This window comes from Mauremys mutica, chromosome 1, assembly GCF_020497125.1.
Source record: "Mauremys mutica isolate MM-2020 ecotype Southern chromosome 1, ASM2049712v1, whole genome shotgun sequence".
NCBI classification, from domain to species: Eukaryota; Metazoa; Chordata; order Testudines; family Geoemydidae; genus Mauremys; species Mauremys mutica.
In genome coordinates this window covers 364,981,750-365,125,105 of record NC_059072.1, presented here as the reverse complement: position 1 = coordinate 365,125,105, position 143,356 = coordinate 364,981,750, and the positions used below count along the sequence as shown (strand labels likewise).

The 143,356-nt window shown below is 47.2% G+C and overlaps 9 protein-coding genes and 1 pseudogene across 9 annotated transcripts; 3 read left to right on the top strand and 7 right to left on the bottom strand.

The window, feature by feature from the left end:
* Window positions 1-2,861: 2,861 nt before the first annotated feature.
* On the bottom strand, window positions 2,862-3,831 carry LOC123362637 (annotated as a pseudogene).
* An 11,160-nt stretch (window positions 3,832-14,991) lies between these two features.
* On the bottom strand, window positions 14,992-20,357 carry LOC123362630 (olfactory receptor 52B2-like). The gene is made up of 4 exons (XM_045003039.1): window positions 20,306-20,357; window positions 18,649-18,766; window positions 15,335-15,868; window positions 14,992-15,148 (listed from the first exon to the last, which is right to left on the bottom strand). The coding sequence occupies exons 1-4, from the start codon at window positions 20,355-20,357 to the stop codon at window positions 14,992-14,994; spliced, it is 861 nt and encodes a 286-aa protein (XP_044858974.1).
* A 6,374-nt stretch (window positions 20,358-26,731) lies between these two features.
* LOC123377103 (olfactory receptor 52E2-like) lies at window positions 26,732-27,670 on the bottom strand. Its single transcript, XM_045029548.1, has one exon. The coding sequence runs from the start codon at window positions 27,668-27,670 to the stop codon at window positions 26,732-26,734; it is 939 nt and encodes a 312-aa protein (XP_044885483.1).
* Window positions 27,671-47,467: 19,797 nt separating this feature from the next.
* LOC123375340 (olfactory receptor 52E2-like) lies at window positions 47,468-48,406 on the top strand. Its single transcript, XM_045026122.1, has one exon. It carries the CDS (start codon window positions 47,468-47,470, stop codon window positions 48,404-48,406), a length of 939 nt encoding a protein of 312 aa, XP_044882057.1.
* Window positions 48,407-58,381: 9,975 nt separating this feature from the next.
* Window positions 58,382-59,320, bottom strand: LOC123367790 (olfactory receptor 52E2-like). The gene has a single exon (XM_045012119.1). The coding sequence runs from the start codon at window positions 59,318-59,320 to the stop codon at window positions 58,382-58,384; it is 939 nt and encodes a 312-aa protein (XP_044868054.1).
* Window positions 59,321-77,189: 17,869 nt separating this feature from the next.
* LOC123375634 (putative olfactory receptor 52P1) lies at window positions 77,190-78,128 on the top strand. The gene has a single exon (XM_045026718.1). It carries the CDS (start codon window positions 77,190-77,192, stop codon window positions 78,126-78,128), a length of 939 nt encoding a protein of 312 aa, XP_044882653.1.
* An 8,780-nt stretch (window positions 78,129-86,908) lies between these two features.
* On the bottom strand, window positions 86,909-87,847 carry LOC123363700 (putative olfactory receptor 52P1). The gene has a single exon (XM_045004980.1). The coding sequence runs from the start codon at window positions 87,845-87,847 to the stop codon at window positions 86,909-86,911; it is 939 nt and encodes a 312-aa protein (XP_044860915.1).
* Window positions 87,848-103,176: 15,329 nt separating this feature from the next.
* LOC123367259 (putative olfactory receptor 52P1) lies at window positions 103,177-104,115 on the top strand. Its single transcript, XM_045011388.1, has one exon. The coding sequence runs from the start codon at window positions 103,177-103,179 to the stop codon at window positions 104,113-104,115; it is 939 nt and encodes a 312-aa protein (XP_044867323.1).
* Window positions 104,116-112,274: 8,159 nt separating this feature from the next.
* On the bottom strand, window positions 112,275-113,231 carry LOC123361913 (olfactory receptor 52N2-like). The gene has a single exon (XM_045002132.1). The coding sequence runs from the start codon at window positions 113,229-113,231 to the stop codon at window positions 112,275-112,277; it is 957 nt and encodes a 318-aa protein (XP_044858067.1).
* Window positions 113,232-132,937: 19,706 nt separating this feature from the next.
* On the bottom strand, window positions 132,938-133,873 carry LOC123352362 (olfactory receptor 51G2-like). The gene has a single exon (XM_044992339.1). It carries the CDS (start codon window positions 133,871-133,873, stop codon window positions 132,938-132,940), a length of 936 nt encoding a protein of 311 aa, XP_044848274.1.
* Window positions 133,874-143,356: the final 9,483 nt, after the last annotated feature.

Genomic DNA, 143,356 nt, shown 5'->3' with positions numbered 1-143,356 from the left:
TGCGGGCACCAGCGGGGTGCATCCCGCATCGAGACACTCAACCTTACGCCCGCCTAAACCGGCACCATCTTAGGCCTTTCAGGGACGCCTGTTGAGTCTGGTCCTGGTGAACTCCCCAGCGTGGGAGGAGCTGGAGGAGGGACTGGATCTTGCCTACATGCTCAGGGTTTAGCTGATCGCCATATTTGCGGTCGGGAAGGAATTTTCCTCCAGGGCAGATTGGCAGAGGCCCTGGGGGTTTTTCACCTTCCTCTGCAGCGTGGGGCACGGGTCACTTGCTGGAAGATTCTCTGCAGCTTGAAGTCTTTAAACCATGATCTGAGGACTTCAATGGGTCAGACATAGGTTTGATACAGGAATGGGTGGGTGAGATTCTGTGGCCTGCGTTGTGCAGGAGGTCAGACTAGACGATAATAATGGTCCCTTCTGACCTTGAAGTCTATGATTCTTCACCCTTGTCCTTTCCCATGATTCCGGAACTCATCACACAGGACCATGGCTGCCTCCAGCAACCCAACCTGCCATCTCTCCACTTCACAGCGTGGGAACTCCATGGCTAAACTCCTTAGGGCTCCAGTGCTTTGATTCGGTTACGGAGGTTCTTCTTGGCAGTAGAAAGTCCTCCACTTGTGCCACTTTTCTGGCTAAGTGGAAAAGGTTCTCTATTTGGTCCTTGCAGAAGGGCACCCCTCCACTGCAATCTTCAATCTCCTTTATACCGGACTATTGATTCTACTTAAAGCAACAGGGGCTGGGAGTATCACCAGTCAAGGTGCACCTGGCTGCTATTTCTGCTTTCCACCCAGGTGCAGCAGGGAGGTCAGTATTTGCTAACCCCCTGCTTGGATGTTTCCTTAAGGGGCAAGACAGGCTGTACCCCTGGGTGTTGCAACCAATCCCTCCATGGAACTTTTAAACTGGTCCTCTCAAGGCTTCTGGGATCCCCCTTCGAGCCTCTAGCAACCTGCTCTCTGCGTTACCTCTCTTGGGAAGTGGCTTTTCTTATGGCAATAACCTCAGCCTGAAGAGTGTCTGAGCTCAAAGTTTGAATGTCTGAGCCCCCTCATACAGTGTTTTCTAAGGACAAGATGCAGTTGCGGCCACACCTGATCTTTCTCCCTCAAGTAGTTTTGCAATTTCGTGCAAATCAGGACATCTTTCTACCAGTAAAAGCAGCAAAGAATCCTGTGGCACCTTATAGACTAACAGACGTTTTGCAGCATGAGCTTTCGTGGGTGAATACCCACTTCTTCGGATGCAAGAAGTGGGTATTCACCCACGAAAGCTCATGCTGCAAAACGTCTGTTAGTCTATAAGGTGCCACAGGATTCTTTGCTGCTTTTACAGATCCAGACTAACACGGCTACCCCTCTGATACTTTCTACCAGTGTTCTTCCCAAAGCCATATGCTAACGGCAGGGAGCGCATGCTCCATTCCCTGGATGTTAGAGGTGCACTGCCTTTTTACTTTGAGTGGACAAAGCCATTTATAAAGTCGACACAACTCTTCGTCACCATTGCTGAAAGGATGAAAGGACTTCCAGTCTCATCCCAATGAATTTCTTCTCGGATCACGGCCTGCATCAGGACGTGTTATGATCTGACTAAGATACCAGCCCCAGCACTGATGCCGCACTGCATGAGAGCACAAGCTTCATCTGCAGCATTCCTCGCGCAGGTCCCCATTCAGGACATCTGCAAGGCAGCAACATGGTCATTCATTCACACCTATATGTCACACTACACCATCACACAGCAGGCTAGAGATGCCATGTTTGGTAGACCAGTCTTTCAGTCTGCAACTTGGTGAACTCCTGTGCCTTCTCTGGGGGACTGCTTTCACGTCATCTACTTGGAATTGACATGAGCAAGCACATGAAGAAAAAAATGGTTTCCTATCTTTCACAACTGTTGTTCTTTGAGATGTGTGGCTCAGGTCCATTCCAAGATCCACCTGCCTCCCCTCTGTCAGAGTATGTCAAGAAGGAACTGGAGAGGCAGCAGGTCAGCAGGGACATATATACACTGCCATGAAGGTACCATTCCAGGGGACTCCACAGCCAACCCCGTGGATACTGCTGGGGAAAACCTTCTGATGATTGTCCAGGTGACGCGCTCACACCTTTTTGGATTGGCCGTGAGCAGCATATCTCGAAGAACAACAGTTACAAAAGGTAGGTAACTATTTTTTCCTAGTGGCTGAGTACACATTATATGGTTGCAATTGGCTTGATCACATTCTAGGATACACAACCCTGAAATCCAGGGTAACACAGTCCAGCGTTCAAAAACACAACAGTTTCACAACTCTCACCAACAAGCTTTAGTAGAATGTACTCAATTCCTGCAGCAATTTTCCTCTATTAGCACTTTCCAACTGAAAGATTTGGTTTATCCTCCAGGCTTCCTGAAGGATTGGACATAGTCAAAGACAAAGAAAGCAACTACAATCCTGATCTTCTTTATCATATGTACAGTGATCCAGTGAACACAATTCACCAGATTTTTCTATCAGAAAGCGTGGCTTCAATTAGTCAAACTGATCAAGAACCCTGTTCATACAGGGTCTAATAGAAAGCCACCTTGCATCAGAAACTTGCAGTTTCTTCTGGTGGTCTGGAAGTAATGGAAAGGCCGAGTGACTGGATGTGCGGAGATGGGGGCTGATGGCTGACACTGAAAGAGATCAGGTGATGGTCAGAGAGAGGGATCTCAGCAATGGAGAGAGCAGTGCTTGGTGATGGAGTGATGAGATGTTAGATGTGTGGAATTTTCTGACTGTGAATTTCCACAACGCTGAGGTCAGCCAAAGTGGGACAGAGCACCCTTGATTAATGAGGAGATGTCCTTTCCCCCTCTTGTCAGATAGGATTAAAGTCAATGGCCCCTGGTGATCACATTCTTTAGATGTATTTGACGACTTTGTCACAAAGCTCTTTGTTTTTGGCCCCATAAATGACAGGGTTGAGCATGGGGGGAATGAGGAAGAAGAGGTTGGCCAAGATGATGTGAACCTGTGGAGCGATGCCCTGACTGAACCTCTGTGTCAGAATGGAGAAGAGGAAGGGAGGATAAGACATCATCATCACACAGATGTGGGCTGTGCAGGTGTTGAGGGCTTTCTGGTTGGCTTTCTTGGAGGAGATTCTGAGGACGGCCCTGATGATCAGACCATAGGACAGGGCAATGAGTGTCATGTCTAACCAGGTGACTACAAATGCCATCACCAAGCCGTACGTCCTGTTGACTGATGTCCCCACAGGACATCTTCACCACAGCCATATGGTCACAGTACGTGTGGGGGATAATGCGGTTGGCACAGAAAGGCAGCCTGCTCAGAAGCAGGGGCAGAGGCAGAATGAAGAGAACAGCTCTTATCAAACCCACTAGCCCTAGCTTAGCTATTCGTGCATTGGTGAGGATGGTGGTGTATCTCAAAGGGTTACATATGGCAACGTAGCGATCGAAGGCCATTGCCACGAGGACGGCTGAGTGCATCATAGAACCTGCATAAAGGAAGAACATCTGGGTGAGGCAGCCAGCCACAGTAATGCCTTTCATATTGAATCAAAATATACACAGTGACTTCAGCACAGTGGAGGTAGATATTACAATGTCTGTGAGCGCCAGCATGCAGAGTAGCAGGTACATCAGCTTGTGCAGGGTCTGCTCTTTGCCTACAACAAACAGAACCATGAAATTTCCCAACAGGCTGAAAATATAGAACATGGAGAAGGGGATGGAAATCCAGACGCGAGACGCTTCCAGGCCAGGGATGCCCATTAGGATGAATGTTGAAGGGTCGGAAGGGGTGAGATTGAAAACAGCCATGAGATGGCCGATGCGTCAATCAGGCTCAGAAAGCTCAAGGTGCCTGTGAAGGGAGAGAAGCACAGATAGGGGAATTACACACTTTATAACAATTAGTACGGTAAATATTTTATATTTATTAACAATCTAGAAAGGGGATGAGCAGTGAGGTAGCAACGTTTACAGATGACACCAGATTATTGAGGTCACAGTCAAGTCCAGAGAAGTTCTCAGAGGGAACTAACCAAGCCAGGTGAATGGGCAGCATGATGGTAGATAAACTTTACTTCAATAATTTCAATGTGTATTCTCATTGGAAAGAAAAGCTTGAACTTCTCAAACACCTAACAAGGTTCTAATTTAACTATATGAACTCAGGACGGGGACCTGGGCATCATGGTACACAGCTCCAGGAAACCCCTGCTCACAGTGCGAGCACGGACAGAAACTGAGAAAACATTGGGATCCAGGAGGAGTGGGGTGGGGAATCATAGAGAAAATACAGTGGCATGAGATCAGTCAGTCAATACTTCACCTCTTCTAGACTCCTCTGTGTAGTCCTAGTACCCTTCTCAACCAGGGTATTGCAGAACTAGAGGGGTTCAGGGAAGGGCAGTGAGAATGATCAAGGGCCTGGGGGAACTCTCACAAGGAGACAGGTTGAAAAAAACTGGTACTGTTACCTTAGAAAGGAGATGAATAAGAGGTGATATGAGAAAAATCTATAAAATACTGATAGAGCGTAGATGGAGAATGTGTTCTCCCTGTCTCATAAAACAAGATCAAGCTGATATTCAAATAAACTGAAACATGGCAAATTAAAAACTGATTTAACAAAAAAAAAAGCTTTCTTCACTCAATGCCGAAGTAGCTCGAAGAACTCATTGCCACAGGAGGTTAGTGGAGTCATGAGCTAAGCAAGAATCTGCAAAGGTTTGGAGATTTACATGGATAGTAAGACTATCAAATTACAATAGTTAACAGCTAAATAAATATTTTGGAAAGCCTATGCACCCACTTGTTTTAGGGAACAAGCCCATCTCTAGCTGTTAGGCATAAGGGTGACACCTTCATGATGGCTAGGTCATTCCCCCCGCCATCCACCTACTGCTGGGTTTCTTGCACCTTCTTCTGCAGCACCTGTAGCTGTCACTGTCAGAGGGAAGACACTGTACTAGATGGACCATAGGTCTGATCCACGATGCAATTCCTATGTTGGAAAGGAGACAAAATTGTCCCATGGAAACAGACATTATGATGACTTTGTGCTCAGCAGAATGGGCATGAATGGCACAAGGGTCTTGATATTTACGTGTGGGAATGCTGCCACAAGATACGGGAGCAAAACCCATTTTCAAGTGATCATAGCAGCATAGCGCTGCATCCTGCCCATGCAGTTGAAATATCCAGTCCATTAGCCTCTGAAATTCACTGACACCCCGTGGAGGCCAAATGATGTGATCCTGAATTGATGCAGGCCGAAGGGCGTGGAAAAGGCTTTCTTCTGCCAGGATTCTGGCATCAAAGGTACTTGCCAGTATCTCTTGTGAGGTCTAAAGTGGGTCTATATCTGGCAGCTCCCAACTGTTCGTGTAGTTCATCTACTCTCTGCATGGGGTAAGCATAAAAATGTCAGTAGTGTGTTGATCTTTCAGAAATCAGTGCAGAATCTGGTTGTGTTATCCTGCATTAGAACTAATACCATGGGGCTTCTCCACTCACGGTGTGATTCCTTCACCTCTCCCAGGGCCAAAATGTCCTGGAGTCCATCTCACATGGTATCCCACATTTTAGGAGGGAACAGCCATGGAGTTTCCCTGATCTGTTGCTCTGGGGCCATTTGAGTATGGTGGTATTTTAGGTAGCTGTGCCCTGCTGGGGTGAGAACACAGTGGTAAAGAAAACAAACAACTGCTACATCTGGATCTTTTGTTCAGGCTACAGTCCCCCCTCCACGCTTGCATCACATGTGCCTAAGATAAGGTGACTGGGGTTTTCCTTGGGGTGTAGGTGGGACATTGTGCTGCCCCCAGTGGTAGGGTGTTGTTTCGGGTTGCCCCTTCTGATATCAGCTCCAACTGCTACTAGCTTTCTTTTCCGCCACCTGCAACCATTTGGTTCCGATCTCCCCTGACTCAATTACAGGTTTTGGCTTCCCATCTAGGATGTACCTTTCTATTTCCTCAGGAACACCCTCTAAGAACTGCTCCATTTGCATTAGGAGAGACAGATCTCCCAGAGATTTAACACTTGCTCCTGATATCCAGGCATCCCAATTCTTTCCAATGTGGTAGGCGTGTTGGGAAAATGCCTTGTTCATAGTTGTTCATGTGTTGTTTAGGCATTTCAGCTGCCACCTCTGCTAAGGGTCCACTGAGCTGCGGTCTCAGCTCCACCATATACTGGTCTATAGGGGTGTTGTACCCAAGGCAGGCTCTTTCGAAATTTTCTAAGAAGGCCTCTGTATCATCGCCTCCGTTTTATGTGGGGAATTTCTTGGAATGGAGAGCGGGATCTGGAGAAGAAGGACTATTAGGGTTACCTGTGGGACCCAGCTTAGCCCTTCCCAGCTCTAAGCACTTCAGCTGTTCGTCCGTCTCCAAGCGCTTGGTGTCCATTCCCGCCTCCATGAGCTTCACCTCACTTTTCTCCTCCGCTTCCAACTCCAAGTGCTTTAATTCCATTTGTCTTTCATGTTCCTTCTTTTTCTCTTCAGCCTCCAATCTGGCTAATTCCTTCTTCTTCTGGACCTCACTTCCAGTCATTTTTTCTAACCTTCCTGCCCTTACTGTAGCCTAGCCCGAGAGCTAGTGGGGAAAGAACTGCTTGTGTATTCCCTTCCTGTAGCTTAATTACTCTGCCCTCAGGCAAAGAACAAAAAACCTCCAGCTGCTCTCAGCTTAAAAAAAAGTGTCCTTTAAAAAAACAAAAACAAACAAACAAAAAAACCTCCCTGGTTTTCAAGAAGCCAAAAGGAAAAATCCTGAGATCTATGCTTCTGGTTCAAAATGATCCCACTTCTAGCACCAAGTCAGGGTAGCTCCCCTCCCCCACCACACACACACACTCTGAACCCTGGGGTGCAGATGTGGGGACCAACATGAAAGACCCCCTAAGCTTATATTCTACCAACTTAGGTTAAAACTTCCCCAAAGAACAAATTCCTTTCCTTGTCCTTGGACCGTATTGCCACCACCACCAAGTGATTCACATCAAAATTCAGGGAAGGGTCACTTGGAATCTCTATTACCCAAAATAGCACCCCAACCCCTTCCCTCCTTTCCTGGGGGGGAGCTTGAAAATAAACTGCCAACCAATTGTCTTAGGAATGTGAGCACAGACCAGACCCTTTGTCTTCAGGACACTGAAATCAATCGGGTTCTTACAAGAAGAACTGTATTTAGGAAGAAAAAAAAAAAGAATCACACCTGCAAAATCAGGATGGAAGGTAACCCTGATATTCTATCTCTGGTTTTGAGGGGGGAATAGCTCAGTGGTTTGAGCATTAGCCTGCTAAACTCAGGGTTGTGAGTTCTATCCCTGAGGGGGCCATTTGGGGATTGGTACTGCTTTAAGCAGGGGGTTGGACTAGATGACATCCTGAGGTCTCTAATGATTCTATGATGTAACTTTACAAGATAATAAAAATATTTAAAACACAGAGGATTCCCTACTGGGCTCAACTTCACAGTTACAAAATCAGGAATAAAACTACCTCCATAGCATAGGAAAATTCACAAGCTAAAACAAAAGATAACAATGCATATCCTTGCCCTACTTACAATTTCTGTAATTTGTATGGATTATTCCAGGTATCTTTTCAGGAGATGTTGAACCTGCTTGAGCTTCTGTCTCTGTCCAGAGATGGAACAAAACAGAGAGCAACAAACAAATCCTCCTGCCCAGATTTTAAAGTATCTTCTTTCCTCATTGGTCCTTCTGGTCAGGTTCCAACTAGATTATTTGAACTACTTAACCCCTTACAGGTAAGACAATCCAGTACAGTTGCCAAGAATACATAAAGGTTGTTACCCTTCCCCCTATTCATGACACACAGTCTCTCAAACTACTGGGAAACTGTCTGCAAGGAAAGCAGAAAACTGCATCTGCCTGCTCACTGAACTCTAAACATGAAAATAACTTGTAATATACAGATGTAAATGAGAAAGATGTTGGACTGAGACACAACTTTACTTATTCTAGTGTCCTTAGTTCACTTTCTCTCCTTTGCACTTTGCTCCACTTAATTGCCTATGGCATTTGCATGCCTCTGCTCTTTGGCTGATGTCTGGCTCCTATACCTGGGCCAGCTGTGGGGCTCCTCTTGCTGCTGTGCCTGTTGATGCTGAAGCAATTCAGCTAAGGGGGCTGGAACATAGAATCATAGAATCTCAGGGTTGGAAGGGACCTCAGGAGGTATCTAGTCCAACCCCCTGCTCAAAGCAGGACCAAACCCAACTAAATCATCTCAGCCAGGGCTTTGTCAAGCTGGGCCTTAAAAACCTCTAAGGAAGGAGATTCCACCACCTCCCTAGGTAACCCATTCCAGTGCTTCACCACCCTCCTAGTGAAATAGTGTTTCCTAATATTCAACGTAGACCTCCCCTACTACAACATGAGACCTTTCCATCCTCTTGGAACCCCCTTTCAGGTAGTTGGAAGCTGTTATCACCCCCCCTTGTCTTCTGCAGACTAAATAACCCAAGTTCTCTCAGCCTTTCCCCATAAGTGATGTGCCCCAGCCCCCTGATCAATTTCTTTGCGCTCTGCTGGACTCTCTCCAATTTATCCATATCCTTCTGTAGTGGGGGGACCAAAACTGGATGCAGTACTCCAGAGGTGGCCTCACTAGTGCCAAATAGAGGGGAATAATCACTTCCCTCGATCTGCTGGCAGTGCTCCTACTAGTGCAGCCCAAGATGCCGTTTGCCTTCTTGGCAACAAGGGCACACTGCTGACTCATATCCAGCTTCTCATCCACTGTGATCCCCAGGTCCTTTTCTGCACAACTGCCGCTTAGCCAATCGGTCCCCAGCCTGTAGCGGTGCATGGGATTCTTCTCTCCTAAGTGCAGGACCCAGCAATTGTCCTAGTTGAACCTCATCAGATTCCAATTTGTCTAGGTCACTCTGGACCCTATCGCTACCCTCCAGTGTATCTACCTCTCCCCCCAGCTTAGTGTCATCTGCGAACTTGTGGAGGGTGCAATCCATCCCATCATCTGCATGATTAATAAAGATGTTGAACAAAACCAACCCACAGGACTGACCTTTGGGGGCCAGGGCCCACTTTTAAATGTGGTGCTGTTTTTCACTGGTGAGCGGCAGGCAGTGGGGGTCTTCAGGGACATGGGGGAAGGGGTAGAGAAGAGTAGGGACTCAGCGAGTGGCGGGCAGGGGGACCATGGGGGAAGGAGGCTGAGGAGGGGAGAAGCTCAGCAAGGGCAGACGGCCGGGGCCTCTCGGAGGAGAAGAGGGACAGCACCTTTCTGGGTTCTCTAAAACAGGTAGTTTTTTTGCACTTGTGTGGTGGCAGCATCTACCCTTCCAAGGTCACAGAAAAACTGGAACCTTGGGAGTTTAATAGCAGCCTGGAGTGGCCAGTATTAATTTTTAGAGTCCTTGTGGGCCCCCACCTTCTGCACTCGAAGTGGCAGAGTGGGGAATTATTCTTGACACATGTACCCCTTCACCCCCCACCAAGCTCAGCTGCCCATCTCAGAGATCAGATTGGGAGCCTCTTCCAGCTAAGCCCTAGTCCAGACATGGCTTCTCATGCAGGGGGCCCTCTGTCCCCAGAGAGTGTGGAGCCCTGGGCACCCCTGCTCCCACGGGAGGAGTTAGCTGGCTGAGTGCCTGCCTGGTCGAGCTGCAGCTTGTATCCACACTCTCCAGCGCTTCATGTCTCTTGCCTGACTGGCTGGTTGCCTGCCTCCAAAAGCCCAGCTGGCTCTCGGTTGGCAGGTCACGTCATCTGGGAGGTATCAAACCGCACCCCCTTTAGTAGGTCACCCTGGGCCCAGACTGCCCAAGTCAAAGGCCAGCCCTGGGTTTGACCCCCAAGTCTCATTGGGATCACATAGAACATGGGCTAGGGTGTCCCGACTTCGGGTGCTCTCTCCATAGCAGACGCTTCCCTGACCAGCTGATCACTGCATGATGTTCAAACCACATACAATGTACTAAACAGCACCTGAAAGAAAAACAAGGAACGAATGGGAAAGATTCAAGGAAAGAAGGAACCCACTCTATGGGCCCGGGAAGCACCACAAACAGCCGTCTCTGAGGTGTAAGGAAAGTTTGCAGTCTGTTCCTCATATGTCCCAGGCCTCCTGCCCAGGCCCTGGCTGTGCTGTGGTGATACCGTGGGTCAGACACTTTCTCTGGAGGTGGCAACAGTCTCTCAGGCTCTCGGTGGCAGGATTCCTGTGTGTTCTCTGTCTCTGTGACGTTCCCCTCTGGTGTTATCCGGACAGGTGATCTACCAGGACACGCCAATCCTTGACTCTGGGAGCCAGACTGACCCTGCTCTGCTGTGAGAACACCCACTCCTGGGCTGTTCACACACAGCCTCTGCCATGTAAACTGCTCCTTGGATTATGCAACCTAATGACACTAGCCAATATCTCCAGTCTCAGACACAACCCTAGGAACCTCCGTCTTGCAGTGTCCAGTTATGCCCGCTGGATGCTGCAAATTGATATGAGTTTGTCAATTTAACAAAGAAATTGATATGTACAAGGGGAGTCTGTGACATGCTTCAAACCAAACGCACTGCTTCAGGTAGAATAAACAAACACAATTATTAACTACAAAGATAGATTTTAAGTTATTATAAGTGAAAACATACCAAGTCGGATTTGGTCAAATGAAGTAAAAGCAAAATGCATTCTAAGCTGACCTGAACACTTTCAGTGCCCTTACAAACTTGGATGCTTCTCACCACAGGCCGGCTGATTGCTCTTCAGCCATGGTGGTGTCTGTAGATGGAGGTGGAAGAGAGAGGAAGAGCCTGGCAAACGTCTCTCTCTTTTATCATGTTCTTTCTCCCCTCTTGCCTTTGCCCCTCCCCCCTTCAGAGTCAGGTGAGCATCACCTCATCTCAGTCCCAAAGTGAGCAAGGGAAGGGGGTGAGTCACTGGAGAGTCCAACAGATCCTTTGTTGTTGCCTAAGCCAGTGTCCTTTGCTACTGTGAGGCTGGGCTGGGTTTGTCCCATTCATGTCCTGATGAGGTGTGAACTGCCCCTCTGCTCTTGTTGAGTTTTACCTGGGCCTGTGGACACATTTTCAGTGTCATAACTATAGACATGAAATTACAACCTATAACATCACTATAACAACAATGCTCAGTGCATCATGAACCTTCCAAAGACACCCAAAATGACAAACTTTGCATTGGATACCACACAATCATAAAGTATGAACATGGGGGTTGTCATAACTATAAAGGGAAGAGAACAAAGGTTGCAGGAACAAACCATCCCGATGTGTAGGAAGAAAAGTAAATATGGCAGGCGACCAGCTTGGCTTAACAGTGAAATCCTTGCTCGTCTTAAACACAAAAAAACAGCTTACAGGAAGTGGAAGACTGGACAAATAACCAGGGAGGAGTATAAAAGTATTGCTCAGGCATGCAGGAGTGAAATTAGGAAGGCCAAATCACACTTGGAGTTGCAGCTAGCCGGAGATGTTAGGAGTAACAAGAAGGGTTTCTTTAGGTATGTTAGCAACAGGGAGAAAGTCAAGGAAAGTGTGGGCCCCTTGCTGAATGAGGGAGGGAACCTAGTGACAGAAGATGTGGAGAAAGCTAGTGTACTCAATGCTTTTTTTGCCTCTGTCTTCACAGACAAGGTCAGCTCCCAGACAGCTGCACTCTGCAGCATGGTATGGGGAGGAGGTGACCAGCTCTCTGTGGAGAAAGAAGTAGTTCGGGACTATTTAGGCTGTGGCTACACTTAGCATTTCAAAGCGCTGCCGCGGCAGCGCTTTGAAGCGCTAAGTGTAGTCAAAGCGCCAGCGCTGGGAGAAAGCTCTCCCAGCGCTGTCCGTACTCCACCTCCCTGTGGGGAATAACGGACAGCGCTGGGAGCCGCGCTCCCAGCGCTGGGGCTTTGACCACACTGGCGCTTTGCAGCGCCGCAATTTGCAGCGCTGGAGAGGGTGTGTTTTCACACCTTGCTGCAGCGCTGCAAATTTGTAAGTGTAGCCAAGCCCTTAGAAAAGCTGGATGAGCACAAGTCCATGGGGCCGGATGCACTGCATCCGAGGGTGCTAAAGGAGTTGGCCGATGAGATTGCAGAGCCATTGGCCATTATCTTTGAAAAATCATGGCGATCGGGGGAGGTCCCGGATGACTGGAAAAAAGCTAATGTAGTGCCCATCTTTAAAAAATGGAAGAAGGAAGATCCGGGGAACTACAGGCCAGTCAGTCTCACCTCAGACCCTGGAAAAATCATGGAACAGGTCCTCAAGGAATCAATTCTGAACCACTTAAAGGAGGGGAAAGTGATCAGGAACAGTCAGCATGGATTCACCAAGGGCAAGTCATGCCTGACTAACCTAATTGCCTTCTATGATGAGATAACCGGCTCTGTGGATGAGGGGAAAGCAGTGGATGTGCTATTTCTGGACTTTAGCAAAGCTTTTGATACAGTGTCCCACAGTATTCTTGCCAGCAAGTTAAAGAAGTCTGGGCTGGATGAATGGACGGTAAGGTGGATAGAAAACTGGCTAGATGGTCGGGCTCAACGGGTAGTGATCAATGGTTCCATGTCTAGTTGGCAGCCGGTATCAAGTGGAGTGCCCCAAGGGTCGGTGCCGGGGCCGGTTTTATTCAATATCTTCATTATCGATCTGGAGGATGGTGTGGACTGCACCCTTAGCAAGTTTGCAGATGACACTAAACTGGGAGGAGTGGTTGATACGCTGGAGGGTAGGGATAGGATACAGAGGGACCTAGACAAATTAGAGGATTGGGCCAAAAGAAATATGATGAGGTTCAACAAGGACAAGTGCAGAGTCCTGCACTTAGGACGGAAGAATCCCATGCACTGCTACAGACTAGGGACCGAATGGCTGGGCAGCAGTTCTGCAGAAAAGGACCTAGGGGTTACGGTGGACGAAAAGCTGAATATGAGTCAACAGTGTGCCCTTGTTGCCAAGAAGGCTAATGGCATTTTGGGTTGTATAAGTAGGGGCATTTCCAGCAGATCGAGGGATGTGATCATTCCCCTCTATTCAGCACTGGTGAGGCCTCATTTGCTCTTTGTTTTGGGGGTTGATTTACCTCTGTTTGTTGTAACTTTGAACGTAAGTCTAGAGGGGGTTCCTCTGGGCTCTATGAATCTGATTACCCTGTAAAGTTATTTTCTATCCTGATTTTACAGAGATGATTTTTACCTCTCTTTCTTTAATTAAAAGCCTTCTTTTTAAGAACCTGATTGATTTTTCCTGGGGATTGGATCTGGACTCACCAGGAATTGGTGGGGGAAAAGAGGGGGGACGGTTAAATTCTCCTTGTGTTAAGATCCAAGGGGTTGGATCGGTGTTCACCAGGGACTTGGTTAAGAAGTCTCTCAAGACAATCTAGGGAAGGGAGTTAGTGTTTGGGAGTGGTGGCAGCAAAAGCAGATCTAAGCTGGTAGTTAAGCTTAGAGGTGTTCATGCAGGTCCCCACATCTGTACCCTAAAATTCAGAGTGGGGAAGGAACCTTTACAGGGGTGCTGGGTGTTTCCCCAAGGTAGAGAGCTACACAGTCTCCCATTACCAAATCTTCAGGGAAGGGTGTGAGTATTCTAGTTTAAGTTGTCTTTAAGAACAGGGATGTTACCACCAGGGGTCATAGAACTGTATTACTTCTTTGTAACACTGTGCTTTATATCTTTGATTATTTTTTCATTCATTTTAATAAAGATCTTAAAATTCTGGTATTGTCCTCAGTATAAGTCTCGTTGGCATACACAACCCAAGGGTTTACTCAACTAATTGAACTCTGAGTTTTCTAACCCTGTAACCTGAATTGGGCCAAGAATCCAAATCTATTCTGATCAGATTTTTGACAAACCGTAATTAAAGTAGCCCATAAATCGAGGTCAACAATATACACCCTAACATGAAAAATGTTTTCTAAAAGTTTTGTTTTTATCAAGTCCGTTTGAGAAAAGAAGTCTTTCAAGTGCAGCATTGCTAAAAGGCAGTGGTGGCAACAACAGAGCAAATAAGCAAGGTTCACTAAAGCCTTTGTCCTCTGCGGCATCCGTGTGTTTGAGAACTTCAACGCAAACATGCACAATGTGACTGTCCTGAGTATGAGGCCAGTGAACCATAAGCAAAACTCTCCACTGCTGCTCCAACTGTCCATGGTCTCCACAAAACAATGGCAAAAATGAGAGATTGCCTAATCCAGGTCATGAAGGATTTAGTCTTGCAAGCAATTCAATCACCATGATGTTTGGTGGCAATCCCTGTTTCATCTGTTTCACAAACTCCAAGATAAAATCTCGACACCGACTCTTGACCTCCAAAATCGACTGTGCAAAGCAGTAAGTAATTTGACACAAAGGTGATGTTGTAGTTTAACACAGCGGTCCCATTCTCAAAAATGCAGTTTCACATCTGTCACCAATAAGCTTTAATAAAATCTCCTCAATTCCTGCAGCAGCTTTTGTGTATTAGCACTTTCAAACTGAAACACTTGCTTTATCATCCCAGCTTCCTGAAGTATTTGACCTACAAAACTCAGGCAAATTTTGTTCATGAGATCACTGCATACATGATAAAGAAGTTCAGCATTTTTAGTTTGTTTATTTCTCTTGGCTATCAAAAACAGTAGCTTCCATTTGTCACACAGGAACTAATGGAAAACCACCTTGCTTCAGAAAGCTGCAGTATCTTCTTGTGGTCTGCAAGTCATAGAAAGTCTGAATGAGAGGGTATCTAGGATTGGGGGCTGACAAGTGATGCTGAAAGAGATCAGGTGATGGTCAGATAGAGGGAATTCAGCAATGGAGAGAGCAGTGCTTGATGATGGAGAAATAATACATTAGGTGTGAGGAATTTCTGAGGCTGTGAACTTCCATAACGCTGAGCTCGGCCAAACTTCGACAGAGCACCCTTGAGTAATGAGGAGATATCCTTTCTCCCTCTTGTCAGACACGATTAAAATCCAAGGCCCCTGGTGATCATATTCTGCAGATGTATTTGACCACTTTGTCACGAAGCTCTTTGGTTTTGACCCCATAAATGATAGGGTTTAGCATGGGCGGGATGAGGAAGAAGAGGTCAGCCAAGATTATGTGAACATGGGAGGCGATGCCCTGACCGAAACTCTGTGTGAGACTGGAGAAGAGCAAGGGAGTATAAGATGTCAGTATCACACAGATGTGGGCTGTGCAGGTGTTGAGGGCTTTCTGGTGGGCTTTCTTGGAGGAGATTCTGAGGACAGCCCTGATGATCAGACCATAGGACAGGGCAATGAACGTCAGGTCTAAACAGGTGACTACAAAGACTACCACCAAGCCGTACATCTTGTTGACTGTGATGTCCCCACAGGAAATCTTCACCACAGTCATGTGGTTACAGTACGTGTGGGGGATAATGTGGTTGGCACAGAATAGCCATCTGCTCAGAAGCAGGGGCAGAAGCATAATGAAGAGAACAGTTCTCATCAAACCAATTAGCCCTATCTTAGCTATTCGTGTGTTGGTGAGGATGGTGGCATATCTCAGAGGGTCACAGATGGCGATGTAGCGATCGAAGGCCATTGTCACGAGGATGGCTGACTGCATCATAGAACCTGCATAATGGAAGAACATCTGAGTGAGGCAGCCACCCACGGTAATGCCTTTCAAACTGAACCAAAATATACTCAGTGACTTCAGCACAGTGGAGGTAGATATTACAATGTCTGTGAGCGCCAGCATACAGAGTAGCAGGTACATCGGCTTGTGCAGCGTCCGCTCTTTGGCTACAACAAACAGAACTGTGACATTTCCCAACAGACTGATAATGTAGGACGTAGAGAAAGGGATGGAAATCCAGACTTGGGCAGCTTCCAGGCTGAAGGTTGAAGGGTCAGAGGGGGTGAGATTGAAAACAGCCATGAGATGGCCGATGTGTCATTCAGGCTCAGAAAAGCTCAAGGTGCCTGTGAAGGGAGAGAAGCACAGATAGGAGAATTATGCACTTTATAACAATTAGTACAGTAAATATTTTATATTTATTAACAATCTAGAAAGGGGATGAGCAGTGAGGTAGCAACGTTTACAGATGACACCAGATTATTGAGGTCACAGTCAAGTCCAGAGAAGTTCTCAGAGGGAACTAACCAAGCCAGGTGAATGGGCAGCATGATGGCAGATTAACTTTGATGTCAATAACTGTAACATGTATTCCCATTGGAGGGAAAAGCTTGAACTCCTCAAAAACCTAACAAGGTTCTAATACAACTGTATGAACTCAGGACGGGGACCTGGGCGTCATGGTCTACTGCTCCGGGAAACCCCTGCTCACAGTGCGAGCACGGACAGAAACTGAGAAAACATTGGGATCCAGGAGGAGTGGGATGGGGAATCATAGAGAAAATACAATGTCATGAGATCAGTCAGTTGATGCTTCACCCTCTTCTAGACTCCAATGTGTAGTCCTGGTACCCTTCTCAACCAGGATATTGCAGAACTAGAGGGGTTCAGGGAAGGGCAATGAGAATGATCAAGGGCCTGGGGGAACTCTCACAAAGAGACACGTTGAAAAAAACTGGGACTGTTCCCTTACGAAGAAGATGAATAAGAGGTGATATGAGAAAAATCTATAAAATACTGGTAGAGAGTAGATGTAGTGTTCTCCCTGTCTCATAAAACAAGATCAAGCTGATATTCAAATAAACTGAAACATGGCAAATCCAAAACTGATTAAAAAAAAAAAGCTTTCTTCACTCAATGCCGAAGTAGCCTGAAGAACTCGTTGCTGCAGGAGGTAGTTGAGCCATGAGCTAAGCAAGAATCTGCAAAGGTTTGGAGAGTTACATGGATAGTAAGACTATCAAGTTACAATAGTTAACAGCTAAATAAATATTTTGGAAAGCCTATGCACCCACTTGTTTTAGGGAACAAGCCCATCTCTAGCTGTTAGGCATAAGGGTGACACCCTCATGATGGCTAGGTCATTCCCCCCCCCCATCCACCTACTGCTGAGTTTCTCGCACCTTCTTCTGCAGCACCTGTAGCTGTCACTGTCAGAGAGAGGACACCTGACTGGATGGACCATAGGTCTGATCCACAATGCAATTCCTATGTTGGAAAGGAGACAAAATTGCCCCATGGAAACAGACATTATGATGCTGGGATATGAGTTTGTGCTCAGCAAAATGGGCATGAATGGCACAAGGGTCTTGATATTTAGGGCTACAGGCCTGCGCCTCTGTTACTTCCCATGTTTCTTGTGGTGAGACACTTTCTTGCAGGCTGGCAGATTAGTCTGAGACATAAGTTACAGGTGTGAACTGACGAGTGTAATCAGAGCCGTGTCAGCAACTCAGCTGCTAACACTTCTCATGCCTGAATATTGATGAAGCTTGACACAAAATTAGGGGATCGCAAATAATGAAACGGACAGGTCACTGATTCAGAGCCATCTGGGTTGGTTGGTTAACTGGGTCAAAACAAACACTATGTGTTCTAATATGGCTGTGTAGATATCTACACCTAGGAACAAAGAATTTAGGTGATGCTTTCACAATGGAGGACATGGGAAGTGCAATGACTGAAGAAGATTTGGGGTGGTGAAGGAATAATTAGCTAAACCTGAGCTCCAAGTGTGACCATGGGGCCAAAAGACCCAGTGTGATCCTTGGATGATAAGAAGGGGAATATCAAGGAGAGAAAAATCTATCGGGTGGATAGAAAGCTGGCTTGATTGTCAGGCTCAACGGGTAGTGATCAATGGTTTGATGTCTAGTTGGCAGCCGGTATCAAGCGGAGTGCCGCAGGGGTAGGTCCTCAGGCCAGTTTTGTTCAACATTTTTATTAATATCTGGATGATGGGATTAATTACACCCTCAGCAAGTTCGCAGACGACACTAAGCTTGGGGGAAGTTGGACGTTTCTCTAAAAGATCTGCTCTAGGAATAGTTCTGGGGAAAATCTCAGGCCTGTGTTATACAGACTAGATGATCACAGTGGTCTTTTCTGGCCTTGGAATCTTTTCACATGTCCCCAGGAGTCAGCTGGAGGCAGTTTGCCTGCAAGCTCATGCCTGAGCTTACTAAAGGCATTTTTTCTATTCATGACCATGGTAAATTTAGCCCTGTGGGAAGACATTCTCATGTGACTGCGACACCTTGGAAATGTTACACTAGGTGGGTATTTCACGAGTCTGAGGGATCCCAGGACGCACCTCCTGAATGAATGATTCAGGTAAGAAAAATAATGACTTGACCCCATTAAATCTGCACACTGAGGATGAATGTACAACCCTCACCATTAATGACTAACAGAGCTGGCTAGCAAATGGTCCCAGAACATTCTGAGTTTAACATCTGTGTCCCAGTGGCCCCCTGTTTCATGCAGCTGCCAGCGGCTCCTGTAGGTGGCAGCTGTATTTATCTCAGCCCTCACATGTCCCAGAGCTGCCTGCTCTCATTGTATAACGTGCAAACGTCTCAGCTTGCGAGTTGTTCCCGTGTAGCAGCCCCCAAAGCTGCATGCAGTGTGTGGGTGCACCAAGCTTAGCCGCACAGATGCCTTGGCATTTGCCACTTGCGTGTGAGATTTCTCACTGGTGAGACACAGTCTCTGATTACCCCCCAGCTCAGGGATCAGGTGTGACGGGAAGCACCTCACCCGCTGCAGCGGAAGAGTTGTGGGGAGTGTGAGGAGGCTCGGAGGCTGTGGGAGCCAGGGATGACGGGGAACATGGAGCAGACACTGGTGACCAGCATGCTGCTGGAATCAGGGCAGCCTGGGATGGGGAAGGAGAGTACCGACAGGGGGTCAGAGTATGATGAGAGATCGAACCAACTCCGGAGCAATGATCAACGGTTCTTCTCATGGGTGAAATCACAAAGAAATACAGAATTTCAGCAGCTCTTCCCAGCTGTTCATTTACACCCCTCCCTGCCCCCACAATCCCCAGCACTGCCCACTTTTCTGTGTACACTGCCTGGCCTGCCCCCACAACTGCGAGTACGGCCTGCTTCTCTGTTTACACCTCCTGCCCAGCCCCACAACCTCCTTCACTGCTCTTCCATGTATACCCCCTGCCTGCCTGCCTGCCCCCATAACCTCCGGTGCTGCTCGCCTGTCCACATATGTCCCCCGCTCACACAACCCTCACCCTGGCCACACAGTGACACCCCGCACCCAGGACCAAAACCAGGTGCCAGGCCCCACAGCAACAGCTCACAGCAATCGCTCCACAGACTGGGTTAAACTCAGTGTCTGCCTGCACTGGAGGAAAGGGGGAGATCCGGTTGAACTGCCTTTCTGGGGGTGAAGGGAACCCCAGTAGCAGCTCATCCTGGGAAGGAGAGAGGGACAGACCTGGCGGGAGGGAGAAGGGGACATGGAGACTAAAAGGAGCCAGCGTGAGTAACTCTTCATCACAATGACACAAAGAGTTAACCTATTGCAGCCCCCATGGGCGGCAGGTTTGTATAAATTTTGGTGGTGCCCAAAATGGTGGTCCTCCCCCCTGCTCCTGCCCTGTAAGTCATTATAAAATGAAGCTACAACGCGTCAGCACCACAAGATTACAAGGGTCAATTAAAAGTGGAAAGTCAGAAGCAGTATTTGCCCGCTTCAGTATATGGTATTGTATTTTGTTGCATCTGTTGTGACACAGTGGGAATGTTCTTAATGTTTTCTCTGAATACTGTGTGGGTGCCTCAGTTTCCCCTGCAAGGTGCCAACTGAAGGTGTTGGGGACAAAGAGATCAGGTGACCTCCTTGTCCGGAAGAGACACAAAGGCCAGAGGAAGGAGTGTCAGTTTGGAGCTGGCTGGGGAAATGGGGAGAGACCCAGAACTTGGGTCTAGGCTCCCCACCCCCCAAGATGGACCTGACTGAGGGGTCCTGTTTTCTGTACCTAAAAGCTCTGTTTTAGACTGTGATCCTCTTGTCTAATAAACCTTCTGTTTTACCAGCTGGCTGAGAGTCACATCTGACTGCAGAGTTGGGGTGCAGGGACCTCTGGTTGCCCCAGGACCTGCCTGGGCAGACTCGCTGCGGAAAGCGCATGGTGTGGAAGGGCATGCTGAATGCTCCGAGGTCAGACCCAGGAAGGTGTAAGCTTCTTGCCCTGGAGACAGTCTGCTCAGAGAGAGGAGGCTCCCCCGGAGTCCTGACTGGCTTTGTATGGAGTAGTTCCAAAGCATCCCAGCATCCCCTTCCACACCATGTGCTTCCTAGAAGTCCGCACAGGCACTGACACTCCCTCCTCTGGCCTTTGTCTCTTTTCCAGGCATTAGGAGGCCACCTTCTTTGGTCCAAATGAGCTTACACGTCTTTAGCGGCAACGGGACGACGCCAGTTCCAGTTACTTGGAGGCTCATGGTTGGTGTTAATCAGGCATTTATTTAAGTCCCTACGTGTGGATTTAGGGTGATCTCAATGGGGCCTAGGTTTGACCCTTAGAGTTTAACTTTCAGCCCAACCTGTGAAAATCACGGCTTCGGGTCCTGCCACAGAGAGCGCTATTCTGTAGAGCGATCAAAGAGTATGAAGAAACCTCTAATTTATGTGGCGTTCTGAGACCAGGCATGAAAGATGGGGATTCCAGAACACCTGGTTTGGCTCTCAGGGACGCCAGTGTCCATCTGGAGTGACCCACTGAAGGCAGAATGTGAGAGCAGAATCTGGCCAGTGTGTGACCCATTCTTGTTGTGAACCCTCTGGTAACACAGAGACCCACTGCAGAGATTATGACTGTACTGCCTAACAGGGCAGTAAAGTTGCTGAATTGGAAAACATGAGCAAAACAGAGAAAAAATCACACAGCCCCCCAAAAAGGAAGCTATTGTGACCGATAGACGGACACGGTAAGACACAAGAAACTAATCATCATAAATATTTGTCTAAACCAGTGGTCCCCAACGCAGGGCTCATGGGCTCCATGGCCCCCTCCGGGGCATCTATGTGCACCTGCCTACTGGCCGGAGAATGAGCATCCGCCAAAGTGCCACCGAGAAGCAGTATTTTGGCGGCAATGCCTCTGGATGACACTGCTCATCATCGGCATTTCAGTGGGTGCTTGTCCTCCAGCCATGGTCCTCGGTGGCTCGTCGTCCGGCGCCCGCCAGACACAAAAGTTTAGAGACCACTGGTCTAAACTATTTAGACTATTGTAGTTCCAACTTTACCAGGAAAATCCCTTTGTGTTTCTGACAATAATAAACGGGTGAAGTCGCTGTCCTGGTGAATTCCTGCCCAGATTGTTCTTGACATGAACCCTGAGCACTAACTTTAATGCAGAAACAGGCAACTCACCGAAATCCTGCTCAGCAGAACGAGGAAATCTCCTTACTGCGACAGAAAGGCAGAGCCCTGAGAATCAACGTACGAATCTCACATTTCCGACCCTCGGCGTGCTGAACCACAACCTTTATGATTCCCCTCCACAGTCCCTGCAGACTCTCAGGTTGGCAGGACTCCCAGACAATTCCCTCACCTCCATGAGCAGTGGGAAGAGCAGAAAATAGACCCTGGAGAACTTCAGCATGAGAGCCTCCCCCAGGAGTGAAGAAATGATTTGCTGATACCAGGAGCTCAGATTGTCAGAGACTTGCAAACTGAGTCTTCCAGACAATTCAGTCTAGCAGTTAATGGTGGCTTTCTTTTCTGTGTGTAATGTACTGCCATCGGCACTGTGTCTGGGAATGCTGCCACAAGATATGGGACCAAAAACCATTTTCAAGTGATCGTAGCAGCGTACTGCTGCATAGCGCCCATGCAGTTGTAATATCCAGTCCATTAGCCTCTGAAATTCACTGACACCCTGTGGAGGCCAAATGACTTGATGCTGAATTGATGCAGGCCGAAGGGTGTGGAAAAGGCTTCTGCCGGGATTCTGGCATCAGAGGTACTTGCCAGTATCCCTTTGTGAGGTCTAAAGTGGGTCTATATCTGGCAGCTCCCAACTGTTCTAACAGTTCATCTACTCCTCTGCATCGGGTCAGCATAAAAATGTCAATACTGTGTTGATCTTTCAGAAATCAGTGCAGAAACAGGTTGTGTTATCCTGCATCAGAACTACGGCTGTAATTTAAGTAGCTGTGCCCTCCTGGGGTGAGAACACAGCAGTAAAGAAAACAAACAACTGCTACATCTGGATCTTTTGTTCAGGCTACCGTTCCTCCTCCACCCTTGCATCACAGGTGCTTAAGGGCCTAATTTGGGCTCCGGATGGTGTGAGTGTGATGGGATGTCACCCCTGGGGTGCAGTCTGGGAGCCATGGGAACTGCTGCACCCCTCTAACCACCCAGCTGGCCTGGCCCCTTTTCACCCTGCTTTGCTGGTGATTCAGCCTCTCCAGGCTCTGTTATCACCCAACACGACAGCAGATGGCGCCATACACCAAACTGAGCCACCTGAGGCTTTCCTAAGCCACCCAAGTACAAACACCAGACACCAGCCAATTTCCCAGCTCCCCAGGCTGACACCCCCCACTGGAGGATAAACCCCAAATTAAATTGTCTTGCACTGCACAAGGATCTGTACACTGTTAGCTCATGGATAGGGTTTACCCTCCGCTCGATGTGGGAAGGATATGCAACAAGCCTGTGAACCAAGTTGTGGTTGTGTGAACCAAGCTGATCTTTTCCCCAGACACTTCACTCAAAGGCAAAGTGCTTTAGATAAGGAAAAAGCAAATTTAAGTAGACAAAGAGAGATTTTAAGCTATTATAAGTGATAGCAAATGGATCAAAGCAGATTACCAAGCAAATAAACAAAATCACAAACTAGCTTAAAGTATTAGATTGGAAATGAATTAGCAGTTTCTCACCCTACCTGGCAAGCAGTCCATCAGATTCCACACACAATTCCCTCAGCTCTGTGAGCCGTGGGAAGAGCAGAAAATAGACCCTGCAAAACTTCAGTCCCCGGGAGTAAAGAAATGTTTCGCTGATGTCATAAACAGTTAGTTAAGGGTTAAGGTTTTGTTTTCGACCTGTAAAGGGTTAACAAGCAGTACCTGTGGACACCTGACCAGAGGACCAATCAGGGACAAGATAATTTCAAATCCCTGTGGAGGGAAGTTTTTTTTTTCTGTTCTTTGTTTTTAGAAAGTCTCTCTTGGGAGTTGAGGGAGTCCAGACATCTTAATCAAGTCCTCCCAGGTTTCTGCAATAAATTCTTCTATTCAAGCTAGTGAGTATTAGCAAGGAACTAGTATTCTTATACTTTTATTTCTGTATTTGCAATTCTGTGTTTTGCTATAGAATTTCTTTAATTCTGTACTGTTATTGCTTTTACTGAGAAAGAAAGGAGGGGGAATTCTCTCCAGAGATTGATAAGTTTAGACCCTGTGTATTGTTCCATCTTGGTTACAGAGACAGTTACTTTCTTTTTATTCTTTTAATAAATTCTTTTCTTTTCTTTGGACTTGGTTAATTCCTTCTCTTGTGGAAATTCAGGGGAAGGGGAGGGGGGAAGAGAGAGTTCCTCCTGGGTTTGATTTAAGGAGTTTGAATCAAGGTATCTCTCCCCAGGACAAGGGAGGGGGGAGGAAGCAGGGGGGAATGGTTTATTTCTCCTGGGTGTAAGAACTCCATGGATTTGGGGCTCTTGGGATCCCCAAGGATTTTGGGGAAGGACTGTGTCCCAATACACGTACATTATTGGGTGGTGGCAGCTTTTACCAGATCTAAACTAGGATTTTAGTTTAGGGGAGCCAAGGCAGGTCCCCATTTTGGAACCCAACAGCTCTAAGTGGGGGTGAGACCTATGACAGCTGATAACAAGGGCTCAGATTTTCAGGGCAAACTGAGTCGTGCAGATTTGATGGAGTGGTCCAGCACCACTGAAACCCCGGAGAGAAAAGCAAGAGCCAAGGCTTAGACGTACTCATTTATCTATCAGCATTTCCGTGCAGCCGCCCATCACCATAGAATCTCAGCATCTCCTCCTCTCCTCCCAGCTAACAAGCCCCGCGCTGAATCCCTGATAACGGGACATGCAATGGAAAGGCTCTTGCACATTCCACCTTTGCCACCAAGGCAAGGTTCACCTCATACTCTGAACTCTCGATGGCTGAACTCCTCTGTGTCACCTGTCTCTGTGACGTTCCCCTCTGGTGTTATCCGGACAGGTGATCTGCTAGGTCATGCCAATCCTTGAGTCTAGGAGCCAGCCTGATCCTGCTCTGCTGTGAGAACCCCCACTCCTGGGCTGTTCACACACAGCCTCTGCCATGTAAGCTGCACCTTGGATTGCGCAAGTGAATGACACTAGCCAATACCGCCGATCCTGGACACAACCCTAGGAACCTCCATCTTGCAGTGTCCAGTTATGCCCTCTGGATGCTGCAAATTGATATGAGTTTGTCAATTTAACAAATAAATTGATATGTACCAGACTTATTATCCCAAGGGGAGTCTGTGACATGCTTCAAACCAAACGCACTGCTTCAGGTAGAACAAACAAACAAAATTATTAACTACAAAGATAGATTTTAAATTATTATAAGTGAAAACATAACAAGTCAGATTTAGTCAAATGAAGTAAAAGCAAAACGCATTCTAAGCTGATCTTAACACTTTCAGTGCCCTTTACAAACTTAGATGCGTCTCACCACAGGCCGGCTGGTTGCCCTTCAGCCAGGCTCTCCCCTTTCATCACCACTTCAGTCGCTTGGTGGTGGTGTCTGTAGATGGAGATGGAAGAGAGAGGAAGAGCCTGGCAAACGTCTCTCCCTTTTATCATGTTCTTTCTCCCCTCTTGGCTTTGCCCTTCCCCCCTCCAGAGTCAGGTGAGCATTACCTCATCGTAGTCCCAGACTGGCCAGAGGAAGGAGAGTCCAACAGACCCTTTGTTGCAGCCTAGGCCAGTGTCCTTAGTTCCTGTGAGTTTGGGCTGGATTTGTCTCATACACACACTGATGAGGTGTGAACTGCCCCTGTGCTCCTGGAGAGTTTTGCCTGTGGTTTGAGCATTGGCCTGCTAAACCCAGGGTTGTGAGTTCAGTCCATGAGTTGGCCACCTAGGGATCTGGGGCAAAATCAGTAGTTGGTCCTGCTAGTGAAGGCCGGGGCTGGACTCAATGAACTTTCAGGGTCCCTTCCACTGCTATGAGATAGGTGTATCTCCATATTATAACAACAATGCTTAGTGCATCATGAGCCTTCCGAAGACACCCAAAATGACAAATGTTGCATTGGCTACCACACAAACATTGTATAAGTATGAAGATGGGGGTGCTGGGTGTTTCCCCAAGGTACAGAGCATCACAGTCCCCATTACCAAATCTTCAGGGAAGGATGTGAGTCTGCTAGTTTAAGTAGTCTTTAAGAATAGGGATGTTACCACCAGGGGTCATAGAAATGTATTACTTCTTTTTAACACTGTGCTTTATATCTTTGATTATTTTTTCATTCATTTTAATAAAGATCTTAACATTATAGTAATGTCTTCAGTATAAGTCTCCTTGGCACACACAACCCGAGGGTCTGTTCACGTCATTGAACTCTGAGTTTTCTAACCCTGTAACCTGAATTGGGCCAAGAATCAAAATCTATTCTGATCAGATTTTTCACAAACCATAATTAAAGTAGCCCATAAATTGAGGTCAACAATATACACCCTAACATGAAAAATATTTTTGAAGAGTTTTGTTTTTATCAAGTCCATTTGAGAAAAAGAAGACTTTCAATTGCAGCATTGCTAAAAGGCAGTGGTGGCAACAACAGAGCAAATAAACAAATTCACTGAAGCCTTTGTCCTCAGCAGCATCAATGTGTTCGAGAACTTCAATGCAAACATGCTCAACTTGACTGTCCTGAGTATGAGGCCAGTGAACCATAAGCAAAACTCTCCACTGCTGCTCCAACTGTCCAAGGTCTCCACAAAACAATGGCAAAAATGAGAGATTGCCTAATCCAGGTCATGAAGGATTTAGTCTTGCAAGCTATTCGATCACCATGATGTTTGGTGGCAATCCCTGTTTCATCTGTTTCACAAACTCCAAGATGAAATCTTGACACTTACTCTTGACATCTTTGAGAACAGCAATGGTAGTGTGTGTTTTGAAAGGTCCACCTCAAAGTGACTCCAAAATCGACTGTGCAAAGCAGTAAGTAATTTGACACAAAGGTGCTGTTGTAGTTTAGCACAGCAGTCTCATTTTCAAAAACGCAGTTTCACATCTATCACCAATAAGCTATAGTAAGATCTCCTCAATTCCTGCCACAGCTTTTGTAAATTAGCACTTTCAAACTGAAACACTCGCTTTATCATCCAGGCTTCCTGAAGTATTTGACCTACAAACTCAGGCAAATTTTGTTCACGAGATCACTGCATATATGATAAAGAAGTTCAGCATTTTCAGTTTGTTTATTTGTCTTGGCTATCAAAAAGAGTAGCTTCCATTTGTCACACAGGGACTAATGGAAAACCACCTTGCTTCAGAAAACTGCAGTATCTTCTTGTGGTCTGTAAGTCATAGAAAGTCTGAATGAGAGGGTATCTAGGATTGTGGGCTGACGGGTGATGCTGAACGAGATCAGGTGATGGTCAGATAGAGGGAATTCAGCAATGGAGAGAGCAGTGCTTGGTGATGGAGAGATAATACATTAGGTGTGAGGAATTTCTGAGGCTGTGAACGTCCACAATGCTGAGCTCGGCCAAACTTCGACAGAGCACCCTTGATTAATGAGGAGTTATCCTTTCCCCCTCTTGTCAGACACGATTAAAATCCAAGGCCTCTGGTGATTACATTCTGCAGATGTATTTGACCACTTTGTCACGAAGCTCTTTGGTTTTGGCCCCATAAATAATAGGGTTCAGCATGTGGGGGATGAGAAAATAGAGGTTGGCCAAGATGATGTGAACATGGGGAGCGATGCCCTGACCGAACTCATATGTCAGGCTAGAGAAGAGCAAGGTAGTACAGGAGGTCAGTATCACACAGATGTGGGCTGTGCAAGTGTTGAGGGCTTTCTGGTGGGCTTCCTTATGGGAGATTCCGAAGACAACCTTAATGATCAGACCATAGGAGAGGGCAATGAGCGTCAGGTCTAACCCAACGACTACAAACACTGTCACCAAGCTGTACGTCCTGTTCACTGTGATATCCCCACACGACATCTTCGCCACAGTCATGTGGTCACAGTGCATGTGCGGGATAATGCGGTTGGCACAGAATGGCTGCCCGCTCAGGAGCAGAGGCGCAGGCAGAACGAAGACAACAGCTCTTATCAAACCCACAAGCCCTAGCTTAGCTATTCGTGTGTTAGTGAGGATGGTGGTGTATCTCAGGGGGTTACATATGGCAACATAGCGATCGAAGGCCATTGTCACAAGGACACCTGAGTGCATCACAGAAACCGCATGAAGGAAGAACATCTGTGTGAGGCAGCCCTTCAGAGTAATGCTTTTCAAATTGAACCAAAATATGCCCAGTGCCTTTGGTATGACAGAGGTAGATGTGCCGATATCTGTGAGCGCCAGCATGCAGAGCAGCAGGTACATCGGCTTGTGCAGGGACTTCTCTTTCCCTACAACAAACAGAACCATGAAATTTCCCAATAGGCCCACAATGTAGAACATAGACAAAGGGATGGAAATCAGGACATGGGAATCTTCCAGACCAGGGATGCCCATTAGGATGAATGTTGAAGGGTCAGAGGGGGTGAGGTTGAGAGCTGCCATGAGGTGGTCAATGCGGCAGTGAGGCTCAGAAATGCTCCAGGTGTCTGTGAAGGGAGAGAAGTACAGTGATGGGGATTACACATGTTGTAATTAGTACAGTAAATATGTCGTACTTATCAATAATCTAGAAAGGGTGCAAGTAGTGAGGTGGCAACATTTACAGATGGCACCAGATTATTGAGGTCAGAGTTAAGTCCAGAGAAGTTCTCAGAGGGAGCTAACCAAGCCAGGTGAATGGGCAGCATGATGGTAGATGAACTTTGATGTCAATAACTGCAACGTGTATGCCCATTGAGGGAAAAACTTCAACTCCACAAATATCTTACAAGGTTCTAATTTAACTGTATGAACTCAGGAGAGGGATCTGGATATCACAGTACACAAACCTGTGAAATTTTACTCAGTGTTAGCATGACCAGAAACTAAGGAAAACGTTGGAATCCAGGAGAAATGGGATGGAGAATCCTACAGTAAATACAGTGTCATGAAATCGGTCACTATGTTTCACCCACCTCTGGACTCCTCTATGTAATGTAGAGCACCCCTCTCACACAGGATATTGCAGAATTAGAGGGTTTGGGGCAAGGACAACGAGAATGATCAAGGGTCCAGGGAAACTCTCATATGGAGGTTGCAAAGACTGGGATTGTTACCTTACAAAGGAGATGAATAGGAGGGCATATGAGAAAAATCTATAAAATACTGACTGGCAGAGAGTAGATGGAGAATGTGTTCTCCCTATCTCATAGCAAAAGATCAAGAAGTCATTCCGTTACACTGAAACATGGCAAATTCAAAACTTGATAAAAAGAGTGCTTTCATCACTCCATGCTTAATTAGCCTGAGGAACTCATGGCCACAAGACATAGTTGAGGTCTTGAGCTAAGCAAGAATCAGGAATAGTTTGGACATTTACATGGATAGTGAGACTATTCAGTTATAACAGTTACAGTTAAATAAATATTTGGGAAAGCCTATCTGCCCCTGTGTTTCAGGGCACAAGCCAATCTCTAGCTGTTAGGCGTTAAGGGTGACACCCTCATGATGGTCAGGTCATTCCCCCATCCACACGGTGCTGGGTTTCTTACACCTTCTGTTGCAGCACCTGGGGATGCCACTGTCAGAGAGAGGATTGTGAACTAGATGGACCATTTTCTGATCTACGATGCAATCCCCATGTTGGAAAGGAGCCAACTTTTCCCCATGAAAACAGAAATTATCATGGTGAGATATGACTTTGTGCTGAACAGAATGGTCATGAAGGGCACAGAGGTCTTGGTATTTATGGCTATGTGCCAGCTGTCTGTGCAGAACTGAGACAGGACACAGGGAGAACACACACGCATCCCAACATCTAAGCACAGCAACCAGAGTGCTTTTGGAATCGGGGCAGGCTGGGATGGGGAAGGAGAGTGGAGACAGGGGGTCAGAATACGCTGGGGGATTCGACCACCTGAGGAGCAAAGATCAGTGGTTCTTTCCAGCGGTTTAATGCCTGAAGTTACATAAATAACATTGAATAAGAACAACTGGAAACAAACTGAGTGAAGGTTGTGACACGCAGGCTGCAGCTCTGTGGCTTGGCAGGGGAAAGAGACCCTGAGACCAGTCCACATGCACTCGGGGTCAGGAAAGGCTCCAGCACTGGCCTTTGACCAAGAATCACAATGAAAAAATTAATTTCAGCAGTGCTGCCTGCCTGTCCATGTACACCCCCTACCTGCATCACAAACCCCAGCACTACTGCTTCTCTGTGTTCACCCCCGTGCCTGCCCCACACCCCTCAGTGTTGCCTGCCTGTCCGAGTACACCCTGTTTCCTGCCCCCACACCTCCCAGTGCTGCACACTTGTCCATGTAGCTCTGCCACCAGCGCAAATTCCAGCCCTGCCACACAGTGACACCCCTCTCCCAGGACCAAAACCAGGTGTCAGACCCCACAGCAACAGCTCATAGAAATACCTCTTCAGACGAGGTTAAACTCAGTGTCTTCCTGCACCGGGGAAAAGGGGGAGATCAGCCTGAACTGCCTTTCCGGGAGGAAGGGAAACCCAGCAGCAGCTCAGCCTGTGCAGGGAAGGAGAGAGGGACAGACCCGGTGGGAGGGACAGAGGACGTGGCGATTAAAAGGAGCCAGAGTGAGTAACTCTTTCTCAAAATGAACAGAATTAACGTATTGCAGCCCCTTAGAAACGCAGACACCCCTTCCTGAGGCTGTAGTGGGGCTGCTCACAGGAGGAGGGAGGGTCTGGATGGGGGATGGTGTCAGAGACAATCTGCTACAGCGTTGTCCACATTCCACTACAGGCTGAGACACCCCCACCCTAATGATGCCTCTTTGGTCTGTGCATTAGGCAGGATGTGCAGTCCCAATTTTGCCCAGTTTCAGGACTCTACGCCACTGATTTTGATACTGCACATCCCTGCCCCCAGCACCCGCACATCCACACACACAGTGCGTTCCTGGACTTGTTGGGTTTCCCTAAGCCAGAAGCATGCTTCTATTTTAACTGCCTTTTTCTGCTTCTCATCCTCTCCAGAAGCAGAGATGCAGGGTCACAGAGAGAGCAGAGCTCTCTCCCACAAAAAAACTGTTATCCTGATTGTTTTCAACCCTAAGCCTGTGAGTCTAAGATTTCAGCAACAACGTCAATCGTCCTTAGAGGCCACAAGATGTCTCAAGTTGAAGTCACTGGAGGTTCATGGCCGGTGTAAATCTGGCCATTTATTTAAGTCCCCACGTGTGGATATAGGGCGAACTCCTGGCTGTGTTGGGAGCCCTGCCCTGGGAGTTTTGCCCATGAACTCCATGGGACCAAGATTTCACCCTTAGTGTTTACATTTCAGCTCCGAGCTGTGAGAATCACAGCTTCACGTCCTGCTACAGAGAGCGCTGTTGTGTACGGCACTGAAAGAGTCAGAAGGAAACCCCCAGTTTATGTGGTCCTCTGAGATCACGTATGAAAGATGGGGATTTCAAAACACACGGGCCCTGATATATCTCTCAGGGAGGCCAGTATCAATCTGGAGTGACCCAGTGAAGGCAGAATGTGAGAGCAGAAGCTGGCTAGTGTGTGGCCCTTGTTGTGATCCCTTTAGTAACACAAATACCCACTGCAGGGGCTTTGGCCTCATTTCTTAACAGTGTTGTGAAATTGCTGAATTGGAAAACTTGAGCGAACCAGAGGAAAATCCCAATAAACCAAAAAAGGAAGCTACTGAGACAGATAAGAGGACACAGTAAGACACAAGGAACTTAACAACAAATATTTGTCTAAACTATTTCCAGGACATTTATAATTCCAGTGTTACCAGGTCAATCCCTTGGTGTTTCTGACAACACTAAACAGTTCAAGTCACAGTCCGGGTGCATTCCTACCCAGCTGTTTGTTTGTTTGAATCCTTGAACTCTTCTTGAGCCCTTAGTTCTAACTTTAGTTCAGAAGTTGGTAACTCACCAAAATCCTGCTCAGCACAGAGAGGAAATCTCCTTACGGTGAAGAAAGGCAGAGCCCCAAGAATCAGTGTATGGATCTCAAGTGTCTGACGCTCTCTGTGCTGGACAGCGACATTTATGATTTCGCTGTACAGTCCCTCCGGACTCTCAGGTTAGCAGGACTCCCAGACAATTCCCTCAGCTCCTGGAGCAGTGGGAAGAGCTGAAAATAGACCCTGCAGAATTTCAGCCTGAGAGCCTCCCCCGGGAGTGAAGAAATGATTCTCCGATAACAGAGGCTCCGATTGTCAGGGCAAATTCAGTCTTGCAGATTCGACTGAATCACCCGGCACTACGGAATCCCCAGAAAGTAAAGGAAGAGCCAAGGCTTAGACCAGGGGTCTCAAACTCAATTTACCTTAGGGCCAGTGCAGTCCTCAAATCCTCCCAACGGGCCAGTAATGTCACTGAAGATGGTGCTCAGAAAAGAAAATGTTTATAATGTATTTTTTATTTCAAATTTCTTAGCAATAATAAAACTGTCATACAACTTTATACAATTCTTCGCTGCCAGAGAGTTTTGAGTGTTTGCCAGACACATTTCTGTTGATGTTTGGCCTCAGGGACTGAGCAGTTGAAACCTTCAGGATTGCAGCAAGGTGTGCATCAGGTAGTTGTGTTCGGTATTTTGATTTGTTTATATTCATTGTGGGAAAAAAGTGAATCTCCCTCCATGGCTGAATCTGCCTGGCAACTAATGATGATATCTCAGTCCCTCTCCCTCAGCCAATGGGAGCTGTGGAGGACGGCTTCTACAGCAGACATTACTGGCAGCATCTGCCTGCTTCCCAGACTGCAGTTCAAAGGGAGAAACCTCGGAGGCTTCGGGCATATTCCTGTCGCCATCAAAGTTCCATGACATTGCTCTACCAACTTATCAGTTTGGGGATGGTAGGTCAATGTTCCTAATGCTGTTACCCTCATTTAGGCCTTGTCTACACTACAAGACTATTTCGAATCTACTTAAGTCGAATTTGTGGATTCGACCTTATGAAGTCGAATTTGTGGATCCACAGTAAATACACTAATTCGAATTTCTGAGTCCACAGTAACGGGGCTGGCGTCGACTTTGGAAGCGGTGCACTGTGGGAAGCTATCCCACAGTTCCCGCAGTCCCCGCTGCCCATTGGAATGCTGGGTAGAGCCCCCAATGCCTGCTGGGGGGAAAAATGTGTCGAGGGTGGTTTTGGGTAACTGTCATCATAGAACCGTCAATCACGCCCTCCCTCCCTGAAAGCGCCGGCGGGAAATCTGTTCGCGCCCTTCTCTGGTCGGTTACAGCTCGGACGCCACAGCACTGCGAGCATGGAGCCCGCTGCGATCATCGCTGCACTTATAGCCGTTGTCAACTCCTCGCACCTTATCGTCCACCTCTTCCACAGTCAGCTGCTGAGAAATCGGGCGAGGAGGCTCCGGCAGCGCGGTGAGGACAGGAATTCACAGAGTGGCGCAGACCTCTCACAAAGCAGGGTACGCCGCACCGTGGAGATCATGGTGGCAATGGGTCAAGTTCATGGTGTGGAACGGCGATTCTGGGCCCGGGAAACAAGCACGGACTGGTGGGACCGCATAGTGCTGCAGGTCTGGGATGAATCACAGTGGCTGCGAAACTTCAGGATGCGTAAGGGCACTTTCCTTGAACTCTGTGACTTGCTGTCCCCTGCCCTGAAGCGCCAGCACACCCGGATGCGAGCAGCCCTGAGTGTGCAGAAGTGAGTGGCCATAGCCCTCTGGAAACTTGCAACGCCAGACAGCTACCGGTCAGTAGCGAACCACTTTGGCGTGGGCAAATCTACCGTGGGGGTTGCTGTGATTGAAGTAGCCCACACAATCGTTGAGCAACTGCTCTCAAAGGTAGTGACTCTCGGAAACATCCAGGACATCATAGATGGCTTCGCCGCGATGGGATTCCCAAACTGCGGTGGGGCTATAGATGGGACTCACATCCCTATCCTGGCACCGGCCCACCAGGCCAGTGAGTACATTAACCGAAAGGGCTACTTTTCAATGGTGCTGCAAGCACTGGTGGACCATAGGGGACGTTTTACCAACATCTTCGTTGGGTGGGCGGGCAAGGTTCATGATGCGCGTGTGTTCAGGAACTCTGGTCTGTTTAGACGCCTCCAGGCAGGAACTTTCTTCCCGGACCACAAAGTAACGGTTGGGGATGTGCAGATGCCTACAGTGATCCTCGGGGACCCAGCCTACCCGCTAATGCCCTGGCTCATGAAGCCCTATACAGGCGCCTTGGACAGAGAGAAGGAACTCTTCAACTACCGGCTGAGCAAGTGCAGAATGGTGGTGGAGTGTGCTTTCGGACGTCTCAAGGGGAGATGGTGGAGCTTACTGACTCGCTCGGACATCAGCGAAAAGAATATCCCCGTAGTTATTGCTGCTTGCTGTGTGCTCCACAATCTCTGTGAGAGCAAGGGTGAGACCTTTTTGTCCGGATGGGAGGTTGAGGCAAATCGCCTGGCTGCAGTTTACGCTCAGCCAGACACCCGTGCCGAGAGAATATCCCAGCGGGAAGCGCTGTGTATCCGGGAGGCTTTGAAAGCTAGTTTCCTCGGAGAGCAGGGTAACCTTTGACTCTCCACTTGCTTTCAATAGAAACTGACCCTGGGCCTGTGTCTGTATGTGTCGATTTTGATCTGCGGTTACATACCCCGTTCTCCAAGTTTCCCCCACTTCCAAAGCACGTTTTAAATAAAATTAATTGTTACACTCATTATTAATAAATCTTTGTTTTACTTTGCATTTCTGTTCAGTTGTTGGAACATGGACGCATACTGTGCTGGGCACGGTGTGCACTGATGTACAGACCGCTTGTTCCATAGAGGAATGACATCCTCCTGCTCCTACATAGGTCTCTGGGGTGGGGGACGGTTGCAAGTGGTTGTGCATCAAGGGGAGGGATTGCAGGAAGGGGTGGGTTTGCAGGAAGGGGCGAGTGGTGCCTTCTTTGGATAGGGGTTTGGATGACGGCAGTGGGCTGCGGGTTTGGGCGTAGGAAGGGGTGAGAGGTGTGGGGGAAGGGTGAGTATCTGTCCGTGGATGAGGGCTCTTGTTGGGGCTCAGGGCAGCGGAGAGGCTCGTTGCTACGGTGGAAGTGCATGGTAAGGGCAGCGTGCCTTAACATTAAGGGGGTGGCAGGTGCTAGGACCCTGGACAAGCATACACATCACAGAATGACCCGGGGCAGCATACACCACACAGAGTGACCCTGGTGCCTACTGACTGCAGTGTGTGTGTGCCCTGCAGTTGATCATGCCCCCAAGTCTGTACCCTGGTAATGTAGGCTATATCGTGCAATTATAAATCCCCTCCCCCCCCCCTACACAAAAAAATCCTCTGACATGAAAGACGTGACCGAAACAGTGAATAACAGCAAACAGCTTTTAATAATCTAATACACAGTGGGGGGATGAAACTTGGATTTGGGACTGGGTGAGCCTGTAAGGGAAGCACTTCTACAAATGTATAGCGTGAGAGGTGTGTGGTACATTAGCGCTATGCAGTGGTGCAGTGACAGTTCTCACGGCCCCTACCGCCCCTCCGTCTTGTACTTTTGGGTGAGGTGGGGGGAAGGACTTCTTGGCGGGGGAGGGCGGTTGCAGATACACTGCAGGGGGGCTCTGTCCTCCTGCCTGTGGTCCTGCCGAACATCAACAAGGCGCCGGAGCGTGTCCGTTTGCTCCCTCATTAGCCCAAGCAGCGTTTGAGTCGCCTGCTGGTCTTCCTGCCGCCACCTATCCTCCCGTTCGATGTGTGTGCGATGCTGTTGACATAGGGTCTCCCTCCACTGTGTCTGCTCTGCCGCCTCGGCTCTGGAGGAAGCCATCAGTTCCGCGAACATCTCGTCCCTAGTCTTTTTCTTTCGCCGCCTAATCTGCGCCAGCCTCTGCGAGGGGGATGCCGGGGCAGTCCGGGAAAGAGCCGAAGCTGTGTGATGGGAAAAGTAACTGATTTCCTTGAACAGATACATGTTTGCGAACAGTGAACACAGTCTAGTCAGTTTCTCTGAACAAGGCCATACAGGGCAACAAGTCTCACGAGATCTCGGGACAAGTTCGAGATTTTGGAATACGCTCTCATTGGCTGCGGCATTGCACAGGAGCGCGGACAAGTGGGGAGAGACAGCTGAATCCGTCTAGCAGACAGTCCTGGTAAGCCTTACAGTACATTCTGCTTATCAGTTAATGGATAGCTGTGCCCTCCCGCTAAAGGCAATCTGGAAATCATATACTCTGACCCTTTTCCAGCCACTCCCGCCAGTGCACGGGAAAGATCAATGTATGCTTTTCCTATGTGGCCTACAACACGTGGCTGTTAAGCGAGGGTCATTGTTACGCAAAGTAAAAGTCAACCATTCACAACAGTAACAATACACTTATTGCCCTAATTAGATGCAGCATTTCATGAACGAGATCACCCTGATGCGGGTCCCTCGGAGTCACAAAGAGCGGATGCTAAGGGAAGCCCTGCAGAGACCAGGACCATATGCGGCCATGCTTGTAGAGGCGATGATTCCCATCTACATAAGGATTTCCTGGCGCGGAAGAGTGTGCTTCCACGGAGCACCCAACAAGGCACCTCTCCCCAGGAACCTCCTGCGGAGGCTTTTCGAGGACCTAAATGAGACCTTTCTTGAATTGTCCCTGGAGGATTATTGTTCAATCCCTATATGTGTGGACCTACTTTTCATATAGCTTTTCATTGAAAATTTTATATATAGTATTTCTATTTTTTATACCTGTTTTATAAAAAATAAATGTTTACATGTTTCTAGCACTTCCCGCCTGATCCTTCCCCTGATTCAGAGTCCGGGTTAACGGCCGGGGAGGGTTGGTAGGGGATCTCTGTGAGGGTGATGAAGAGATCCTGGCTGTCAGGGAAAGCGGTTTTGTGTTCGCTGTCACCTGCGCCGTCCTCCACAGACCCTTCCTCATCTTCCACATCGGCGAACATCGAGGAGGAACTGTCCAGGTTCACTATGCCATCCACTGAGTCCACGGTCACTGGTGGGGCAGTGGTGGCAGACCCACCTAGAATGGCATGCAGTGCCTCGTAGAAGCGGAATGTCTGGGGCTGGGCTCCGGAGCATCCGTTTGCCGCTCTGACTTTTTGGTAGCCTTGTCTTAGGTCCTTGATTTTCACGCGGCACTGCATTGCATCCCGGCTGTATCCTTTCTCTATCATTGCTTTGGAGACCTTCTCGAAGGTCTTTGCATTCCGCTTGCTGGAGCGCAGCTCCGACAGCACAGACTCCTCGCCCCACACACCGATCAGATCCAGGACTTCCCGGTCTGTCCATGCTGGGGACCTCTTTCTATTCTTGGATTGGCCGGACTCCTCTGCTGGAGAGCTCTGCATCGTTGCAGGTGCTGCGGAGCTCGCCCCGATGTCCAGCCAGGACGTCAGATTCAAAGTGCCCAGACAGGAAAATGAATTCAAATTTTCCCGGGTCATTTCCTGTGTGGCTGGTCAGAGAATCCAAGCTCGGACTGCTGTCCAGAGCGTCAACAGAGTGGTGCACTGTGGGATAGCTCCCGGAGCTACTAAGTTCGATTTGCATCCACACCTAGCCTAATTCGAGCTAGCCATGTCGAATTTAGCGTTACTCCACCTGTCGGGGTGGAGTACCAAATTCGAACTAAAGAGCCCTCTAGTTCGAATTAAATGGCTTCCTGGTGTGGACGGTTGAGCGGTTAGTTTGAATTAACGCTGCTAAATTCGAATTAAAGTCCTAGTGTAGACCAGGCCTTAGACTGCACAGTCCTTTCATTAGTTGTAAAGTGAAGTTAAGTCCTTGGTCAATAAGGATTTCTTGGGGTATAACCACCTGGGAGAGGGGTTTCTTACACTCATTTGGTTCATGGCCAGAGTGCTAGAATTATACCTGGAGGGAACTAAACCTGGCTGGGTGTCTTTGTCACCGAACCGTGCCTGTGGTTTTTCTTGATGAGTAACATCGAGGTCTGCTGAATGAGCAGGCTGCCTTGTCTGTGCATACTGATAACACTGGAGCCCCACGGACACAAGCACCGAGCAGCCTGAACAGCGTTACCGAGGCCACAACATTCCAGCCTTCAGCACTTGACAGCAACCAGCTGACACTCTGAGCCCAGGGGTGAACAACTCTACTGTCTGGAGCAAGTGAGCGACTGTTGTGCCTCCTGCCCAAAGTGTGGTCACTGCCTCAGTCTCTGGGGTTCCACCGCTTATCCTCAGCCAAGCCTATGGACAACTCGCTGTGGTGAATGGGGAAGATTATGCCATGGAAGTTAAGGATTCTGTGACTTCCAGAGACCTCGGTGACATTTTCCACGTCAGCCCCGGGGCAGCGCACCAGAGCTGTCAGCCAGTGGGAACCCCTGAGCTCTCAGCTGCCTTGGGTGGCCAAGGACCCAGCAGCTCTCAGCCCCTGCAGGCGGTGGTGGGACCCAGAGCTCCGAGCTGCCACAGGCAGCAGGAGCTCCCATAGCTTTGTGATTCTGGGGCTGTGGCAGGGGATCCAGAGCTCTGAGCTACTGGGGCTGTGCTGGAGACCATGGAGCTGTTAGCCATGGCGGCAGCAGGTGCTGGACCCTCCCCATCCCGAAGTGGGACTCAGGCTCTCATCCCCCTGACTGGGCTTTGATCCTCCCCCTGTCAGTTCCCCCATCCCCATTATTTTTAGTAAGAGTCACAGACAGGTCACGGGCTTTCATGAATTTGTGTTTATTGCCCGTGACCTGTCTGTGACTCTTACTAAAAATAATTGCAACAAATTCTTAACCTTAGGCATGACTGATCATCTGGTCTGCCCTCGTTCCTGAGCAAACTTGTGTCATGGGCCAGGATAGCCACCCCTGGCTGAACGCATTCTGGAAGCTGTGGTCATTAATTGATGGAGATATACCTATCTGCTAGAACTGGAAAGGACCCTGCAGGGTTATTGAGCCCAGCCCCCTGCCTTCACTAGCAGGACCAAGTATGATTTTGCCCCAGATCCCTAATTGGCCCTTTTAAGTACTGAACTCACAACTCTGGGTTTAGAAGGCCAATGCTCAAACCACTGAACTATCCCTCCCTCCATTGCTGGCTCACTCACCTGGCTGAAAGTGTCCTCCACAGCATCAGCTTTTTTCCTCTCCTATTCCTACCAACTCTGCTACTCTCACCAGAGTGTCAGCCTCCACCTTCCCAGTCAGCCGTTCCCCCTGTTCCTTCACAACTTCACCAGAGTGGTTCCAGTCCCTCCCCAGTATGACCGGAAAGGCCAGATATTGGAAATAATTTCCCTACTAAGTTTATTAAGGTTTAGCACAAGAATTCCTTTATTAGTTCAAAGGGAAATTGGTGTTGATTATCTCCCATACACAACTACAAGCAGATACACACTTACGTATTATAGAATCATAGAATAGAATCACAGAATTGGAAGGGACCTCAAGAGATCATCTAGTCCTGTCTCCTGAAGTCAAGGCAGGGCTAAGTATTATCTAGACCATCCCTGACAGGTATTTGTTCAACTTGCTCTTAAAAATCCCCAATGATTGAGATTTCACAACCTCCCTAGGGAATTTATTCCAGTGCTTAACCACTCTGTCAGTTAGGAAGTTTTTCCTAATGTCCAGCCTGAACTGTCCTTGCTGCAATTTAAGCTCATTCCTTCTTGTCCTAGTCTCAGAGGTTAAGAAGAACATTTTTTCTCCCTCCTCCTTGTAACAACCTTTTATGTACTTGAAAACTGTTATCATGTCCCCTCTCAGTCTTCTCTTCTCCAGACTAAACTAACTCTCATAGGTCATGTTTTCTAGACCTTTAATCATTTTTGTTGCTGTTCTCTGGACTGTCTCCAATTTGTCCACATCTTTCCTGAAATGTGGTGCCCAGAACTGTACACAATACTCCTGTTGAGGCCTAATCAGCATGGAGTGGAGTGGAAGAATTATATCCTAGCAACTGTACAGTTATATGCTTTGGCTAAATAGTCACCAAAGGATCAGGAAACACCTTCTATCATGGTGTGACTCTAGAGGGGTAAGGAAAACCTGTGACAAAGGAACCCCTAAAAATGTTGCTCTTATAAGAACATAAGAATGACAATCCCGGGTGAGATCAATGGTCCATCTAGCCCAGTATCCTGTCTTCTGACAATGGCCAATGCCAGGTGCTTCATAGAGAATGAAAAGAACAGGGAATCATAAAGTGATCCATCTTCTGTCGCCCCTTCCCAAGTTCTGGCAAAGAGAGGCTAGGGACACCATCCCTGCCCATCCTGACTTATAGCCATTGATGGACCTAAGTGCCAAGAACTCTTTGGAACTATGCTGTGGAACTCTTTGCCAGAGGAAATTGTGAAGGCCAAGACTGTAATAGATTGTCAAAGGCACAAGGACAGTAGACATCAGAGTCCCACTAAATGCAGATGCACATTGGGCAACTAACTCACATCTGTGTCTTCCTCCAGCCTCACTAAACTAATTACAGCCAGTGCGGTCACTCTAGCAGTCCCCAGGCTTCAGGGCACATGCTGATCACTAAAGGGGCTCTGGAAGCTGCTCCTGCCCATGGCATGATATCGCCCTAGGCGGGGTGATGACTAAGCAGGGGCAATCAGATGGGATGGACTATTGTTCAGTGTTGGAACACGGATGTGCAGGAGCCTTTCCATGTGCATGTTGTGTTATCACGGATTCAGGGCAGGGCTCATCAGCCAGGAGGGGAGGAGAAGATGCTCAGATTCTATGACAATGGGCAGCAGCAGGGAAATGCTAATAGATAAATAAGTGTGTCTAAGCCTTGGATCTTCCTTTACTTTCTGGTGTTCCAGTAGTGCTGGCTGATTCAATCAAGTCTGCAAAACTGAATTTGTCCTGACAATCTGAGCCTCTGTTACCGGAAAATCATTTCTTCACTCCCGGGGGAGGTTCTCAGGCTGAAATTCTGCAGGGTCTATTTTCTGCTCTTCCCACTGCTCCAGGAGCTGAGGGAATTGTCTGCAAGTCCTGCTAACTCGAGAGTCTTCAGGGACTGTACAGGGGAATCATAAAGGTCTCTCTCCAACACAGAGCATGTCAGACATTTGAGATTCATACACTGATTCTTGGGGCTCTGCCTTCCAGTCGCCATAAGGAGATTTCCTCCCTGTGCTGACTGGGATTTTGGTGAGTTACCAGCTTCGGCACTAAAGTTAGAACTAAGAGTTCAAGGGTTCAAGTTAAAAAAACATGTGGGCAGGAATTCACCAGCACGGCGACTTGGTGTTTCTGATAATACTAAACAGTTCAAGGGGTTGACCTGGTAAAACTGGAATTATAAATTTACTGGAAATGGTTTAGACAAATATTTGTTTTTAAGATAAGTTCCTTGTGTCTTATTGTGTTCTCTTATCTGTCTCAGTAGCTTCCTTTTTTTTGGTTTATGTTGATTTTCCTCTGGTTAGCTCATGTTTTTCCAATTCAGCAATTTCACAGCACTGTTAAGAAGTGCAGCCAAATCCTCTGCAGTGGGTATCTGTGTTACCAGAGTGTTCAAAGCCAGAAAAGGCCGCACACTGGCCAGATTCTGCTCTCACATTCTGCCTTCACGGGGTCACTCCAGATTGACACTGGCCTCCCCGAGAGAAATATCAGATCCCATGTGTTTTGAAATCCCCATCTTTCATGCCTGGTCTCACAGCACCACATAAACTGGGGGTTTCCTTCAGAGTCTTTCAGTGCCGTACAGAACAGCGCTCTGTGCAGCAGGATGTGAAGCTGTGATTTTCACAGCTCAGCGCCGAAACTTAAACACTAAGGGTGAAATCTTGGTCCCATGGAGTTCAGTGGCAAAACTCCCAAAACAGCTAGGGGATCACCCTAAATCCTCATGTAGGAACTTAAATAAATGGCCTGATTTACACTGACCATGAGCCTCCAGTGACTTCAACTGGAGTCGTCCTGTGGCCTCTAAGGATGGGTGAGCTTGTTCAGACCAAAGAAGAACTGACAGGAGAGTTGCTGAAATCTCACACTCACAGGTTTAGAGTTGAAAACAATCAGGATAACAGTGTTTTTGTGGGCGGAGAGAGGTCTGCTCTCTCTGTGCCCCTGCATCTCTGCTCCTGGAGAGGATGAGAAGCAGCAAAAAGCAGTTAAAGTAAAAGCGTGTTTCTGGCTTAGGGGAACCCAGGAGGTCCAGGAACGCACAGTGTGTGTGGATATGGTGGGGGTGGGGGGAAGGGGGGGGGAAGGGTGGGGGGAAGGGATGTTCAACATCCAAATCACAGTGGCGTAGAGTCCTGAAACCGAGCAAAATTAGGAATGCACATTCTGTGTAATGCAAAGACCAAGGAGGCATCATGAGGGTGGGGGTGACTCAGACTTTTACGAGCAGCCCCCTCCAGGGATGTACTTGGAGAGGAGGGCAGTGGTGTGTTTTATGAGGATGCGCAGCTGGGTGTACATGGAGTGATGGGCAGTGTTCAAGGTTGTGAGGCAGGCAGGCGGTACATGGACAGGGGTTCAGCTCTGGGGGTTGTGGGGCAGGCAGGGGGGTGTACACAGAGAAGCGACAATGCTGGGGGTTGTGATTCAGATAGATACTGAACAAGATTGGTGTGACCCCCAAGTGCGACTGGTACTACCAGGGAATTTGTTTACCCAATTTGTAGTTACCCTGTAAGTTAACTGCTACCATTCATTTGTTGATTTTTACCTGTGTGTTGGTTAAAGAGTTTAGCAATGTTATGCACATTGTAAATGATGTACAGCAATAACACAATACAGCAATAACACAATTGCTTTTATATAGTAGCCAAGTGTAACTTAGCTGAAAGTAGTTTCTAACTGATCGCCCCCTTAACTGTGCGTATATGGTAGGTTATTTTCCTACTACTGTCACCAGTGTCTTCTCCATGCTCCCCAGTCATCCCTGGCTCCCACAACCTCTGAGCCGCCCCACACTCCCCCTTCTCAGGGGGTGAGCTGCTTCCCATCATACCTGCTCCCTTGGCCGGGGGCAGATCAGTGACTGGGTCTCACTGGTAAGAAATCTCACCCAGAGGGAGTCAAATGCCAGGTCCCCTGTGATGCTGCTCTTGTTACACCCATACACACTGTGTGTGGCTTCGGGGGCTGCTACACAGGAACAACTCATAAGCTGAGAAGTTTGCACCTTGTATAATGAGAGTGGGCAACTCTGGGACATGTGAGGGCCTAGGTAAATACAGCTGCCATGTGCAGGAACCAATTGCAGCTGCCGGAAATAGTCAGCCATCGGGACACAGACGTTAGTTGTTACTCATTCATGGTGAATGTGTTCCTCAGTGTGGAGATTTTATGGAGTCAAGTCAGTTTTTTTCTCACCTAAAACGTTGGTCCATGCAGTGTGTCATGGGATCCCTCAGCCTCGTGAAATACCCACCTAGTGTAACATTTCCAAGGCGTCACAGACACATGAGAATTTCTCCCCATAGGGCTACATTTACCATGGTCATGAATAGAAAAAATGCCGTCAGTAAGCTCAGGCACAAGCTTGCTGGCGAACTGCGGTCCGTGGTGCTGGACAGGCGGTAAGCCTTCCTCTGTGCCCCAGCTGCACCACTGACAGGGAGCCGCTGGAGGTAATCTGTGCCCCAATCTCCGGCCCCAGCCCTGAGCCCCCCAAAACCCAGAACCCCTTCCTGCACCCCAAAGCCATCATTCCCAGCCTCACACCAGACCCTACACCCCCAGCCTAGAGCCCTGACCGACTCCTACACTCCAACCCCCGCCCCATCCCTGATCCTCCCCCAAACCTCGATCCCCTCCTGCACCCCATATCCTGCATCCCCAGCCCAGAGCCCTGACCCCCTCCTACCGCCAACCCCCTGTCCCACCCGAGCCCCCTCATGCATCCTGAACCCTTCATTCCCAGCCCCACCCCACAGCTCTTACCCCAGCACCCCAATCCTCTGCCCCAACCCTGAGCCCCTCCCACACCCCATGTCCCTCATCCCCAGCTCCGTTGGGTTGTGGGTATCAACTATTTTCTTCAACTGGGTCCCCAGAAAAAAAGTTTGAAAACCACTGCTGTAGAGCACACACCCGAGAATTTCACTAAAATAATTCCTGGAGCAGAGCTTGTAGAGAAACGGTACTTAGAGACCGTTACCATGTCACCCCATAACTCTCTTTGTTAAACCAAATAGATGGAGCTCCTTGAGTCTATCACTATAAGGCAGGTTTTCTAACCGTTTCATAATTCTTGTGATTCCTCTCTGAACCCTCTTCAATGTATCAGCATCCATCTTTCATGATGGACACCAGAACTGGACACAGGAATCCAGCAGCAGTCACACCAGTGCCAAATATAGAGGTAAAACAACTTCTCCAGCTCCCCTTGAGATTCCCTGGTTATCTTACCAGGATCTCATTAGCTATGTTGGCCAGAGAATCACACTGAAAGTTCATGTTTAGCTAATTATTCCTTCATGCCCCCAGATCTTGTTCAGAGTCATTGTGCTTCCCACATTGTAGAATCCCCCATTACGGTATCATCGCCTACATTTTTTGTTCCTAGATGCAGCTATCTACATAGCTATATTAGAACACATATTGTTTGTTTCGACCCAGTTTACCAACAAATCCAGTTTGCTCTGAATCAGTGACCTGTCCTTTTCAATATTTATGATCCCCCAATTTTTGTATCAAAGGGGTAGCCGTGTTAGTCTGGATCTGTAAAAGCAGCAGAGTCCTGTGGCATCCTGTAGTCTAACAGACGTATTGGAGCATGAGCTTTCGTGGGTGAATACCCACTTTGTCGGATGCAGGCTCGAGTTGAGCAGCGCAAGTTTATTGATTGGTTCACCACTTCATTAATGGAAGTGGCTAACACCAGCCTTTGTAAACCTGAGCAGATTCACCAAACCCTTCAGCAAACTCATTGGTAAAGATAAACAGTAAAAAAGTTTATTGACTACAAAAGATAGATTTTAAGTGATTATAAGGGATAGGCAAAAAGTCAGAGTTAGTTACCAAAATAAAATCTAAACTCTCAACCCTATTAGACTGGGCAACATCTAGATTAAGCATTTTTTTTCATCCCACTGGATATTGGAGTTCATAATACACAGGTTTCACCCATGAATCCTGGGCCAGTCTCCTCTGTTGGAGTCTTCAGTCTTCTGAGTGCCCTTGTTTCTTGCAGCATAGGTCACGGGGAGAGGAGACAAGGCCAAGCGTGGGGCCACTGTGTTCTGTTCTATATCCCTAGTCCGTGTGCTTGGAGAACACAAGTCCAGGCATGTCTGGGGGCATTGCTGAGTCACCAGGTAAGGTTGAGCAACTCCCTTGGTGTGGCCTTGTGCAAGCAAGTCATTGCATTGTCGCTCCCTTTCTGGACAATGACTGTTGATGGTTGTTCAACACCCGCCCTGATGTTGTTGACTTTTTCTTGCTGTTGTCTCTGGGGAGCTGCTGATTCCCAATTTACAGCATGATTTAGTGACAACCATACAACACAATCTCATAACTTCATAATATGCACTAAATATATAAATATTTAGATAGAACAATGACTTTTAGAATGGCATAACTTTTCCCCTGATACCTCTCATAGCATGCTTTTTATGCAATATCACAATTATATATAAAGGAGGAATATGGGTTACAGGACACTTCCCTGACATTACAGAGTATCACACAGGTCTCAGACAAAGCTGAGTGTCTGCAAGAAAGTGTCACACCAAAAAACAAGGGAAGTAACAGAGGTGCAGGCCTGTAGCCATAAATACCAAGACCTCTGTGCCCTTCATGACCATTCTGTTCAGCACAAAGTCATATCTCACCATGATAATATCTGTTTTCATGGGGAAAATTTGGCTCCTTTCCAACATGGAAATTACATCGTAGATCAGATCTTTGGTCCATCTAGTCCAGTGTCCTCTCTCTGAGAGTGACAACCCCAGATGCTACAGAAGAAGGTTTAAGAAACCCAGCAGTGGGGGGCTGCAGGGGATGACCTGACCGTCATGAGAGTGTCACCCTTAATGCCTAGCAGCTGGAGATTGTCTTGTGCCCTGAAACATATGGGCAGATAGGCTTTCCCAAATATTTATTTAGCTGTAACTATTATAACTGGATGGTATTACTATCCATGTAAATGTCCAAACAGTTCCTGATTCTTGCTTAGCTCATGGACGCAATTGCCTCTTACGTCAGTGAGTTTCTCAGTCTAATTAAGCGTTGTGTGAAGAAAGCACTCTTTATTATCAGTTTTGAATTTGCCACATTTCAGTGTAATTAAATGTCCTCTTGATCTTTTGCTATGAGACAGGGAGAACACATTCTCCATCTACTCTCTACCAGTCATATTTTATAAACTTTTCTCATATCCCCTCCTATTCATCTCTTTTCTAAGGTAACAATCCCAGTCTTTTCAACCTCTCTCCATAGGAGAGTTTCCCCTTTCCTCTAGTTCTGCAATATCCTGTGTGAGGAGCCTTGAGGAGGGTGAAACATAGAGTGACTGATCTCATGGCATTGTATTTACTGTATTATTCCCCATCCCACTTCTCCTGGATTCCAACATTTTCGTTAGTTTCTGTCCATGCTTACACTGTCCCTGGAAAAATCATGGAGCAGGTCCTCAAGGTTTCAATTCTGAAGCACATAGAGGAGAGGAAAGTGATCAGGAACAGTCAGCATGGATACAGCAAGGGCAAGTCATGCCCAACTAACTTAATTGCCTTCTATGAGGAGATAACTGGGTCTGTGGATGAGAGGAAAGCAGTGGATGTGTTATTCTTTGACTTTAGCAAAGCTTTTGATACAGTCTCCCACAGTGTTCTTGCCAGCAAGTTAAAGAAGTATGGGCTGGATGAATGGACTATAAGGTAGACAGAAAGCTGGCTAGATCATCGGGCTCAATGGGTAGTGATCAACGGCTCCATGTCTAGTTGGCAGCCAGTTTCAAGCGGAGCGCCCCAAGGGTCGGTCCTGGGGCTGGTTTTGTTCAATATCTTCATTAACGATCTGGAGGATCGCATGAACTGCACCCTTAGCAAGTTTGCAGATGACACTAAACTGAGAGGAGTGGTAGATATGCTGGAGGGTAGGGATAGGATACAGAGGGACCTAGACAAATTAGAGGATTGGGCCAAAAGAAACCTGATGTGGTCCAATAAGGACAAGCGCAAAGTCCTGCACTTAGGATGGGAGAATCCCATTCAGTGTTACAGACTAGGCACCGAATGGCTAGGAAGCAGTTCTGCAGAAAAGGAACTAGGGGTTACAGTGGATGAGAAGCTGGATATGAGTCGACAGTGTGCCCTTGTTGTCAAGAGGGCTAACGGCATTTTGGGCTGTATAAGTAGGGGTATTGCCAGCAGATCGAGAGACATCATCATTCCCCTCTATTCAACTTTGGTGAGGCCTTATATGGAGTACTGTGTCCAGTTTTGGGCCCCACACTACAAGAAGGATGTGGAAAAATTGGAAAGAGTCCAGTGGAGGGCAACAAAAATGATTAGGGGGCTGGAGCACATGACTTATGAGGAGAGGCTGAGGGAACTGGGATTGTTTAGCCTGCAGAAGAGAAGAATGAGGGGGGATTTGATAGCTGCTTTCAACTACCTGAAAGGGGGTTCCAAAGAGGATGGATCTAGACTGTTCTCAGTGGTACCCAATGACAGTCCAAGGAGTAATGGTCTCAAGTTGTAGTGGGGGAGGTTTAGGTTGGATATTAGGAAAAAACTTTGGTGAAGCACTGGAATGGGTTACCTAGGGAGGTGGTGGAATCTCCTTCCATAGATGTTTTTAAGGTCAGTCTTGACAAAGCCCTGGCTGGGATGATTTAGTTGGGTTTGGTCCTGCTTTGAACAGGGGGTTGGACTAGATGACCTCGTCAGGTCCCTTCCAACCCTGATATTCTATGATTCTATGATTGTATGACTGTGAGCAAAATTTCACAGGTTTGTGTACTGCGATGTCCAGCTCCCTCTCCTGAGTTCATACAGTTACATTAGAATCTTGTAAGACATTAGGGGAGTTGAAGTTTTTCCCTCAATGGGCATACATGTTGCAGATATTGACATCGAAGTTCATCTGCCATAATTCTGCCCATTCACCTGTCTTGGTTAGCTCTCTCTGAGAACTTCTCTGGACTTGACCTCAATAATCTGGTGCCATCTGTAAATGTTGTCACCAAAGTGCTCATCCCCTTTCTAGATTGTTAATAACTATGAAATATTTACTGTCCTGCTTGTTACAACATGTTTAATCCCCATCACTGTGATTCTCTCCCTTCGCAGACACCTGGAGCATTTCTGAGCCTCATCGCCGCATTGACCACCTCATGGCATCCTTCAACCTCACCACCTCTTACCCTTCAACATACATCCTAATGGGCATCCCTGGCCTAGAAGCTGCCCATGTCCTGATTTCCATCCCTTTCTCTATGTTCTACATTATTGGCCTGTTGGGAAATTTCACAATTTTGTTTGTTGTGGGCAAAGAGCAGACCCTGCACAAGCCAATGTACCTGCTGATCTGCATGCTGGCACTCGCAGACATCAGCATATCTACCTCCCTCGTGCCTAAGGCACTGTGTATATTTTGGTTCAATCTGAAAGGCATTACTTTGGGTGGCTGCCTCACCCAGATGTTCTTCTTTCATGCGGGTATGGTTATGCATTCAGCCGTCCTAGTGACAATGGCCTTCGATCGCTATGTTGCCATATGTGACCCTCTGAGATATACCATCATCCTGACCAATGCACGGATAGCTAAGCTAGGGCTTGTGGGTTTGATAAGAGCTGTTCTCTTCATTCTGCCTGGGCCTCTGCTCCTCAGCAGGCAGCCATTCTGTGACAACTTCATTATCCCCCATACGTACTGTGAGTACATGGCTGTGGCGAAGATGTCGTGTGGGGACACGACTGTCAACAGGATGTACGACTTAGTGATAGTGTCTGTAGTCTTCGGGTTAGACCTGACACTCATTGCCCTGTCCTATGGTCTAATCATCAGGGCCGTCTTCAGAATCTCCTCCAAGGAAGCGCACCAGAAAGCCCTCAACACCTGCACTGCCCACATCTGTGTGATTCTGACCTCTTATACTCCCTCATTCTTTTCTAACCTTACACACCGGTATGGTCTGGGCATTGCTCCCCATGTTCATATCATATTGGCAAACCTCTATTTCCTTGTCCCCACCATGCTCAACCCTGTCATTTATGGGGTCAAAACCAAAGAGCTTCGTGACAAAGTGGTTAAATACATCTGCAGAATATGATCACCAAGGGCCATGGATTTTAATCCTGTCTGACAAGATTGGGAAAGGAGATCTCCTCATTAATCAAGGGTTCTCTTTCCCAGTTTGGCTGAGCTCAGCATTGTGGAAGTTCGCAGTCTTATCACTCCATCAACAAGCACTGCTCTCCCTGTTGCTGAGTCCCCGCTCTCTGATCATCACTTGACCTCTTTCAAGGTCACCCATCAGCCCCCATCCCTAGATATCCTCTCATTCACACTTTCCATGACTTCCAATCCACAAGAAGATACTACAGCTTTCTGAAGCAAGGTGGTTTTCCATTAGTTCCTGTGTGATAAAGGGAAGCTACACTTTCTGATAGCCAAGACAAATAAACAAACTACAAATGCTGAACTTTACCATATCTGCAGTGCTCTAGTGAACAAAATTTACCTGATTTTTGTACATCCAATATTTCAGGAAGCCTGGGTGATAAAGCACGTGTTTCTGTTTGAAAGTGCTAATACACAAAAGCTACTGTAGGAATTAAGGACATTTTAGTGGCAAGAGTTGTGAAACCATGCATTATTGATAATGGGACTGCTGTGTTCAACTACAACATCATCTTTGTGTCAAACTGCTTACCACTTCATGCAGTCGATTTTCAAGTAACTTTTAGGTGCAGTTTTCAAAACACACACTACCCATTCCTGTTGTCAAAGAGGTCAAGAGTAGGTGGTCCTGCTAGTGAAGGCAGGGGGCTGGTCTCGATGACCCTTCGGGGTCTCTTCCATTTCTATGAGATAGGTATATCTCTCTCTCTCTATATATATATATAAAAGTGTCAAGATTTCATCTTGGAGTTTGTGAAACAGATGAAACAGTGATTGCCACCAAACATCCAAGTGATTGAATCGCTTGCAGTACTAAATCCTTCATGACCTAGATTAGGCAATCTCTCATTTTTGTTATTGTTTTGCGGAGACCTTGGACAGTTGGAGCAGCAGTGGAGAGTTGCTTATGGTTCACTGGCCTCATACTCAGGACAATCAAGTTGAGCATGTTTGGGTTGAAGTTCTTGAACACATGGATGCCGCAGAGGACAAAGACATTAGTGAACTTTGCTTATTTTCTCTTTTGTTTCCGTCACTACCTGTTAGCAATGCTGCAGTTGAAAGACTGTTTTCTCAACTGGACTTGAAAAAACAAAACTGTGCAACAAGATGCAAGAGGAACTTTTAGAAAACATTCTTCGTGTTAGGGTGTATATTGTTGACCTGAATGTATGGGCTAGTTTAATTACTGCTCGTCAATGATCTGATCAGAAGATAGTTAGGTTCTTGTCCCAATTCAGGCTACAGGCTTAGAGAACTCAGAGAGTTCAATGTCGTGAACAGACCCTCGGGTTGTGTGTGGCAAGGAGACTTATACTGAGGACAATACCAGAATGTTACAATCTTTATTAAAATGAATGAAAAAATAATCAAATATATGAAACACAGAGTCACAAAGAAGTAATACAGTTTTTTGACCCCTTGTGGTAACATCCCTATTCTAAAAGACTACTTAAACTGGCTTACTCACACCCTTCCCTGAAGACTTGGTAGTGGGAGTCAGAGGACCATCCTCATCTCTAGAATATCTGAAGAATTCGATGGTCCAGGTTTCCCAAGTTGGTAGGGCTTAAGTTTGAGTGTTAAGTAGCTAAGCTATATATCAAAGCTGAGCTGATAGCTTGATAGGAGTCAGAAAGACTGACCCTCCTGCATGTATTTTTAGCCTTTTATAGGGTCCTGGAACTGCATTAATCAGAGCACAATCTACCATGCCCAAATCATATTTCTTCAACCAGATAAATCTTTGGGTACACTTACTCTATAGGCCAGCATATTATGACATATATTCATAATGTTAATATCAATTATGTCATCCCCAAAACTATTACCTTTGGCCTAACTTATGACTTTTATGATTTCCATGTTCTGTGGTGTACCCTGCTGTTACCGGTCTGTAAACATATTCAATTTTCCTGTTTGGTTCCCCGTTCAGTTCCCCAAAACCGTCACTCCCGCCGGCGGGCAATAAGTTCGCGCACTTTTCTGGTGAGTGACAGCGCGGACGCCACAGCACTGCGAGCATGGAGCTCGCTGTGATCATCGCTGCAGTTATGGCCGTTGTCAACTCCTCGCACCTTATCGTCCACCTTTTTCACAGTCAGATGCTGAGAAATCGGGCGAGGAGGCTACGGCAGCGCAGTGAGGACATGAAGTCTCAGAGTGGCACAGACCTCTCACAAAGCAAGGGACCCTGCACCGTGGACATCATGGTGGCAATGGGTCATGTTCATGCTTTGGAACGGCGATTCTGGGCCCGGGAAACAAGCACGGACTGGTAGGACCGCATAGTGCTGCAGGTCTGGGATGAATCACAGTGGCTGAGAAACTTTAGGATGCGTAAGGGAACTTTCCTTGAACTGTGTGAGTTGCTGTCCCCTGCCTTGAAGCGCAAGGACACCCGCATGCGAGCAGCCCTGAGTGTGCAGAAGCGAGTGGCCATAGCCCTCTGGAAACTTGCAACGCCAGACAGCTACCGGTCAGTAGCGAACCACTTTGGCGTGGGCAAATCTACCGTGGGGGTTGCTGTGATGCAAGTAGCCAACGCAATCGTTGAGCTACTGCTCTCAAAGGTAGTGACCCTGGGAAACGTTCAGGTCATCATAGATGGCTTCGCCGCGATGGGATTCCCAAACTGCGGTGGGGCTATAGATATAACTCACATCCCTATCCTGGGACCGGACCACTAGGCCAGCCAGTATATTAACCAAAAGGGCTACTTTTCAATGGTGCTGCAAGCACTGCTGGACCATAGGGGACGTTTTACCAACATCAACGTCGGATGGCTGGGCAAGGTTCATGACGCGTGTGTTTTCAGGAACTCTGGTCTGTTTAGACGCCTGCAGGAAGGTATTTTCTTCCCGGACCACAAAATAACTGTTGGGGATGTGGAGATGCCTATAGTGATCCTCGGGGACCCAGCCTTTTATATATATATTTTTATAATTGGAGATATACCAATCTCTTGGAACTGGAAGGGACCTCGAAAGGTCATCGAGTCCAGCCCCCTGCCTTCACTAGCAGGACCAATTTTTGCCCCAGATCCCTAAGTGGCCTCTTCAAGGATTGAACTCCCAACCCTGGGTTTAGCAGGCCAATGCTCAAACCACTGAGCTATCCCTCCCCCTACCTGCTAATGCCCTGGCTCATGAAGCCCTATACAGGCGCCATGGACAGTGACAAAGAACTCTTCAACTACTGGCTGAGCAAGTGCAGAATGGTAGTGGAGTGTGCTTTCGGACGTCTCAAGGGGAGATGGAGAAGCTTACTGACTCACTCAGATCTCAGCGAAAGCAATATCCCCATTGTTATTGCAGCTTGCTGTGTGCTCCACAATCTCTGTGAGAGCAAGGGGGAGACCTTTATGGTGGGGTGGGAGGTTGAGGCAAATCGCCTGGCTGCTGATTACGCCCAGCCAGACAGCTGTGCGATTAGAAGAGCCCAGCGGGAAGCGCTGTGCATCCGGGAGGCTTTGAAAGCTAGGTTCCTCAGGGAGCAGGGTAACCTGTGACTATTAAGTTTGTTTACAGAGAAGCTGAACCTGCCCCCGTTTCTTTACCCAGCTAATGTTGACTATCCTCTGCAGTTACATACCCCGTTCACCCCATTCCCCCCCTTCCAACGCACGCATAAAAATAAAATACATGGAACTTTGTTAATGAGCACCGTTTTCTTTATTACTGATTTTGTGGTACAGGGTTGAAACTGGGACGCAGACTGTGGTGGGTAGGGTGTGGAGTGATGCAAAGACTGCTTCTAAACTCGAGGAATGACAGGCTCCTGCTTCTAGAGCGGTCCGCAGTGGTGGACTGGTTGTTTCAACGGAGCCTGCCACCCCTCCTTTTCGGGACTCTGTGTGTGGGGGCTATGTGACTTTGTGGTGGGGGAGGATGGTTACAGATCCCCTGCTGCATGGCTCTGTGATCCAGGATAAGGAATGCTGCATAAGATCTCTAACCGCCCTCACCTGCCACAGTCACATAGCCCCCCCCCCCGCCCCCAGAACATGAAAACCACCTCCCAGACTGACCAGGGTGCCTAGTGACTGCACTGTGTGTGTGACCTGCTGCTGAACCTGCCCCCGTGTCTGTACCCTGGTAAAGATGACTGTCCTGTCCAATTACCAACCCCCTTCCCCCCCTTCAAACACAGTCTCCTCTAAAAGAACAGGACGGAACCAGTAATTAACAGAAAAGTATTTTTTTATTATCAACTAGACAGTTAGGGGATGAAACTGGGACGGGGGCTTGGGTGAGGCGGGAAGGAAAGGGCTTATCAAAATTTTGGGAATGAAAGCCTTTTTGTAATTGCGCACTGTGCAGGGGTGGAGTGACAGTTTTCACGGCCCCTCCCACCCCTCCTTCTCATTACTTTGGGTGAGGGGGGTATGGGACTTTGTGGCGGGGAAGGGCAGTTGCAGATACATTGTAGGGGGGCTCTGTCCTCCTGCCTCCGGTCCTGCAGAACATCCACAAGGCGCCGGAGCGTGTCCGTTTGCTCCCCCCTATTAGTCCAAGCAGCGTTTGAGTCGCCTGCTGGTCCTCTTGATGCCACATGTCCTTCCGTTCGCTGTGTGAGCGCTGGTACTGCAACATGTTCTCCCTCCACTGGGTCTGCTGTGCCGCCTCGGCTCGGGAGCAGCCCATAAGTTCTGAGAACATCTCGTCCTGTGTCCTTTTCTTTCGCTGCCTAATCTGCGCCAGCCTCTGTGAGGGGGATGCTGGGGCAGGTCGGGAGACAGTTGCAGCTGTGTGATGGGAAAAAGGGAGTGAATTCCTTACAAAGATACATTTTTGCGAACAATGAACATAGTCTAGTCTGTCTCTGTGAACAAGACCATGCACAGCACCTATCTCATGCACACTCAGGACAAGGTCGAATTTTCGGCCTTCGCATTCACTGCCTGGGGTCTTGCACTGGAGATCAGACAAGTGGGGCAGGATAGCAGAATCCGTGGAGCAGGCAGACATGGTAAGCCACAGACTTTTGGCTGCCTAACACTTAATTTATAGCAGTGCCCTCCTTTCACGCTCAAAGCAATGCTCCTAGCCTGTCCCACCCCCTCGCGGCTGTCCCAGGGAAAGATCCCTGTATGCTGCCCCTGTCCCGCCTCCACCACGTGGCTGTAAACCGCTGGTTATAGCTATGTAAAGGAACAGGCAAGCAGTCCCAATACTAACATTCCCCTAATTCAAAGCAGGCCACCATGAGTGACATCACCCTGCGGAGGATCAGTGAGACAGAGAAAGCCCGCATGCTGCGTGAAAGCCAGCATAAACCAGGGCCTTATGCTGCCATGCTCTGTGAGGCAATGATACCCGAGTACCAGAGGATAGCCTGGCGCAGAAAAGTGTGCTACCACGGAGGACACAATAAGGCCACTTTCCCCAGGAACCTCGTGCGGAGGCTTTTCGATTACCTCCAGGAGACCTTCGTGGAGATCTCCGAAGAGGATTTCTGTTCTATCCCTGTTCATATTGACCGTCTTTTCAGATAGTTAATATTCCTGTTCTGTTAAAAATAAATGTTTTCATGTTTAAAGCACTTACCGACTGATCCTTCCCCTGATTCAGGGTCCGGGATAACGGCTGGGGAGGGTTGGTAGGGGATCTCCATGAGGGTGATGAAGAGATCCTGGCTGTCGGGGAAATCAGCATTGTAAGCGCTGTCGACTGCCTCGTCCTCCTCATCTCCTTCCTCATCTTCCCCGTCTGCGAACATCTCCGAGGAACTGTCCGTCGACACTATCCCATTCTCAGAGTCCACGGTCACTGGTGGGGTAGTGGTGGCGGCCGCACCTAGAATGGAATGCAGTGCCTCGTAGAAGCGGCATGTCTGGGGCTGGGATCCGGAGCGTCCGTTTGCCGCTTTGATCTTCTGGTAGCCTTGTCTCAGGTCCTTGATTTTCACGCGGCACTGCATTGCATCCCGGCTGTATCCTCTGTCTGTCATGGCTTTGGAGATCTTCTCGTAGATCTTCGCATTCTGTTTTTTGGAGCGCAGCTCCGAAAGCACAGACTCATCACCCCACACAGCGATCAGATCCAAGAGTTCCTGGTCAGTCCATGCTGGGGCCCTCTTTCTAGTCTGAGATTGCATGGACACCTCTGCTGGAGAGCTCTGCATCTCTGCCAGTGCTGCTGAGCTCGCCACGATGTCCAAACAGGAAATGAGATTCAAACTGGCCAGACAGGAAAAGGAATTCAAATTTTCCCGGGGCTTTTCCTGTGTGGCTGGTCAGAGCATCCGAGCTTGGACTGCTGTCCAGAGCGTCAACAGAGTGGTGCACTGTGGGATAGCTCCTGGAGCTATTATTAGCGTCGAATTCCATCCACACCTAGCCTAATTCAACATGGCCATGTCGAATTTAGCGCTACTCCCTCGTTGGGGAGGAGTACAGAAATTGAACTAAAGAGACCTGTATGTCCAACTAAATAGCTTCGTTGTGTGGACGGATGCAGGGTTAATTTGATTTAACGCTGCTAAATTCGACATAATCTCTTAGTGTAAACCAGGCCTTGGAGTGGAGGCAAGATGTCAAAATGATGTTCTACCTCCTGATATATCTCTAGCATAGGCATTATGGATACATATACACCAGCATCAATATCTGTGGCTTGTATGGGCAATTCCTCTCTTTCTTTTCATTTTTTAATCTTGCATTGTATATATCCTAAAATAATTCCTATTGCAACACCTGGGACAATAATCCATCCCTTTAATCCAACTTCTTCCCTCCCTGGGAGGTATTTACTGCTTGATCTCCCCATCTAATAACTGGACAATAGCTTGTTTAGCCTCATCCATGTCATTAAAATTTTGAATGAGGTGTGTTTTGAATTAATAATTGTTTTAATTGTAGTCTCAGAAATGTTGGAGTAGTTTGGACAATCAAGTCCTGATTAAAGTGATCAGATAAAATAATAGTCGTGTTTTCAAAGGCGGGAATAGGGGAAATTCCTTGGTTTCCAATTGAGGTGAACTGCTTTGGAGTAAAAAAACCTCAGAAATTCAGATATGTGACCTGATGCTCCAAGGATCCAGTGAAAGAAATGGTTGCAACCCTCAAGTACAAGTACCAGTATTGGGGTTTTGAATTTGAATTTGATTTTTATCTCGTTTTGTTGCTAATGTGGATGAACTCCTGCTGGGAGGGTTTTTTTAAATCAAATCTACTCGGTATCTAACAAAAGCTTTCATTTGTTACTTGATGTATAAACCAATGTGTTAATAAAAACCCTTTGTTTCAATAGATTGGGCTACTTTTGGATTAGTGTTTAAGTGACTTTGGGCTATTAATGCAGTAGAAATCTGGCAACTCCAGAACCAGAGAAGTCAGGGACTAAGCGCAGAAAGCAGAGCTGGGCTGGAGGCAGAGCAGCGGTGCTGAGGCAGAGCTTGGGAGCTGCAGCAGGAGCAGACCAGAACTGGGAGCTGCGCTGTCACAGACCAGCTGCACCAACGTGGAGCCAGGGCTGAGCTACAGAGGGGAGCTGTGGGCCTGAACCAGGATACTGGATGCCGGCCGTGCCACAAGTAACATGGCAGCTGAGCATGATGAGTAGCTGGAGAGAACAAGGTGGGACCATGGGCAGAGGATCCAGCCCAGGAAGATGTTGCTAGAGCCAGAGGGCTTTGAAGGCTAGACTCAGAAGACGGGACGTGGATCTGATTGGAGGGGAGAAGGGTCCTGCAACTTGGAGCCTGAGTGTCTGACCCATGGTATCACCACAGCACAGCCAGGGCTTGGACAGGAGGCCTGGGACGTGTAAGGAACAGACTGCAAACTTTCCTTACACCTCAGAGACGGCTATTTGTGGTGTTTCCCGGGCCCATAGAGTGGGTTCCTTCTTTCCTTGAATTTTTCCCATTTGTTCCTTATTTTTCTTACCATTTCTGTTTAGTACATTGTATGTGGTTTGAACGTAATGCAGTGATCAGCTGGTCAGGGAAGCGGCTGGTATGGAGAGAGCACTCGGAGTCGGGACTCCCTAGCCCATGTCCTCTGTGATCTCAATGAGATACAAGCTGCAGCTCGAGCAGGCAGACACTCACCCACGTAACTCCTCCAATGGGAGCAGGGGTGCTCAGGGCTCCCCATTCTCCCGGGACAAAGGAGAGAGCCATGAGAAGCCATGTCTGGAGTGGGAAGCGGGGTGGAAGTGCCTGGAGTGGGAAGTGGGGTTGTACCCATCTGTAGGTCCTAGGAGATGGAGATTTTTTTCTGAGACATATGCGGGACTTGGAGCAATGTCGAGGGTATTGTTTACTTTACACTCCAGTGTCTTCCATGCGTGGCTCTCCCATGTCTCGATCACTATGTGTTTCGTTGCACCACCACCAGAAGAGTAGACCCCCAAACACAAGAATCCAGATAGCAACATACACAGCCAGGACCACATCACAGGCGGGGCTGTTGGACATCTGCTGCCAGAGGACTCTGCAGCACAAAACAAAAATAGACTGTTCCCCCCGCCCTGCCTCCAAGAGGGAGGGAGTGGTAAAGCATTTCAAAGCTCACATTTATTCAGACTCACTGATGTCTGAATCATGTTTCTTCCACACTGGGATTATCTGGGACTGATGCTGCGGCCCGAGCATTTGCCCATGACTACTAAGGTTGTTTATTGCATTTATTTCACTTTCTGCTGTTTTAATTTCAACAATTACTTGGGTTACATTTACATTTTCATTTGGGACCACTTGAGCTTCCTCTATTACCTCCAGCTCTGAACTTAACTCCTCATCCTCTGACTCCGAGGAATTACTTGTCAGGTCACTATCTGTTTGTACTTCGGATTCCCATTTCCCATGAGTAATTACACTCTCCTCCTCCAGGAATCAAAAATAGGCATCCCTCTCGTCTAAGACTGACTGGGATGGTTTCCCTTCCCTCGTTTTAGCTGTGAGGAGTGAAGCCACTTCAGTATGTTTTTCTTTCCTGACCGAATTTCCAGCTGATAGACAGTGGGACTGGCCTTGTTACAGATTCTAACAGGTCCTGCCCAAATGGGATTGAGATTATGTGCTCTTTCCTTTACTTGTCGATAAATAACCATGTCTCCTACTTGCCATTTTTGAAGATTTAGCACTTGACCCATGACACGCTCATGACGGCCAGGTCATTCCCCCATCCACACAGTGCTGGGTTCGACACCTTGTGAAATCTCAACACCTACTCTTGACATCTTTGACAACAGGAAAGGGTAGTGTATGTTTTGAAAGATCCACCTGAAAGTGACTCCAAAATCAACTTTGCAAAGCAGTAAGTAATTTGACACAAAGGTGATGTTGTAGTTTAGCACAGGGGTTCCATTCTCAAAAATGCAGTTTCATATGTCTCACCAATAAGCTTTAGTAAAATCTTCTCAATTCCTGCAGCAGCTTTTGTATATTAGCACTTTCAAACTGAAACACTTGCTTTATCATCCAGGCTTCCTGAAGTATTGGACATACAAAATTCAGGCAAATTTTGTTCACGAGATCACTGCATATATGATAAAGAAGTTCAGCATTTTTAGTTTGTTTATTTGTCTTGGCTATCAAAAACAGTAGCTTCCATTTGTCACACAGGGACTAAAGGAAAACCACCTTGCTTCAGAAAACTGCAGTATCTTCTTGTGGTCTGTAAGTCATAGAAAGTCTGAATGAGAGGGTATCCAGGATTGGGGGCTGACGGGTGATGCTGAAAGAGATCAGGTGATGGTCAGATAGAGGGAACTCAGCAATGGAGAGAGCAGTGCTTGGTGATGGAGAGATAATACATTAGGTGTGAGGAATTTCTGAGGCTGTGAACTTCCACAATGCTGAGCTCGGACAAACTTGGACAGAGCACCCTTGAGTAATGAGGAGCTATCCTTTCCCCCTCTTGTCAGACAGGATTAAAATCCAAGACCCCTGGTGATTACATTCTGCAGATGTATTTGACCACTTTGTCACGAAGCTCTTTGGTTTTGGCCCCATAAATAATAGGGTTCAGCATGGGGGGGATGAGAAAATAGAGGTTAGCCAAGATGATGTGAACATGGGGAGCGATGCCCTGACCGAACTCATATGTCAGGCTAGAGAAGAGCAAGGGAGTATAGGAGGTCAGCATCACACAGATGTGGGCTGTGCAGGTGTTGAGGGCTTTCTGGTGGGCTTCCTTATGGGAGATTCTGAAGACAGCCTTAATGATCAGACCATAGGACAGGGCAATGAGTGTCAGGTCTAACCCCGCGATTACAAACAATATTACCAAGCAGTACGTCCTGTTGACTGTGATATCCCCACACGACATCTTCGCCACAGCTATGTGGTCGCAGTGCGTGTGGGGGATAATGCGGTTGGCACAGAATGGCTGCCCGCTCAGGAGCAGGGGCGCAGGCAGAACGAAGACAACAGCTCTTATCAAACCCACTAGCCCTAGCTTAGCTATTCGTGCGTTGGTGAGGATGGTGGTGTATCTCAGGGGGTTACATATGGCAACATAGCGATCGAAGGCCATTGTCACAAGGACGGCTGAGTGCATCACAGAAACCGCATGAAGGAAGAACATCTGGGTGAGGCAGCCACCCACAGTAATGCCTTTCAAATTGAACCAAAATATACACAGGGCTTTTGGCATGACAGAAGTAGACGTGCCAATGTCTGTGAGTGCCAGCATGCAGATCAGCAGGTACATTGGCTTGTGCAGGGACTTCTCTTTCCCTACAACAAACAGAAGCGTGAAATTTCCCAACAGGCCCATAATGTAGAACATAGACAAAGGGATGGAAATCAGGACATGGGAAGCCTCTAGGCCAGGGATGCCCATTAAGATGAATGTTGAAGTGTCAGAGGGGGTGAGGTTGAAGGATGCCATGAGATGGTCCATGCAGTGATGAGGCTCAGAAATGCTCCAGGTGTCTGTGAAGGGAGAGAAGAACAGTGATGGGGATTAATCATGTTGTAATTAGTACAGTAAATATGTCGTACTTATCAACAATCTAGAAAGGGGCGCAAGCAGTGAGGTGGCAACGTTTACGGATGGCACCAGATTATTGAGGTCAGAGTTAAGTCCAGAGAAGTTCTCAGAGGGAGCTAACTAAGCCAAGTGAATGGGCAGCATGATGGCAGATGAGCTTCGATGTCAATATCTGCAACGTGTATGCCCATTGAGGGAAAAACTTCAACTCCTCAAATATCTTACAAAGTTCTAATTTAACTGAATGAACTGAGGAGAGGGATCTGGACATCACAGTACACAAACCTGTGAAATTTTACTCATAGTGTTAGCATGACCAGAAACTAAGGAAAATGTTGGAATCCAGGAGAAATGGGATGGAGAATCCTACAGTAAATACAGTGACATGAAATCATTCTATGTTTTACCCTCCTCTAGGCTTCTCTGTGTAATATTGAGCACCCCTCTCACACAGGATATTGCAGAACTAAAGGATTTTGGGTGAGGACAACGAGAATGATCAAGGGTCCAGGGAAACTCTCATATGGAGGTTGAGAAGACTGGGATTGTTACCTTACAAAGGAGATGAATAGGAGGGCATATGAGAAAAATCTATAAAATACTGACTGGTAGAGAGTAGATGGAGAATGTGTTCTCCCTGTCCCGTAACACACAATCAAGAAGACATTCAATTACACTGAAACATGGCAAATTCAAAACTTGATAAAAAGTGTGCTTTCATCACTCCATGCTTAATTAGCCTGAGGAACTCATGGCCACAAGACATAGTTGAGGCCTTGAGCTAAGCAAGAATCAGGAACTGTTTGGACATTTACATGGATAGTAATACTATCCAGTTATAACAGTTACAGCTAAATAAATATTTGGGAAAGCCTATCTGCCCCTGTGTTTCGGGGCACAAGCCAATCTCTACCTATTAGGCGTTAAGGGTGACACCCTCATGATGGTCAGGTCATTCCCCCATCCACACGGTGCTGGGTTTCTTACACCTTCTGTTGCAGCACCTGGGGATGCCGCTGTCAGAGAGAGGATTGTGGACTAGATGGACCATAGATCTGATCTATGATGCAATTCCCATGTTGGAAAAGAGACAACTTTTCCCCATGAAAACAGATATTATCATGGTGAGATATGACTTTGTGCTGAACAGAATGGTCATGAAGGGCACAGAGTTCTTGGTATTTATGGCTACAGGCCTGCACCTCTGTTACTTCTCTTGTTTCTTTTGATGGGATTCTTTCTTGCAAGCACGCAGCTTTGTCCGAGACATGTGCAATACTCTAAACATCAGGGGAGTGCTCTGTAACCCCATATTTCTCCTTTATATATAATTGTGATATTGCATATAAAGCTTGCCATGAGAGGTGTCAGGGGAAAGATTCTGATCTGCTGAAAATCATTGTTTTATCTAAATATGTATATCATTAGTGCATATTATGAAGTTATGAGATTGTGTTGTATGGTTGTCACTAAATCATGCTGTAAATTGGAAATCAGCAGCTCCCCAGAGACAACAGCAAGAAAAAGTCAAAAATGTCTGGGCGGGATGACAGTACATAATAAAGATGTTTTGATTGAACCAACATGTACAAAGATATGATTGATAACTAGCCATGTCAGCGGGCTGTAATTAACTATATCAGAGTGGTCCATTCTTACGGGCATATGTGTATTAATGTTCTGGCAGAATCTGTGGGATACTAGTGCCGTGCTTCATTGACAATAAAGCTGGCTGGGTGCCTTCGTACCTTAGCAGATCTTGTGGTCATTGAGTGGTTCGCTCTAGGTTCACTCGTGCCAGCTGTCTGCGCAGAGCTGGGACAGGACACAGGGAGAACACGCACACGCAGCCCAACATCTAATCACAGCAACCAGAGTGCTTTTGGAATCGGGGCAGGCTGGGATGGGGAAGGAGAGTGGAGACAGGGGGTCAGAATATGCTGGGAGATTCGACCAGCTGAGGAGCAGAGATCAGTGGTTCTTTCCAGCGGTTTAATGCCTGAAGTTACATAAATAACATTAAATAAGAACAACTGGAAACAAACTGAGTGAAGGTTGTGACACGCAGGCTGCAGTTCTGTGGCTTGTCAGGGGAAAGAGACCCTGAGACCAGCCCACATGCACTCGGGGTCAGGAAAGGCTCCAGCACTGGCCTTTGACCAAGAATCACAATGAAAAAATTAATTTCAGCAATGCTGCCTGCCTGTCCATGTACACCCCATACCTGCATCGCAACCCTCAGCACTGCTGCTTCTCTGTGTTCACCCCCGTGCCTGCCCCACACACCCCCGCGCTGCCTGCCTGTCTAAGTACACCCCGTACCTGCCCCAAGCCCCCAGCGCTGCCCGCCTGTCTGAGTACACCCCGTACCTGCATCACACACCCCAGCACTGCCCGCCTGTCTGAGTACACCCCGTACCTGCATCACACACCCCAGCACTGCCCGCCTGTCTGAGTACACCCCGTACCTGCATCACACACCCCAGCACTGCCCGCCTGTCTGAGTACATCCCGTACCTGCATCACACACCCCAGCACTGCCCGCCTGTCTGAGTTCACCCCGTACCTGCCCCACAGCCCCCAGCGCTGCCCGCCTGTCTGAGTACACCCCGTACCTGCCCCACAGCCCCCAGCGCTGCCCGCCTGTCTGAGTACTCCCCGTACCTGCCCCACAGCCCCCAGCGCTGCCCGCCTGTCTGAGTACACCCCGTACCTGCCCCACAGCCCCCAGTGCTGCTCGCCTGTCTGAGTACATCCCGTACCTGCATCACACCCCCCCAGCGCTGCCCGCCTGTCTGAGTACACTCCGTACCTGCATCACACCCCCCAGCACTGCCGCTCTTGGTGTAGACCCCCCCGCCTGCCCCACAACCTCCAGTGTTGCCTGCCTGTCAGAGTACACCCCATTTCCTGATCCCACAACCCCCAGAACTGCCTGCTTGTCTATGTAGCCCTGCCACCCCCACAAATTCCAACCCTGCCACACAGTGATACCCTGCACCCAGGACCAAAACCAGGTGTCAGACCCCACAGCAACAGCTCACAAAAATACCTCCTCAGACTAGGCTGAACTCAATGTCTGCCTGCTCCAGGGAAAAGGGGGAGATCAGCCTGAACTGCCTTTCTGGGGGTGAAGGGAACCCAGCAGCAGCTCAGCCTGTGCAGGGAAGGAGAGAGGGACAGACCCGGTGGGAGGGACAGAGGACGTGGCGATTAAAAGGAGCCAGAGTGAGTAACGCTTTCTCAAAATGAACAGCGTTAACGTATTGCAGCCCCTTAGAAACCCAGACACCCCTTCCTGAGGCTGTAGTGGGGCTGCTCACAGGAGGAGGGAGGGTCTGGATGGCAGATGGTGTCAGAGACAATCTGCTACAGCGTTGTCCACATTCCACTACAGGCTGAGACACCCCCACCCTAATGATGCCTCTTTGGTCTGTGCATTAGACAGAACGTGCATTCCCAATTTTGCCTGGTTTCAGGACTCTACGCCACTGTGATTTCGATACTGCACATCCCTGCCCCCTGCACATCCACACACACAGTGCATTCCTGGATCTCCTGGGTTTCCCTAAGCCAGAAAAATGATTTTATTCTAACTGCCTTTTTCTGCTTCTCATCCTCTCCAGAAGCAGAGATGCAGGGGCACAGAGAGAGCAGACCTCTCTCCTCCCACCAAAAAAACCTGCTATCCTGATTGTTTTCAACCCTAAGCCTGTGAGTTTGAGATTTCAGCAACTCCCCTGTCAGTTCTTCTTTGGTCCGAATGAGCTCACCCTTCCTTAGAGGCCACAGGACAACTCCAGTTGAAGTCACTGGCGGCTCATGGCTGGTGTAAATCAGGGCATTTATTTAAGTTCCTACATGTGGATTTAGGGTGAACGCCTGGCTGTGTTGGGAGTTTTGCCACTGAACGTCATGGGACCAAGATTTCACCCTTATTGTTTACGTTTTGGCTCCGAGCTGTGAGAATCACAGCTTCACGTCCTGCTACAGAGAGCGCTGTTCTGTATGGAACTGAAAAAGTCGGAAGGAAACCCCCAGTTTATGTGGTGCTCTGAGATTGCACATGAAAGATTGGGATTTTAAACATGTGGGCCCTGATATTTCTCTCGGGGAGGCCAGTGTCAATCTGGAGTGACCCAGTGAAGGCAGAATGTGAGAGCAGAATCTGGCCAGTGTGTGGCCTTTTCTTGTGATCCCTCTGGTAACACAAATACCCACTGCAGAGGCTTTGGCTGCACTTCTTAACAGTGCTATGAAATTGCTGAATTGGAAAAACGTGAGCTAGCCAGAGGAAAATCCACATAAACCAAAAAAAGGAAGCTACTGAGACAGATAAGAGGACACAGTAAGACACAAATAACTTATCTTAACAACAAATATTTGTCTAAACCATTTCCAATACATTTATAATTCCAGTTTTACCAGGTCAATCCCTTGCTGTTTCTGACAATACTAAACAGATCAAGTCACCCTGCTGGTGAATTCCTATCCCGCTGTTTTTTTTTTTACTTGAACCCTTGAACTCTTCTTGAGCCCTTAGTTCTAACTTTCGTGCAGAAACTGGTAACTCACCAAAATCCTGCTCAGCACAGAGAGGAAATCTCCTTATGGTGACAGAAAGGCAGAGCCCCAAGAATCAGTGTATGGATCTCAAGTGTCTGACAGTCTCTGTGCTGGACAGTGACCTTTATCATTCCCCGTACAGTCCCTGCAGACTCTCAGGTTGGCATGACTACAAGACAATCCTCTTGGCTCCTGGAGCAGTGGGAAGAGCAGAAAATAGACCCTGCAGAACTTCAGACGGAGAGCCTCCCCCGGGAGTGAAGAAATGATTCTCCGATAACAGAGGCTCCGATTGTCAGGGCAAATTGAATCACCCGGCACTACGGAATCCCCAGAAAGTAAAGAAAGAGCCAAGGCTTAGACCAGGGGTCTCAAACTCAGTTTCCCTTAGGGCCAGTGCAGTCCTCAAATCCTCCCAGTGGACCAGTAATGTCACTGAAAATGGTGCTCAGAAAAAAAAATGTTTATATTGTATTTTTTATTTCAAATTTCTTAGCAATAATAAAACTGTCATACAACTTTATACAATTCTTCGCTGCCAGAGAGTTTTGAGTGTTTGCCACACACATTTCCGTTGACGTTTGGCCTCAGGGACTGAGCAGTTGAAACCTTCAGGCTTGCAGCAAGGTGTGCATCAGGTAGTTGTGTTCGGTATTTTGATTTGTTTATATTCATTGTGGAAAAAAGTGCATCTGCCTCCATGGCTGAATCTGCCCGGCAACTAATGATGATATATCAGTCTCTCTCCCTCAGCCAATGGGAGCTGTGGAGGGCAGCACTTACACCAGACATTACTGGCAGTATCTGCCTGCTTCCCAGACAGCAGTTCAAAGGGATAAAACTTGGAGGCTTCAGGCACATTGCTGAAAGCAGAAAGGAGGTGGAGGAAGAGTCGGTGCCAATGTTTGGATTCTGAGGTTACAAAATTCTTAATGTCGCCATCAAAGTTCCATGAAATTGCTCCATCAGTTCATCGGTTTGGGGATGGTAGATCAATGTTCCTAATGCTGTTACCCTCATTTAGACTGCACAGTCCTTTCATTAGTTGTAAAGTGAAGTTAGGTCCTTGGTCAATAAGGATTTCTTGGGGTATTACCACCTGGGAGAGGGATTTCAGAAGCATATTTGGTTCATGGCCAGAGTGCTAGAATTATACCTAGAGGGGAATAAACCTGGCTGGGTGTCTTTGTCACCAAACCGGGCCTGTGGTTTTTCTTGATTAATAACATCGAGGTCTGCTGAATGAGCAGGCTGCCTTTCCTGTGAACATAAGAACATAAGAAAGGCCGTACCGGGTCAGACCAAAGGTCCATCTAGCCCAGTATCTGTCTACCGACAGTGGCCAATGCCAGGTGCCCCTGAGGGAGTGAACCTAACAGGCAATGATCAAGTGATCTCTCTCCTGCCATCCATCTCCATCCTCTGACGAACAGAGGCTAGGGACACCATTCTTACCCATCCTGGCTAATAGCCATTTATGGACTTAGCCACCATGAATTTATCCAGTCCCCTTTTAAACATTGTTATAGTCCTAGCCTTCACAACCTCCTCAGGTAAGGAGTTCCACAAGTTGACTGTGCGCTGCGTGAAGAAGAACTTCCTTTTATTTGTTTTAAACCTGCTGCCTATTAATTTCATTTGGTGACCCCTAGTTCTTGTATTATGGGAATAAGTAAATAACTTTTCCTTATCCACTTTCTCAACATCACTCATGATTTTATATACCTCTATCATGTCCCCCCTTAGTCTTCTCTTTTCCAAACTGAAGAGTCCTAGCCTCTTTAATCTTTCCTCATATGGGACCCTCTCTAAACCCCTAATCATTTTAGTTGCTCTTTTCTGAACCTTTTCTAGTGCTAGAATATCTTTTTTGAGGTGAGGAGACCACATCTGTACACAGTATTCGAGATGTGGGCGTACCATGGATTTATATAAGGGCAATAATATATTCTTAGTCTTATTCTCTATCCCCTTTTTAATGATTCCTAACATCCTGTTTGCTTTTTTGACCGCCTCTGCACACTGCGTGGACATCTTCAGAGAACTATCCACGATAACTCCAAGATCTTTTTCCTGACTCGTTGTAGCTAAATTAGCCCCCATCATGTTGTATGTATAGTTGGGGTTATTTTTTCCAATGTGCATTACTTTACATTTATCCACATTAATGAATATTGATAACACTGGAGCCCCACGGACACAAGCACCGAGCAGCCTGAACAGTGTTACCGAGGCCACAACATTCCAGCCTTCAGCACTTGACAACAGCCAGCTGACACTCTGAGCCCAGGGGTGAACAACTCTACTGTCTGGAGCAAGTGAGCGACTGTTGTGCCTCCTACCCAAAGTGTGGTCACTGCCTCAGTCGCTGGAGTTCCACCGCTTATCCTTAGCCAAGCCTATGGACAACTCGCTGTGGTGAATGGGGAAGATTATGCCACGGAAGTTAAGGATTCTGTGACTTTCAGAGACCTCGGTGACATTTTCCACGTCAGCCACAGGGCAGCGCACCAGAGCTATCAGCCAGTGGGAACCCCTGAGCTCTCAGCTGCCTTGGGTGGCCAAGGACCCAGCAGCTCTCAGCTCACACAGGCGGTGGTGGGACCCAGAGCTCTGAGCTGCCACAGGCAGCAGGAGCTCCCATAGCTTTGTGATTCTGGGGCTGTGGCAGGGGATCCAGAGCTCTGAGCTACTGGGGCTGCGGCAGGGGATCCAGAGCTCTGAGCTACTGGGGCTGTGCTGGAGACCATGGAGCTGCTAGCCATGGTGGCAGCAGGTGCTGGACGCTCCTGCTTCCCAAAGTGGGGTGCAGGCTCTCATCCTCCTAACTGGGCTTTGATCCTCCCCCCGTCAGTTCCCCCACCCCCATTATTTTTAGTAAAAGTCACAGATAGGTCACGGAATTCCATGAATTTTTGTTTATTGCCTGTGACCAGGCTGTTAGCCTTCACCTTCCCAGTCAGTCGTTCCCCCTGTTCCTTCACAACTTCACCAAAATGGTTCCAGTCCCTCCCCAATATGACCAGAAAGTCCAGATATTGGAAATAATTTCCCTATTAAATTTATTAAGGTTTAGCACAACTAAGTTTCCACACAATAATTCCTTTATTAGTTCAAAGGAAAATTGGTGTTGATTATCTCCCATATACAATTACAAGCAGATACACGCTTATGTATTATAGAATCATAGAATAGAATCACAGAACTGGAAGGGACCTCGACAGGTCATCTAGTCCTGTCCCCTGAAGTCAAGGCAGGACTAAGTATTACCTAGACCATCCCTGACAGGTATTTGTTCAACCTGCTCTTAAAAATCCCCAATGACTGAGATTTCACAACCTCCCCAGGCAATTTATTCCAGTGCTTAACCACCCTGATAGTTAGGAAGTTTTTCCTAATGTCCAACCTAAACCGCCCTTGCTGCAATTTGAGCTCATTGCTTCTTGTCCTATTCTCAGAGGTTAAGAAGAACATTTTTTCTCCCTCCTCCTTGTAACAAATTTTTTTATGTACTTGAAAACTGTTATCATGTCCCCTCTCGGTCTTCTCTTCTCCAGACTAAATTAACCTTCATAGGTCATGTTTTCTAGACATTTAATCATTTTTGTTGCTGTTTTCTGGACTGTCTCCAATTTGTCCACATCTTTCCTGAAATGTGGTTCCCAGAACTGGACACAATACTACTGTTGAGGCCTAATCAACACGGAGTGGAGCGGAACAATTATATCCTAGCAACCGTAAAATTATATGCATTGGCTAAATATTCACCAGAGGCTCAGGATCAGGAAACACCTTCTATAATGCTATGACTCTAGAGGGGTAAGGAAAACCTGTGACAAAGGAACCCCTAAAATTTTTGCTCTTATAAGAACATAAGAATGACAATCCTGGGTGAGATCAATGGTCCATCTAGCCCAGTATCCTGTCTTCTGACAGTGGCGAGTGCCAGCTGCTTCATAGAGAATGAAAAGAACACGGAATCATGAAGTGATCCATCCCCCGTCTCCCCTTCCCAAGTTCTGGCAAACAGAGGCTAACGACACCATCCCTGCCCATCCTGACTAATAGCCATTGATGGACCTAAGTGCCAAGAACTCTTTGGAACTATGCTGTGGAACTCTTTGCCAGAGGAAATTGTGAAGGCCAAGACTGTAATAGATTGTCCAAGGCACAAGGGCAGTAGACATCAGAGTCCCACTAAATGCAGATGCACATTCGGCAACTAACTCACATCTGTGTCTTCCTCCACCCTCACTAAACTAATTATAGCTGGTGCGGTCACTCAAGCAGTCCCCAGGCTTCAGGGCACATGCAGATCGCTGAAGGGGCTCTGGAAGCTGCTCCTGCCCGTGGCACTATGTCGCACTATGGCGGGGTTATAACTAAGCAGGGGCAATCAGATGGGATGGGCTATTGTTCAGTGTTTGAAACACGGATGTGCGAAAGCATTTCCATGTGCATGTTGTGTTATCATGGATTCAGGGCAGGGCTCGTCAGCCGGGAGGGGAGGAGAAGATGCTCAGATTCTATGACAATGGGCAGCAACCCGGAAATGATGGTAGATAAATAAGTACGTCTAAGCCTTGGCTCTTCCTTCGCTTTCTGGTGTTCCAGTAGTGCTGGATGATTCAATCAAGTCTGCAAGACTGAATTTGCCCTGACAATCTGAGCCTCTGTTATCAGAGAATCCTTTCTTCACTCCCAGGGGAGGCTCTCAGGCTGAAGTTCTGCAGGGTCTATTTTCTGCTCTTCCCACTGCACCAGGAGCCGAGAGAATTGTCTGGGAGTCCTGCCAACCTGAGAGTCCGGAGGGACTGTACAGGGAAATCATAAAGGTCTCTGTCTAACACAGAGCATGTCAGAGATTTGAGATTCATACACTGATTCTTGGGGCTCTGCCTTCCTGTCGCCATAAGGAGATTTCCTCCCTGTGCTGAGTGGGATTTTGGTGAGTTACCAGCTTCGGCACTAAAGTTAGAACTAAGAGTTCCAGTAAAAAACCATCTGGGCAGGAATTCACCATCGCGGCGACTTGGTGTTTCTGACAATACTAAACAGTTCAAGGGGTTGACCTGGTAAAACTGGAATTATAAAAGTACTGGAAATGGTTTAGGCAAATATTTGTTTCTAAGATAAGTTCCTTGTGTCTTATTGTGTCCTTCTGTCTGTCTCAGTAGATTCCTTTTTTTGGTTTATGTGGATTTTCCTCTGGTTCGCTCAAGTTTTCCAATTCAGCAATTTCACAGCACTGTCAAATAGTTCAGCCAAAGCATCTGCATTGGGTATTTGTGTTACCAGAGGGTTCAAAACAGGAAAAGGCCACACATCCGGATTCTGCTCTCACATTCTGCCTTCACCGGGTCACTCCAGATTGACACTGGCCCCCCTGAGAGAAATATCAGAGTCCATGTGTTTTGAAATCCCCATCTTTCATGCACAATCTCAGAGCACCACATAAACTGGGGGTTTCCTTCTGACTCTTTCAATGCCTTACAGAACAACATTCTCTGTGTAGCAGGACGTGAAGCTGTGATTTTCACAGCTCGGAGCCAAAATAAATAAATGGCCTGATTTACACCAACCATGAACCTCCAGTGACTTCAACTGGAGTCGTCCTGTGGCCTCTAAGGATGGGTGAGCTTATTCGGACCAAAGAAGAACTGACAGGAGAGTTGCTGAAATCTCACACTCACAGGTTTAGGGTTGAAAACAATAGGATAACAGTGTTTTTGTGGGAGGAGAGAGGTCTGCTCTCTCTGTGCCCCTGCATCTCTGCTCCTGGAGAGGATGAGACGCAGCAAAAGGCAGTTAAAGAAAAAGCATGTTTCTGGCTTAGGGGAACCCAGGAGGTCCAGGAACGCACAGTGTGTGTGGATATGGTGGGGGTGGGGGGAAGGGATGTTCAACATCCAAATCACAGTGGCGTAGAGTCCTGAAACAGGGCAAAATTAGGAATGCACATTCTGTGTAATGCAAAGACCAAGGAGGCATCATGAGGGTGAGGGTGTCTCAGACTTTTACGAGCAGCCCCCTCCAGTGAGCAGCCCCACTACAGCCTCAGGAAGGGGTGTCTGGGTTTCAGGTGGGCTGCAATACGTTAAAGCTTTGTGTCATTTTGAGGAAGAGATCCTTACACTGGCTCCTTTTAGTCTCCACATCCTCTCTCCCTCCCACCGGGTCTGTCCCTCTCTCCTTCCCTGCACCAGCTGAGCTGCTTCTGCGGTTCCCTTTGCCCCCAGAGAGGCAGTTCAGACTGATCTCCCCCTTTTCCTAGTCTGAGGAGCTATTTCTGTGAGGTCTCACTGTGGGGTCTGGCACCTGGTTTTGATCCTGGATGTAGGGGGAGTTACATGGACAAGCGGGCAGTGCTGGGGGTTTTGGGGCCAGGGAGCTGGACGTACATGGACAGGCGGGCACCACTGGGAGTTGTGGGGGCGGGGGACGGGGTGTACATGGGCAGGAGGGCAGAGGTGGGTTTTATGGGGATGGGGAGCAGGGTGTACACAGAGTGATGGGCAGTGTTGGAGGTTGGGAGGAAGGCAGGCAGTACATGGACAGGGGGTCAGTGCCAGGGGTTTTGGGGCAGGCAGGGGCGTGTACACAGAGAAGCAACAGTGCTGGGAGTTGTGAGCCTTACTTGGTATACACTGTCACTGACCCCAAAGTGCAAATGGTACTACCAGGGAAGTTGTTTACCAAATTTGTAGTTACCCTGTAAGTTAACTGCTGCCATTCATTTGTTGATTTTTACTTGTGTGTTGGTTTAAGAGTTTAGCAATGTTATGCACATTGTAAATGATGTACAGCAATAACACAGCAGCTTTTACATAGTAGCCAAGTTTAATTTAACTGACAGTAGTTTCTAACTGATGGCCCCCTTAATTGTGCGTATATGGTAGGTTCTCTTCCTACTACTGTCACCAGTGTCTTCTCCATGCTCCCCAGTCATCCCTGGCTCCCACAACCCCTGAGCCGCCCCACACTCCCCCTTCTCAGGGGGTGAGCAGCTTCCCATCATACCTGCTCCCTTGGCCGGGGGCAGATCAGTGACTGGGTCTCACTGGTAAGAAATCTCACCCAGAGGGAGGCAAATGCCAGGGCCCCTGTGATGCTGCTCTTGTTACACCCATACACACTGTGTGTGGCTTTGGGGGCTGCTACACAGGAACAACTCATAAGCTGAGAAGTTTGCACCTTGTATAATGAGAGTGGGCAACTCTGGGACATGTGAGGGCCTAGATAAATACAGCTGCCATGTGCAGGAACCACGGGCAGCTGCCTGAAACAGTCAGCCACGGGGACACAGACATTAAACCCAGGATCACATGTTAGTTGTTACTCATTCATGGTGAAACTTGTACATATTTTTTTCTCACCTAAAATGTTTGTCCATGCAGTGTGTCACGGGATCCCTCAGCCTCGTGAAATATTTCCAAGTGTAACATTTCCAAGGCACCGCAGTCACATGAGAATTTCTCCCCATAGGGCTACATTTACCATGGTCATGAATAGAAAAAATGCCGTCAGTAAGCTCAGGCACGAGCTTGCTGGCAAACTGCCTCCAGCTGACCCCTGGGGACATGTTCGGAGATTCCCAGGCCAGAAGGGACCATTGTGATCTTCTCGTCTGACTTTTTGTAGAGCAGCGTTTTTCCAAGTTCAGGTCCTGACCCAGTGCTGGGTCGCGGCATGTCAACTGGGTCACTGTGGTCAGCACCACCGATCGGGATGTTAAAAGTCCCGTCAATGGTGCTGCCCAGCTAAGACAGGGTAGTGCCTACCTGCTCTGACACCGCGCTGCGCCCCAGAAGTTGTCAGCAGCGGGTCCGGCTTCGATGGGGGAACACAGGGCTCCACGCTCTGCCCCTGTCACGTGCACTGACTCCACAATCCCATTGGTCAGGAACGGGCCAATGGGAGCAGGCGGGGTGCAGTGCCTGTGGGCGAGAGCTGTACAGAGCCCCTTGCGTGCCTCCGCCTAGGAGCCGGACCGGCTGCTCGAGGTGCAGCGTGTTCCATGGTGCCAGGACAGGCGGGAAGCCTGCCTCTGTGCCCCAGACAGGGAGCCGCTGGAGGTAAGTCTGTGCCCCAGTCTCCAGTCCCACACCCTGCCTTGAGAGCCCCCCAAACCCCAGAACCCCTTCCTGCACCCCAAAGCCATCATTCCCAGCCTCACACCAGAACCTACACCCACAGAGACTTGACTCCCTCCTACACCCCAACCTCCTGCTCCATCCCTGATCCTCCCCGAAACCTCGATCCTCTCCTGCACCCCAAACCCCCATCCCCGGACCCACCTCATATCCTGCATCACCAGACCAGAGCCCTGACCCCCTCCTACCGCCAACCCCCTGTCCCACCCCAGTGCCCCCTCCCACATCCTGAAGCATTCATTCCTGGCCCCACCCCACAGCTCTTACCCCAGCACCCCAATCCTCTGCCCCAACCCTGAGCCCCTCCCACGTCCCTCATCCCCAGCTCCGTTGGGTCATGGGCATCAACTATTTTCTTCAACTGGGTCCCCAGAAAAAAAGTTTGAAAACCACTGTTGTAGAGCACATGCCAGAGAATTTCACTAAAATAATTCCTGGAGCCGAGCTTTTAGAGAAACCGTACTTAGAGACTGTTATCAAGTCACCCCATAACTCTCTTTGTTAAACCAAATAGATGGAGCTCCTTGAGTCTATCACTATAAGGCAGGTTTTCTAATCTTTTGACTTGACCCCCTCCTACACCCCCAGCCTAGAGCCCTGACCCCCTCCTACACTCCAACCCCCGCCCCATCCCTGATCCTCCCCAAAACCTCGATCCCCTCCTGCACCCCATATCCTGCATCCCCAGCCCAGAGCCCTGACCCCCTCCTACCGCCAACCCCCTGTCCCACCCGAGCCCCCTCACGCATCCTGAACCCTTCATTCCTAGCCCCACCCCACAGCTCTTACCCCAGCACCCCAATCCTCTGCCCCAACCCTGAGCCCCTTCCACACCCCATGTCCCTCATCCCCAGCTCCGTTGGGTTGTGGGTATCAACTATTTTCTTCAACTGGGTCCCCAGAAAAAAAAATTGAAAACCACTGCTGTAGAGCACATGCCAGAGAATTTCAATAAAATAATTCCTGGAGCAGAGCTTGTAGAGAAACGATACTTAGAGACTGTTACCATGTCACCCCATAACTCTCTTTGTTAAACCAAATAGATGGAGCTCCTTGAGTCTATCACTATAAGGCAGGTTTTCTAACCGTTTCATAATTCTTGTGATTCCGCTCTGAACCCTCTTCAATGTATCAGCATCCATCTTTCATCATGGACACCAGAACTGGACACAGGAATCCAGCAGCAGTCACCCCAGTGCCAAATATAGAGGTAAAACAACTTCTCCACCTCCCCTTGAGATTCCCTGGTTATCTTACCAGGATCTCATTAGATATGTTGGCCAGAGAATCACACTGAGAGTTCATGTTTACCTAATTATCCCTTCATGCCCCCAAATCTTTTTCAGAGTCATTGTGCTTCCCACAGTAGAGTCCCCCATTACGGTATCATCGCCTACATTTTTTGTCCCTAGATGCAGATATCTACATAGCTATATTAGAACACATATTGTTTGCTTCGACCCAGTTTACCAACAAATCCAGTTTGCTCTGAATCAGTGACCTGTCCTTTTCAATATTTATGATCCCCCAATTTTTGTATCAGAGGGGTAGCCGTGTTAGTCTGGATCTGTAAAAGCAGCAAAGAGTCCTGTGGCACCTTATAGACTAACAGACGTATTAGAGCATGAGCTTTCGTGGGTGAATACCCACTTTGGCAGATGCATGCTCAAGTTGAATAGTGCAAGTTTATTGATTGGTTCTCCACTTCATCAATGGAAGTGGATAGACACCAGCCTTTGTAAATCTGAGCAGATTCACCAAACTCACTGGTAAAGATAAACAGTAAAAGAAGTTTATTGACTACAAAAGATTTTAAGATATAGGCAAAAAGTCAGAGTTAGTTACCAAAATAAAATCTAAACACTCAACCCTATTAGACTGGGCAACATCTAGATTAAGCATTTTTTTATCAGCCCACTGGATATTGCAGTTCATAATACACAGGTTTCGCCCATGAAACCTGGGCCAGTCTCCTCTGTTGGAGTCTTCAGTCTTCTGAGTGCCCTTGTTTCTTGCAGCATAGGTCAGGGGGAGAGGAGACAAGGCCAAGCTTGGGGCCACTGTGTTCTGTTTTATATCACTAGTCCATGTGCTTGGAGAACACAAGTCCAGGCATTTCTGGGGGCATTGCTGAGTCACCAGGCAAGGTTGAGCAATTCCCTTGGCGTGGCCTTGTGCAAGCAAGTCATTGCATTGTTGCTCCCTTGCTGGACAATGGCTTTTGATGGTTGTTCGACACCTGCCCTGATGTTGTTGACTTGTTCTTGCTGTTGTCTCTGGGGAACTGCTGATTCCCAACTTACAGCATAATTTAGTGACAACCATACAACAGAATCTCATAACTTCATAATATGCTCTAAATATATACATATTTAGATAGAACAATGACTTTTAGAATATCATAACCTTTCCCCCGATTCCTCTCATGGCATGTTTTATATGCAATATCACAATTATATATAAATGAGGAATATGGGGTTACAGGGCACTCCCCTGACATATAGAGTATCACACACGTCTCAGACAAAGCTGAAAGCCTGCAAGTGTCTCACCAAAAAACAAGGGAAGTAACAGAGGTGCAAGCCTGTAGCCATAAATACCAAGACCTCTGTGCCCTTCATGACCATTCTGTTCAGCACAAAGTCATATCTCACCATGATAATATCTGTTTTCATGGGGAAAAATTGGCTCCTTTCCAACATCGAAATTACATCGTAGATCAGATCTATGGTCCATCTAGTCCAGTGTCCTCTCTCTGAGAGTGACAGCCCCAGATGCTACAGAAAAAGGTGTAAGAAACCTAGAAGTGGTGGGATGCGGGGGATGACCTGATCCTCATGAGGGTGTCACCCTTAATGCCTTGCAGCTGGAGATTGGCTTGTGCCCTGAAACACAGGGGCAGATAGGCTTTCCCAAATATTTATTTAGCTGTAACTATTATAACTGGATAGTATTACTATCCATGTAAATGTCCAAACAGTTCCTGATTCTTGCTTAGCTCATAGCCTCAATTACCTCTTGTGTCAATGAGTTCTTCAGTCCAATTAAGCGTTGAGTGAAGAAAGCACTCTTTATTATCAGTTTTGAATTTGCCACATTTCAGTGTAATTAAATGTCCTCTTGATCTGTTGCTATGAGACAGGGAGAACACATTCTCCATCTACTCTCTACCAGTCATATTTTATAGACTTTTCTCATATCCCCTTTTATTCATCTCTTTTCTAAGGTAACAATCCCAGTCTTTTCAACATTTCTCCATAGGAGAGTTTCCCCGGGCCCTTGATCATTCTTGTTTCCCTTTCCTGAAACCCTCTAGTTCTGCAATATCCTGTGTGAGGAGCCTTGAGGAGGGTGAAACATAGAGTGACTGATCTCATGGCATTGTATTTACTGTATTATTCCCCATCCCACTTCTCCTGGATTCCAACCTTTTCCTTAGTTTCTGTCCATGCTTACACTGTCCCTGGAAAAATCATGGAGCAGGTCCTCAAGGAATCAATTCTGAAGCACGTAGAGGAGAGGAAAGTGATCAGGAATGGTCAGCATAGATACACCAAGGGCAAGTGATGCCTGAATAACGTAATTGCTTTCTATGAGGAGATAACTGGGTCTGTGGATGAGGGGAAAGCAGCGGATGTGTTATTCCTTGACTTTAGCAAAGCTTTTGATATGGTCTCCCACAGTATTCTTGCCTGCAAGTTAAAGAAGTATGGACTGGATGAATGGACTATAAGGTGGATAGAAAGCTGGCTAGATCATCGGGCAGTGATCAATGGTTCCATGTCTAGCTGTCAGCCAGTTTCAAGTGGAGTGCCCCAAGGGTCGGTCCTGGGGCCGGTTTTGTTCAATATCTTCATTAATGATCTGGAGGATGGCTTGGACTGCACTCTTAGCAAGTTTGCAGATGACACTAAACTGGATGAAGTGGTAGATATGCTGGAGGGTAGGGATAGGATACAGAGGGACCTAGACAAATTAGAGGACTGGGCCAAAAAAAACCTGATGAGATCCAACAAGGACAAGTGCAGAGTCCTGCACTTAGGACGGAAGAATCCCATTCACTGTTACAGACTAGAGACTGAATGGCTGGGAAGCAGTTCTGCAGAAAATGAGCTAGGGGTTACAGTGGATGAGAAGCTGGATATGAGTCGACAGTGTGCCCTTGTTGCCAAGAAGGATTACGACATTTTGGGCTGTATAAGTAGGGGCATTGCCAGCCGATCGAGAGACGTGATCATTCCCCTCTATTTGACATTGGCGAGGCGTCATCTGGAGGACTGTGTCCAGTTTTGGGCCCCACGCTACAAGAAGGATGTGGAAAAATTAGAAAGAGTCTAGCGGAGGGCAACAAATATGATTAGAAGGCTGGAGCACATGACCTACGAGAAGAAGCTGAGGGAAGTGGTATTCTTTAGTCTGCAGAAGAGAAGAATGAGGGGGGATTTGATAGCTGCTTTCAACTACCTGAAAGGGGGTTCCAAAGAGGATGGAGCTCGGCTGTTCTCAGTGGTACCTGATGACAGAACAAGGATTAATGGTCTCAAGTTGCAGTGGGGGAGGTTTAGGTTGGATATTATGAAAAACTTTTTCACTAGGAGGGTGGTGAAGCACTGGAATGGTTTACCTAGGGAGGTGGTGGAATCTCCTTTCTTAGAGGTTTTTAAGGTCAGGCTTGACAAAGCCCTGGCTGGGATGATGTAGTTGGGGATTGGTCATACTTTGAGCAAGGGATTGGACTAGATGACCTTGTAAGTTCCCTTCCAACCCTGATATTCTATGATTCTGTGATTCATCTGCCATCATGCTGCCCATTCACCTGGCTTGGTTAGTTCCCTCTGAGAACTTCTCTGGACTTAACTCTGACCTCAGTAATCTGGTGCCATCTGTAAATGTTGTCACCTCAGTGCTCATCCCCTTTCTAGATTCTAATAACTATGAAATATTTACTTTCCTACTTGTTACAACATGTGTAATCCCCATCACTGTGCTTCTCTCCCTTTGCAGACACCTGGAGCATTTCTGAGCCTCATCGCCGCATTGACCACCTCATGGCATCCTTCAACCTCACCACCTCTGGCCCTTCAACATTTATCCTAATGGGAATCCCTGGCCTAGAAGCTGCCCATGTCCTGATTTCCATCCCTTTCTCTATGTTCTACATTATTGGCCTGTTGGGAAATTTCACGGTTTTGTTTGTTGTAGGGAAAGAGCAGACCCTGCACAAGCCAATGTACCTGCTGATCTGCATGCTGACACTCACAGACATCAGCATATCTACCTCCGTCGTGCCGAAGGCACTGTGTATATTTTGGTTCAATTGGAAAGGCATTACTGTGGCTGGCTGTCTCACCCAGGTGTTCTTCCTTCATGCGAGTATGGTTATGCATTCAGCCGTCCTTGTGACAATGGCCTTCGATCGCTATGTTGCCGTATGTGACCCTCTGAGATATACCATCATCCTGACCAATGCACGGATAGCTAAGCTAGGGCTCGTGGGTTTGATAAGAGCTATTCTCTTTGTTCTGCCTGTGCCCCTGCTCCTCAGCAGGGAGCCATTCTGTGCCAACCGCATTATCCCCCATACGTACTGCGAGAACATAGCTGTGGTGAAGATGTCATGTGGGAACACGATTGTCAACAGGATGTACGACTTAGTGATAATGTCTGTAGTCATCGGGTTAGACCTGACACTCATTGCCCTGTCCTATGGTCTGATCATCAGGGCTGTCCTCAGAATCTCCTCCAAGAAAGCCCACCACAAAGCCCTTAACACCTGCACTTCCCACATCTGTGTGATTTTGACCTCTTATACTTCCTCACTCTTTTCTAACCTTACACACCGGTATGGTTTGGGTATTGCTCCCCATGTTCACATCATCTTGGCCAACCTCTATTTCCTTGTCCCCACCATGCTCAACCCTGTCATTTATGGGGTCAAAACCAAAGAACTTCGTGACAAAGTGGTTAAATACATCTGCAGAATGTGATCACAAGAGGCCATTGACTTTAATCCTATCTGACAAGATTGGGAAAGGAGATCTCCTCATAAATCAAGGGTTCTTTGTCCCAGTTTGGCTGAGCTCAGCATTGTGGAAGTTCACAGTCTTATCACTCCATCACCAAGCATTGATCTCTGTTGCTCAGTCCCTGCTCTCTGACCATCACCTGACCTCTTTCAGCATCACCTGTCAGCCCCCAACGTTAGATACCCTCTCATTCACACTTTCCATGACTTCCAGACCACCAGAAGATACTGCAGCTTACTGCAGCTTTCTGAAGGTGGCTTTCCATTAGTTCTTTTGTGATAAATGGAAGCTACACTTTCTGATAGCCAAGACAAAAAAACAAACTACAAATTCTGAACTTCTTTACCGTAAGTGCTCTGGTGAACAAAATTTACCTGATTTTTGTACGTCCAATATTTCAGGAAGTCTGGATGATAAAGCATGTGTTTCAGTTTGAAAGTGCTAATACACAAAAGCTACTGTAGGACTTAAGGACATTTTACTGGCAAGAGTTGTGAAACCATGCATTATTGATAATGGGACTGGTGTGTTAAACTAGATCATTATCTTTGTGTCAAATTGCTTACCGCTTCATGCAGTCGATTTTGAAGTCACCATTCGGTGCAGTTTTCAAAACACACACTACCCATTCCTTTTGTCAAAGAGGTCAAGAGTAGGTGGTCCTGCTAGTGAAGGCAGAGGACTGGACTCGATGACCCTTCGGGGTCCCTTCCAGTTCTATGAGATAGGTATCTCTCTCTCTCTCTTTCTATATATATATATATAAAAGAAAAGGTGTCGAGATTTCATCTTGGAGTTTGTGAAACAGATGAAACAGGGATTGCCACCAAAGATCCAAGTGATTGAATCACTTACAGTACTAAATCCTTCATGACCTAGATTAGGCAATCTCTCATTTTTGCCATTGTTTTGTGGAGACCATGGACAGTTGGAGCAGCACTGGAGAGTTTTGCTTATGGTTCACTGGCCTCATACTCAGGACAATCAAGATGAGCATGTTTGGGTTGAAGTTCTCGAACACATGGATGCCGCAGAGGACAAAGACTTTAGTGAACTTTGCTTATTTGCTCTTTTGTTTCTGTTACTACCTTTTAGCAATGCTGCAGTTGAAAGACTGTTTTCTCAAATGGACTTGATAAAACAAAACTGTGCAACAAGATGCAAGAGGAACTTTTAGAAAACATTCTTCGTGTTAGGGTGTATATTGTTGACCTGAATGTATGAGCTAGTTTAATTAGAGCTCGCCAGTGATCTGATCAGAAGATATTTAGGTTCTTGTCCCAATTCAGGCTACATATTATGACATATATTCATAATGTTAATATCAATTATGTCATCCCCAAAACCATTACCTTTGGCCTAACTTATCACTTATGATTTCCATATTCTGTGGTGTACCCTGCTGTTACCGGTCTGTAAACATATTAAATGTTTCTGTTTGGCTCCCCGTTCAGTTCCCCAAAAGTCAAAAGGGGTAACCGGTAGGTCATTTATCTATACCAAATGTTATAAACCCACATACTAACTTGCTCTAGCTAATCAGGCAGGATACAGGCCTGTAAGTTCCTTGTATTACAGCCAACTATGATGAATAACTATTATGAATAACATATACTGGAACTCAACATAAACAAAAAACTAAGAAAATAATATAATCAATCAAACAAATAAAGAAAACCCATTCTGCAATATAGCAAGCTAGCAAGCTGGCCTTATGGGCTACAGATCCCCACTTTGATGGGGTGATTGCATAAAAACCCCATCACCTAGATGGGGGGACATGGATAGCGGATGTTTGGAGAAATGCCATGAGTGCAGGGGATTGGGCATGATGACCTCTCGAGGTCCATTCCAGTTCTATGAGTCTATGTTCCACATTAATTTCCACTTATTGGGGTGGCGGCAAGACGTCAAAATGATGTTCTGCCTCCTGATATATCTCTAGCATAGGCATTATGGATACATATTCACCAGCATCAGTATCTGTTGCCTGTATGGGCAGTTCCTCTCTTTCTTTTCATTTGTTAATCTTGCATTGTATATATCCTAAAATAATTCCTATTGCAACATCTTGGACAATAATCCATCCCTTTAATCCAACTTCTTCCCTGGGAGGTATTTACTGCTTGATCTCCCCATCTAATAATTGGACAATAACTTGTTTAGCCTCATCCATGTCATTCATAATTTGAATGAGGTGTGTTTCCTTTTGAGTTAATAATTGTTTTAATTGTAGTCCCAGAAATGTTGGAGTGGTTTGGACAATCAAGTCCTGATTAAAGTGATCAGATAAAATAATAGTCGTGTTTTCAAACGCAGGAATAGGGGAAATTCCTTGGTTTCCAATTGAGGTGAACTGCTTTGGAGTAAAAAAACCTCAGAAATTCAGATATGTGACCTGACGCTCCAAGGATCCAGTGAAAGAAATGGTTGCAACCCTCAAGTACAAGTACCAGTATTGGGGTTTTGAATTTGAATTTTATTTTTATCTCAAAAAGCAGCAAAGAGTCTTGTGGCACCTTATAGACTAACAGATGTTTTGGAGCATGAGCTTTCATGGGTGAATACCCACTTCGTCGGATGCATCATGCTCATGCTCCAAAACGTCTGTTAGTCTATAAGGTGCCACAAGACTCTTTGTTGCTTTTAGAGATCCAGACTAACACGGCTACCCCTCCGATTATTATCTCACTTCACCGGGAAGCGGCTGCTATGGAGATGTTTGTGGTGTTTCCCGGGCCAATAGAATGGGTTCCTTCTTTCCTTGAATCTTTCCCATTCGTTCCTTATTTTTCTTCCCGTTGCTGTTTAGTGCATTGTATGTGGTTTGAACATCATGAAGTGATCAGCTGGTCAGGGAAGCAGCTGGTATGGAGAGAGCACTCGGAGTCGGAACACCCTAGCCCATGTCCTATGTGATCCCAATGAGACTTGGAGTCAAACCCAGGTCTGGCCTTTGATGTGGCTGGTCCGGGCAATGGCCCCGGGTGACGTGCTGAAGGGGTCCAGTTTGATTCCTGCCATGTGACGTGACCTGTCGACCCAGAGCCATCTGGGCTTTCGGAGGCAGGCAACCGGCCAGTCAGGCAAGAGACATGAAGCGCTGGAGCATGTGGATACAAGCTGCAGCTCGAGCAGGCAGACACTCACCCACGTAACTCCTCCAGTGTTAGCAGGGGTTCCCAGGGCTCCCCATTCTCCCGGGACAGAGGACCCCTGCATGAGAAGCCATGTCTGGAGTGGGAAGCGGGGTTGGAGTGCCTGGAGTGGGAAGTAGGAAGTGGGAAGTGGTGTTGTACCCATCTGTAGGTCCTAGGAGGTGGCGATTTTTTTCTGCGACGTATGCGGGACTTGGAGCAATGTCGAGGGTATTGTTTACTTTACACTCCAGTGTCTTCCATGCGTGGCTCTCCCATGTCTCGATCACTATGTGTTTCGTTGCACCACCACCAGAAGTGTAGACCCCCAAACACAAGAATCCAGACAGCAACATACACAGCCAGGACCACATCACAGGCAGGGCTGTTGGACATCTGCTGCCAGAGGATTCTGCAGCACAAAACAAAAATAGACTGTTCCCCCCGCCCTGCCTCCAAGAGAGAGGGAGTGGTAAAACATTTCAAAGCTCACATTTATTCAGACTCACTTATGTCTGAATCATGTTTCTTCCACACTGGGATTATCTGGGGCTGATGCTGTGGCCGAGCATTTATCTATTTATCACTGACCTCGGAACCAAAAGTAGGAGTGGGCTGATAAAGTTTGTGGATGACACAAAGTTGGGAGGTATTGCCAATTCGGAGAAGGATCGGGATATCCTCCAGGGAGATTTGGATGACCTTGTAAACTGGAGTATTATTAATAGGATGAAATTCAATAGTGAGAAGTGTAAGGTTATGCATTTAGGGATGACTAACAGGAATTTTAGTTATAAGCTGGGGACACACCAGTTGGAAGTAACGGAAGAGGAGAAGGACCTCGGAGTCCTGGTTGATCGCAGGATGACTATGAGTCGGAAATGTGATGTGGCCGTTAAAAGAGTTAATGTGGTCTTGGGATGCATTAGGCGAGGTATTTCTAGTAGAGATAAGGAGGTGCTAGTCCCGTTATACAAGGCATTGGTGAGACCTCATTTGGAGTACTGTGTGCAGTTTTGGTCTCCCATGTTTAAGAAGGATGAATTCAAACTGGAACGGGTACAAAGAAGGGCCACTAGAATGATCCGAGGAATGGAAAGCCTGTCGTATGAAAGGAGACTTGAGGAGCTCGGTTTGTTTTCCTTAACCAAAAGAAGGTTGAGAGGAGATATGGTTGCTCTCTTTAAATATATCAGAGAGATAAATACCAGGGAGGGAGAGGAATTATTTCAGCTCAGTACTAATGTGGACATGAGAACAAATGGATATAAATTGGCAGTCGGGAAGTTTAGGCTTGAAATTAGACGAAGGTTTCTAACCATCAGGGGAGTGAAATTCTGGAACAGCCTACCGAGGGAAACAGTGGGGGTGAAGGACCTCTCTGGCTTTAAGATTAAGCTTGATAAGTTTATGGAGGGAATGGTTTGATAGGATAATGTGATTTAGTCAATAGGTCAATAACGTGCCGCCACTGGTAATTAGTACCGAGGGTCAATGTTGGTATATTGAAAGTCTTTTTCCTGAGTGTCTGGCTGGAGAGTCTTGCCCGCATGCTTGGGGTTCAGCTGATCACCATATTTGGGGTCGGGAAGGAATTTTCCTCCAGGGTAGATTGGCAGTGGCCCTGGAGGTTTTTCGCCTTCCTCCACAGCATGGGGCAGGGGTCGCTTGCTGAAGGATTATCTGCTGCTTGAAGTCTTTAAATCAGGATTTGGGGACTTCAACAGCTGAGTCAAGAGAGATAATTATTTCAGGAGTGGTGGGTCAGCTTTTGTGGCCTGCATCTTGCGGGAGGTCAGACTAGATGATCATAATGGTCCCTTCTGATCTTAAGTTCTATGATTCTATGATTCATTTGCCCATGACTACTAGGGTCGTTTATTGCATTTATTTCACTTTCTGCTGTTTTAATTTCAACCATTATTTGGGTTACATTTACATTTTCATTTGGGACCACTTAAGCTTCCTCTATTACCTCCAGCTCTGGACTTAACTCCTCATCCTCTGACTCTGAGGAATTAGTTGTCAGGTCACTATCTGTTTGTATTTCGGATTCCCATTTCCCATGAGTAATTACGCTCTCCTCCTCCAGGAACCAAAAATAGGCAGCCCTCTCGTCTGGCTGGGATGTTTTCCCTTCCATCGTTTTAGCTGTGAGGAGTGAAGCCACTTCAGTATGTTTTTCTTTCCTGACCGAATTTCCAGCTGATAGATAGTGGGACTGGCCTTGTTACAGATTCTAACAGGTCCTGCCCAAATGGGACTGAGATTATGTGCTCTTTCCTTTACTTGTTGATACATATCCATGTCTCCTACCTGCCATTTTTGAGGATTTAGGACTGGACCCATTCTTTTGTCCGTTTTCTGTATGCTGATGGGTGTCAGCAACAGCTGTTAACAGCTGCTGCATCCATTGGGGTCCGTGGAGATACAGGGTTGTAGGTTGTCAGGTGGTGTCCCATCCACCCACCACTGTTCTGGGAGACACACATCCCTCCCAGTCATCGCCTTGATTCCATGCGATGCCACGGCACCCCAATAGCCACTAGGATGAATGGCAGCCTGTGGTCCCAATCCTACCTTTGCTGGTTTACTGCTTTTCTGAGAGCTGTTTTGAGAGTACGGTGAGTTCGCTCCACTTGGCCTGAACTCTGGGGATGTCCAGCTATATGGAGTCTTTGTTTAATTCCAAACACTTGGCAGATTCCTTTTGTGATTTCCCCAACAAAGTGGGGCCCTTGATCTGAGTCAGTTTCCCTCAGGGTGCCCCATATGGTTATTGTTTAGTGAGCACCCAAGCTGTGGTTTGAGCTGTGTTATTCTGAGTAGGGATGGCCTCAGTCCATTTAGCAAAGGGGTCAACAATCACCAGACAATACTGATTACCCCTTGGTGTCTTGGGTAGGGGCCCAATAAAATCAATTTGCAGTCGGGCCCATGGCCCCTCTATTCTCTGATGTCCAAAGGTCCTTTGATTATTTGGGGATCGCATTATTGGCAGCACATGGTAGACAGTTATTTACAAACTGCTCCACGTCGCTGCTCATGTGTGGCCACCAGCCAGCAATCGGGTTAAGGTTTTCTCTACTCCTAGGTGTCCCCCATCGTGAGCTCGGGAAATCAGCTCTGTTCTTAAGGCTGCAGGAACCACCCAGAGTGCTTCTGGTTCCCCTTCCTTAGTTGTAGAATTAATTTTGATTCATTCTGCCACACTTTCCAGTCCCGGTGCTTTCCCTTTGTCACTAACTCTGCCAGGCTGGGGTCCTGGCTTTGGAGGGTTAGTAAATCTATTTGAACTGAGTCTTTTTTTCTAGTTGCTGCTATAGGAGCTATACCTTCCCCATTTCTTGGCTTCCACAATTTTCCTTCTCTGGTTCCCCTCCTTGCTTCCTCATCTGCCCGATTATTCCATTTTGACCCCTCAGTCCCCTTCTTGTGTGCTCTGACTTTCCCCATGTGTCCCAGGCCTCCGCCAGTGCCCACACATATGTCAGTTTGGGCTATGGGTTTCCCATCTGCAGACCTCATCCCTCTCTTTTAATATAGAGATATACCTATCACATAGAACTGGAAGGGACCCTGAAAGGTCATCAAGTCCAGCCCCCTGCCTTCACTAGCAGGACCAAGTACTGATTTTTGCCCTAGATCCCTTAAGGATTGAACTCACAACCCTGGGTTTAGCAAGTCAATGCTCAAACCACTGAGCTATCCCTACCCCCATTCTGGAACCCAATCCACTAGGGACCAAAGGACCCAGTCTGAGTCTGTGAAAATGGCGACCTTCTGGGTGGTGGGGGTATTTTCCAGTGCTACTGCTACAGCCAAAATTTCGGCTGCTTCGGCAGAATATGGTGGACACTGTCCCCTCAGCACCTCGCCCCTAGGTACTTTTACAGCAGCAAAGCCCACGTGCAGATGGCCGTTTTCATAGAAACAAGAGCCGTCCACAAACCAAACAATGTCTGCTACTCCCAGCATCTCACTCAGCACAGTCCCTCCCTCGAAGAGCGACGGCACCTCAGGCAGTGGCTCAGGTAACGGGAATTCGTGCTCTTTCCCTTCTCTCAGGAGACCGTAAGGTATTGGGGATAACGCTGTGTTTTTTTTCCATATCTACATTTTTGTTTATAAAGCCAGGGTCCATTTTGCCATTCGAGGGCTAGATACATGGCCACTGTTAATTTTACCAGTGAGTACATACTTCCCTGGGGAGTGGGTTGTTTTTAGTAACATAGGGGACAAACCCGTCAGGTATTCCCAATGCTGTAGTGCCCAAACAAGTGCCAGGACCTCCTTCTCACATGGGGTGAATCCCTTCTCTATCTCACTCAGGGTTCCATGGTTCTGGCTTATCAGAGCTCCCATTCCCTTGTCTGTAGTTGCCAGGTGTAATACAAATGGTTCTCCTACCCAAGGATATGATAGGGCTGGGGCTTGGGCCAAGGCTTGTTTCAAGCGAGCCATGGCTTCCTGCTGCTGTGGGCCCCAGTTCCATTCTGCCCCTTTCTTTAACAATTCGTGCAGTGGGGCTGCTTTTTCCACAAACCCTTCTATAAAATCTTGGGAGAAGTTAACCACGCCCAGGAAGGATCTGAGAGTGGTTACATCTGTGGGGGCTGGGCGTTTGGGGATTAGCTCAACCCTCTGTTAGTCAGGGGAGCACCCTTCTTGTCCCAGAGATACCCCAAGATACTGTACCTGCTGGGAGCACAGTTGGGCCTTCTTTGGGCTTTCAGGAAACGGGATTTAAAGTATCTTTTGCAGCACTCTGCCCAACACCTTTAAATTTTCCTCCTGGGTCTGTGTGCAGACCAGGACATCATCCACATAAGAAATCACACTATCCCTTTCAGGCATTCCCTGAAAACATGCCAGAACACTGCATGTGTATGGCAGATTCAATTCATTTCTGAAGATTTTTTCCTATATTTTCCCAGTCCCTTACTCCATTTTAGGTGAATGCAGGGTTTCGCAAACTACTGAGAAACTGTCTGCAAGGAAAGCAGAAAACTGCATCTGCCTGCTTGCTGTACTCTAAACATGAAAATGCCTTGTAATATTATGATGTCAATGAGAAAGACGTTGGACTGAGACACAATTTTGCTTATTCTAATTCCTGCAGCAGTTCTGGTGTATTAGCACTTTCAAACTTAAACACTTGCTTTATCGTCCAGGCTTCCTGAAGTATTGGACCTACAAAAATCAGGTAAATTTTGTTCAGCAGATGTTATTTGTCTTGGCTATCAGAAAGTGTAGTTTCCTTTTGTCACACAGGGACTAATGAAAAGCCACCTTGCTTCAGAAAGCTGCAGTATCTTCTTGTGGTCTGGAAGTCACGGAAAGTGTGAATGAGAGGGTGTCTAGGGTTCAGGGCTGATGTGTGACATTGAAAGAGTTCAGGTGATGGTCGGATAGAGGGAACTCAGCAACGGAGAAAGCAGTGCTTGGTTATGGAGTGATAAGACGTTAGTGTGAGAAGCTTCTCAGGCTGTGAACTTCCAAAATGCTTAGCTCAGCCAAACTGGGACAGAGCACCCTTGAATAATGAGGAGATCTCCTTTCCCAATTTTGTCAGACAGGATTAAAGTCAATGGCCCCTAGTGATCATATTCTGCAGATGTATTTAACCACTTTGTCACGAAGCTCTTTGGTTTTGACCCCATAAATGATAGGGTTGAGCATGGGGGGGATGAGGAAATAGAGGTTGGCCAAGATGATGTGAACATGGGGAGCGATGCCCTGACCAAACCGGTGTGTAAGGTTAGAAAAGAGTGAGGGAGTATAAGAGGTCAGAATCACACAGATGTGGGCAGTGCAGGTGTTGAGGGCTTTCTGGTGGGCTTTCTTGGAGGAGATTCTGAGGACGGCCCTGATGATCAGACCATAGGAGAGGGCAATGAGTGTCAGGTCTAACCCGATGACTACAGACACTATCACTAAGTCGTACATCCTGTTGACAGTCGTGTCCCCACATGACATCTTCGCCACAGCCATGTACTCGCAGTACGTATGGGGGATAATGAAGTTGTCACAGAACGGCTGCCTGCTCAGGAGCAGGGGCCCAGGCAGAATGAAGAGAACAGCTCTTATCAAACCCACGAGCCCTAGCTTAGCTATCCGTGCATTGGTCAGGATGATGGTATATCTCAGAGGGTCACATACGGCAACATAGCGATCGAAGGCCATTGTCACAAGGACGGCTGAATGCATAACCATACTCGCATGAAGGAAGAACATCTGGGTGAGACAGCCAGCCACAGTAATGCCTTTCAAATTGAACCAAAATATACACAGTGCCTTCGGCATGACTGAGGCAGATATGCTGATGTCTTTGAGCGCTAGCATGCAGATCAGCAGGTACATTGGCTTGTGCAGGGTCTGCTCTTTGCCTACAACAAACAAAACTGTGAAATTTCCCAATAGGCCAATAAGGTAGAACATAGAGAAAGGGATGGAAATCAGGACATGGGCAGCTTCCAGGCCAGGGATGCCCATTAGGATGAATGTTGAAGGGCCAGAGGGGGTGAGGTTGAAGGATGCCATGAGGTGGTTTATGCAGCGATGAGGCTCAGAAATGCTCCAGGTGTCTGCGAAGGGAGAGAAGCACAGTGATGGGGATTACATATGTTGAAACAAGTAGTACAGTAAATATTCCCGGCCAATGGGAGTGCAGAGCCGGTGCTTGACCGGGGGCAGCACATGGAGTCCCATGGCCCTCCTGTCTAGAAGCCGGACCCACTGGTTTAATATCTGTATCCTGGGTTTAACATCTGTTTCCCTGTGGCCCATTGCTCCAGGAAGCTGCCAGTGGCTCCTGCACATGGCAGCTGTATTTATCTAGGCCCTCACATGTTCCAAGGTTGCCCACTCTCATTATATAATGTGCAAACTTCTCAGCTTGTTTGTTGTTCCTGTGTAGCAGTCCCCAAAGCCACACAAACTGTGCGTGGGTGTAACAAGAGAATTTACCTCTCTCTGTGTGAGATTTCTCATCAGTGAGAGACAGTCACTGATCTGTCACTGGTCAAGGGAGCAGGTATGACAGGAGGCACCTCATCCTGTGCAAAGGAAGAGCTGTGGTGAGCATGGGCAGCTCAGAGGTTGTGGGAGCCAGGGATGAATGGACAGCATGGAGAAGACACGGGCGACTATAGTAGGAAGAAAGCCTACCATATATGCACAGTAAAGGTGACAATCAGTTAGAAACTACTGTCAGCTAAGTTAAACAGGGCTACTATGTAAAAGCAACTGTTATTGTTGTACATCATTTACAATGTGCATAACATTGCTAAACTCTTTAAGCAACACACAGGTAAAAAAATCAACAAACGAATGGTAGGAAACAACATGAAGGTTTGGAAAAAAACAAATGGGTAAAAAAATTAAGTTAAACGGTAATTACAAATTGGGTAAACAAGTTCCCTGGTAGTACCAGTCACACTTTGGGGTCAGTGACACTGAGTCCTAATTAAGGCACAAGTTATTCAAAACAATCTTGTTCAGTATCTGGGTACCAACACTAAATCCTAACACAGCAATATTTATTAAATTGCTTACTGTCCATTCAGTAGGTTATCTGGAAGACAGCATCCATAAGAAACACCTGGATCTATGTCAGCTACTGGTGTATCACAGATCCATGGAACAGAGAAGCCGTTCCTGCTTCTTCCCCAGTAAAATTTACCAGAGGGTAACAACAAGCAGTGAGGGTAAACTACAACATGAATGGACAGTACCGTGTAGTAACTAATTGCGAGAGACACATATATATATAAAGGCCTCATTTGTAATGTCACTACTCCACATTTCTGCTTTACTTCTCCTACACACAGCACTGTGAGACACACTATAACAATGTCTATCCCAGTATTTCAGAACACTCAGCCTACTACCAATAATAATCCAGGGTAACTGTAAGTGCCCTAATGGGACTGTGTTGCTATCTGCAGTACTACAAGTGCCAAACTACGCCACCCAGACTGGAAAAGGATTGTTATGCTTGGATATAAAGTGCTGTCCGATGTACGCACACATACCCATATGTAACACACGCATATATACACCATAACCATATTACCCATACATATTAATTATCTAAATGTGCCCCCAAGGGCAATCATAAAACTACATTCCTCAGTCATGGTCCCAGGCCTAACATTCCCGGGTCCACTATGAGGGACTAGAAACCATTGGAAAATAAAATCTTTCCATTGGTTGTATGAGGGAATGTGCAGACTAAGGAACAGATGGGGCATAACGGTGCAGATGGGAAAGTAAGGTGGCCACATAACAGTGTTTAGCCCTGTGGGCCATCTTCAGTCCAGGCATTATGCTTTTCCGAGATGATGTGTAAACAAATAGTGGGGGAATGTAGTAGGAAGAGAGCCTGAAACATAAGCCCTTGTATCAGAGGCCTGGTATGAGGCGAGAGGCCTGGGCTAAAGTAGTAGTCAAATCTTTATTGATAGAAAGCAAAGACAAGCTGTGAACAAGAGGCAGGCCCTGCTCACAAAATCTGTCAAGAACAGGGCTGATACTGCAGAAATAGACATTCCTAAGAAGTGCTAGGCACAGAGTACTCACACAAACACATCCCGATACCAAGTTGTATCAGAACATGCAAATATCAAGGATGCTACAAAAATGTTCCCCAAGGATAACAGGAACACACTGGCCCAGGGCCGCCCAGAGGATTCAGGGGGCCTGGGACAAAGCAATTTCGGGGGGCCCCTTCCATTAAAAAAAGTTGCAAAACTATAGAACATTATATTCTTGTGGGGGGCCCTGAGGGACCCGGGGCCTAGGGCAAATTGCCCCATTTGCCCCTCCCCCACTCCCTGGGCGGCCCTGCACTGGCCACTCCTAAAGGATAAGGTCAGGATGACAATACATAACTAGTCATGTCAGGGGGCAGTAATTATCTATGTCAGAGTGGCAGTACGTAACTTGGTTGTGTCGGGATACAAAGAAAGATGTATCTCAGAGGGAGTGTCTTTGTCTAGCCCAAGGGGGAAAGTAAAGTCCCACCATTCACTGAGGTGGTCAATTCTAACGGGCACACATGTATTAGTGGTCTTATAGAGTCTGTGGGATACTAGTACCGTGCTTTGTCGACAATGAAGCTGGCTGGGTGCCTTCGTACCTTAGCAGATCTTGTGGTCATTGAGCGGTTTGCTCAAGGTCTGCCGTGCCAGCTGTCTGTGCAGAGCTGGGACAGGACACAGGGAGAACACGCACATGCAGCCCAACATCTAAGCACAGCAACCAGCGTGCTGTTGGAATCGAGGAAGCCTGGGATGGGGAAGGAGATTGTAGATAGGGGGTCAGAATACGCAGGGAGATTCAACCAGCTGAGGAGCTAAGATTGATGGTTCTTTCCACTGGTGAAATGCCTGAAGTTACATAAATAACATTGAATAAGAACAACTGGAAACAAACTGAGTGAACGTGTGACACCCAGGCTGCAGTTCTGTGGGTTGCCAGGGGAAAGAGAACTTGAGACGAGCCCACATGCACTCGGGGTCAGGAAAGGCCCCAGCGCTGGCCTTTGATCATGAATCACAGGCTGCCTGCCTGTCTGTGTACACCCCGCTCCCTACCCTCACAACCCCCAGCACTGCCCGCGTCTCTGAGAACACCTCTATCTGCATCACAACCCCAGCGCTGCTGCTTCTCCTCTGCCTGCCACACAACCCACAGCACGGCCCACCTGTCCATGTACCCCCTGCCTGCCCCCACAACCGCCGGTGCCGCCTGTCTCTTTGCACCCCATTCCCTCCCCCACATCTTCCATCCCTCTCACACAGTGATACCCCTCACTCAGGATGAAAACCAAGAACCAGATTCCACAGTGAGAGCTCACAGAAATAGCTCCACAGACTGGATTAAACTCAGTGTCTGCCTGCACTGGGGAAAAGGGGGAGATCAGCCTGAACAGCCTTTCTGGGGGTGAAGGGAACCCCAGCAGCAGCTCAGTCTGTGCAGGGAAGGAGAGAGGGACCGACCTAGCGGCAGGGAGAGAGGATGTGGAGACTAAAAAGAGCCAACGTGAGTAACTCTTCCTAAAAAAGACACAGAGCTTTAACATATTGCAGCGCATTAAAAATGCAGACACCCCTTCCTGAGGCTGTAGTGAGGCTGCTCACGGGAGGAGGGAGGGTCTGGATGGCAGATGGTGTCAGAGACAAGCTGCTACAGCGTTGTCCACATTCCACTACAGTCTGAGACACCCCCACCCTAATAATACCTCTTTGGTCTGTGCATTAGACAGAATGTGCATTACCAATTTTGTCCGGTTTCAGAACTCTACGCCACAGTAATTTGGATACTTCACGTCCCTTCCCCCAGCACCCGCACATCCACACACACAGTGCGTTCCTGGATCTCCTGGGTTCCCCTAAGCCAGAAACATGATTTCATTTTAACTGCCTTTTTCTGCTTCTCATCCTCTCCAGAAGCAGAGATGCAGGGGCACAGAGAGAGCAGACCTCTCTCTGCCCACAAAAACACTGTTATCCTGATTGTTTTCAACCCTAAGCCTGTGAGTTTGAGATTTCAGCAACTCTCCTGTCAGTTCTTCTTTGGTCCGAACAAGCTCACCCGTCCTTAGAGGCCACAGGACGACTCCAGTTGAAGTCACTGGAGGCTCATGGCCGGTATAAATCAGGCCATTTATTTAAGTCCCTACATGTGGGTGAACGCCTGGCTGTGTTGGGAGCACTGCCCCGGGAGTTTTGCCTGTGAACTCCATGGGACCAAGATTTCACCCTTAGTGTTTACATTTCAGCTCCGAGCTAGGAAAATCACAGCTTCACATCCTGCTACACAAGAACGTTGTTCTGTACGGCAGTGAAAGAGTCGGAAGGAAACCCCCAGTTTAGGTGGTGCTCTGAGATCACGTATGAAAGATGGGGATTTCAAAACACATGGAATGACCCGGTGAAGGCAGAATGTGAGAGCAGAATCTGGCCAGTGTGTGGCCTTTTCTTGTGATCCCTCTGGTAAGACAAATACCCACTGCAGAGGCTTTGGCTGCACTTCTTAACAGTGCCGTGAAATTGCTGAATTGCAAAACTTGAGCGAACCAGAGGAAAATCCACATAAACCCTAAGATAGGAAGCTACTGAGACAGATAAAAGGACACAGTAAGACATAAGGAACTTAACAACAAATATTTGTCTAAACCATTTCCGGGACATTTATAATTCCAGTGTTACCAGGTCAATCCCTTGGTGTTTCTGACAACACTAAACAGTTCAAGTCGCCGTCCGAGTGAATTCCTACCCAGCTGGTTTTTTACTTGATCCCTTGAACTCTTCTTGAGCCCTTATTTAGTGCAGAAACTGGTAACTCACCAAAATCCCGCTCAGCACAGAGAGGAAATCTCCTTATGGCGACAGAAAGGCAGAGCTCCAAGAATCAGTGTATGAATCTCAAGTATCTGACACTCTCTGTGCTGGACAGTGACCTTTATCATTCCCCATACAGTCCCTGCAGACTCTCAGGTTGGCAGGACTCCCGGACAATTCCCTCGGCTCCTGGAGCAGAGGAAAGAGCAGAAAATAGACCCTGCAGAACTTCAGCCGGAGAGCCTCCCTCGGGAGTGAAGAAATGATTCTCCGGTAACAGAGGCTCAGATTGTCAGGGCAAATTCAGTCTTGCAGACTCGATTGAATCACCCGGCACTACAGAAACACCAGAAAGTAAAGGAAGAGCCAAGGCTTAGACCAGGGTCTCAAACTCAATTTACCTTAGGGCCAGTGCCAGTCCTCAAATCCTCCCAGCGGGCCAGTAATGTCATTGAAGATGGTGCTCAGAAAAGAAAATGTTTATATTGTATTTTTTATTTCAAATATCTTAGAAATAATAAAACTGTCATACAACTTTATACAATTCTTCGCTTGCCAGAGAGTTTTGAGTGTTTGCCAGACACACTTCATTTCTGTCAGTTTGTTGATGTTTGGCCTCAGGGACTGAGCAGTTGAAACCTTCAAGATTGCAGCAAGGTGTACACCAGATAGTTGTGTTCGATATTTTGATTTGTTTATATTGATTGTGGAAAAAAGTGAATCTGCCTCCACGGCTGAATCTGCCCAGCAACTAATGATGATATCTCAGTCCCTCTCACTCAGCCAATGGGAGCTGTGGAGGGTGGCGCCTACACCAGACATTACTGGCAGCATCTGCCTGCTTCCCAGACAGCAGTTCAAAGGGAGAAACCTTGGAGGCTTCAGGCACCATCCTGAGAACAGAAAGGATGCGGGGGAAGAGTTTGTGCCAATGTTTGGATTCTGAGGTTACAAAATTCTTAATGTTGCCATCAAAGTTCTGTGAAATTGCTCTACCAACTCATCAATTTGAGGATGGTAGATCAATGTTCCTAATGCTGTTACCCTCATTTAGACTGCACAGTCCTTTCATTAGTTGTAAAGTGAAGTTAGGTCCTTGGTCAGTAAGGCTTTCTTGGGGTATAATCACCTGGGAGAGGAATTTCATATGCTCATTTGGTTCATGGCCAGAGTGCTAGAATTATACCTAGAAGGAAATAAACCTGGCTGGGTGACTTTGTCACCAAACCGTGCCTGTGGTTTTTCTTTATGAGTAACACTGAGGTCTGCTGAATGAGCAGGCTGCATTGTCTGTGCATACTGATAACACTGGAGCTCCAAGGAAAAGAAGCACTGAGCAGCTTGAACAGCGTTACCGAGGCAACAACATTCCAGCCTTCAGCACTTGACAACAGCCAGCTGACAGTCTGAGCCCAGGGGTGAACAACTCTACTGTCTGGAGCAAGTGAGCAACTGCTGTGCCTCCTGCCCAAAGTGTGGTGACTGCCTGCTGGGAAGATTATGCCACGGAAGTTGAGGATTCTGTGACTTTCAGAGACCTCCGTGACATTTTTCACGTCAGCCCCAGGGCGGTGCACCAGAGCTATCAGCCAGTGGGAACCCCTGAGCTCTCAGCTGCCTTGGGTGGCCAAGGACCAAGCAGCTCTCAGCTCCCGCAGGCGGTGGTGGGACCCAGAGCTCTGAGCTGCCACAGGCAGCGGAAGCTCCCATAGCTTTGTGATTTTGGGGCTGTGGCAGGGGATCCAGAACTCTGAGCTACTGGGGCTGTGCTGGAGACCATGGAGCTGCTAGCCATGGCGGCAGCAGGTGCTGGACGCTCCTGCTTCCCAAAGTGGGGTGCAGGTTCTCATCCTCCTAATTGGGCTTTGATCCTCCCCCGTCAGTTCCCCCACCCCCATTATTTTTAGTAAAAGTCACAGACAGGTCACGGGATTCCATGAATTTTTGTTTATTGCCTGTGACCAGGCTGTTAGCCTTCACCTTCCCAGTCAGCCGTTCCCCCTGTTACTTCACAACTTCACCAAAGTGGTTCCAGTCCCTCCCCAGTATGACCAGAAAGGCCAGATATTGGAAATAATTTCCCTATTAAATTTATTAAGGTTTAGCACAACTAAGTTTCCACACAAGAATTCCTTTATTAGTTCAAAGGAAAATTGGTGTTGATTATATCCCATATACAATTATAAGCAGATGCATGCCCTTGCTGCAATTTGAGCTCATTGCTTCTTGTCCTATTCTCAGAGGTTAAGAAGAACATTTTTTCTCCCTCCTCCTTGTAACAACCTTTTATGTACTTGAAAACTGTTATCATGTCCCCTCTCAGTCTTCTGTTCTCCAGACTAAATTAACCTTCATGGGTCATGTTTTCTAGACCTTTAATCATTTTTGTTGCTGTTTTCTGGACTGTCTCCAATTTGTCCACATCTTTCCTGAAATGTGGTGCCCAGAACTGGACACAATACTCCTGTTGAGGACTAATCAACACGGAGTGGAGCGGAAGAATTATATCCTAGCAACCGTAAAATTATATGCATTGGCTAAATATTCACCAGAGGCTTCATAGAGAATGAAAAGAACAGGGAATCATGAAGTGATCCATCCTCTGTCCCCGCTTCCCAAGTTCTGGCAAACAGAGGCTAGGGACACCATCCCTGCCCATCCTGACTAATAGCCATTGATGGACCTAAGTGCCTAGAACTCTTTGGAACTATGCTGTGGAACTCTATGCCAGAGGATGTTGTGAAGGCCGAGACTGTAATAGATTGTCAAAGGCACAAGGGTAGTAGACATCAGAGTCCCACTAAATGCAGATGCAGATTGGGCACCTAACTCACATCTGTATCTTCCTCCACCCTCGCTATCCTAATTATAGCTGGTGCGGTCACTCTAGCAGTCCCCAGGCTTCAGGGCACATGCTGATCACTGAAGGGGCTCTGGAAGCTGCTCCTGCCCGTGGCACGATATCACCCTATGGCGGGGTTATAACTAAGCAGGGGCAATCAGATGGGATGGGCTATTGTTCAGTGTTTGAAACACGGATGTGCGAGAGCATTTCCATTGCATGTTACGTTATCATGGATTCAGGGCAGGGCTCGTCAGCCGGGAGGGGAGGAGAAGATGCTCAGACTCTATGACAATGGGAAGCAGCAGGGAAATGCTGATAGATAAATAAGTACGTCTAAGCCTTGGCTCTTCCTTCGCTTTCTGGTGTTCCAGTAGTGCTGGCTGATTCAATCAAGTCTACAAGACTGAATTTGCCCTGACAATCTGAGCCTCTGTTATCGGAGAATCATTTCTTCACTCCCGGGGGAGGCTCTCAGGCTGAAATTCTGCAGGGTCTATTTTCAGCTCTTCCCACTGCTCCAGGAGCTGAGGGAATTGTCTGGGAGTCCTGCTAACCTGAGAGTCCGGAGGGACTGTACAGGGAAATCATAAAGGTCTCTGTCTAACACAGAGCATGTCAGAGATTTGAGATTCATACACTGATTCTTGGGGCTCTGCCTTCCTGTCGCCATAAGGAGATTTCCTCCCTGTGCTGAGTGGGATTTTGGTGAGTTACCAGCTTCGGCACTAAAGTTAGAACTAAGAGTTCAAGTAAAAAACCATCTGGGCAGGAATTCACCATCGCGGCGACTTGGTGTTTCTGACAATACTAAACAGTTCAAGGGGTTGACCTGGTAAAACTGGAATTATAAATGTACTGGAAATGGTTTAGACAAATATTTGTTTTTATGATAAGTTCCTTGTGTCTTATTGTGTCCTTCTGTCTGTCTCAGTAGATTCCTTTTTTTGGTTTATGTGGATTTTCCTCTGGTTCTCTCAAGTTTTCCAATTCAGCAATTTCACGGCACTGTCAAATAGTTCAGCCAAAGCAGCTGCATTGGGTATTTGTGTTACCAGGGGGTTCAAAACAGGAAAAGGCCACACCCCTGGATTCTGCCCTCACATTCTCCCTTCACCGGGTCACTCCAGATTGACACTGGCCCCCCTGAGAGAAATATCAGAGCCCATGTGTTTTGAAATCCCCATCTTTCATGCACAATCTCAGAGCACCACATAAACTGGCGGTTTCCTTCTGACTCTTTCAGTGCCGAACAGAACAACATTCTCTGTGTAGCAGGACGTGAAGCTGTGATTTTCACAGCTCGGAGCCAAAATAAATAAATGGCCTGATTTACACCAACCATGAACCTCCAGTGACTTCAACTGGAGTCGTCCTGTGGCCTCTAAGGATGGGTGAGCTTGTTCGGACCAAAGAAGAACTGACAGGAGAGTTGCTGAAATCTCACACTCACAGGTTTAGGGTTGAAAACAATCAGGATAACAGTGTTTTTGTGGGAGGAGAGAGGTCTGCTCTCTCTCTGCACCTGCATCTCTGCTCCTGGAGAGGATGAGACGCAGCAAAAGGCAGTTAAAGAAAAAGCATGTTTCTGGCTTAGGGGAACCCAGGAGGTCCAGGAACGCACTGTGTGTGTGGATATGGTGGGGGTGGGGGGAAGGGATATTCAACATCCAAATCACAGTGGCGTAGAGTCCTGAAACCGGGCAAAATTAGGAATGCACATTCTGTGTGATGCAAAGACCAAGGAGGCATCATGAGGGTGAGGGTGTCTCAGACTTTTACGAGCAGCCCCCTCCAGTGAGCAGCCCCACTACAGCCTCAGGAAGGGGTGTCTGGGTTTCAGGTGGGCTGCAATACGTTAAAGCTTTGTGTCATTTTGAGGAAGAGATCCTCACACTGGCTCCTTTTAGTCTCCGCATCCTCTCTCCCTCCCACCGGGTGTGTCCCTCTCTCCTTCCCTGCACCAGCTGAGCTGCTTCTGCGGTTCCCTTTACCCCCAGAGGGGCAGTTCAGGCTGATCTCCCCCTTTTCCTAGTCCGAGGAGCTATTTCTGTGAGGTCTCACTGTGGGGTCTGGCACCTGGTTTTGATCCTGGGTGTAGGGGGGAATTACATGGACAAGAGGGGAGTGCTGGGGGTTTTGGGCCAGGGAGCTGGATGTACATGGACAGGCGGGCAGTGCTGGAGGTTGTGGGGGCAGGGAGTGGGGTATACACAGACAGGCAGACACCACTGGGAGTTGTGTGGGTGGGGAACGGGGTGTACATAGGCAGGAGGGCAGCGGTGGGTTTTATGGGGATGGGGAGCGGGGTGTACAAAGAGTGATGGGCAGTGTTGGAGGTTCTGAGGCAGGCAGGCGGAACATGGACAGGGGGTCAGCGCCGGGGGTTGTGGGTCAGGCAGGTGGGTGTACACAGAGAAGCGACAATGCTGGGGGTTGTGATTCAGGTAGATACTGAACAAGATTGTTTTGAATGACATGAGCCTTACTTAGTACACACTGTCACTGACCCCAAAGTGCAAATGGTACTACCAGGGAAGTTGTTTACCAAATTTGTAGTTACCCTGTAAGTTAACTGATGCCATTCATTTGTTGATTTTTACTTGTGTGTTGGTTAAAGAGTTTAGCAATGTTATGCACATTGTAAATGATGTACAGCAATAATACAATACAGCAATAACACAGCAGCTTTTACATAGTAGCCAAGTTTAATTTAACTGACAGTAGTTTCTAACTGATGGCCCCCTTAACTGGGCGTATATGGTAGGTTCTCTTCCTATTACTGTCACCAGTGTCTTCTCCATGCTCCCCAGTCATCCCTGGCTCCCACAACCTCCGAGCCGCCCCACACTCCCCCTTCTCAGGGGGTGAGGTGCTTCCCATCATACCTGCTCCCTTGGCCGGGGGCAGATCAGTGACTGGGTCTCACTGGTGAGAAATCTCACCCAGAGGGAGGCAAATGCCAGGACCCCTGTGATGCTGCTCTTGTTACACCCATACACACTGTGTGTGGCTTCGGGGACTGCTACACAGGAACAACTCATAAGCTGAGAAGTCTGCACATTGTATAATGAGAATGGACAACTCTGGGACATGTGAGGGGTGAGATAAATACAGCTGTCATGTGCAGGAACCACGGGCAGCTGCCTGAAACAGTCAGCCACGGGGACACAGACATTAAGCCCAGGATCACATGTTAGTTGTTACTCATTCATGGTGAAACTTGTGCATATTTTTTTCTCAAATGTTGGTCCATGCAGTGTGTCATCCCTCAACCTCGTGAAATATTTTCATGTGTAACATTTCCAAGGCACCGCAGTCACATGAGAATTTCTCCCCATAGGGCTACATTTACCATGGTCATGAATAGAAAAAATGCCGTCAGTAAGCTCAGGCACGAGCTTGCTGGCAAACTGCCTCCAGCTGACCCCTGGGGACATGTTCGGAGATTCCCAGGCCAGAAGGGACCATTGTGATCTTCTCGTCTGACTTTCTGTAGAGCAGTGTTTTTCCAAGTTCAGGTCCTGACCCAGTGCTGGGTCGCGGCATGTCAGGCACTGGGTCACTGAGGTCAGCACCACCGATCGGGATGTTAAAAGTCCCGTCAATGGTGCTGCCCAGCTAAGACAGGGTAGTGCCTACCTGCTCTGACACCGCGCTGCGCCCCAGAAGTTGTCAGCAGCGGGTCCGGCTTCGAGGGGGGAACACGGGGCTCCGCGCTCTGCCCCTGTCACGAGCACTGGCTCCACAATCCCATTGGTCAGGAACTGTCCAATGGGAGCAGGCGGGGTGCAGTGCCTGTGGGCGAGAGCTGTACAGAGCCCCTTGCATGCCTCTGCCTAGGAGCCGGACCTGCTGCTGGCTGCTCGAGGTGCAGCGTGGTCCATGGTGCCAGGATAGGCAGGAAGCCTGCCTCTGCGCCCCTGACAGGGAGCCCCTGGAGGTAAGTCTGTGCCCCAATCTCCAGGCCCACACCCTGCCTTGAGCCCCTCAAACCCCAGAACCCCTTCCTGCACCCCAAAGCCATCATTCCCAGCCTCACACCAGAACCTACACCCCCAGAGACTTGACTCCCTCCTACACCTCAACCTCCTGCCCCATCCCTGATCCTCCCCCATAATACACAGGTTTCACCCATGAAACCTGGGCCAGTCTCCTCTGTTGGAGTCTTCAGTCTTCTGAGTGCCCTTGTTTCTTGCAGCATAGGTCGGGGGGAGAGGAGACAAGGCCAAGCCTGGGGCGACTGTTTTCTGTTCTATATCCCTAGTCCGTGTACTTGGAGAACACAAGTCCAGGCATGTTTGGTTTTCTTTGCTGAGTCACCAGGCAAGGTTGAGCAATTCCCTTGGTGTTGCCTTGTGCAAGCAAGTCATTGCATTGTAGCTCCCTTGCTGGACAATGGCTGTTGATGGTTGTTCAACACCCGCCCTGATATTGTTGACTTGTTCTTGCTGTTGTCTCTGGGGAGCTGGGGAGCTGCTGATTCCCAACTTACAGCATGATTTAGTGACAACAGAATCTCATAACTTCATAATATGCACTAAATATTTACATATTTAGATAGAACAATGACTTTTAGAATATCATAACTTTTCCCCGATACCTCTCATGGCATGTTTTATATGCAATATCACAATTATATATAAATGAGGAATATGGGGTTACAGGGCACTCCCCTGACGTATAGTGTATCACACACGTCTCAGACAAAGCTGAGAGCCTGCAAGAAAGTGTCTCACCAAAAAACAAGTGAAGTAACAGAGGTGCAGGCCTGTAGCCCTAAATACAAAAACCTCTGTGCCCTTCATGACCATTCTGTTCAGCACAGTCATATCTCTCCATGATAATATCTGTTTTCATGGGGAAAAGTTGGCTCCTTTCCAACATGGAAATTACATCGTAGATCAGATCTATGGTCCATCTAGTCCAGTGTCCTCTCTCTGAGAGTGACAGCCCCAGATGCTACAGAAGAAGGTGTAAGAAACCCTCAGTCTAAAGCCTGGTCTACACTAGGCGTTTAAATCGGTTTTAGGAGCGTAAAACCGATTTAATGCCCAACCCGTCCACACCAAGAGGCCCTTAATATCGATATAAAGGGCTCTTTAAACCGGTTTCTGTACTCCTCCCTAACGAGAGGAGTAGCGCCAATATCGGTATTAACATATCGGATTAGGGTTAGTGTGGCCGCTGATCGACGGTATTGGCCTCCGGGAGCTATCCCACAGTGCACCACTGACCGCTCTGGACTGCAATCTGAACTCGGATGCAGTGGTCAGGTAGACAGGAAAAGCCCCGCGAACTTTTGAATATTTCCTGTTTGCCTAGCGTGGAGCTCCGATCAGCACGGGTTGCGATGCAGTCCGAAATCAAAATAAAAAAAGAGCTCCAGCATGGACCATGCGGACGTGATCGCTGTAAGGGCAGGCAAATCCATTCTATCAGCGCTCCGTTATAGAAGATGAAATTCAGAATCATTTTTAAAAATTCTCCAGACAGAACCCGGAAGTTCCAAGGGGCGGGGGAGGCTGCGGGAACTATGGGATAGCTAGGTAATAGCTACCCACAGTGCAACGCTCCAGAAACCGACGCTAGCCTCGGACCGCGGACGCACACCACCGAATTAATGTGCTTAGTGTGGCCGCGCGCACTCGATTTTATAAAATCTGTTTTACAAAACCGGTTTATGCAAATTCGGAATAGTCCCGTAGTGTAGACGTACCCTAATTAAGTGTTCAGTGAAGAAAGCACTCTTTATTATCAGTTTTGAATTTCCACATTTCAATGTAATTAAATGTCCTCTTGATATTTTGCTATGAGACAGGGAGAACACATTCTCCATCTACTCTCTACCAGTCATATTTTATAGACTTTTCTCATATCCCCTCCTATTCATCTCTTTTCTAAGGTAACAATCCCAGTCTTTTCAACCTTTCTCCATAGGAGAGTTTCCCCGGGCCCTTGATCATTCTTGTTTCCCTTTCCTGAAACCCTCTAGTTCTGCAATATCCTGTGTGAGGAGCCTAGAGGAGGGTGAAACATAGAGTGACTGATCTCATGGCATTGTATTTACTGTATTATTCCCCATCCCACTTCTCCTGGATTCCAACCTTTTCCTTAGTTTCTGTCCATGCTTACACTGTCCCTGGAAAAATCATGGAGCAGGTCCTCAAGGTTTCAATTCTGAAGCACATAGAGGAGAGGAAAGTGATCAGGAACAGTCAGCATGGATACAGCAAGGGCAAGTCATGCCTGAGTAACCTAATTGCCTTCTATGAGGAGATAACTGGGTCTGTGGATGAGGGGAAAGCAGTGGATGTTATTCCTTGACTTTAGCAAAGCTTTTGATACGGTCTCCCAAAGTATTCTTGCCAGCAAGTTAAAGAAGTATGGGCTGGATGAATGGACTATAAGGTGGATAGAAAACTGGCTAGATCATCGGGCTCAACAGGTAGTGATCAATGGTTCCATGTCTAGTTGGCAGCCGGTTTCAAGCGGAGTGCCCCAAGGGTCGGTCCTGGGGCCGGTTTTGTTCAATATCTTCATTAATGATCTGGAGGATGGTGTGGACTGCACTCTCAGCAAGTTTGCAGATGACACTAAACTGGGTGGAGTGGTAGATATGCTGGACGGTAGGGATAGGATACAGAGGGACCCAGACAAATTAGAGGACTGGGCCAAAAGGAACCTGATGAGATCCAACAAGGACAAGTGCAGAGTCCTGCACTTAGGACAGAAGAATCCCATTCACTGTTACAGACTAGGGACCGAATGGCTAGGATGCATTCTGCAGAAAATGACCTAGGGGTTACAAGAAGACTAACAACATTTTGGGCTGTATAAGTAGGGGCATTGCCAGCAGATTGAGAGACATGATCATTCCCCTCTATTCGACATTGGCGAGGTTTCATCTGGAGTACTGTATCTAGTTTTGGGCCCCACACTATAAGAAGGATGTGGAAAAAGTGGAAAAAGTCCAGCGGAGGACAACAAAAATGATTAGGGGGCTGGAGCACATGACCTATGAGAAGAAGCTGAGGGAACTGGGATTGTTTAGCCTGCAGAAGAGAAGAATGAGGGGGGATTTGATAGCTGCTTTCAACTACCTGAAAGGGGGTTCCAAAGAGGATGGAGCTCGGCTGTTCTCAGTGGTACCTAGAACAAGGATTAATGGTCTCAAGTTGCAGTGGGGGAGGTTTAGGTTGGATATTAGGAAAAACTTTTTCACTAGGAGGGTGGTGAAGCACTGGAATGGGTTACCTAGGGAGGTGGTGGAATCTACTTTCTTAGAGTTTTTTAAGGTCAGGCTTGACAAAGCCCTAGCTGGGATGATGTAGTTGGGGATTGGTCCTATTTTGAGCAGGGGGTTGGACTAGATGACCTCCTGAGGTCCCTTCCAATGCTGATATTCTATGATTCAATGATTCATCTGCCATCATGCTGCCCGTTCACCTCGCTTGGTTAGTTCCCTCTGAGAACTTCTCTGGACTTAACTCTGACCTCAGTAATCTGGTGCCATCTGTAAATGTTGTAACCTCAGTGCTCATCCCATTTCTGGATTGTTAATAACTATGAAATATTTACTGTACTACTTGTTACAACATGTGTAATTCCCATCACTGTGCTTCTCTCCCTTTGCAGACACCTGGAGCATTTCTGAGCCTCATCACCGCATTGACCACCTCATGGCATCATTCAACCTCACCCCCTCTTACCCTTCAACATACATCCTAATGGGCATTCCTGGCCTAGAAGCTGCCCATGTCCTGATTTCCATCCCTTTCTCTATGATCTATATTATTTGCCTGTTGGGAAATTTCACTGTTCTGTTTGTTGTAGGGAAAGAGCAGACCCTGCAGAAGCCAATGTATCTGCTGATCTGCATGCTGTCACTCACAGACATCAGCATATCTACCTCCGTCGTGCCGAAGGCACTGTGTATATTTTGGTTCAATTTGAAAGGCATTACTGTGGCTGGCTGTCTCACCCAGATGTTCTTCCTTCATGCGAGTATGGTTATGCACTCAGCCGTCCTTGTGACAATGGCCTTCGATCGCTATGTTGCCATATGTGACCCTCTGAGATATACCATCATCCTGACCAATGCACGGATAGCTAAGCTAGGGCTCGTGGGTTTGATAAGAGCTGTTCTCTTCGTTCTGCCTGTGCCCCTGCTCCTCAGCAGGCAGCCATTCTGTGCCAACCGCATTATCCCAAATACGTACTGCGAGAACATAGCTGTGGCGAAGATGTCATGTGGGGACACAACTGTCAACAGGATGTACGACTTAGTGATAGTGTCTGTAGTCATCGGGTTAGACCTGGCGCTCATTGCCCTGTCCTATGGTCTAATCATCAGGGCCGTCTTCAGAATCTCCTCCAAGAAAGCCCACCAGAAAGCCCTCAACACCTGCACTGCCCACATCTGTGTGATTCTGACCTCTTATACTCCCTCGCTCTTTTCTAACCTTACACACCGGTTTGGTCAGGGCATTGCTCCCCATGTTCACATCATCTTGGCCAACCTTTATTTCCTCCTCCCCCCCATGCTCAACCCTATCATTTATGGGGTCAAAACCAAAGAGCTTCGTGACAAAGTGGTTAAATACATCTGCAGAATGTGATCACCAGGGGCCATTGACTTTAATCCTATCTGCCAAGATTGGGAAAGGAGATCTCCTCATTAATCAAGAGTTCTTTGTCCCAGTTTGTCTGAGCTCAGCATTGTGGAAGTTCACAGTCTTATCACTCCCGTCACCAAGCATTTCTCTCTCTGTTGCTGAGTCTCCCCTCTCTGACCATCACCTGACCTCTTTCAGCATCACCTGTCAGCCCCCAACCTTAGATACCCACTCATTCACACTTTCCATGACTTCCAGACCACAAGAAGATACTGCAGCTTTCTGAAGCAAGGTGGCTTTCCATTAGTTCCTGTGTGATAAATGGAAGCTACACTTTCTGATAGCCAAGATAAATAAACAAACTACAAACGCTGAACTTCTTTACCGTATATGAAGTGCTCTGGTGAACAAAATTTACCTGATTTTTGTACATCCAATATTTCAGGAAGCCTGGATGATAAAGCATGTATTTCAGTTTGAAAGTGCTAATACACAAAAGCTACTGTAGGAATTAAGGACATTTTACTGGCAAGAGTTGTGAAACCGTGAATTATTGATAATGGGACTGCTTATTAAACTACAACATCATCTTTGTGTCAATTGCTTACTGCTTCGTGCAGTCGATTTTGAAGTCACTTTTCGGTGCAGTTTTCAAAACACACACTACTCATTCCTTTTGTCAAAGAGGTCAAGAGTAGGTGGTCCTGCTAGTGAAGGCAGAGGACTGGACTCGATGACCCTTCGGGGTCCCTTCCAGTTCTATGAGATAGGTATCTCTCTCTCTCTCTCTAAAAGAAAAGGTGTCGAGATTTCATCTTGGAGTTTGTGAAACAGATGGATTGCCACCAAACATCCACGTGGTTGAATCACTTGCAGTACTAAATTCTTCATGACCTAGATTAGGCAATCTCTCATTTTTGCCATTGTTTTGTAGAGACCATGGACAGTTGGAGCAGCACTGGAGAGTTTTGCTTATGGTTCAGTGGCCTCATACTCAGGACAATCAAGTTGAGCATGTTTGGGTTGAAGTTCTCGAACACACGGATGCCGCAGAGGACAAAGACTTTACTGAACTTTGCTTATTTGCTCTTTTGTTTCTGTTACTACCTTTTAGCAATGCTGCAGTTGAAAGACTGTTTTCTCAAATGGACTTGATAAAACAAAACTGTGCAACAAGATGCAGGCTACATATTATGACATATATTCATAATGTTAATATCAATTATGTCATCCCCAAAACCATTACCTTTGGCCTAACTTATGACTTTTATGATTTCCATGTTCTGTGGTGTACCCTGCTGTTACTGGTCTGTAAACATATTCAATTTTTCTGTTTGGTTCCCCGTTCAGTTCCCCAAAAGTCAAAAGGGGTAACCGGTAGGCCATTTATCTATACCAAATGTTATAAACCCACATACTAACTTGCTCTAGCTAATCATGCAGGATACAGGCCTGTAGGTTCCTTGTATTACAGCCAACTATGATGAATAACTATTATGAATAACATATACTGGAACTCAACATAAACAAAAAGCTAAGAAAATAATATAATCAATCAAACAAATAAAGAAAACCCAGTCTGCAATATAGCAAACTAGCAAACTGGCCTTATTGGCTACTAATCCCCACTTTGATGGGGTGATTGCACAAAAACCCCATCACATAGATGGGGTGGCGTAGATAGTGGATGTGTGGAGAAATGCCATGAGTGCAGGGGACTGGGCATGATGACCTCTTGAGGTCCATACCAGTTCTATGAGTCTATGTTCCACATTAATTTCCACCTCTTGGGGTGGAGGCACGATGTCAAAATGATGTTCTACCTCCTGATATATCTCTAGCATAGGCATTATGGATACATATTCACCAGCATCAATATCTGTTGCCTGTATGGGCAATTCCTCTCTTTCTTTTCATTTGTTAATCTTGCATTGTATATATCCTAAAATAATTCCTATTGCAACACCTGGGACAATAATCCATCCCTTTAATCCAACCTCTTCCCTGGGAGGCATTTACTGCTTGATCTCCCAATCTAATAATTGGACAATAGCTTGTTTAGCCTCATCCATGTCATTCATAATGTTTCCTTTCGAGTTAATAATTGTTTTAATTGTAGTCCCAGAAATATTGGAGTGGTTTGGACAATCAAGTTCTGATTGAAGTGATCAGATAAAATAATAGTCGTGTTTTCAAAGGCGAGAATAGAGGAAATTCCTTGGTTTCCAATTAAGGTGAACTGCTTTGGAGTAAAAAAACTTCAGAAATTCAGATATGTGACCTGACGCTCCAAGGATCCAGTGAAAGAAATGGTTGCAACTCTCAAGTACAAGTACCAGTATTGGGGTTTTGAATTTGCATTTGATTTTTATCTCGCTTTGTTGCTAATGTAGAGCTGAGCTACAGAGGGGAGCTGTGGGGCCTGAACCCGGATACTGGATGCCGGCCGTGCCACAAGTAACATGGCAGCTGAGCATGATGAGCAGCTGGGGAGAGCAAGGTGGGAAGCCTGAGTGACCCATGGTATTACCACAGCACAGCCAGGGCTTGGACAGGAGGCCTGGGACGTGTAAGGAACAGACTGCAAACTTTCCTTACACCCAGAGATCTTTGTGGTGTTTCCCGGGCCCATAGAATGGGTTCCTTCTTTCCTTGAATCTTTCCCATTCGTTCCTTATTTTTCTTCCCGTTGCTATTTAGTACATTGTATGTGGTTTGAATGTCATGCAGTGATCAGCTGGTCAGGGAAGCGGCTGCTATGGAGAGAGCACTCGGAGTCGGAACACCCTAGCCCATGTCCTATGTGATCCCAATGAAACTTGGAGTCAAACCCAGGTCTGGCCTTTGATGTGGGCGGTCCAGGCAATGGCCCAGGGTGACGTGCTGAAGGGGTCCAGTTTGATACCTCCCACGTGACGTGACCTGCCAACCCAGAGCCATCTGGGCTTTCAGACGCAGGCAACCGGCCAGTCAGGCAAGAGACATGAAGCGCTGGAGCATGTGGATACAAGCTGCAGCTCGAGCAGGCAGACACTCACCCACGTAACTCCTCCAGGATCAAAGCCCAGTCAGGGGGATGAGGGCCTGAGCCCCACTTTGGGAGGGGGAGGGTCCAGCACTTGCTGCCACCGTGGCTAACAGCTCCATGGTCTCCAGCGCAGCCCCAGTAGCTCAGAGCTCTGGAGCCCCTGCCACAGCCCCATAATCACAAAACTATGGGAGTTCCTCCTGCCTATGGCAGCTCAGAGCTCTAGGTCCCACCACCGCCTGCAAGGGCTGAGAGCTGCTGGGTCCTTGGCCACCCAAGGCAGCCAAGAGCTCAGGGGTTCCCACTGACTGACAGCTCTGGGCTGACATGGAAAATGTCACGGAGGTCTCTGAAAGTCACAGAATCCTTAACTTCGGTGGCATAATCTTCCCCAGTCACCACAGCGAGTTGTCCATAGGCTTGGCTAAGGATCAGTAGTGGAACCTCAGTGACTGAGGCAGTGACCACACTTTGGGCAGGAGGCACAACAGTCGCTGACTTGCTCCAAACCGAAGAGTTGTTCATCACTGGGCTCAGAGTGTCAGTCAGCTGTTGTTAAGTGCTGAAGGCTGGAATGTTGTTGCTTTGGGAATGCTGTTCAAGCTGCTCAGTACTTCTGTCCTTGGAGCTCCAGTGTTATCAGTATTAGCAGACAAGGCGGCCTGCTCATTCAGCAGACCTCGATGTTACTCATCAAGAAAAAACACAGGCACGGTTCGGTGACAAAGTCACCCAGCCAGGTTTATTTCCCTCCAGGTATAATTCTAGCACTCTGGCCATGAACCAAATGAGCTTATGAAATTCCTCTCAGGTGGAAATACCCCAATAAATCGTTACTGATCAAGGATCTAACTTCACTTTACAACTTTACAACTGTGCAGTCTAAATGAGTGTAACAGCAATTGATCTACCCTCCTCAGATTGATGAGTTGGTGGAGCAATTTCACAGAACTTTGATGGCGACGTTAAATAATTGTGTATCCTCAGAATCAAAACATTGGCACCAACTATTCCCTCGCCTCCTTTTTGCTCTCAGGAATGTGCCTGAAGCCTCCAATGTTTCTCCCTTTGAACTGCTGTCTGGGAAGCAGCCAAAGGGTTTCCAGACCTGCTTGGAGAAACACAGAACAGCAAAGACCCCAGACAATGAACACAGACCAATAAATTCTTCAATGAAGAAATTACCTCAAGACTTTATAGGCATTTGCTAGAAGAATTTGCTAAATGCACAACAGATAGAAGAGAAGGCCTATAACGAGGGAGTCCATCTGCAAGGGTTCTGATGTACTTGATTTTTTTTTTTTTGCTATTTCTTTTTGAGTCTTTGGCTAGTTGTTCTTCAAATATTTTTTTGGCCTTCCTAATTATATTTTTACACTTCGTTTGCCAGAGTTTATGCTACTTTTCATTTTTCTCACTAGGATTTAACTTCCACATTTTAAAGGATGCCTTTTACTGCTTCTTTTACTTTGTTTTTTAGCCATGGTGGCTCTTTTTTGGTTCTCTGACTATGTTTTTTAATTTGGAGTATACTTTTAAGTTGAGCCTCTGTCATGGTCACTTAGGACTGGGACTAGGATGTCCCCAACCAGTGTACTCTCTTCACTGACTTACCGATCACTACATTAAGTTCAAACTAAATAGAATTTATTAAACATCAACTGTAAGAAAAATAGGGAAAAAATGGAAAATGTTCAAGGAAACAAGAGACCCCACTCTGTGGGCACAGGGACACCACAAACAGCTGTCTCTGGGATGTAAGGAAAGTTCACAGTCTGTTCCTCACACCCCCCAGGCCTCCTGCCCAGGCCTTCGCTATGTGCCTTGATAGCGCAGGTCAGACACTTGCTCTGGCAGTGGCCACACACACCAAGACTCTAGGTGGCAGGATCCGTCTCTCCAATATCTGCCCTTCTCTCAGATTCATGTACCCCCACTTCCCATGGCCCCACCTTGCTCTCCCCAGCCACTCTTTGTGCTCAGCTGTCGTGTTACTTGTGGCATGGCCGGCATCCACTATCCTGGCTCTGGACCCGCAGCTCCCCATTGGAGCTGAACCCTGGCTCCCCACTGACATGGCTGGTCCATGCTGACCCAGCTCCTGGTTCTGGTCTGTTCCAACTGCAGCTGCCCAGCTCTGCCTCAGCACTGCTGCTCTGCCTCCAACCCAGCACTGCCTTCTGAGCTGCTTCTCTGGCCCTTATTTTTCTGGCTGCTGCTGATCTGGTTTGTCAGACTTCTGCTGCATTAATAGCCCCAAATCACTAAAAAACTAACCTAAAAGTAACCCTATTTGTGCCTTTAAACAAAGGGTTTTTTAATTAACACATTGATCTATATATCAAGTAACAAATGAAAGCTTTTCCTAGATACCTAGTACAGATTAGATTAAAAAAACAAAAACCCTACAAGCCCCAGCAGAAATACCTCCACATTAGCAACAAAGTTATGAGATAACAATGAAATTCAAAAACAAAACACCAATACTGGTACTTGTATCCCGATTGAGGGTTGGCAAACAAAAACGGCAAATGATGGCATGAAAAATATCCCCAAATGAGCCCAAAATATATGCAGTGTAAAAACAACAATAACATTATTAAATTATTTATTTCTAGTTTCATTAAATCAGTGTCCATATTTTGAGTTGAATTGGTTTGTTACTGTTAGTCTCTGAAAGGCAACATTTCACCCTCACTGTCTTCATAGGAAGTAGAATGCTCCTGGTCATACATACCAGCAGTGACCAGTGCAATCATTTCTTTCCTTGGTGCAAACTCTTCACAACAGATTTTGTGGCATTGCAGGTATACCAATAAAAACATCTTGTTGCCATCTGAGAAAATATTCTTTCAAGCGCCGTGTTGCTAAAAGGGAGCAACAGCAATGAAAGACGAAACAAGCCAAGTTAACTAAAGTCTTTGTCCCCAGTGGCATCAGTGTGTTCGAGTTCTTGAACCCAAAACTGATCTACTTGATTTCTCTGAGTATGAGGCCAGTGACCCATAAGCAAAACTCTCCACTGTTGTTCCAACCGTCCAAGGTCTCCACAAAACAATGGAAAAATTGAGATATCATAGAATATCAGGGTTGGAAGGGACCTCAGGAGGTATCTAGTCCAACCCCCTGTTCAAAGCAGGACCAACACCAACTAAATCATCCCAGCCAGGGCTTTGTCAAGCCTGACCTTAAAAACCTCTAAGGAAGGAGATTTCACCACCTCCCTAGGTAACCCATTCCAGTGCTTCACCACCCTCCTAGTGAAAAAGTTTTTCCTAATATCCAACCTAAAATTCCCCACTGCAACTTGAGACCATTACTCCTTGTTCTGTCATCTTGTACCACTGAGAACAGTCTAGATCCATCCTCTTTGGAACCCCCTTTCAGGTAGTTGAAAGCAGCTATCAAATTCCCCCTCATTCTTCTCTTCTGCAGACTAACAATCCCAGTTCCATCAGCATCTCCTCATAAGTCATGTGCTCCAGCCCCCTAATATTTTTTGTTGCCCTCTGCTGGACTCTTTCCAATTTTTCCACATCCTTCTTGTAGTGTGGGGCCCAAAACTGGACACAGTTCTCCAGATGGGGCCTCACCAATGTGGTGAGGCCTCACCAGTGTCAGCCAATCTAGGTCGTGAAGGATTTACTGCTGGAAGCAATTCAATCACCTGCACATTTGGTGGCAATCTCCATTTCATCTGTTTCACAAACTCCAAGATTAATCTTGACACCTACTTTTGACATCTTTGACAACGGGAATGGTTAGTGTGTATTTTGAAAGTTCCAGCTGAAAGCGACTCCAAAATCGATTGTGCAAAGTGATAAGTTATTGGACTCCAAGGCAATGTTATAGTTTACCACAACAGTCTGTTACCTGGGGTTTTGAGAAGCCCGAGCAATGGCAACTTAATTATTTCAATCCAGGGGGTGTCAGGAATAACTCAATGGGAACACAGCAATTCTATCTCTTCAAGGATTAAATGCAAGTAATTGTGTTCTTGTCTAACACTGAAGTTTATTAGATTTAAGGTCGCACAGACATAAGTAAAGGTTAGAACATCCCAATTATTTACCTAACATCTGGAACTGTATTGTGTAATTAACAGCAGGTTCACAGTAGCTAGTTGCTGGGAAGAGAAGATGTCAGGAAAAATGTCTCTCAGGATGGCTTCAGAGAACTGCTCCAAAGCACACTGTATTAGCTAATCTTTTTAACTTCTAGAAAACACATAGGTCATGGTGACCTCTACTCGATTATCACTTTTCCTAACTTTCAATACACTTCTAATATCAGAGGTATCTAGACTCAAGGTTTTCATCCATTTATTTTCTTTCATTATCATTTATTGCCCACTCCTCCCATACTGATTAGCAGAAACTGCCAGCTAGATTTTGACCTTGCATCTAAAACCCTGCTTTCCAATTAACCCTAAACTATGTGGTGTTCTCTTTTATTAATTTATAGTGGCTGAATGCAAATCATATGATTGCAATTGTCTTGATCACATTCTAGGGTACACACCCCTCAATCCAGGGTAACACAGTACAGTTCTCAAAAATACACAGTTTCACAACTCTCACCAATAAGCTCTAGTAGAATGTCCTCAATCCCTGGAGCAGCTTTCCTTCTATTAGCACTTTCCAATGGAAACTTTTGGTTTATCCTTCCTCAATTATTGGACATAGAAAAATCAGGTAAATTTTGCTCACCGGATCACTGTACATATATTAAAGAAGTCCAGCATTGTACTTCCTTTCTTTGTCTTTGGCTATCAGAAAGCGTAGCTTCAGTTAGTCAGACTGATCAAGAACCCTGTTCAAACAGGCTCTAATGGAAAGCCACCTTGCTTCAGAAACCTGTAATATCTTCTCGTGGTCTGGAAGTCACTGAAAGGCCGAGTGATAAGGTGTGTGTAGGTAGGGGCTGGTGGGTGCTGCTAAAACAGATTGGATTATGGTTAGACAGATGTAACTCAGCAACAGAGAGCTTGGTACTTGGTGACGGAGTGATAAGATGTTAGCTGTGAGGAGCTTCTCAGACTTTAAATTTCCACAATGCTGAGCTCAGCCATACTGGGACAGAGCACAAATGACGAGGAAGTATCCTGTCCCCCTCTTGTCACACAGGATTAAAGTCAGTGACCCCCAGGTGAGTACATTCTGCAGGTGTATTTGCCAACTTTTTCACGAAGCTGTTTGTTTTTGACACCATAAATGATAGGATTGAACATGGTGGGAAGAAGGAAATAGAGGTTGGCCAAGATGATGTGAATGTGGGGAGCAATGCCCTGACCGAACCGATGTGTCAGAGTGGAGAAGAAGAAGGAAGGATAAGACATCAGCATCACACAGATGTGGGCTGTGCAGGTGTTGAGGGCTTTCTGGTGGGCTTTCTTGGAGGAGATTCTGAGGACGGCCCTGATGATCAGACCGTAGGATAGTGCAATGAGTGTCAGGTCTGACCCATTGACTACAAATGCTATCACCAAGCCGTACATCCTGTTCACTGTGATGTCCCCACATGACATCTTTGCCACAGCCATGTGGTCACAGTATGCATGGGGGATAATGCGGTTGGCACAGAACGGCTGCCTGCTGAGGAGCAGGGGCAGGGGCAGGATGCAGAGAACAGCTCTGATCAAACCCACGAGCCCCAGCTTAGCTATTCGTACATTGGTGAGGATGGTGGTGTATCTCAAAGGGTTACATATGGCAACGTAGCGATCAAAGGCCATTGTCACAAGGACGGCTGAGTGCATCACAGTACCCGCATGAAGGAAGAACATCTGGGTGAGGCAGCCACTCACAGTAATGCCTTTCAACTGGAACCAAAATATACACAGTGCCTTTGGCATGATGGAGGTGGACGTGCCAATTTCAGTGACCGCCAACAGGCAGAGAAGCAGGTACATCGGCTTGTGCAGGGTCTGCTCTTTGCTTACAACAAACAAAAGCGTGAAATTTCCCAACAAGCCGATAATATAGAACATAGTGAAAGGGATGGAAATCCAGATGTGAGCAGCTTCCAAGCCAGGGATCCCCGTTAGTGTGAATGTTGATGGGTCAGAAGGGGTGAGGTTGAAAGATGCCATGAGGTGGTAGATGCGTTGATCAGGCTCAGAAATGCTCAAGGTTCCTGTGAAGGGAAAGAAGCACAGAGGGAGGGATTACCCACTTTATAACAAATAGCAGGGTAAATATTTTATGGTTATTAGCAATCTAGAAAAGGGGGTGAGCAGTGAGGTAGCAACATTTACAGATGGCACCAGATTATTTAGGTCAAAGTGAAGTCCAGAGAAGCCCTCACAAGTAGCTGTTGTGGAAAATTAGACCACACCGTTGATTTTAGATCAGGCAGCCTGAGGCACCTTTATTTCCATACAAGCATGCATGCAGGGAGAGTCAGCCTGGCCCCATGCAAGAGGTGGCTGCCCCCCTGTTACAAATTTTCCTAAGCTTTTAAAGGTTAAAACCGCAAAACGTAGCACTTGCATATCACACTGCTGTTGCCTTATTTGGGATTAACAGATATAAGATGAGCAAACTAGCTTAAATTTACCCATATTAGGGTTTTCCTGTTATTGTATTTGGGCAGTTTCGTTGGTGGTCTGCCTATTTCAAGATCCCTCTCTTGCGGTTACATTTTGCAAAAGCTCTAGCTAAACTCTTCCTATCTCCAGCTGGGCACATTTTCTCCGTTCCCCTTTCCCTGGTTACTTGTTCCTCTCTCCTCCTCCCTTAGTGCCCTTTGTACAGATAAGCATGCTTTGCAGAAGCTTAAACCTTTGCTCTTTATATGACAACAGGCTTTTGGGCCTAGTGGGACAATGGGGGGGGCGACATTTTCCCTGTCAGAGCTAACCAAGCCAGGTGAATGGGCAGCATGATAACAGACGAATTTAGATGTCAATAACTGCAACATCTATGCCCATTGGAGGGAAAAGCTTGAACTCCTCAAACAGCTTACAAGGTTCTAATTTAACTGTATGAACTCAGGACAGGGACCTGGGCATCATGGTACACAGCTCTGTGAAACCCTGATCACAGTGCAGGCATGGATAGAAACTAAGCAAATCTCTGGGATCCAGGAGGAGGGGGATGGGGAATCATATAGAAAATACAATGCCACGAGATGAGTCAATGTTTCACCCTCCTCTGGTCTCCTCTGTGTAGTACTGGGCACCCTTCTCACCCAGGATATTGCAGAACTAGAAAGGGCTCAGGGAAGGGCAATGAGAATGATCAAGGGTTCAGGGAAACTCTCATACAGAGAGAGGTTGAAAAGACTGGGATTGTTCCCTTACAAATGATATGAATTAGAAGGGAAATGAGAAACGTCTATAAAATACTGACTGGTAGAGAGTAGATTGACAATGTGTTCCCCCTGTCTCATAGCAAAAGATCAAGAGGATATTCAATTACCTGGAACATGGCAAATTCTAAAAAGATACAAAACGAATGCTTTCTTCACTCAATGCCTAAGTAGACTGAGGAACTCATGGCCACAAGAGGTAGTTGAGGCCATGAGCTAAGCAAGAATCAGGAAGGATTTGGACATTTACTTGGATAGTGAGACGATCCAGTTACAATAGTTACCGCTAAATAAATATTTTGGAACGCCTTTACACCCATTAATTTCAGGGCAGAAGCCAATTTCTAGCTGTTAGGCATTAGGGTGACACCCTCAGGACGGTTCGGTCATCCACGTACTGCTGGGTTTCTTGCACCTTCTTCTGCAGCACCTGTGGCTGTCACTGTCAGAGAGAGGACACTGGGCTAGATGGACCATAGGTCTGATCCACGATGAAATTCCTGTGTTGGAGAGAGGGAAACCCCAGGAGCAGCAGCTCAACCTCTGCAGGGAAGGAGAGAGGGACAGACCCGGACAGAGGTGGGGAGGACGTGGAGAGGAAAAGGAGCCATCGTGAATAACTCTTCATTCAAACGATACAAAGCTTTAACGTATCACAGCCTGTTAGAAACCCAGACACACCTTCCTGAGGCTGCTTTTCTGTGTTGGCAGTTGCTGACGTTGTCATGGGGCTGTAGTGGGGCTGCTTCTGGGAGGAGGAATGGTCTGGATGGGGGATGGTGTCAGAGACAATCTGCTACAGTGTGGTCCACATTATGTTACTGACTGAGACACCCCCCGTCCCCATGAGGCCTCGTTGTGCCTCTTTGGTCTATGTCTTAGGCAGGATTTCTATTCCCTATTTTGTATGGTTTCAGGGCTCTGTGCCACTGTGATCTAGATACTGCATGTCTCCCCCATACACACACACATTGCAAGTTCCTGGACTTCCACCGGTGAGATTTCCAACACAGCCTGGTTTCTGCTAAGCCAAAAACATGCTTTTCTTTTACTGCCTTTTGGTGCTTCTCATCCTCTCCAGACCCAAGATGCAGGGGCTCAGAGAGAGCCGACCCCTCTCTCTCCCTGAATTTTTTTTATTCTAATTGTTTTAAACCTTTAGGCCTGTGAGTTTGAGATTTCAGTAACTCTCCTGTCAGTTGTTCCGTGGGCCAAACGAGCTCACCCGTCCTTAGAGGCCACAGAATTACTCCAGTTGAAGTCACTGGAGGCTCATGGTCGGTGTAAATTAGGACATTTATATAAGTCCCTACATGTAGATTTAGGGTGAACTCCTGGCCGTCTTTCGAAATGGAACCAGATTAAACCTCAGTGTTTAATTTTGGCTCTGAGCTGTGAAAATCATGGCTTCGGGTCCTGCTACAGAGAGTGATATTCTGTTCGGGTGCTGAAAGCGTCTGAAGGAAACCCCCAGTTTATATGGCGCTCTGAGACTGGCCATGAAGGACAGGGATTTCATATACAGGGGCCCTGATTTTGCCTTCAGGGAAGCCAGTGTCAACCTGGAGTGACGCACTGAAGGCAGAATGTGAGAGCAGAATCTGGCCAGTGTGTGACCCTTTCTTGTTGTGACCCCCTCTGGTAACACAGATACCCACTGCAAAGCCTGTAGCTCCACTTCCTAACAGGGCAGTGAAGTTGTTGAATTGGAAACTTGAGCAAACAAGAGGAAAATCCACATAAACCAAAAAAAGGGAGTTTACTGAGACAGATAGAAGGACACAGTAAGACACAAGGAACTGATCTTAATAACAAATATTTGTCTAAACTATTTCCAATATGTTTGTTATTCCAATTATACCAGGTAAATCCCTTGATGTTTCTGACAATACTGAACAGTTTAAGTTGCCGTGCTGGAGAATTCCTGCCCAGATGGTTCTTGACTTGAACTCTGGAACCCTTCCTAAGCCCTGAGCACTAACTTTAATGCAGAAACAGGCAACTCACCAAAATCCCGTTCAGCAGAGAGAGGAAATCTCCTTACAGCGACAGGAAGGCAGAGCCCTGACAATCAGTGTATGAATCTCACGTCTGACACTTGGAGCACTGAACAGCGATATTTATGATTCTCCTAATCAGTCCCTGCGGGCTCTCCAGGTGGCAGGACTCCCAGACAATTCCCTTAGCTCCATGAGCAGCAGGAAGAGCAGAAAATGGATAACTTCAGCCTGAGAGCCTCCCCCGGGAGTGAAGAAATGATTTGCCGATACCAGGGCTCAGATTGTCAAGGCAAACTGAGTCTTGCAGACTGTTCAGCAGACTGTTTTAAGAGGGAACAGCCATGGAGTTTACCTAATCTGTTGCCCTGGGGCCATTCAGGGAGGTGGAGAGACAACACTGGAGCTACAAGTTGGGAAAAGCCTATTTCTGGGATCCAGCCACATTACACAGCTTGATTTGGCAGCACTCAGAGGCATTCCAGAAGTGGAAAAGCTGTGGATGGGAAGCTCTTCAGACTGACACGCACAGACAGCACCGGGGAAGTCTGAAGGCCCTCGAACTACCTGGGTCCTTGTCAGAGTGGGAGGGTTTGGAGGTCAGAGACGTGTACAGACTCTTCTTTGAAAACCCTCTTATTCTCTAATGTTACACATTATTTCTACTGTTCAGATTAAACAGTATTTTGGTTCAAGGAGGCTGACTGGTCATTCGTCTCACCACTAGTCACAGAATCCCAGAGGGAAGAACCTCAGGTGCCAAACCCACTGCGAACTGCTGGGAAAGCACAATCGACCGGCAGTGTGCAGTAGCCCAGGGCCCAGTCTGAGGTGGGAGGGTCGTGGGATTCCACCCCAGGAGAGGGCAGGGTCTTATGTCTGACATGTGGCACTCGGAGACCAGAGAGGGGGCAGAGATCCCGGCAGTGCTGTAGCTCTGAGGAGGACCCCTCAGCCAGTCAGGAAATTAACATACGCCCTATCAGACCCATTACTACAGACCATGGCAGCTCTGAATTCCTGTGTTCACAATCAAGCCAGAGAATAAAATCGCTGAAAAGGCATTTGCTGATTAAATTTCCAGTATTAAATAAACCTGAGGCAATTTGTGAACTAGTCACTGATATTCTGTGGGGTCTCCTCTCCCTCAGCCTCTGGCAGGATCGGACCCATAGCACTCTGCACTTCGAGAAATGGTACCCCCCTGATAAATCCTGACTCGGGGCATTGGGGATTTATCACTCCAAGCTCTCTTTGAAAGTCAGTTTTCCGTAAAGCTTGAATAACGCACTGTGGGGCCCAGGCAGATGTTGGGGAGAGGTTCCCAAGCTACCCAGTGCTGCCTGCCCTCCAGCCCCGTCACTGAGTCACCCCGACGGCCCAGCTGAGTCCTCTGCTACTACACAGAACATCTGCAAATGGAAACAGCTTTCAGCCTTTCCCCTTCACTTTGCATTTTAGAGATAGTGAAACCTGCCAACGTACCCAGTTCCTGCTAGATGTGCAGCCGCTGACATGAGAAGGCTTCACCCTAAAGGACAAGGAGTCATCGGGGAGGTTGCACAGGCAGCAGGCAGTGTCTGTTCAGACAGGGAGGGAACTGTCTTTATGAAGCCTGTCTGCACATTCCCTTGGGGGCCACTTGGCCATCAGGGAACCTCAGCTGCTTGGCATAATGTGCACTAACTTTAACCCCAACACGGCCAAGGCAAACTGCAGGAGGCCAAATCACAGGGGATGTGTGGTGATCCTACCTACTTGGACTGCAGCTCAGCTCTCCTGCAGGCTCTATTACTGGAGTCTGGGATCGTCATCACTATTTCAATGGTTCTGATTAGTCACAGGGCTACCTCGGGGGCATCCAAGTGGTAACGCTGATGCTGTCACAGCTGTGATCTTGCTGAAATTAAAAAAAATATATAATAATAATATAGGTCCAGATTTTTCCCCAACAGCCCCCTTTCCTGCATTACAAAGCCCGGGTGCAGGCCAGGGAAGGGAGATTCCACAAGGCTCTGTTGTACAGGGTGGGGAGGCCTGCACAGAGAGTGAAGGCTGTTTATACAAGTGGATGGACACAATACACCAGCCATATGCTGGTGAGGAGGTTTCGACCTTGCCATATCCAGAGTGCAGCCATAGACTCCGTCAGTGCAACATTCATTTACATTATGAGGAAGAGGCAGATGAAAAGCTTCCAATTTCTCTTGGGCATCCAGGCAGCTGCAGCTGGGCAGAATCATGGCAACCGAGCTGTCAGCGAAAAATGATCCATTTTCTATGAAAACTCACCCCAAAAAATGGATGAAAAGGAAACATTTCAATTTGGGTCAACATTTTTGATGGGTTGGGGGGAATCTCTCTGTTTTCCAGCACAGCTCTAGCTCAAACTATGAGCTTCTTTCCCTTATGCGACAGGACCACTCCCCTAAGTGGCAGCTCCAGCCTTCCCATCAGCCTCCCACACTGAGCCTGCCCTGGACATCTGGCAGGGTGTCTATGCCATCTCTGTAGCAGAGGGAAGCCTTGGAAAAGGCTTGTCTACAGCATCCCATCCATCAGGGGAATAATTTAAGCACATAAAATTGGCCATATTGGAATAATGGTCCATCTAGCCCAGTGTCCTGTCTTCTGACAGTGGGCAGCGCAGATACTTCAGTGGGAATGAATAAAACAGGGCAATTATCGAGTGATCCATCCCCTGTTGTCTGCTCCCAGCTTCTGGCAATCCAAAATTTAGAGACACCCGGAGAATGGAGCTGCATTCAAAACCATCTTGTCTAATACCTATTGAAGGACCTCTCCTCCATCAACTTATCTGATTTTTTTGGACCAGCTATACTTTTGACCTTCACAACATCCCTTGGCAATGAGTTCCAGAGGCTGTCTGTGTGTTGTGTGAAAAAATACTTCATATAATTTGTATTAAACCTGCTGCCTTTATCTTCATTTTGTGACCCGTGGTTCTTGTGAAGGGGTAAATAGCACTTCCTTATTCACTTCCTCCACACCACTCATAGTTTTGTAGACCTCCATCATATCGCCCCTTAGTCATCTCTTTTTCAAGCTGAAATGTCTCAGTTTTATTAATCTCTCCTTGTATTGCAGCCATTCCATAACCCTAATAATTTGTGTAGCCCTTTTCTGAACTTTTTCCAATTCCAATATATCTTTTTTTGTGATGGGAGGACCACATCTGTACATAGTAATCAAGACGTGGGCATACCTTGGATTTATATAGAGGCAACATGATATTTTCTTTACTCTCTATAACTTTCTTAATGATTCCCAACATTCCGTTCGCCTTTTTGACTGCTGCAATGCATCGAGTGGATGTTTTCAGAGAACTATACACCGTGACTCCAAGATCTCTTTCTTGAGTGGTACCAACTAATTTAAATCCCATCATTTTCTATGTATAGTTGGGATTATGTTTTCCAATGTGCATTTCTTTTCACTTATCAATACTGAATTTCATCTGCCCTTTACTTGACCCATCACCCAGTTTTGTGATATCCCTTTGTAACTCTTCGTAATCTGCTTTGGACTTAAGTATACTGAGTAGTTTTGTCTCATCAGCAAATATTGCCACCTCACGGTTTACCTCTTTTTCCAGATCATTTATTAATCTGTTGAACAGCACTGATCCCAGTTCACATCTCTGTGGGACAACACTACTTACCTCTCTCGCTTCTAAAAACTGTAAAAGCAGCAAAGAGTCTTGTGGCACCTTATAGACTAACAGATGTTTTGGAGCATGAGCTTTCGTGGGTGAATACATGTATCCAACGAAGTGGGTATTCACCCACAAAAGCTAATGCTCCATTACGTCTGTTAGTCTATAAGGTACCACAGGATTCTTTGCTGCTTTCACAGATCCAGACTAACACGGCTACCCCTCTGATTCTAAAAACTGATCATTTATTCCTACCCTTTGTTTCTTATCCTTTAACCAGTTACCAATCCATGAGAGGACCTTCCTTCTTATCCCATGATTGCTTACTTTGCTTAAGAGCCTTTGGTTAGGGACCTTGTCAAAAGCTTTCTGAAAGTTCAGATAAACTATATCCACTGGATCATCCTTGTCCCCTTTTGTTGGCCCCCAAAGGAATTCTAATATATTGGTGATTCATTATTTCCCTTTGAAAAGCTATGTTGAATCTTGCCCAAAAAAGTGTGTTCATCTATGTATCTGAAAACTCTGTTCTTTACTATAGTTTTAACCAATTTACCTGGTATTGAAGTTTGGCTTACTGGCCTGTATTGCCAGGATCACATCTAAAGCCTTTTTTAAAAAATCAGCATCATACTAGCTATCTGCCAGTCATCTGACAAAGAGGCTGATTTCAGTGATAGTTTACATACCACAGTTAGTAGTTCTGCAATTTCACATTTGAGTTTCTTCAGAAATCTTGGGTGATACCATCTGGTCCTGGAGACTTTTTACTTTGTAATTTATCAATTTGTTCCTAAACCTCCTCTACTGACACCTGAATGTGGGAGAGTTCTTCAGATCTGTCACCTAAAAAGAATGGCTCAGGTGTGGGAATCTCCCTCACATCCTCTGTGGTGAGGATCAATGCAAAGAATTCATTTAGCTTCTGTGCAACAGCCTCATCTTCCTTGAGTGCTGCTTTAGCTCCTCAGTCGTCAGTGCCCCACTGATTGTTTGCAGGCTTCCTGCTTCTGATGTACTTTGAAAAATAATTGCTTTTATTTTTTGTGACTTTTGCTAGTTGCCCTTTAGATCTCTTCAACTAGGTACGCAGTATCGCCCAGCGCGGGTCAACAAGCATGAGTCACCCCCAGAAAAAAAAAAGAGATTGGATTAAAATAATGAGATTTTAAATTCACTAATGTGGGGTTTGTTTTCATGTGCCTTTGGTTTCTGAGCCTTTGTGGTGCACGTGGTACAGAGATTCTAGGTTTTCTGAAACTCACTTTTTAAAATAAACTCTTTTAAGAAAACGAAAAGCTGAGATTCCTCCGCAGTCTCTGGATCCCAGAAGTTGGGGCTTTAAGAAAGACAGGAAATAGTGCGAATCTCCCAATAAAATCCCAGGAGCTGGTGCTGCTGGCTGTCTCTCAGGCTGAGCACCCACAAACGAAGGCATTGAGGGTTACTTAGTGGGCGTTTCTGGTCACACAGTCCATCAGTGGCGGAGACGCTGTGTCCCTCTGCATTGGGGTACAGAGCCCTGGGTTGTAAGGACCAAGGTTCCCCACAGACAACCGGACATAACAGTGATGGGTGCGAAGATGCACTGGGTACCTGATGCACAGCTCAGGAGGTCTCCTCTTTTCTCAGATATGAGACATGCCCACACTGGGTAAGCAGGGCTATGCACATTCTTAATAGAAAGGGGCTTGACCAAAGCCCAGCTTCAAATGCCTGCTGCTAACTCTCTTAGACCCAAGCAACCCCCCGCCCCAGATCCAGCTATCCCCAAACTTGTGGATGATGGAAATTTGGATGCAGGGTGTGAGGTCTATCTCCAGTGCTAGAGCGGCTCTCGGTGCTCATGGAGTGGGTGGAGGGTCAGGATCAGACTGAGAGGCAGCCCAGCAGGGCTCTGTTCAGCCAGGCAACGATCTCCAGATCCTTTGCTCTCCGAAGGCACGTCCCAATTCCCCCTCTTGGTGCTGAGCTGCAGGAGGGGCCCAGAACTCCCTCATCAAAGGGGGCCGTGCTGATGACAGACCTCATCACCAAGGGGTGTTGGGAAGAGTTCAGGTTCTTCACCCTGTGCCCCAAATCGTCCTTATGAGGCACACAGAGCTGAAATTTTGCCTGGTCTACACTAGGAGGTTATGTCAAATTTAGCAGCGTTAAATCGAATTAACCCTGCACCCGTCCACACAACGAAGCTATTTAGTTCGACATACAGGTCTCTTTAGTTCGATTTCTGTACTCCTCCCCAACGAGGAGAGTAGCGCTAAATTCGACATGGCCATGTCGAATTAGGCTAGGTGTGGATGGAATTCGACGCTAATAGCTCCGGGAGCTATCCCACAGTGAACCACTCCGTTGACGCTCTGGACAGCAGTCCGAGCTCGGATGCTCTGACCAGCCACACAGGAAATGCCCCGGGAAAATTTGAATTCCTTTTCCTGTCTGGCCAGTTTGAATCTCATTTCCTGTTTGCACATCGTGGCAAGCTCAGCAGCACTGGCAGCGATGCAGAGCTGTCCAGCAGAGGTGTCCATGCAATCTCAGAATAGAAAGAGGGCCCCAGCATGGACTGACCGGGAAGTCTTGGATCTGATCACTGTGTGGGGCGATGAGTCTGTGCTTTCAGATCTGCGCTCCAAAAAACGGAATGCAAAGACCTACGAGAAGGTCTCCAAAGCCATGAGAGACAGAGGATACAGCCGGGATACAATGCAGTGCCGCGTGAAAATCAAGGACTTGAGACAAGGCTACCAAAAGATCAAAGTGGCAAACGGACGCTCCGGATCCCAGCCCCAGACATGCCGCTTCTACGAGGCACTGCATTCCATTCTAGGTGCGGCCGCCACCACTACCCCACCACTGACCGTGGACTCTGACGATGGGATAGTGTTGGCGGCCGGTTCCTCGGAGATGTTCGCGGACGGGGAAGATGAGGAAGCAGATGAGGAGGACGAGGCAGTCGACAGCGCTTACAACGCTGATTTCCCCGACAGCCAGGATCTCTTCATCACCCTCACAGAGATCCCCTACCAACCCTCCCCAGCCGTTAACCCGGACCCTGAATCAGGGGAAGGATCAGTCGGTAAGTGCTTTAAACATGTAAACATTTATTTTTAACAGAACAGGAATATTAACTATGTGAAAAGAAGGTCAATATATATGGGGATAGAACAGAAATCCTCTTGGGAGATCTCCACGAAGCTCTCCTGGAGGTAATCGAAAAGCCTCCGCAGGAGGTTCCTGGGGAGAGCGGCCTTATTGGGTCCTCCGTGGTAGGACACTTTTCCGCGCCAGGCTATCAGCAGGTACTCTGGGAGCATTGCCTCGACGAGCATGGCGGCATAGGCCCCTGGTTTGTGCTGGCTTTCACGCAGCATGCGCTCTCTATCTGCCTCAGTGACCCTCCTCAGAGTGATCTCGCTCAGGGCGTCCTGCTTTGAATTAGGGGAATGTTAGTATTGGGACTGCTTGACTGTTCCTTTACATAACAATAAGCGTCGGTTTACAGCCATGTGGTGGAGGCGGTAGAGGGGCAGCATACAGGGATCTTTCCCGGGGACAGCTGTGAGGGGGTGGAACAGGGGCAGAGTTCCGGATTGCCAGCAGCAGGAACTTGCAAACGCTAGGAGCATTGCTTTGACCATGAAAGGAGGGCACTGCTATACATTAAGTTTTAAGCAGCCAAATGTCTATGGCTTACCATGTGTGCCTGCTCCACGAATTCTGCTGTCCTGCCCCGCTTGTCTGATCTCCAGTGCAAGACCCCAGGCAGTGAATGCGAAGGCCGAAAATTCGAACTTGTCCTGAGTGCGCATGAGATAGGTGCTGTGCATGGTCTTGTTCACAGAGACAGACTAGACTATGTTCATTATTCGCAAAAATGTATCTTTGTAAGGAATTAACTCCCTTTTTCCCATCACACAGTTGCGACTGTCTCCCGACCTGCCCCAGCATCCCCCTCACAGAGGCTGGCGCAGATTAGGCGGCAAAAGAAAAGGACACGGGACGAGATGTTCTCTGAACTTATGGGCTGCTCCCGAGCCGAGGCGGCACAGCAGACCCAGTGGAGGGAGACCCTCTCTCAGCAGCAGCGTTCACACAGCGAACGGGAGGACAGGTGGTGGCAGGAAGACCAGCAGGCGACTCAAACGCTGCTTGGACTAATGAGGGAGCAAACGGACACGCTCCGGCGCCTTGTGGATGTTCTGCAGGACCGCAGGCAGGAGGACAGAGCCCCACTGCAGTGTATCTCTAACCGCCCTCCCCCGCCACAAAGTCCCATACCCCCCTCACCCAAAGTAACAAGAAGGAGGGGCGGCAGGGGCCGTGAAAACTGTCACTCCACCCCTGCAGAGTGCTCAATTAACAAAAAGCTCTCATTCCCAAAATTTTGATAAGTCCTTTCCTTCCCGCCTCACCCAAGCCCCCATCCCAGTTTCATCCCCTAACTGTCTAGGTGATAATAAAAAAGACTTTTCTGTTAATTACTGTTTCTGTCATGTTCTTTTAGAGGAGACTGTGTTTGAAGGGGGGGAAGGGGGTTGGTAATTGGACAGGTCAGTCACCTTTACCAGGGTACAGACACGGGGGCAGGTTCAGCAGCAGGTCACACACACAGTGCAGTCACTAGGCACCCTGGTCAGTCTGGGAGGTGGTTTTCATGTTCTGTGTGTGGGGGGGTATGTGACTTTGTGGCGCGGGAGGGTGATTAGAGATCTTATGCAGCGGTCCTTATCCTGGATCACAGAGCCATGCAGCAGGGGATCTGTAACTGTCCTCCCCCACCACAAAGTCACATAGCCCCCACACACAGAGTCCCGAAAAGGAGGGGTGGCAGGCTCCGTTGAAACAACCAGTCCGCCACCGCACACCGCTCTAGGAGCAGGAGCCTGTCATTCCTCAAGTTTAGAAGCGGTCTTTGCAGCACTACACACCCTACCCACCACAGTCTGCGTCCCAGTTTTAACCCTTTACCGTGAAATCAGTACTAAAGAAAATGGTGTTAATTAAAAAAGTTCCATGTATTTTATTTTTAAACGTGTGTTGGAACGGGGGGAACGGGGTATGTAACTGCAGAGGATAGTCAACATTAACTGGGTAAAGGAACGGGGACAGGTTCAGCTTCTCTGTAAACAAACTTAATAGTCACAGGTTACCTGTTCACTGAGGAACCTAGCTTTCAAAGCCTCCCGGATGCTCAGCGCTTCCCGCTGGGCTCTTCTAATCGCACGGCTGTCTGGCTGGGCGTAATCAGCAGCCAGGCTATGTGCCTCAACCTCCCATCCTGCCATAAAGGTCTCCCTCTTGCTCTCACAGAGATTGTGGAGCACACAGCAAGCTGCAATAACAATGGGGATATTGGTTTCGCTGAGATCAGAGCGAGTCAGTAAGCTTCTCCATCTCCCCTTGAGACGCCCGAAAGCACACTCCACCACCATTATGCACTTGCTCAGCCGGTAGTTGAAGAGTTCTTTGTCACTGTCCATGGTGCCTATATAGGGCTTCATGAGACAGGGCATTAGCGGGTAGGCTGGGTTCCCGAGGATCACTGTAGGCATCTCCACATCCCCAACAGTTATTTTGTGGTCCGGGAAGAAAATACCTTCCTGCAGGCGTCTAAAGAGACCAGAGTTCCTGAAAACACGCGCATCATGAACCTTGCCCGGCCATCCAACGTTGATGTTGGTAAAGAGTCCCCTATGGTCCACCAGTGCTTGCAACACCATTGAAAAGTAGCCCTTTCGGTTAATATACTGGCTGGCCTGGTGGGCCGGTCCCAGAATAGGGATGTGAGTTCCATCTATAGCCCCACCGCAGTTTGGGAATCCCATCGCGGTGAAGCCATCTATGATGACCTGAACGTTTCCCAGGGTCACTACCTTTGAGAGCAGTAGCTCAATGATTGCGATGGAATTTGCATCACAGCAACCCCCACGGTAGATTTGCCCACGCCAAAATGGTTCGCTACTGACCGGTAGCTGTCTGGCGTTGCAAGTTTCCAGAGGGCTATGGCCACTTGCTTCTGCACAGTCAGGGCTGCTCGCATCCGGGTGTCCTTGCGCTTCAGGGCAGGGGACAGCAAGTCCCACAGTTCAAGGAAAGTGCCCTTACGCATGCGAAAGTTTCGCAGCCATTGTGATTCATCCCAGACCTGCAGCACTATGTGGTCCCACCAGTCCGTGCTTGTTTCCCGGGCCCAGAATCGCCATTCCACAGCATGAACATGACCCATTGCCACCATGATGTCCACGGCGCGGGGTCCCGTGCTTTGTGAGAGGTCTGTGCCACTCTCACACTTGATGTCCTCACCGCGCTGCCGGAGCCTCCTCGCCCGATTTCTCAGCATCTGACTGTGAAAAAGGTGGACGATAAGGTGCGAGGAGTTGACAACGGCCATAACTGCAGCGATGATCGCAGCGGGCTCCCTGCTCGCAGTGCTGTGGCATCCGCACGGTCACTGACCAGAAAGGTGCGCGAACAGATTTCCCGCCGGCGCTTTCATGGAGGGAGGGTGGGAGTGACGGTTGAATGACGACAGTCGACACATATTTTCCCCCAGCAGGCATTGGGGGTTCTACCCAGAATTCCAATGGGCAGCGGGGACTGCGGGAACTGTGGGATAGCTGCCCACAGTGCACCGCTTCCAATGTCGACGCCTGCCCCGTTAGTGTGAACTCACAAAATCGAATTACTGTCCTTAGTGTGGATACACACGTTCGACTTTGTAAGGTCGGTTCCACAAATTCGAGTTTAGTAAAATTGAACTACTCTGGTAGTGTAGACATACCCTTAGGCCTGGTCTACACTAAGGGCAGGGGTCGAACTAGGGTTCGCAAGTTCAGCTACGGGAATAGCGTAGCTGAACTCGAAGTACCCTAGATCGAACTACTTACCCGTCCAGACGCCGTGGGATCGAAGTCCGCGGCTCCAAAATCGACTCCGCCACCGCCGTTTGCAGTGGTGGAGTTCCGGAGTCGACCAGAGCACGCGGGGAGTTCGAACTATCGCGTCTAGATTAGACGCGATTGTTCGAACTCCGAGAAGTCGAACTCACCGCGTCAACCCGCGCGGTAAGTGTAGACCTACCCTAAGACACTTAGCTCTGGTTATAATTACTGCTGTGTCCAAGCGCCTCATAGTTATCAGTACCACACCCTATGTGGCAGGGCAGTGCTACTAACACCACTGGGTAGACCCGAAGGCCAGAAGGCACCGTTGTGATCACCTAGTCTGACAGCCTGCATAGTACATGCCAGAGACCTGCCCCACAATAACTCCCAGAGCAGAATTGTTAGAACAACCTCCTGCCTTGATTTAAGAATTGTCAGTGATGGAGAATCTACCTCAGCCCTTGGTAAATTGTTCCAATAGGTAATTACCCTCATTGTTAAAAATAAAATAAAAATTACACCTTAGTTTGAGTCTGAATTTGTCTAGCTTCAGCTTCCCGGCATTGGATCCTGTTATAACTTTTTCTGCTAGACTGAAGAGCCCATTGTTAAATGATTGTTCCTCATGCAGGTTCTTACAGACTGTGGTCAAGTCACCCTTAACCTTCTCTTCATTAAACTAAATAGATTGAGATCCCTCAGTCTATCACAATAAGGCAGGATTTCTAATCCTTTGATCGTTCTCGTGGCTCTTCTCTGAACCCTCTCCAATTTTTCAACTTCTTTCTTGAACTCTAGCACCAGAACTGGCCACAATATCCCAGCAGTGGTCACACGAGTCTCAAATAAAGAGGTAAAATAACTTCTCTGCTCCTACTCAAGATTCCCATCATTGTACATCCTGGATTGTATTAGGTTTTTTGGCCGCAGCCTCACACTGGGAGCTCTTGTTCAGCTGATTATCCACTATGATGCCCCAGGTCTTTTTCAGAGTCAGTGCTTCCCTGGGATTGGGTTCCCCAACTGGTAAGAATGGCCTGCATCCCTTGTTCCTAGCTGTAAACCTTTACATTGAGCCGTATTAAAACACATGTTGCTGAGGCACAAAGTGAGTTGCCCAAGGTCACAGAAGAAGTCTGTGGAAGAGCATAGAACTGAAGCCAGTTCTTCTGAGTCCCAGGCCAGCACTTTAACCATTGTCCCATCCTTCCTTTCTTGGCTGGGGAGAAGGCAGCTGGCGGCTCAGCATGCTGAGATTACAAGAAACTCAGGGAATTAAACTCCTGTGACATCACTACACAGGAATCCAAGAACAATTCCTTTTCCTGATGATAAGGCTGAGTCATGCTTTCTCCTGAATCTGCTGAGGGACAAATCCATCGACCAGGGCTCAGAGCAGGGTCATAGTGGACAAGCAACTCCACATGAGCTCCCAGTGTGACACATGTTAGAATATGGATTCATAGATTCATAGATTCTAGGGCTGGAAGGGATCTTGAGAAGCCATCGAGTCCAGTCCCCTACCCTCATGGCAGGACCAATATTCAGACCTGCCTGCCTATACTTTCAGAACTTAGGTGTATTTTTATCACTTAACTAGTTACAGGGGTATAAAAATAAAGAATTAAAACCACATCTGCCTGTGTCTGGGCCTTCTCTCACTAGGATAGTCTGAGGCCTGGTTCTTAGGCTAAGGCCTTTTGCTAAGCAGCAGGGGCAAAGGTAATAATTGGAGATATACCAATCTCCTAGAGCCAGAAGGGACCTTGAAAGGTCAGTGAGTTCGGCCCCCTATCTTCACTAGCAGGACCAATTTTTTGCCCCAGATTCCTAAGTGGTCTCCTTAAGGATTGAACTCACAACTCTGGATTTAGCAGACCAATGCTCAAACCACTAGAGCTATCCCTTCCCCCCAACTGTAAGCTGGGAAGTGAACAGTCATGTCCTCACATCCCAAACCCATCACACTGAAATAAGGGGGTATTGGGCTGTTAGGAAGATGATTCTGTCCTAATAATGCCCATCACCAGCAGATTTAAAAAAAAAAGAGATTAAGGGTAAGTCTACACTTACCGCGCGGGTTGACGCAGTGAATTTGACTTCTCGGAGTTCGAACTATCGCGTCTAATCTAGACGCGATAGTTCGAACTCCCCGCGCGCTCCGGTCGACTCCGGAACTCCACCACTGCAAACGACGGTCCTGCAGCGTCTGGACGGGTAAGTAGTTCGAATTAGGGTACTTCAAGTTCAGCTACGCTATTCCCGTAGCCGAACTTGCGTACCATAGTTCGACCACCGCCCTTAGTGTAGACCAGGCCCAAGATGGATAAAGAAAACTTAGTTTGCTAGCATCCTGTCTGGAAAGAATCCACTTCTCAATGGCTGTGGTTGTGAAACCCACATTACTGTATTGTTTTATCTTTATGGCCCCCACTTTTAATCTGTCTGGTTCTCTAATTTTTTCTCTCTGCTGTATAATTAATTTCCTAGGTGTAAGTTAATTAGGGTAGTGGGATATAATTGGTTAGAGTATTATATTACAGTATGTTAGGATCGGTTAGTTAAATTGCAGTAAAATGATTGGTTAAGGTATAGCTGAGACTATTACTATATAAACTGGGGTCGAACAGGAAGTGGGGAGAAGGGAAATTGGAATCATTTTTGCTACGGGGGGGAATGGGAACAGGGGATGGGGAATGGGGACGCAGACAAGGCTCTGCGGTATCAGAGCTGGGAAGGGGACGTGGGGTAAACACTTTGCGGCATCAGAGCTGGGATTCGAACACTGGGGAGCAGACTCAGCGTACAGAGATGAGCCCGGATGGTGTAAGGGGTTCGAAATATGCTTGCTTGGAAACCAACTCCAATAAACATCGCGTTGTCTGCGCTTCGTACTTCTGGTCTTTTGCTGCTTGCTGTCTGCGTGACAAGAACCAGGGAAGTGGGAGGGTTGAGGGAAAGCCCTTTAACAACTCAAAATGGGTGAATGTGACCCATAGGGACAAAGGCCTGTAAGGGACCTCCTGGGTCAGTGACTCCAGACCTTGCTATGTCAGGTGATCCCGACGTATCATCCAGTGTATAAACCTGTCAAGCTCCATCTTAAAACCAGCTGGGTTGTTTGCCCCCCACTGCTCCTGTTGGGAGACTGTTCCAGAACCTCCCTCCTCAGATGGTCAGAAACCTCCTTCTCCTTTCCAGACTGAGTTTAGTCTTGGCCTGTTTCTACCTATTTCTTCTTTTGCCAGCACTGTCCTTTAGCTTCACCCTCCCTGGTGTTTACTCCCTCGTCCCCCAGTGTGTTTATAGTGCAATCCCTGCTCAGCCTGTGTTGTGTTAGGCTAAACCAGACAGGCTCATTAAGTCTCCATGTAAGCCCAGTCCTCCATTGCCCTGACCATCCAGGGAGACGTTCCCTGCACCTCTTCCAGTTTAAATTCATCTTTCTGGAATAGGAGTGACCAGACTTTTACACAGTTTGCCAGAGGAGGTCTCCTCAGTGCCTGGTATAAGGATATTAACACTTCCCCTATCTCGCCGGACACATTCTAGGATCTCTTCTTTAGGGCCGGCCTTTGGGGTGGGAGGTATGGTTGACTGCCCAGGTGTAGCCCTGAGGATTAATCTGTTGGTCTGTATAAAATGTCTTTTTGATAAAAGTGTGTAGGCTGCATAGATTAATAGAATTATTTGCAATAAGCTGTAATGCAAGATACCTAGAAGCTTCTAGGCCAGACATCCTGGCCTATTTCCTCCGTGATGCTGAAAGCAACTTTTAAGACCCTTACTCAGAAAAGTAATAAAAGGATACAAACCTACGCAAATTGTCTAGGGACCTTTTGAATGTCTGCTAACCTTTCACCTAGATAGGGTGAAAAGGGGGGGAATTTCTGCCCACAAATCTCACACCTATACACCGCAGATGCGTACATATCTGTCATCCATATGCAAATAAAAGGTCAGCCTATGAAAAACAGGTACCCTCACCTTTCCATGGGGGAAAGACAAATTTGGGCATAGGAGGAAGGATTTCTCCCTATAAAAAGGGTGACAATCCTCCATTAGACAGGCGATACACCTATCTATTTCCTTATCGTCTCAACCTACATTGATGCCTCTCTCTCCTATGGAAGCTGTCAATACTAAGTCGTAGTATTAATTCTTTTCACAGCTGTAAGTATGAAATAATTCTCATTTCTGCTTTACTTTTAAACATCTAGACTAAAAAGGGTTTAACTCATAACCAGTTTCTTTATAACTTCCTCTATCAAAGGTGTGAACAACACCCTACTGCTACAGAGTGCATTTAGAACTGTGTATTATCATAGATTCATATCTCTTAAAGAACTGTGATATTTGTAACTTTGTAATCTCAAACTGCTTTTAACATTTTACATTTACTTCTTGTTTCATTGATTTTAAATAAAAGGTCTTGATTGACTATTTCTGTCTCAGTGTAATTTCCTGTCATATCCCCCCAATCTCCTTGTATAAATTCTGTGAAGCCTGATTCAAGACGAACTTTATCTTCTGATCACACATATTGGCGAGCCATACCCACATTATTAATATCTATTAATTATTATTAATATTATTAATTAATTAGAAAATTAATTATTAAATAAAACTAAATTAAGTGGATAAATTCCACTGTCCCTACTAACCCTCCCCAAATCAGGCTACACAGGGCAGCCTGACAAAGAGGGCGCCATGCGCAGGGTTTGTCTCAGGACTGGATTAATAATGGTGCCTGCCAATGGTGCCATGTCTCTGGGCCCACACTCAAAATGAGTCCTGGCCTGCTGGCCCGGCCTTGGTCTCCTTTCCTCAGTTCACTGTTCTTTCTCACCAGCGTGGGTTGGAGGAGGCAGCCCCTCTCATATGGCTACAGGCCTTAGACCCCTTTGCAACCTCTGTGTACAAAGTGGAGATCAGTAGCTCATGTCATCTCGGATGTAAGTGTCCAGGATGGAATAGGTGGCCTGTGTTTGTCATGGCCGTGTCACCAGTGCTGGAGCCAGGCGATGAACTGACCCTTTGTGATGTTCCCCTCTGGTGTTCTCTGGACCACTGATCTGCTTGGTCACTCCAATCCTGGGATCCAGACTGACCCTGCTCTGCTGTGAGAACCCCCACTCCTGGGCAGTTCACACACAGCCTCTGCCATGTAAGCTGCTGCTTGGATTGCGCAACCGAATGACACTAGCCAATATCTCCGGTCCCAGACACAACCCTAGGAACCTCCATCTTGCAGAGTCCATTTATGCCCGCTGGATGCTGTAAGCTTATATGAGTTCATCAATTTAACAAAGAAATTGATATGTACCAGGCTTGTTATCCCAAGGGGAGTCTCTGACATGCTTCAAACCAAACACACTGCTTCAGGTAGAATAAGCAAACAGATTTATTAACTACAAAAGATAGATTTTAAGTGATTATAAGTCAAAACACAACAAGTCAGATTTGGTCAGATGAAATAAAAGCAAAACACGTTCTAAGCTGATTTTAACACTTTCAATGTCCTTACAAACTTAGAGGCTTCTCACCCCAGGCTGGCTGGTTGCTCTTCAGCCAGGCTCTCCCCTTTGTTCCTGTGAGGCTGGGCTGGGTTTGTCCCATACATGCCCTGATGAGGTGTGAACTGCCCCTCTGCTCTTGAGGAGTTGTTGTCTGGGCTTGCTTTAATCCATGATGATACATTTTCATCTTCATAACTATATACATGAAATTACAACTTATAACATTATTATAACATTACTGTAACAACAGTTACCATAACATCACTGTAAAAGCAATGCTCAGTGCATCAAGAGCCTTCTGAAGACACTTTACATGACAAGCTTTGCGCTGGATACAACACAATCATATTATAAGGATGAACATGGAGGTGCAGGGGGGTCCCCTGAGGCACAGAGTGTCACAACCTTCACTTGATGAACAGCCTAATTATCCTCGAACGAAGGTGTTTGCTTTTCACACTGTACACTATTGGGTTCATCAGAGGCGGGACCAGCAGGTAGACATAGCCCAGGAGAATCTGAAGGAAGTGAGAAGAGCTGTTCCCAAATCTGTGTGTGACAGACAAGCCGATCTCTGGTATGTAGAAGAGCAGGACGGCGCAGAGATGGGAGATGCAGGTGTTCAGGGCCCTGTGTCTCTCCGCATGGGATGCGACACTCAGCACAGTTTTGAGAATCATCACATAAGAGAGAAAGATGAGCAATGAGTCCAAACCCACCATTAAGAGTTTAATAGACAAGCCATAGATGCTGTTGACTGTGATGTCTGAACAAGCCATCTTCATGACCTCCTGGTGCAGGCAGTAGGAATGGGAGAGGACATTGGCTCGACAGTATCGGAACCGTTTCAGGAGAAATGGAAATGGGATGTGAAGGGCCACTGATCTTAGCACAAAGAAAAGTCCCATTCTGGCTATTCTCGGTGGGGTTAAAATGGAAGCATATCTCAGTGGGTTAGAGATCGCGACAAAGCGGTCAAAGGCCATCAACAAGAGAATAGAGGATTCAATGTATGAAAGCGAGTGGATGAAGAACAGCTGGGCAAAACAGGCATCATGGCTGATCTCTCTAGAGTTAAATAATAATAGCCGCAATGTCGTCGGCATGGTGGATATCGATAAGCCAAGGTCTGTGACGGCCAACATGGAAAGGAAAATGTACATGGGCTCATGGAGGCTTGGATCTGTTTTTATCATGAACAGAATGACTGAATTTCCTACTATCGAAATGACATACACGAAGCAGAAGGGGACAGAAATCCAGAGATGGATGTCTTCCTGCCCAGGTGTCCCGGTGAGAAGGAACACTGCAGAGTTGAATTTGGTGTCATTGACAGCTGACATAATGTACTGGGCATGTCTGAGGAGTTTTGAACTTTCCTTCCTGAAAGGAAAAAGAACAGGATACTACATGATATTTAGTGAGACATTATTCTGCCCTCAGTGCAAGTCTAGAGACTCCCAGGAGCTCAAGGAAGATAAGCAAAACCAAAGTCTCGGGTTTAAGAACATAAGAATGGTCATATTGGGTCAGACGAAAGGTCCATCCAGCCCAGTATCCTGTCTCCTGACAGTGGCCAAAGCCAGGTGCCCCAGAGGGAGTGAACCTAACAGGTAATCATCAAGTGATCTCTCTCCTGCCATCCATCTCCACCCTCTGACAAACAGACACTAGGGACACCATTACTTACCCATCCTGGCTAACAGCCATTAATGGGCATAACCTCCATGAATTTATCCAGTTCTCTTTTAAACTCAGTTATAATCCTAGCCTTCACAACCTCCTCAGGCAAGGAGTTCCAAAGTTGACTGCGGAGCTGTGTGAAGAAGAACTTCCTATTTGTTTTAAACCTGTTGCCCATTAATTTCATTTGGTGGCCCCCAGTTCTTATAGTATGGGAAAAGTAAATAATTTTTCCTTATTCACTTTCTCCACATCACTCATGATTTTATATACCTTTATCATATCCCTCCTTAGTCTCCTCTTTTCCAAGCTGAAAAGTCCTAGCCTCTTTAATCTCTCCTCATATGGGACCCGATCCAAACCCCTAATCATTTTAGTTGCCCTTCTCTGAACCTTTTCTAATGCCAGTATATCTTTTTTGAGATGAGGGGACAACATCTGTATACAATATTCAAGATGTGGGTGTACCATGGATTAATATAAGGGCAATATAAGACATTCTCCATCTTATTTTCTATCCCCCTTTTAATGATTCCTAACTATCCACGATGACTCCAAGTTCTCTTTCCTGATTAGTTGTCGCTAAATTAGCCCCCATCATATTGTATGTATAGTTGGGGTTATTTTTCCCAATGTGTATTGCTTTACATTTAGCCACATTAAATTTCATTTGCCATTTTGTTGCTCAATCACTTAGTTTTGTGAGATCTTTTTGAAGTTCTTCACAGTCTGCTTTGGTCTTAACTATCTTGAATAGTTTAGTATCTTCTGCAAACTTTTCCACCTCACTGTTTAGGGGCTAAACTGTTGTAGGGGCTAAAACCTCACTGTTTACCCCTTTCTCCAGATCATGTATGAGTAAGTTGAATAGGATTGGTCCTAGGACTGACCCCTGGGGAACATCACTAGTTACCCTTCTCCATTCTGATTATTTACCATTTATTCCTATCCTTTGTTTCCGGGCTTTTAACCAGTTCTCAGTCCATGAAAGGTTCATCCCTCTTATCCCATAACAACTTACTTTACGTAAGAGCCTTTGGTGAGGGACCTTGTCAAAGGCTTTCTGGAAATCTAAGTACACTATGTCCACTGCATCCCCCTTGTCCACGTGTTTTGTTGACCCCTTCAAAGAACTCTAATAGATTAGTAAGACACGATTTCCCTTTACAGAAACCATGTTGACTTTTGCCCAACAATTTATGTTTTTCTATGTGTCACCACCAATAGGAAGACAGGCACTGCCAGACTGGATCAGACTTGTAGCCATTCAGCCCAGTATTCAGTGGCAAGTTCCAGATGCTTCAGAGGAAGGTGGAAGAAGCCCTGCAATAGGCAGCTATGAGATAACCTGCTCCTAGGGAAAGTTTTTCCCTACCACCCACTAGTTAGACCTATTTTGTGGTGTAAATCAGGAAGATTTAGAGCCCTTCCAAGACTTTTTAAAACAATCCTCACTACTGTAATTGGATTTTCTGATTAGCCATATACACATACAGTCCCTCTTTGAATCCTGCTAAACTCTTGCACCCCTTGATATCTCATGGCTGGGAGTTCCACGGGCTACTTGAGCACTGTGTGATTTTACAATTGTGACATTCCCACAGACACCATTTCTGGCCATCCACTTCTGGGTATGGCCCATTGTATCATGACATGAGTCTAAACCCATGGCCAATTTATGGTGAAAATAATCTTTGTATCTATGCGTCTTGGATTGAAGCTATTTATAAATGTGTTTCATATATATATAATTTTCTCCAGTCCTGTGAGTTCAAATTATACCACTGCCTTTTTACAGTACATGAGATAAATTCTGCCATTTTCTTAATTCAATAATATTGACTTTAACCCTGACACTCCAGATCTACATGTGTAAATTCAATCAGAACCAGGCTCTGTTTACTTTCCCTTATCAGATGCTACAGGTGATACACTCTGACTCTCCAAGAATCCCTCCAAGGGAAGCTGAAGTGTTTCCCTGGACAAAGTAGACTGAATCCAGTGAGTCTGATCATCCTACAGGATTCATCCTCACAGGACCTGCATCATCTCCCCATGCAGGTGTTTGTAGATATTTGGCAAGTTACAAGCTAACCCAGAGAGTTACTTCAACTGGGCGGAGGAGGGGATGGCATCACAAATGGATAAATAGTGCAAAAGCTACATTTGCATTAATATCCAGTTGAGTGTGCAAATTATTTGAGCAATGCTCCTGTAAGAGGTGATGGGTGTAAGTTAACACAATCACTACTGCACACTCCTTTCCTATATCTTTGCTGAAACAGAGACCAGCGGTTCTGTTTTGTCAGGAACTTTTGGAAATACTTGCACAAGTCTTCAAGAGTTATTGGATGCACAATCCAAAATGTAAGTGTTAGAAACAGCCTCTGATCTTTTACTAAGAGATAGTATCATACAACTATTCACTGAAAATGATTTCATAGTGTTGTGTATTTGGTTGTCATGGGTTTTGTTACTATGGCAACTGAGTTAGACTATTAAGGGATAGCTCAGCTGGTTTCAACTGGCTGAGTGAGCTCTCTGTATATCTGTAAATAAAATGGAGGTTTTGGTTAGCTGCCTGCTCTCTGGCCTCAAGTGATTGCTTCCTACACCGGCTGCCCCAAGGATATAACACTGGCGACGTGGGTGAGACTCCGGTGCTGCTCCAGTAACAGAAGGAAGTAGAAGTCAAGGTAAAGAACAAACAAACAAAAAAAGCTGCTTGTTTGCACTGACTGTGAAAGTGAAACTAAAAATCATGGCTACTCTGACCAGGCCCCTGGAGCCTTTTGATGAGAATACAGAGCAGTGGCATGTGTATACTGAGCGTTTTGAGCTTTTTGGTATTGCAAATGACATTACAGAAGCGAAGAAGGTGCCAATATTCTTAACTGTTGTAGGGGCTAAAACCTACTCTCTGCTACGCAGCTTACTACACCCTGTTAAGCCTGAGACTAAATCTTACAGTGACATTGTGGAAATCCTGGGGTCTCATTTCTCCCCCAAACCACTGGTAATTGCTGAAAGATATAGGTTCCACAAAAGAGACCAAAAGGAAGATGAAACAGTTGTACAATTTGTAGCCATTTTAAAAAAGCTAGCAGAACACTGTGAATTTCAAGAGATGTTAAATGATGCCCTGCGTGACAGGTTAGTGTGTGGCCTCTGCAGTGAAGCTATACGGAAGCGCCTACTGACAGAGGCTCAGCTTACCTTACAGAAGGCTGTTGATATTGCTGTCTCCATGGAACTGGCTACAAGGGAGGCACAATACATCGGTGTATCCCCTAGGGTGCAAAAAGTGTCACAAGAACTGACCCACAAAACGGTGCAGAGTCAAGAATGTTACCGCTGTGGTAAGCTGGGTCACCAGGCATCAGAATGCTGGTGTAAGGACCTGGTGTGTCGACACTGTGGCAAAAAGGGACACATTGAGTATGCCTGTAAACAAAAGAAAAAGAGGCCTGTGGTCTGGCCGACAAAAAGAGGAACCTTGCATACCCTAGAGCAGACCCAGGATGATCAAGGTGACACCTCCTCACAAGAGGAAGTGCCACTGCATGTTTTGTCTTTGGCAGCGGGCTCACATGAATACTGGGTAACCCCCTTATTGGAGGGCAAACCTATACGCATGGAACTAGACACCGGTGCAGCTGTCTCGCTGGTTCCTGAGACTGTGTATAAGGAAAAGCTACAGCATCTTCCGCTTAAGGCAACAAAAACTGTTCTGAAGACGTATACAGGTGAAGCTGTGCCCATGTTGGGCACTATTGATGTTAAGGTGGAGCTCAATGGACAGGCGGCTAAATTGCCACTGTTTGTGGTGAGAGGTGACTACCCAGCCTTAATGGGTAGGTCTTGGCTTGGGAAGATTCAGCTGAACTGGGCAGAAGTGCACCGGATGACTAAAGAAGAAACCAGTCTAACCCCTATACTAAGGAAACATGCTGCTGTTTTTGGAGATGATTTGGGAAGTATGAAGGGAATCACTGTGACATTGAACATTAAACCTGGCAGTCCACCAAAATATCTGAAAGCCCGAACTGTGCCATATGCCATCAGGCCAAAAGTTGAAGCAGACCTGGAGCGCCTGGTCACCAATGGAGTCCTAATACCAGTTACCCATAGCTCATGGGCCACTCCTATCGTTCCAATAGTGAAGAAAGATGGCTCTCTCCGGATTTGCGGTGATTTTAAAGTCACTGTCAACCCAGTGTTGTGTGCAGAGCAATACCCGCTTCCGCGCATCGATGACCTCTTCGCAGGCCTGGCTGGGGGACAAAAGTTCAGTAAGATTGATCTGAGTCAAGCATATTTACAGATGCACGTCGATGAAAAGTCCCAAGAGCTGTTGACTATTGTGACTCATAAGGGGCTTTATCGATACTGTCGCCTACCGTTCGGAATCACATCGGCTCCCGCCCTGTTCCAGAGGGCTATGGACCAGATCTTGTGTGGCTTGTCAGCAGTTCAGTGCTATCTGGATGATATCCTGGTCACTGGAAGAAATGAAGAGGATCACTTAAAGAATTTAGAGGCTACCCTACAAAGACTGGAAGAGTATGGCCTACGAGTTCGCAAAGACAAGTGTGAATTCTTCAAGCCCTCTGTTGAATATTTGGGACACATCATCGATTCTGCAGGTCTTCATAAGGCCCCTGCAAAAGTTAAAGCTATTGTGGAGGCTCCCCCACCTCGAAATGTAAGCCAGCTGCGCTCATTTCTAGGCCTACTGAACTATTACGGGAAGTTCATCTCACAGTTAGCCACACTGCTAAAACCACTTCATGAGCTCCTTGGGCAGAACAAGGCCTGGAAGTGGCCTTTGATCCATCCTTACCCCTGCAATTGGCCTGCGATGCTTCCCCTTATGGAGTGGGAGCGGTCGTGTCACACATTATGCCTTCGGGAGAAGAAAGACCTATTGCTTTTGCTTCACGCACTCTAAGCAAAGCAGAAATTAACTACGCCCAAATCGAACGTGAGGCATTAGGAATTGTTTTTGGAATTAGGAAGTTTCATCAGTACCTGTTTGGGCGAAAGTTTACTCTTCTTACAGACCATCGACCTCTGACATCAAGTTTTGGACCTTACACAGGCATTCCCCCATTAGCTGCTAGTCGTATGCAACGTTGGGCATTGATACTTTCTGCACACACATATGAAATCAAATATCGGAAATCCACTCTGCACGGCAATGCAGATGGCCTCTCAAGGTTGCCTTTACCGGTCAAACATCAAGATAGTACCCAAAAGGAAATCTTCTACTTTGAACAGGTAGAGAATACACCCATCACTGCTACTCAGATAAAGAAGGCAACTCGCGTTGACCCAGTATTATCCCAAGTTATGGACCTGGTGATGCATGGAAAATCTCGACAAACCTCTCCGGTCTCACCCGACCTTGTTCCCTACATGTCCAGGCGGACGGAGTTATCGGTCCAATCTGATTGTTTGTTGTGGGGGAGGCGTGTCATTATTCCACCACCCTTGAGATCACAGATGTTAGAACAGCTACATTCCGGTCACTGTGGAATAGTGCGCATGAAGGAAATTGCACGAAGCTATTTTTGGTGGCCTAGATTGGACAGTGCTATTGAAGGGAAGGCAAAAGCTTGTATGTCATGTCAGGGTGTAAGAAATGCACCCCAGTGGGCACCCCTACACCCATGGGACTGGCCTGAAAACCCATGGCAACGTATTCACGTTGACTTTGCTGGCCCCCTTGAAGGAAGTATGTTCTTGGTGGCAGTAGATGCCCATTCTAAATGGCCAGAAGTCTCTATAATGCAGTCCACTACTGCAGAGAGTACTATCCAAAAACTACGAGGACTCTTTAGTCGTTTTGGTCTGCCAGAACAACTTGTGAGCGACAACGGACCGCAGTTCGTCTCTCAGGAGTTTCAAAATTTTATGAAGGCAAATGGGATACACCACATCACGTCAGCACCATATCATCCGTCCACCAACGGATTAGCTGAAAGATTTGTGCAGACAATGAAAAACGCTTTGAAATCAGCAAAGGGACAACACTCCATTCAAAAGCGTCTGGATACCTTCTTACTTTCCTATAGAAACACACCTCATGCTACGACCCAAGCTTCCCCAGCCTTTCTAATGATGGGACGACAGCTGCGCACTTGCTTTGATCTGCTGAAACCTTCTGAACCCAGACAAACTGTGCAACGTCAGCAGCAATATCAAGTCATCAGACGGGCACCCAGAGCAAAAGAGCGAACCTTTAGCCCAGGGCAGCCAGTTTTGGCTCGGAATTATACTTCCAGAGCTAAATGGGTCCCGGCCACAGTCATCACTCAAACAGGACCTGTTTCCTATACAGTCCGGACTGCAGAGAATCTTACCTGGCGGCGACATGTAGATCAGCTGTTGCCAGGTCATGCCAGTCTTCAGGACCCATCTGCAGTTGAGGGGTCTGACTTCACCCCTCCTGGTGAGACACCGAATCATGAGTCACCTGTTCCTGACTGTTCTCCTCCATTACTGCCTGCAGCTGAGATACCCCTTTGCCCAGCACGAGCTGATACCACCTCCTCACCTATTCGTGCTGCGGACCTTGAGCCCCTAGTACTTTCAGGTGCAACAACACCAGAAGTTCGCCGTAATCCACCTAGAGACAGAAGGCCTCCTCATCGGCTGGATCTTTAGTTAGGGCGAACCCACAGTTATGGGGCAAAATAATCCCCAGGGTTTAGCCGGGAATGGAGGCAGTCTACCCTCCTTCTCTAGTTTAGTGTGTGTTTTCTTTAGGGGATGTTCTTATTAGGGGGGGAGGAATATGTTGTGTATTTGGTTGTCATGGGTTTTGTTACTATGGCAACTGAGTTAGACTATTAAGGGATAGCTCAGCCGGTTTCAACCGGCTGAGTGAGCTCTCTGTATATCTGTAAATAAAATGGAGGTTTTGGTTAGCTGCCTGCTCTCTGGCCTCAAGTGATTGCTTCCTACACCGGCTGCCCCAAGGATATAACACATAGCATAAACCCTTTGCAAACAGTATGTGAAAACTGATATACTTTCAAACGCAAAAGCCATTAAGCAGTAAAGTTACCACTGCTCCTTCCTGTAGAGATTTCAACAACTCTGCTGCTGACTTTCAACATAAAATCATGTCATGAAAGTTTGGTTTGTAATAGCTGTATTACAATTAATGTTTTGGCATAACATTTACACATCTGTTCTTTGGTACACACATGTCAACCCATTCTTTTCCCTCTGGTCTTCTTTCAGAGATGATTTCTCAGGTTACAGTGGGACTTAAAATGTAGCATATCTCTTTTGAATTTCATCACAACCTGAAAACATCTCAGGGTCTCAGCCCTCATTCAGTCACTTGTCAGCAAACAAAATTTTAGTAGCTCCTCTGTCCCTGGGTTAATAGCTGACTGGTTCTCCTCAGGTTCTGTTCTGTCAGTCTGTAGCCTGTATCCGGAGTGGTAACATGCATTGGGGTCAGTATATAAAATATCCATTCCCCGAGCTCTCACTCTCTAGTACATAGTAACCTCAGCACCTGTCATTCAGACACGCTGAGGGTTTGCAGGAAGTGAATTTCAAGGTCAAATGCAACAAAGAGTCCTGTGGCACCTTGTAGACTAACAGGATTCTTTGTTGCTTTTTACAGAACCAGACTAACATGGCTACCCCTCTGATACTTGAAGGTCAAATGCATGAGTATTCATGGAAATGGAACTTCATTTCACACATGGAAGTAGTCTATTTCTCTCTCTCTCTCTCTCTCTCTCTGACTGTCTATGTCCTCTGTTCATAAAATCCATAGCACCCAGGAATGGTACTGGGACAGACATGGAGCTGAGCTGCCATAATGAATGTGTATGTTAAACCCAATTCTGGGGATGTTTGCAGTATAACTACATTGGGTTAACATTTGGGAGCTTTATGTTATGGCTGTATTGGGTGAAACCAGTATGACTCATCTTATTCTAATAGAAGGCTGTTGGAAAACATGCAGTAAGAAAAGCCATCTGTCAGTGAGCATTTCAAGGAGACTGAGGGACAGTGGAGCTACAAGCTGGGAAAAACCTATTTCTGGGCTCCAGCCACGTTACACAGCTTTTTTGCCAGTGATCGGAGTCTGTCCACAGGTGGTCCAACTATTTGTGAGAATCTCTTTGGACTGACAGGAACAAACACCGCTGGAGATGTCTGAAATCCCTTTTCCTGCCAGGGTCCCTGTCAGGGTGGGAGGATTTGGGGTCAGAGACGTGTACAGACTGTTGTTTGAAAACCCTCTTATTCTCCCATCTTAGGCTTTATTCCTTCTATTCATATTAAACCGTATTTTGGTTCCAGAAGGCTGGCTGGTCACTCGTCTCACCACGGTCACAGAATCCAAGAGGGAAGAACCACAGGTGATGAACCCACTTGGACCTGATGGATAAGCACAGTTGACCCACAGTGTGCAGTAGCCCAGGGTCCAGTCTGAGGGTGGGAGAAAAATGGAATTCCACCCCATGAGAGGGAAAGTTAGGAGGCCTGACATCTGGCACTGGGAGACCAGAGATGGGGCAGAGATGCTGGCAACCCTGTAACTCGGAGTGGTATCAACAGGGCTGACATGGTGGAGCCCTCAGCTAGTCAGGAAATAGAAATATGCTCTATCGGACGCGTTACCACAGAGCAATGCAGCTCTGAATTCCTGCCTTCACAATCGAGCCAGAGAATAAAACCTTTGAAAATACATTTGCTGGTTAAATTCCCATGACCAAATAAACCTGAGGTAATTTGGGAACTATTCACTGATATTCTGTGGGGTCTCCACTCCCCAATCCCTGGCAGTATCAGGCCCAGAGCACAAGGAACCTCGAGAAATGGGACCCCTTGAGAAATCCTGACTTGGGGCATCAAGTTTCTAACACTCTGAGCTCACTTTAAAAGTCACATTTCTATGTAGCTTTAACATCCCACTGTGGAGCATGGGCAGATGTAAGGGAGGGGTCACCAAGCTACCTAGTGCTGTCTGCCCTCCAGTCCATCATTGAGTGACCCCAACAGCCCAGCTGAGTCCTCTGCCACTGCACAGAACATCTGCAAATGGAAACAGCTTATAGCCTTTCCCCTTCACTGCACATTTTAAAAATAGTGAAACCTGCCAACGTACC

What these genes read in the sequence shown, in the direction of transcription:
- LOC123375340 (XM_045026122.1), top strand. Translation starts at nt 47,468, where the DNA reads ATGGCATCCTTCAACCTCACCACCTCTTACCCTTCAACATACATCCTA.
- LOC123377103 (XM_045029548.1), bottom strand. Translation starts at nt 27,670, where the DNA reads ATGGCAGCTCTCAACCTCACCCCCTCTGACCCTTCAACATTCATCCTA.
- LOC123367790 (XM_045012119.1), bottom strand. Translation starts at nt 59,320, where the DNA reads ATGGCATCCTTCAACCTCACCCCCTCTGACACTTCAACATTCATCTTA.
- LOC123362630 (XM_045003039.1), bottom strand. Translation starts at nt 20,357, where the DNA reads ATGAGCCTCCAAGTAACTGGAACTGGCGTCGTCCCGTTGCCGCTAAAG. An exon ending in CCCGTTGCCGCTAAAGACGT is followed by an intron (nt 18,767 to 20,305) that starts GTAAGCTCATTT and finishes TCCCCATCCCAG; the next exon opens with GCTGCCCTGATTCCAGCAGC. An exon ending in CAACTCTTCCGCTGCAGCGG is followed by an intron (nt 15,869 to 18,648) that starts GTGAGGTGCTTC and finishes TTCAACCTTCAG; the next exon opens with CCTGGAAGCTGCCCAAGTCT.
- LOC123375634 (XM_045026718.1), top strand. Translation starts at nt 77,190, where the DNA reads ATGGCATCCTTCAACCTCACCACCTCTGGCCCTTCAACATTTATCCTA.
- LOC123352362 (XM_044992339.1), bottom strand. Translation starts at nt 133,873, where the DNA reads ATGTCAGCTGTCAATGACACCAAATTCAACTCTGCAGTGTTCCTTCTC.
- LOC123363700 (XM_045004980.1), bottom strand. Translation starts at nt 87,847, where the DNA reads ATGGCATCCTTCAACCTCACCCCCTCTGGCCCTTCAACATTCATCCTA.
- LOC123361913 (XM_045002132.1), bottom strand. Translation starts at nt 113,231, where the DNA reads ATGGCATCTTTCAACCTCACCCCTTCTGACCCATCAACATTCACACTA.
- LOC123367259 (XM_045011388.1), top strand. Translation starts at nt 103,177, where the DNA reads ATGGCATCATTCAACCTCACCCCCTCTTACCCTTCAACATACATCCTA.